The 112,296-nt window shown below is 44.1% G+C and overlaps 4 protein-coding genes and 1 long non-coding RNA gene across 11 annotated transcripts; 4 read left to right on the plus strand and 1 right to left on the minus strand.

Annotated features, from left to right (window-relative positions):
- Positions 1–3,477: 3,477 nt before the first annotated feature.
- LOC130123392 (uncharacterized) lies at positions 3,478–25,604 on the plus strand. Its single transcript, XR_008811318.1, has 3 exons — positions 3,478–3,505; positions 25,284–25,385; positions 25,570–25,604. It is a non-coding gene; the product is annotated as an uncharacterized LOC130123392 (long non-coding RNA).
- Positions 25,605–46,619: 21,015 nt separating this feature from the next.
- Positions 46,620–49,421, plus strand: LOC130124162 (protein THEM6-like). The gene is made up of 3 exons (XM_056293610.1): positions 46,620–46,755; positions 47,939–48,446; positions 48,975–49,421. The coding sequence occupies exons 2-3, from the start codon at positions 47,943–47,945 to the stop codon at positions 49,077–49,079; spliced, it is 609 nt and encodes a 202-aa protein (XP_056149585.1). The 5' UTR covers positions 46,620–46,755; positions 47,939–47,942; the 3' UTR covers positions 49,080–49,421.
- A 1,127-nt stretch (positions 49,422–50,548) lies between these two features.
- Positions 50,549–53,087, plus strand: si:ch73-52e5.2 (protein THEM6). Its single transcript, XM_056293652.1, has 3 exons — positions 50,549–51,049; positions 51,162–51,296; positions 52,525–53,087. The coding sequence occupies exons 1-2, from the start codon at positions 50,549–50,551 to the stop codon at positions 51,267–51,269; spliced, it is 609 nt and encodes a 202-aa protein (XP_056149627.1). The 3' UTR covers positions 51,270–51,296; positions 52,525–53,087.
- A 4,375-nt stretch (positions 53,088–57,462) lies between these two features.
- On the plus strand, positions 57,463–69,211 carry LOC130123561 (E3 ubiquitin/ISG15 ligase TRIM25-like). 2 transcript variants are annotated; one of them, XM_056292767.1, is made up of 8 exons: positions 57,463–58,089; positions 60,419–60,514; positions 61,681–61,914; positions 62,296–62,455; positions 62,562–62,630; positions 62,944–63,051; positions 65,257–65,620; positions 68,702–69,211. In XM_056292767.1, exons 1-8 carry the CDS (start codon positions 57,502–57,504, stop codon positions 68,790–68,792), a joined length of 1,710 nt encoding a protein of 569 aa, XP_056148742.1. In that variant the 5' UTR covers positions 57,463–57,501; the 3' UTR covers positions 68,793–69,211. The 2 variants fall into 2 exon arrangements, with proteins under 2 accessions (XP_056148742.1, XP_056148743.1); XM_056292768.1 differs by lacking the exon at positions 65,257–65,620.
- A 6,399-nt stretch (positions 69,212–75,610) lies between these two features.
- Positions 75,611–84,289, minus strand: eef1da (eukaryotic translation elongation factor 1 delta a (guanine nucleotide exchange protein)). Of its 6 annotated transcripts, XM_056292771.1 has the most exons (9): positions 84,175–84,232; positions 83,861–83,889; positions 81,155–81,281; positions 78,275–78,331; positions 77,388–77,469; positions 77,185–77,279; positions 76,745–76,939; positions 76,055–76,249; positions 75,611–75,726 (listed from the first exon to the last, which is right to left on the minus strand). In XM_056292771.1, exons 3-9 carry the CDS (start codon positions 81,272–81,274, stop codon positions 75,688–75,690), a joined length of 783 nt encoding a protein of 260 aa, XP_056148746.1. In that variant the 5' UTR covers positions 81,275–81,281; positions 83,861–83,889; positions 84,175–84,232; the 3' UTR covers positions 75,611–75,687. The 6 variants fall into 6 exon arrangements, with proteins under 6 accessions (XP_056148746.1, XP_056148745.1, XP_056148749.1 ...); XM_056292770.1 differs by lacking the exon at positions 83,861–83,889 and having other exon boundaries at positions 84,175–84,289; XM_056292774.1 differs by lacking the exon at positions 78,275–78,331.
- Between the last annotated feature and the right edge of the window lie 28,007 nt (positions 84,290–112,296).

Here is a 112,296-nt window from a genome sequence, read left to right on the forward strand (position 1 = left end):
TTTGCTCCAGCCCCTTTCTTCCCCTGTTCTCCAGCCTTTGGTCTACTAGATACCACCAGCTGGTTCACATTCCGCAATGACAATATATTGTAAATCAAGCAAATTAGTTCATATAGACCGCACTTTATATAGATAATAGTACGGATATTAATGCTGGTTTCTAGCACACTAGACAGCCGGCTATATAAAGTTCCTAAGGGGAAATACTTTCAGCTTGCATTCTGCAGAGATAATAGAAAATAACAAGTACTACTCTCCTTTCTAATAGTTCCATTTTGTTCAACTGGCAGGTTAAAACAACATTCCCTCAGAATAGCTGCAGCATGAGATCAGCACCTTTACCCACCTTGTCTCGGTTTCACAGGACAGGAGGAAAATCAACAAACAGCTTGTTGCCCAGTGAGCCATGGAGGCCGCTACATAAACAGCTTAACACCAGGAGAAACAAGGGGAGATGGTGTGGGAGTGAAAAGTGGCATTGTGTGTGTGTGTGTGTGTGTGTGTGTGTGTGTGTGTGTGTGTGTGTGTGTGTGTGTGTGTGTGTGTGTGTGTGTGTGTGTGTGTTATGGAAACAACAGAGGGTTAAAGTGGAAAAACTTTGTGTGAGGACACACATGTGCATACGTCTGTGAGAGTACACACACACACACACACACACACACACACCAGACCACTATCCTCAATAGATTCTTTTGAAGTCCAGCGTTTAACTGAGAGTGGAGAGAAATGATTGGCACAGAACAGGTGGGGAGGTGTTAATGATATCCAGGCTTCATACAATGTTAGCTACGCAATATACGCACACCACATACACACGCGCATATACACACACCCCGGGTATAAAAATCATGTCTTGCTCTCTCTGCCTTGCAGCAATTTTTGCAGCACTTGAGATTTTGTTTTTTGTTTTTTTTATTTCCATTTGGCTTCTGTAATAAGGTTATCCTAGAGACTGTGTTTTACTGGATAGAAGGAATCAGTCACCTTGCAGAAAAGCCCTCATTGCCACTGGTGTGTGACCTAAGTATAGCCTGAGTGATAGCCAACCATTTTCCTATTTTGTTCTTGCATGCTTAACAGTTTAACCAAAAAAAAAGGCTTTATTTTCATCTCTGCAATAAACCAGGGAAAATAACGTAGACTTCGAGCCTGCTTGGACCTACAACACATTAGACTATCTTGCTTGTCATATCGCCTCTCCACGTTAGTCCTAAAGAACCCAATTTACTCCCAAGTGTGTAAGTGTTGTTCATTTGAATGCGTAATGTGGTGTGAGGGAATGCTTACTGCAGCCCTGCAAAAGGTATAGCACAGTGGATCTGTCTGACACCTGAACACTCCTGGTACTCCAGAGGCCACATCATTTATCACAATAGACGGGGCAATTCAATGCATGACTTTTGATACTCTTACATCCATCCCATGGTGCTGACAGGATGTTTTGGTCTTTTAACTTTCTCATTTTCATTAAGCATGCGCATAATACACACACACACATGTGCACACACACACACACACACACACACACACACACACACATGCATGCACACATACACACATGCACGCTTGCTTACTTGCTTGCTGGTTGTCCATCATATCCGATGATGACCATCTTCTCCTATTTGTGAGTCCTTTAGTGGCTGAATAGTCCAATCCTGGATGCACAGTTTTGGTTGCAGACTGGGCATGTAAAAGTGGTGCTGGGGGTGGGTGGGGTAGCTTTGCGAGCATGCTTCTTTGCACACTTTGCTACACAGTTTTGTTTGCACTGGTTTTCCATATACTTCACTCCCTGTGAGACGTGAGTGCCAGATGGGGCAGCAGGAAGCAAGTTCCTTCAAAGAGGAGGGGTTGATCTGGCATCTTTTCAGTGTGGTCTTCATTTGGTCTTTGAACCACTTCTTCTGCCCACCAGCAGTGCATTGACCAAGGTGTAGTTGGCCGTAGAGGACTTTACGTGAAGTTGTTGGCTAGGCATGCGAATAACATGCCCAAGCCACCTGAGTTGATGGTGGTTTAGGGTAGACTTCACGCTGCAACTGCCTGCCCACTCCAACACCTCTGTGTGTGGTACTCTGTCCTCCCAAGTAATGCCAAGGATCCTCTGGAGACACCTCACATGGAAGGCCTCCAGGCTTCTGAGATGGTGGCTGTAGATGGTCCATGCCTGACATCCATAGAGTAGTGTGGAGATGCATACTGCTCTGTAAACAAGCACTTTGGTGTGGAGATTGAGGTTGCTGTTCTGGAAAACCTCCTTAGATGACCAAAAGATGTTGAGGCTTGTTTGAGGCAATGTTGGATCTCATCATCCATTGTGCAGGTGTCAGATAGCATGCTTCCCAGATATTTGAAGCCAGGAACAGTGGCCAGCTGTTGCCCTTCTGCTGCGAAGGTTGCTGGGTGGCTTGAGAGGCCGGCACTCATCTGACAGATTACCTCTTGTCTTTTGACACACATGCACGAACGAACATGCACACATACATGCATACACACCCAGTTTAGAATGTGCATATTGTTTTTGTCTTTGTTGCAAAGTCTAACCCAAGCTTGAAGAGAATTTTCCATATTTACATTTGTCTATTAAAAGACTGCCAGCAGTCTCCTTTGTGTTACTTCGTCTGTAGGAAACACAGTATCTCAGCATTTCAGCTTCAACTACTACTGCTAAATGATTGTATCATCACAAAACAATATATGTGTATGTTCTTTATGCCATTAGAAGGACAATGTCATTCAAACAGGCCCACAGTCCTGTGGGTGTGTACATTTTATCTTTAGGAATCCCGTAAGGAAACACGTAACCCTGCATCATATGAATGCCTTTTTATTATACAGGTACACACGGTATACAGTGGCTTTGTCACAGATTAGAGTAGCGAGACTTGAGAGAAACGAGGGGATCTGGCATTAGAGTGGCCTTTTCTGAAAGAAATGCAATGTATTACCTTCAGCTAGTGTAAATTTCAGATACGACTATTGAATGGTAAGTCAAGACAGGAAGTGGGCTTGCCCTTGACTAGAACGAGTAGAAATAAATGTTTTACCTTCTGAAATAATGCTCTCCTTTAGCCGTAAGCACACCTGGTGTAGGATTTTCAGCTCTCTCTTGCTGACAGTATATGCCACCTAGACTGTCACGTCTGCAAAAAGGGATTCTTTTGTTTTGTTTTCACATTTCTGATAGTTTACACATCACAAATAGCTCTCTTAGATTTCCTGAAGAAAAACTCAAATCATTTCGCTGGACGGCTGGCTGCTAAACACCGCATATGATAATGTTACTAACGGTGATACCCCTTGGCTGTCCATCACAGGTGGAGATGTGGCGTGAGATATGGCAAAGGCTCCACCGAGGCGAAAATCATTGTCTCAGACCGAAGACCCCGCTGTTGCATCAACAGAAATCCCATCTGGCAGATCCCCCAGCAATCAAAGAGCTGCTGAGAGCGGAGATCTGCATGTTACTACAGGCTGTCAAGGAGAAGGCCAGCCAGGAGGGGAGGTACAGACTTTGCACACACACACACTCAGTCTGCCCTTAATTTGTACCAGTCAGCCATCTTTCAATCACACCTTGCCCCTTCCATCAGCTGAGGTGAGGAAACACTAGAATGATTCAGGGAATTCCTCTCAGAAGAACTCACGTGGCATTATTTCACCTTTCCATGTAGCATTTTAGTACGACAACCAGTTTCTATAATGGCTTTGAGTCTTTTTTCCAAATTCGCATGCCATGGGAAAAGGCAGGTTTGTGAAAACATACTTAGCTGAGAGATAAATAGGCAAGTAAACGCATCTTGTGCATGATAAGGGGATGAATATTTCCCCAAATATTTGATTTTTTTTTCCATCAGTTTTGTAATCAGTTCAGTTAAACATTTCTGTTACCATTAATATGTGATATTGGGCTACAAATAAAATTGACTTGACCTGACTTACAGAACACAAAAGAGAGTTTTTACACGCCCCCCCCCCCCCAAGATGGAAAAAAATTGCCCTGTCACTTGGCTCTCTCTGATTAATTGTCCAGACCATTCTCTGGGGCTTTTTCACTTGCCATGGTGGGCAAAGCAGGTCAAAACCCTGCTCTTTGCCCTCACACTTTTGTGTGTCATTTTTACCCCAACAAAGGGTGCCATAAAATGTTATATTGTGCTCCCTGGTCAGCTACAAATGAGTTAGGAAGGGGTGGGAGGGAAAAGTTTAACGGGAGAGAGACGTTCTGGAACTCCAGGACAATGGAACCATGATGGTGAGAAGAGATCCGTACGCTCTGCGCTGAATGCCAACATACAGCTTAGCCGAGAAGTCGATGCATAATCTTATAGTAGGCCTATTTTCCCGAGTTGTTACGGTTTAACTTCGGTTGTTTCTGTCCGGGGCTGACAGCATGCAGGAAAATGTTTTGCATTTGTTGGGGTAATATTTGTAGAGGTTTTAGAGTATAGCACAACTGTGTTCTGTGCTACAGACAACTAGTTTTAGAGTAGAATTTTTTGCAAGGTGTGTCGGCAATGGGATGTGTTGCTCTGTATCTGTGGGGTGATTGTCAGGGAGTTAAAAGCAGCCTGTTGTTTATCTCTTGCATCCACTGAAACAGTTTATAGGAGCTGTGGAGGGCTTGAATTTAGGCATGTGTTGAGTTAACACCAAAAGCGCGTACCCACTCCCTGAACTCTCTAAGCCTACTGCAACCTGTTGTAGTGTGTGTGTGTGTGTGTGTGTGTGTGTGTGTGTGTGTGTGTGTGTGCTGGTTCCTATCCCAGCAACTAGCTTGCTACAGTCAGGAATGTCGCCCTGCCCCACCTCATAGTTGCGGTCTTTAAGGAAAGATACAGGTCAAGATTGATTGTTTGCTCCTTGCATGACAAACCATTTATTACCTTTTGATTTGCCAACTTCCTGTCTATTGTGACCCTCCTGTCTCCCTCCAGTTAGGTTGAGGCCATCAAACTATCAGCCAATGGGTAAACCTCCAAGGCAGTTGGGATGTAACTTGTGTCTACTGTGTGCTACCGTGATGGTGACCTAGTATCTGCATGGGGATCACTTAAAGTTTGCGTTCCCTCTAAATTTGCTGCACGCGTTGTCTCACAAACCACTTTACAGAGTTACTTGTAAGACGGCGGCATGGTGGCAGCGTATTTAGAGTGTGCGTCTTGTCAAAGACACAGGGTCAAACACCGCCAGCAGCAAGGTGGCCGCTTGAAGTTTCCTCAAGCAAGACACTGATCTCTGATGTGCTGGTGCCTCATAAGTCAGCCTACTCTGTTAAAATGCTAACAGGCTACAGCATGTCCCATTTTGCAAGAGTGGAGCATTTTGTTTGTATTGATGGAGAGGCAACACATTTTTGGTGCCACACAAGCTGTCCAGCACAAACCACTTCCTCCCTTTGAAGTTAGCTTAAGCATCCCCGTTGACCCTGATGTGTGTGTGTGTGTGTGCGTGCGTGTATGTGTGTGTGTGTGTTTGTTTCAGTCCTTTGATCGCTGAATTAGGCTAAGTCCTTAGTGTAAATCAGATGAATGGCTTTTGGTGGCAAGCTGATTAAACTTTCTTTTTATTTACCCATTTAATATTGCACCAGTATACACACACACTCTCTCTCTCCCTCCCTCTCTCTCTCCCTCTCTCTCTCTCCCTCTCACATTTTCTTTCTTTATAGTAATTTGTTATTGAAGATGAGGGGAGGGGTAAAATTTACCCGTCTTCCCACACTAGATTTTTCCAGCAGTGTTAAAATAGAAAGACTATCAAGTTTTTACAAATTTGTATGTGTGTGTGTGTGTGTGTGTGTGTGTGTGTGTGTGTGTGTGTGTGCGTGCGTGCGTGCGTGCGCGTGTGCGTGCGTGCATGCCTTGTAAAAGTCAATGGATTTATCTTATTGCCGATGCTGGTTTTCTCATTTTGGCCATCGCCACCACCCTTATCCCTCCTCGGCCTTCTGTGTGGTCCTGATACCCCCCCTTTACACGCACACACATGCTGCCTGCCACTGAACACAAGGACACACCTCCGTTTTATTGTCCAAGTGGTTGGTTAGGGACCAACAACATGAGGATATTTCCCTCGTGAGAGTTATAAAGTTGAATTGAAATGACCAGCCCGTCACCCTCCATGTATCCTGCTGCACTTGCTGCCTTAAAAACTGAAGACATCGCTCTTTCATTCATCGTTCACCTTTCCCCTTGGTCAGGGTGAATGGACAACAGACAGTATGGTCCGAAAATCAGCTTGCTCACCTTGCTGTGGTGGTTCCCCAAAAAATCCCTTGCAACCCTGGTTGCCAGCCTATTTGAAGCCAATTAATGTAAAAAAAAAAAAAAGGTGTTGCAAGTTCATAATATTTCTTCATAGTAGGTGTAAACTTATTTACTCACCAGTTTAAAATTCACTTTGCCCCCCTGAACAGACGAGTTTTCCCGCCTTTACCTAGGGCGCCGGGATGGGTGCATTGTTCTACTGGTCTAAACATCCGTAGCCAGATGTAAACATGCAAGCCTAGATCTGTGATATCTTCAACAACATTTAACATTAAAAAATGGACATTAGAAAATCAAAAAATGGTTCAGGGATACATTGTACTGTGCGTGGCTGTACTAATACATGGAAACGCCTGAATGAGTGGTTGGATAGAGAGTGTGCTGCCCATCGACCTGCCACAAAGTGGTGTAACCGGTTATTTTCTTGCCCGGTGCGGGATTCGATACGGTGTGTACTTGCACCACAAGGCGACATCACTAACCGCTCGGCTAAAGGGTCAGACCCGTTAGCTTGGGACTAACGTGTCTTAGTAGTAGTTTACAGTCGTCACCCTCCCCGGAAGCGCGCCCTCGCGATTTGTTATTCCCGCGCTCCGAAGAGACTTCTGAGGATCTGCACACTTCCGGATCCCACCGCTGCCACCAATGTAACCGGTTATTTTCTTGCTCGGTGCGGGATTCAATACGAGGTGTACTGCACCACAAGGCGACATCACTAACCGCTCGGCTAAAGGGTCAGACCCGTTTGCTAGGGACTAACGTGTCTTATTAGTAGTTTACAGTCGTCACCCTCCCCGGAAGCGCGCCCTCGCGATTTGTTATTCCCGCGCTCCGAAGAGACTTCTGAGGATCTGCACACTTCCGGATCCCACCGCTGCCACCAATGTAACCGGTTATTTTCTTGCCCGGTGCGGGATTCAATACGAGGTGTACTGCACCACAAGGCGACATCACTAACCGCTCGGCTAAAGGGTCAGACCCGTTAGCTAGGGACTAACGTGTCTTATTAGTAGTTTACAGTGGCAACGTCCCTGCATTCCATTGTTTTCCTTCCACAAAAAACCAACAGCAGATTTCGATGTGGTTGAAGGCTTTGAATTTGAAGAAACCACCAAAAAAGTCTTTGTTTGTTCCCATTACTTCACTGCCAAAAAGCCCACCAAAGAAAACCCGTTCCCTGGTTTGTGGTAACTAGGAAGCTACTCGTTACACCGGAAAAGAAAAGCATATGGTGGCCCGAATGCGGAAATGGACCGGAAGTGCCGCGTAAACTTGTCTATAAAGAAAAAAATGGTTGCGCTCGCCACCCGACCAGGCAAAATCCACTAAACGATGTCATTGCTACTCCATCTAATTTCAGTCCTTGCCTGCCTATTGACTCCGTAGTCTGCCGCTGGCGCTAAATGACAGGTAACGTGTTTTTATTCATTTAGCATTGCTCTATGTGTAAAATGTTTTAATACAAATTTGGCGGTGTGAAATGTGTGGTAGTGCTCAATTTCATGTGTCTCATGCTGACAATTTTACGCTACACTTTTAGATCCTGGTTGTTTTACCTATATGTTTTAACAAGGTCAAATAAGGTAAACATTTTTAGTCATCGAATGTTTGGATCTTAAGTTATCAGTGAATTTTAATTACAACTGTAACCTACAAAAAGACTCACTGGCCGATCGCCAGGGGGTCGGCTCCCTTTAGTCGAGCGGTTAGCGTTTGGGTCATCAGAAGCCTCATCGGAGCGCGGGAATAACAAAGCGCAAGGGCGCACTTCCGGGAGAAGGGGACTACTGTAACCTACAAAAACACTTACCGGGCTACCGCCAGGCTGCCTTCCCCTTTAGTCGAGCAGTTAGCGATGTCGCCTCGTGGTGCAGTACAACTGCGGATCGAATCCCGCAGCGGACGGAAATATGCTCGGTTACACTAGGCTTATTTTTAGTCTCGTGGCTAGGCTAGCCGATTGCTTTTATCGAGGATTTGAAGCTTTTAGCACCTTTACAGACTTTTATGCCAATGTTATTTCTTACTGCCTGACAACAAACATGGCCATGTGTGTGGATTGCCGTCCTACTTATGCACAATTGAAGAGTGACATTACCCGACAGCAGGCTGAACTCAGGGAAAGGGATAAGTTAATCCTGGACCTATCATCCGTGGCCACAGCACAGTCAAAACACCTCTCCTTCCTGGGCAATTGGAGGGGTGCCAGCCTGTCCTGCCCCCTAGACCATACAGCGTTAGCCCAGGACAATAATACCACTATTATGTGGTCTGGAGGTGAAGCTATCCACTCTACAGGCCTCTCTACACCGGGGGAGGACGTGTGCAAGTGGTCCAGGATAAGAACAGTAAACTGCCAACAGTAAGCTGCTCTCTCATGAGGCTTACCAGCTTGGAAATAAATTTCAAGTTCTGGAAAATCTGACCTCCCCAACTCCCCGGATCCGGCTGGCTGTCCTCCCTCCTTATCAGCTGTTCCTCCTGACCTGCTAACAAATGGATCTGACATCCTGGAAACAAAGATTTCCCTCCGCTGACCAGTCCGTCGCATCCAGGAGCGGAGCACTCCCCATCGGCTACTGCTCACCACCCTGGATCCCGAAAGGAAACCTCATCCGTTCAGTGTAGGTTGTTGAAGGAGGCAGTGTCCAGACACTCTACCAGCTCTGAACTGGCCACCGGTGGCATCCCCCCTGGTGCTGGTCGTGTGTGCTCTTGCACCCATTCCACAGCAACCTTCTGTTTTGATTGTGGGTGATTCTATCATCAGGAACATCAGGTCCAACAGGGCTGTAATACACTGCTTTCCAGGTGTCAAAGTAAAACACATTCTGGCAGAACTCCCTAGTTAGCTATCTCAGTAAACCTCCATTAAGAAAGTTGCCATTCACGTTGGCACAAATGACATTGATCAGCAGCAATTGGAGCTTTTAAAAAATTATTTTATGTGTGTGTGTGTTTTTTAAAACGTTCTAAACCTTAGCAAGAAGGAAGTTTTTATCTCCGGCCAAATCCCCACTTTCGTTCGTGGCGTTGGTCATTTTCGTAGACTTTTGCAGCTTCACACCTGGCTTCAGGCGCAGTGCTGTTGTTTACTATTTGGTTTTATCGACAATTTTAATCTGTTCTGGGAACACTCTTCTATTTTTGTAAACATGATGGACTCTATTCAAATTGACCAAGCTCACGAATGCTAGCTGCAAAGTGTTTCATTGCGTTGTCTCCAACTGTCGTGTCTGTGCTATGCACAACAACATCCGGCACCCGCATACAGGTGTGGACAGTTCCGTCACTAATGATATCCACGGGGGCCAAGTGCTTTCAGTTTTGGTTCCGCAGTAAACTACACCTATTCAAGTCCTTCGGTGAGTCCAATCCATCATACTAATGACTGTCACTGCCATACTAATTCCTGTAATAATAAACCATAGAGACAGACCCGTCATCTCCCTGTAACATACAGGAATCTGAACAATTTATTACCTGTTCGGACTTCAATTATCAGCCCCCCCCCCAAAAAAAAGCCATGCACCTCGGAATATAAAAATAGCTGTATTAAATTTCAGGTGACTAACGAATAAGTCATTTTTAGTTAACGATCTAATGATAAGTACCCATAACCTGGACTTCACTCTACTGATCGAGATCTGGCTGGATAGAAATGGCGCAGTCGCGCTCATTGAGACGGCACCCCCTAGCTTCAAATTCATCCATACCACCAGATCTGATAATAGAGACAGTGGAATAGTTGCTGTCTTCTCTGGTATCTATAGCTGCAAGGAAATCCCCCACAGGAAATTCATGTCTTTTGAATATATTGTTTTTTCTATACATTGTAAATGCTCCAATTTTAATGATTACTGTCTGTCGGCCACCAAAATCTAAATATGGCTTTCTTGATTAATTTTCTGAGCTATTGTCCAAGGTTTCCACTGACTACGTTTGTTTTTCTCAAGTGATTTTAATGTTCATGTTGACAATCAAATAGACCCCGATGCTAGTTAAACCTAATTAGCTTACTGGAGGCATTTGCTCTCACTCAGCATGTTTCTGGACCCACCCACAACAAGGGACATACTCTGGACTTAGTCATATCAAAAGAACTTAATATTACTGTATCCTGTGTCATGGATGTTGCTATTTCAGATCACTTCCATATTATTTCATTTGTCTGCTTTTCCTGTACTCGAACAATCAAAAACGTATCATTGACAATAATACAGTTGAAACCTTTAAGAAAACTGTTAATGTGCTATCGTCGTTTATGGCATCACCAACTGAGGGAGCTTGTGAACAACTTCAACTCAAAAATACGAAATATCATTGACAACATTGCACATGTTAAAACTAAAAACACAGAAAAACAAAAAGTCCCCCTGGAGAAATGGAGTGGTTATTAGACAGCTTTAGAGAGAGTTTTGCCAGGCAGAATGACAGCGGAGAAAGACTAAACTTAAGGTTCACCATAAAATCTACAAGGATAGACTGAATAACTACAACAAATAAATTAAGTCTTTCTTCTCTAAAATCGTTAATGAAAATATCAACAAGAGTGAAGTTCAAGCTATGATCTTGAACATAGGACATTGCAGTCGGTTGGTAAGTGATTTGGCACTTGTTATGAGTTTTGATTCGGATTTAGGCCATTAAGTTTTGTTGGGCTGAGCACTTGTTAGATTCACTCTCTAAGCTTCAATAGGTGGGTCAGCTGATGCGGGTCATGCCCTCTATTGCTTCCTTTGTTGGGTTGAACACTTGCTAGTTTCACTGTCTAAGCTTCAATAGTTGAGTCAGCTGACGCGAGTTGCGCCCTCTATTACTCCTTTGTTGTGAAAGTTAGACGGGGGCGGGATTTTCACTAAAAGTTTATGAGAGATTGAACTAAACCCAGCAGAAAAGCTCTGATCTTGAACATAGGAGATTGCAGTCGGTTGGTAATTGATTTGAAACTTGTTTTGAGTTTTGATTCGGATCAGGCTTTGTTGGGCTGAGCGCTTGCTTGTTTCACTCTCTGAGCTTCAATAGGTGGGTCAGCTGATGCAGGTTTCGCCCTCTATTGCTTCCTTTGTTGTGAAAATCAAACGGGGGCGGGTTCAGCTGTGGTACTTCCTGGTATTTAAACACACAGCTGCACTGTAGTGCCAGCCCTTATGTGTCAGCCCCCATTGTGTAAAGACCAAATTGGGTAAAGACCTGTGAGTCTACCTGTGCGAGTCCATCGAACAAGGACACTGACTGGTAATTCCATTTGCTACTATTTACTCTCGTTGCCTGCCTCACCCACCATGTGCTACAAATAAATCCCTGTCATTCAAGGTTATCGAAAAAAATCGCATCTGTCGCAGACAACGCAACCCTGAGAACCTCTATACACTCAGGAAAGCCTCCTCTACTCATTCCTCCTTTACTTTTGACTTATGGAATTTCCAATCGGCTGTAAATAAAACAGAATTTATCCAAGCACTTGCCAATTTGTCAGACATTTAGGTACTAGCCCTGACTGAAATCTGGATACATCCAGAAAACACTGCCACATTGGCCGCACTCTCTGTTGACTGCTTTTTCACACACACCCTATTTTGTTAGGTGTGAAGGTGGTACGGGTGTCCTCATTTCCAAAGACGGGAAATTCACAAAGCTTTCTCCGCTAAGCACACCAGGTCGTATTGGTCAAAAAACAAAAACGCTTCTATGCACTGCCTTTGTGCACTGCCTGTTGACACCTGTGTCCTATCGGACTTGAACCTAGTTTTTTTTGGCACTTAAAGCATTGTTGTCTCCCGATTAGATTCTTGCTTGTGTTGCATTAACTCTCAGATGTACGTTCTTTGGATAAAAGCGTCTGCTAAATGAAACTGTAACATTGTAAGTGTTCTTCTCCACTGTTGATCGACTTATTAATCCACCATCTCCAACCCATCATAGATGCTGAAAAAATGTGAGCAATTCCTTAAATTATTGCCATTAGACAGAACATTAGTATCTCAAGATCCAGAAATGAAACTACTCTCCAGTTCTCCAGAAATATCACTGGCGCCATGTCTCACTTTGACCCTCTAGACCTTAAAAAACTAGACAATATTGTTGGGCAGCTCAGGTCCTCTACCTGCTACTTGAATCCTCTCCCTACCACATTTTTAAAACTGTTTTTAACTGCTTAGCACCTGAGGTATTAGAAATAATTAACGGCTCTCTTCAGTCAGGTACATTTCCTGCAGCACTTTAAAAAACTGTAATTAAACCACTTCTGAAGAAGAGCAACCTTGATGCGACAGTTACTGCCAACTATAGGCCCCTCTCCAAATTACCATTCCTCAGCAAAATACTTCAAAAAACTGTTTATTCTCAGCTTGACAACTATTTAACATCAAGCTACCTTCTAGCCATTTATCAGTCAGGTTTTCGATCTCACCATAGCACAGAAACAGCACTTATCAAAGTTGTGAACGATCTGCATATAAACACAGGCTCTAATAAATTATCTGTTCATCTGCTCCTCGATCTCAGTGCCACCTTTGACACTGTTGACCATGACATTTTGTGAGAGAGAGAATAGAAAAATGGGTCGGTCTGTCTGGCCCGGTTCTGAACCTACCTACAGAACAGGCAGTTCTCTGTGTCCATTGGAGACTTTGCCTGGGACAAAATGGGTATTATCTGTGGGGTACCCCAAGGTTCGATTCTTGGACCATTACTATTTAATCTCTATATGTTCCCACTTGTACATGTTATACAGAAACACAAAATAAACTACCATAATTATGCAGATGATTTACAACTGGATATATTTCTATCTCCTGATGACCTTGATCCCATACATCCCCTAACTCAGTGTATTGATGATATTAATCTATGGATGTCAGAGAACTTGTTACAACTGAACAAAGATAAAACAGAAATATTCATTTTTGGTGCAAAGCCTCAGAGGCAGAATTACACCTCATCTCAGCTCTCTGTCTCTGGAGTGCAAAAGTGAAGCTAGAAATCTGGGTGTAATCATAGACGGTGATCTAAAATTTAAGAGCTATATCCATCATCTCACCAGATAAGCCTTCTACCGTCTTAAAACATTTCAAAACTAAGAGGCTTTCTATCAAAATCAGACTCTGAGAAATTATTCCATGCATTTATAACAAGTAGACTAGCCTACTGTAACGGTCTATTCACTGACTTTCCCAAAATCAGTTGTGCGGCAACTACAGTTAATTCAAAATGCAGCTGCACGTTTTCTCATCGGAACTAAACGTATGAACGCATTACACCTGCTCTTAGATCTCTGCATTGATTCTCTGTCAAAACTAGAATCGATTTTTAAATTATGTTGCTTGTATACACAGCTTTAGATGGCCTTGTACCTCAGTATATAAAAGACATGCTAATTAGATACAAACCAGCAGGAACTCAGGTCCAAAGGCAGTGGTCTTTAAACCATCCCTTGTACTAACTCTAAAGCAGGGGAAGCTGCCTTTTGCGTTTATGCCCCAAATAGATGGAACACCCTGTCTGAGGACCTGAGAGAGGCCCCCACACTGAACACGTTTAAAAGCAGATTAAAAACCTTACTTTTCACAGCAACCTATGGCTAAGTTCTTCAATTCAAGTTCTACAAATGAGTTAGGAAGGGGTGGGAGGGAAAAGTTTAACGTGAGAGAGACGTTCGGGAACTACAGGACAATGGAACCATGATGGTGAGAAGAGATCCGTACGTTCTGTGCTGAATGCCAACACACAGCTTAGCCGAGAAGTCAATGCATAATCTTATCGAAGGCCTATTTTCCCGAGTTGTTACGGTTTAACTTCCGATTGTTTCTGTCCGGGCCTGACAGCATGCAGGAAAATTTTTTGCATTTGTTGGGGTAATATTGGTAGAGGTTTTAGAGTATAGCACAACTGTATTCTGTGCTACAGACAACTAGTTTTAGAGTAGAATTTTTTGCAAGGTGTGTCGACAATGGGATGTGTTTCTCCGTATCTGAGGGGTGATTGTCAGGGAGTCAAAAACAGCCTGTTGTTTATCTCTTGCATCCACTGAAACAGCTTATAGGAGCTGTGGAGGGCTTGAATTTAGGCATGTGTTGAGTTAGCACCAAAAGCACGTACCCACTCCCTGAACTCTCTAAGCCTACTGCAACCTGTTGTGTGTATGTGTGTGTCTCTGTGTGTGTGTGTGTGTGTGTGTGTGTGTGTGTGTGTGTGTGTGTGTTTTGTAAATTTTGATATTTGTATATTCTGCTGTGATTCCTATATAACTGCACTAACACCTGTTGATATGCATTTTCTACATTTGCACTTTTATGGTTGTGTTGCAATTGTATATTGTCACTTTATGTAAAGCACATTTTGTTGCCCTGTGTGTGAAATGTGCTATGAATAATGTTTGACTTGACTTGACTCAATTCGTGAGAGTTTACACCCCTATAGAAATCATGAAATCAGTAATCGTTGACTGTTCATAGCCTAGATACAGCTCATAGCCTGCCAGCTTGTCTCATGAATCATTTACCCAATACAATGTATGGCATGGTTTTAACCTACAAAGTATTTCCATGGCACGCGTGCAACTGCCGCCGTGGACTATGCGTCGCAATATGTGGTCACTCACTTGCTTACTCACTCTCACTCACTTATGGACGACGTGAGAGGGACCTTCAGTAGGGATGTTCAGTAGGGACCTTCAGTAGGGACGTTCAGTAGGACACACTCGCAACTACGCATGTGCAGCACAGCTGTGCAGTGGGTCTGGACGGTTTCGTGTTTGTTTTTCGTCTTGAATACTGTAGGCCAGAGTAGCAGATATTTGGGGGGAAAAATTAAGATGAAGGAGAAAAGTTGTGGCATAGCCAGTTTTTTCCGACAAAAAAAAAAAGCAAAGACATAAGAGAATCCATTACCCGAGCCGCGTCTCCTGCTCTCAGGGTCGCTGGAGCCTATCCCAGCAGTCACTGGGCGGCAGCCGGGGAGATACCCCGGACAGGCCGCCAGGCCATCTCTCACACACACACACACACACACACACACACACACACACACACACACACACACACACACACACACGGGCAATTTAGTATGGCCGATTCACCTGACCTACATGTCTTTGGACTGTGGGAGGAAACCCACGCAGACACAGGGAGAACATGCAAACTTCACACAGAGGACGACCCCCCAAGGCTGGACTACCCCGGGGCTCGAACCCAGAACCTTCTTGCTGTGAGATGACTGTGCTAACCACTGTGCGGCCGTGCCGCCCGACGTAAGCGCATATTATGTTAAAATTAAATGCAATTCAATACTCTATTTGTGTGTGTGTGGGGGGGGGTAGAGGGGGTGAGGGGATGGGAGGGTGGATTATTACGGCTGTGTTATTGTTCCATGTACTTGCAGTGTGTTTCTTTTTGCTTGTGTGTATTGTAGCTGTAGCAGGAAAATGTACTTCTTTCGTAATGTAAAAACCTTTCTAGAGGAAATAGTTTGTTTAGTATAATAACTGTTGTTGTGTATTCATATTGTAAAAAAATATTTGTAAATATAACTTTTGGTTTCACGATGTTTTGGGTAATAATGACACCTACTGTTCAGATAAGCGAGCTACGTTGAATAGGCAAGATACTGGTCATGTGATCAGTTGACTAATTTAAGAGGAAATTCGGCTCTTAAGCACGACGTCACGACGCACGACGCGACGTCACGTGTGGGCGGAGTTATACTTCCGGTGCCTTGGGGAATCTCACTGCATTATTTTCCACTCAAAACAATATGTCTGAACCCGTAAATATATTTACATTAACGTCTTTTTTTAAAGACGAACCTCTCAGGGTGAAAAAGGGTCTCAATGCTTTCAATTCAGATAGAGTTGTGAACGTAAATGTTTCAGGGGGCATTATAAAAGGCAAGGTACAGGCTTCCATGAAACAGAAAGTTTATCAGGTTGAGGTGAGTGAGCTAACAGGGTTAGCTAGCGTTAGCTTGGTAATGTTGGGTATTCTGGCTTCTGATGTTATATCCCACGTTTACTGGCGATTCATAAGCCTTGGATAAAGACTGCCAGTGCTTTATTTTGTCGGTAGATAATTGTTTTCCGACGTTTGACTTGTTAAAATAACTCTGACGTTCTTGGATCCAAGGCTAGCTTTTCATGTGTCTAGCTCCAGAATGGCTATGATCGTACATACTGTAACGCTGTAAAGGTTTAATGAATTTAAAATACATGTTAGGAATTAATGAAATATAGACTTACATGTAAGATCACAGCCATTTTAGGGCTACCATGTGTGCTACGATCTGTTTCTTATTAACGTTATAGGCCACGTTGGATACAGGTCAGCTGGGCACCAGGAAATCTCTGGGCACCTTGATGTAAAATTTTCTATTTTGTCCAAAATGTTTGGAAACATGTTATATTAGAAGAATGGTCTTAACCACATGAACCCCAGCATTCATTTAGTCATCCTCAGACGAGTTTGCCAAGGGTTTTAATTAAATTTAATTAATCAAATTAATCAAATTTAAACCTTTGTGCGTATTTAAGGACTGTGGGGCACAACTCCTCACAGCTCTTGAACCATTCTTAGTCTGTTCCCTCCTAGACCAGTTTGCCATGTGTGACCCTACAGTAGCGCAAGGCTACAGACAACATAGCTCTCGGGATTCATGGGGTCACTCAAACCTCTCCACCACGTTAAGGTGATGGTTCGAGGAGAGCATAACATAATAACATAAAACACAAGACACTTAGTTAGAGCCCTGAAGGACTCTGTCCAAACATATGGGTTGGATAAGTGGTTAAGTAATGTAAAGTATACATGATGTGAACATGCACGGTACATCATTATCATTTAAATATGCAAATTTGCATATTTAAATGTTGTATTCATCATATGGTGATCCTCTTCTTTACGTCGACAGTAGTTTTTGCACTATGCATTTTGTTACCAATGTTGATGTTTTGCACTTTATACATTTTACGTTGACAGTAGTTTTTGCACTATGCATTTTGTTACCAATGTTGATGTTTTGCACTTTATACTTTTTACAGTGACATTAGTTTTTGCACTATGCATTTTGTTACAAATGTGTTTTGATTAAAAAAATCAAGCAGTGTTCTTAATTCAGTATTACTTTATTAAAAGTATAAATACATGAATCTGATTCTGCTTACATTTATTCAAGTCATTTCATGCTATTTCCCGAAGAATTGGTGTTTGTAGGTTGGTAAGACACATGCACACTTTCAGTATTTTGTTTATGTTTTTAGTGAACTGATATGGGATATTGTCCAAAATGTTGAACAATTTCAACCTCTGAATGGAGCGCTCCACGTGGATCCTAGCACTGGATATGAGTTTGTTTTTCTTAACTTCTTCTTGTGTGAACTGTCCATTAACAAGGAAAGACTGTGTCTAACCAGACTGTGTCTGGTTAGACACAGTCACAAACATGGGCATTGTAACAGATGGTGAAGGATTTGTGAATGGGAAATAGGCTAAATCAGTCCTCTGTTACCTCCTTCAGTGAAAGATAGTGGTAAATTGTGACCAAAATCAACTTTATTTTTTATCAAAAAAAGTTAAAGAATGCCACTTTAACCATCAATTATTTAAAACACAATTTCTATTGTGTTAACATACTCTACTGTAAAGATTGTATAATGATATTATACAAACAGTCTACCATACAGATTGGGCAAGTTATATTGTATTCACATACTATACAATACAGATTTTTTTTTGGGGGGGGGGGCAAATATTATAGCCTTTTCATAGCCTTTTCATAAAGGAAAGGTTACATAGTAAGGCTTTAGAATTAGATGTCAGTCTCCCTACAGAAACATTATTTTTTGTAGATATGAAGTTTCATTGTTTGATTTATATGGGAAAAGTCAGAAGTGAACTACTGTAACAAAACAGGCAGAAACAGCACATTCACCTGGACTATCTAACGTTATGTACCCCTGCTTATTCATGCATTTACTCCAAGTCTCTTTAATGATAATCCCCTTGAGATGCATCATCTCGTTTTAGATAATCATGGGCTAACAATGCATAGAATAATGCAGTTTCCCGAGTGTGTAGCTGACATAATGCTTGCTTACAGTAACTGTATGTCTTCACAGACAGGGTTGTAGTAGTAACAACATAAGCGGCTAACCGATGCTTGTTTACTCTCCACTACACTCTGATTAAAGCCTTATTGAGCAGAAAAACATATGGAAAAGCACATATATTGATCCTCGCTTGTTGAATTAGCTAAAAATCTAAATACCTGTCTAGTATGTAACGTGGATTTCGGTAACAAGAGGGTAGCTACCGGTAGTAGCTAGTCTGCAGTGCAGGGTAGCTAGTCTGCACTTAGCACAAAAGTCGGCGCCAAACTTCGATTTTCAATGCATTTCTTCAATAGCAACTTACCGTATTAACTGCAGCCACCTCTTCTTATCTTTGTCTTTCGGAGGAAAGCGATAGAAAGACAGTTTGGTCTCAAATTTAATCTCTGATCGATTTAAACAAAGGGGGACACAGCAGTGAGGCATATTGTCAACAAGTCGATGGAGCCGGAAGCCAATTCGCGCGCGTGCGCCTACGCAACAGGGACGTGCCTACGTCATAGCTTAAAACGCGAATACGTACGTTGCCGGGACCATCTGAAGTTGCAGACGGAGTAAGGTGTCTTTGCAAAAGAAGAGTATCAGTGTGACATTAAAAGAAAGTAATAACTCATAATCTCTGGTCAGAAGGCGCACACGGTATGTGATTGGTTGTTAATCATCTACCTTTGTGTAAATCACTTATTGTTTCATGTGAATGCAACTGATTCATTTCAGTTTTTCACGGAGTTTGAAGTTATGAAAGAAGACGATAAAAACACTTGTCAAACATCAGTCGGAACTTAGTTTTGTCTGTATCAGAAGAAAAACTTTGGGAGTAGTTACAGTGGAAAAACGTAGCCATTGATGGGAGGGAGCAACGAGGTTCCCCAGCGTTCCTGCGAAGATTGGAAAATCCTGCGTCTCTTCAAGACTCCATTACCGCACCCACGTGGAAGATCTGCCTGCATATCCCAGCATTCGTCCGACGTGATATCGCGAGCTTCAATCGTCCAATCCAGCGCAATAAGAAGACAGCGCTGCAGCTGCAAGGACAGCAACAAGGAAGCCACGTTATGACGTCTTTGGACAATTCTGTTTGCCACAATTTATAATACCCATACCAGGTCAGACGGTGTCTCTTAAGTTTGGAAACGGTTTCTTTTCTCAGTTGATGTTATATTAATATTTATTGCAATTCAAAATATCCTCAGAAAAAAAGTTAGGAAATGAAAATTGCATTTTGATAATTTTGTAAGATGATCATAAGTGTGTAATTTATTTGATAAGTGTGTATTTCCCTGGTGGTTCTACAGAACGTTTAGCAAAATGGAGCAAGGCACATCAGAAATGTGTGTACTAGATCAAGTAATTCAGGCACTAGAAGATGAGAAGGTACAATTGGAGGAGAAATTAGAAACTGAAATTGAAGACTCAGAAAAACAAAACAAAAAAAATCTGAGGAACACATATCTGAAATTTATGCAGAGCTTGAAATACAAAAGGTAGGACTCCAGGAGCCATCATCTCAAGGTGGACAAGAGGTGAGGCGATCAGAAAGGGAGAAATGCCCAACAGAAAAATGCTGGAGTTCAGAAAGGATGATATTGCAAGAAAGGAAAGACAGTGTATGTTCACATATATAATCTTCAAGGTAGAGGTTCTGTTCATCAGATCTAAACTTAAGGAAGAATGCTCTAAAACTGAGTTAGGTGAAATGACTGTAGCTGCGGAAAAATATGAAGCAAAATGCGGAAGCTGGAACTAAGGAGTTCGATGCAGTGGCTGTGAAAGAAACAGTCCTCCAGTTACCCCAAAGAGAAGATGCCAGGTCAGTATATGGATAAATTGTGTCGAGAGCTGGACAGGGTAGTCAGCAAGGAAGTCATATGTCAGTAAAGAAGGCAGCGGTAGTGGCACATTTAGCATAAAAACGTGCTGAAATAAACAGGGAAGAAATCTCTGCCCAGAGGAAGGAGGTGCTAGCCCAGCAAGAGAGGTTAAAAATGCTTGAAGATCAAAGAGACATTGAAGCTATGGAGGCTGAATATAATGTGTATGCTGAAGAGGAATGAAAATTGAATGCTGAAATAGGAGATACTGGAGTAATAATCACTTTGCCTCAAGTCAGCTTCCACTGCAGCATGACAGCATTCCATGCGCCCAGGTTCCCCAAGTCCCTCCTTGGTCTGAAAGTAAACTAAAGCCAAAAGCGAACAAAGTCTCGCTGGTTCAAACATTTAAAGAGTCCCTGGCGATGACTAGACCTCCAGCACCAGAGCCGTTCATGTTTACAGGAGACCCACTCAAATTCACTGAATGGCGCACCTGCTTCAAGGCTTTAATCAAAACAAGCCGTACAACCCCAGCATATAGGCTGTTCTATTTGAAGAAAATATATAAGTGGAGAGGCCCTTTGTGTCTTAGAACGAACATTTTATAGAAGTGATGAGGAAACATACACACAGGCTTGGGATGCCCTGAACAAACGCTATGGCCCCCCCTTTATCGTCCAAAGAGCATTCCGGGGAAAACTAAGTAGCTGGCCAAAGATAGGACCGAGAGAATCTCTGAAATTAAGGGAGTTTAGTGATTTTCTCATCTCCTGCAAGCATGCAATGCCTCATGTACAGGGTCCGGGGTTTTGGATGATTGTGAAGAAAATAAAAAATTGTTACAGAAACTTCCTGATTGGGCAACAACCCGCTGGAACGGGTATGTCACTAAAACACTGGATGAAGGGAAGCCATATCCGGGTTTCGAGGAATTTTTGGACTTTGTGGCAGAGGAGACATGCATTGCATGCAATCCGGTTTCCTCCTTTTATGTATTAAAACACGCAGATGAAAAACCTGGGGAGCAACAGAAGCGTCTCAAAGCCAGCACTCTGGTGACGTCAACGAAGGCGTCTCAAATGACAAACACTACCCCAAAGGACTCAAATGCACCAGAAAATGACAAAGGTTCCAAAATCAGCCCTCCCGTTACTGAAAACAAAAGGCAAACAGAATGTCCCTGCTGTTGACAAAATCACTTTATATATAAATGTGAAAATTTTGCAGCAATGCCTCTAGAGGAAAAGAAAAAAAATGCCATTGACAACAAAATGTACTTTGGTTGCCACAGAGTCGGCCATGTCTCCAAAAACTGTAGAAAGAGGGCTACTTGCAATATTTGCAGGCGGTGCCACCTCTCTCCGCTTCATGAAGAACGTCCTCAAAGAGAAAAGTCAGAAGCACCACCACAGGAAGAAAATGCTTCCATTGTCTTGTGCAGCGTGAGAATGCACAACAGTGATTGCACTTCAGTGATTGTCCTGGTGTGGCTAACTTGTGCAGCAAAAAACAGCCCAGAAATCTCGGTGTATGCATTACTGGACACACAGAGTAGTAATACATATATTGACCAAGATGTCTGTGAAAAAAATTGAAGCAGACACAGAACCGGTTAAATTGATGTTGTCAACAATGACCGACAGGGGTTCAATAGTAAATTGTCAAAGAGCAGTTGGACTAAGAGTGAGAGGGTACCTTTTACAAGACTACATCGAGCTACCGCTTACATACACTCGAGGATACATCCCACTGGAGCAAAATAGTATTCCCACTCACGAAACAGTGAAAGGGTGGACCCACCTTCTCAGCATAGCAGAAGAAATGCCAGATCTATTGAACTGTCCTGTAGGACTTCTAATTGGCTACAACTGTGCAAGGGCCCTGAAACCAAAACCAAGTGATATCTGGGGAAGATTATGAGCCATACGCTGTCAAGACTGATTTAGGCTGGAGTATAGTGGGATCTATAACACCTCATACTAGCTCAAGGAATGTGACAGGTTTCTGCCCTCGCATTTCTGTAAAGGAGCTTCTGTGTGTCACACCTGCCTCGTTGATTAAGGCATTGGAAACAGATTGTTTGGACACCAACCCCAGAGAAAGGACAATATCTCATTCAACAACTGTTGAATGAGAATATTCAGCAAAATCCAGAAGGACATCTGGAAATGCCTCTACTCTTCAGAGAGCGCCCGGCCCTTCCTAACAATAAGCAGCTCGCTACACTCAGATTGAATCATTTAAGAAGAAAAATGGAGAAAAGTCCTAAGTACAAAGACAATTACAAGAAATTCATGGACAGTGTCTGTAAAGATGGCAATGCAGAAGAAACAGATGCCACACCAAAAGAGGGCAATCCGTGGTACATTCTCCACCATGGGGTATATCATCCTAGGAAGCCGGAAAAAATTAGTCATATTTGACTGCTCCGCCAAATTTGAAGGCACCTCTCTAAATGACCACCTGCTCACAGGACCGGATTTAACTAATTCTCTGACTGGGGTGCTGTGTAGATTTTGCAAGCACCAAATTGCAATTATTTGCGACGTGGAGAAAATGTTCCACCGCTTCCATGTCAGCCCAGAAGATTGGGATTTCTTGAAGTTCCTGTGATGGGAAAATGGGAACACAGAAAGGGACCCCAAGGAGTATTGCATGCGAGTGCATATTTTCAGAGCAGCATCATCTCCGGGGTGTGCTAATTATGGCATGAAATACCTTGCCAGTAAATATGAAAAGATCAGCTCCAGGCACGCTTACCTGTCGATCTGGAACCAAAAAACTCACGTTGCCATGGAAGGGGTAGGGTAATGCTGTCACCACCTAAAAACTAGTTAATATTTTGGTGATGTACAGCGTGACTGTCAGGTATGTTCCCATCACCGGTCACCTTTGGCTTTGACCGCTGTTGCCAATAAAAAGTATAAACACACATGCGATAATAGACCGCATCGATGGAATTCAGCCATCAAATTTTCCGCAAAAGTATGATCCTTGGGTGTCCGGGTGGTGTAGCAGTCTATTCCGTTTTCTACCAACACGGGGATCGGCGATTTAAATGCCCGTATTACTTCCGGCATTGTCGGGCGTCCCTACAGACACAATTGGCCGTGTCTGCAGGTGGGAAGACGGATGTGGGTGTGTGTCCTGGTTACTGCCTCTGGTCAGTCAGGGTGCCTGTTCGGGGGGAGGGGGAACTGGGGGGAATAGCGTGATCCTCCCATGCGCTACGTCCCCCTGGCGAAACTCCTCACTGTCAGGTGAAAAGAAGTGGCTGGCGACTCCACATGTATCGGAGGAGGCATGTGGCAGTCTGCAGCCCTTCCTGGATCGGCAGAGGGGGTGGAGCAGAGACCAGGATGGCTCTGAAGAGTGGGGTAATTGGCCGGGTACAGTTGGGGGGGGGGTATGATCCTCTATTATAAATAAATTATGTAATGACTGTAGACTAACTCGTGGTCCAGTTTATGCACACCAATACCCCTGTTACTGAAAGTTTAAGGCAACATTTCAAGATTTCACCTTGTTTATAACAACTGGGTTTGCATGGACTGTTTAAGTAACAGTTGTTTTTTTTTTTTTAGGAATACTCATGGTTAATGTTTTGTATTTGTACTGTACAAACTAGATCCTGTTAGCAGCATCATCCAGTTAGGTATTTGTTTTCGGCTCAAACTAGTGGAAACAGGCCAGTTTGGAAAAAGGTTTGCTTGTTCCCCAGCCTAGCGCCAACCCCATGTCAGTGGAAGAGAGGCATCTGGAGACTCTTGTCTGCCTCTTGTTTTGTCTTTTGTTCATGACTGCTCCCTCACCATTTGTGACAGCTCCGGCTGTCCATCATTCCCACTGTTCTCGCTTTCTGTGTGTGTGTGTGTGTGTGTGTGTGTGTGTGTGTGTGTGTGTGTGTGTGTGTGTGTGTGTGTGTGTGTGTGTGTGTGTGTGTGTATGTGTATGGTGTGCTACTTGGACTCTGTGTTACTGGGTTGGTGATGCTGTCTGGGACCATGCTGTTCTGTGGCAACATTTTTGGGAGGACGCTTCACATGCTCCTGCATACAGTGCTACCTCAGTTCACACTTTACTTTCTAGATTGTTTCATTGTCACCCAGTTCAAATTATTTTCGAAGAATTTGTAAAAAATAAAATAAGGGAGAACTCCCTTATCAAAACTGAAGGTCTAAGGATAGAGGGTGTTGTCTATTGTGGTTTACTGCATCTACCTGTTTTGTTTTTTTTATTATTGTTTAATGTATGTAAAGCACTTTAAGAGCATCAGTGTGTTTTAGGGGTATACAAATAAATGTAAGTGGAATTCAGCTCCATATGCAAATTTCAATGGCTCACAAACTGGCCCTACAATGATCCAGCCTCCCATCTCATTTTCTCATTACTACAATTCCAGAGGTGTAAAAACCAGGTCCAGAAAGTAAAAGTCCAAGCCATGTATTTGCTCCGCTCATGCACTGCACCAGCAGATTCTAGTCAACACCACTCCTCAACTAGGTAGGGGAAACTAGCTAATGAAATCAGCTGGTTTAGTAACATGGTTGGAGCAAATACACTGTTTGGACAGTTACTTTCTGGACCTGGTTTTTACACCGCTGCAATTTACCGTATATTTCTGTCTTTCTCTCGTTCTCTCTCTCTCACAATTCAGTTCACCTCAACACGTAAGAGCTTGAAAGTTACATCAGTCGTATGATGTTGTGAAGTAGTTACTGTATTTGAATAAAAAGGTCATCACAAATAAACAGGAAAAGTCCAGATGATGGGACTGTTGCACTTGCTGTGTGTGTGTGTGTGCATGTGCGCACGCACGTTCATGTGTGCGCATGTGTGTGTGTGTGTGTGTGTGTGTGTGTGTGTGTGTGTGTGTGTGTATGTTCGGAAGCTTTTGCAGGTCACGGTACTACTGTTGCTTTAGTCTATGAAACTATCTCCAACTTTGATTGCTGATGTGGGCTGGGCCAGGGGATGCAGATTGTTCTATCAGCACCACAAAGTCATTTATGCAAACCGTGGAGAGATGGTGACAAGTTGCCTCATTGAAAGATTCCCTCATTTATCACTTTCTCTCTCACCCTTCTGTCTCTGATGAAGGGATGGTGAGGAGGCCTTGTCACGGTACAGCCCTGACACCGTGAGATACGCCCTGGGTCACCAAAGTCACTGTAATGGTCCAGGAAGCCCAAACCCCAGCAGGTGAGGAACCTTAACAAAGTATTACTTTAAATAGTGTCTATTCCTAATGAGTCACCAAGTAGAGGAATTATGCTTTACTTTATGACAATGGTTCAGACGGTTACTTGCATGGTGTCAAATAATGTTGCAATTCTTCTCTTCTCCTCTCTTCTCCTCTCCTGTCCTCTCCTCTCCTCTCTTCTAGGCCTACCTCTTGTGTCTCAGTCCAGTCCAGCAGCCATGCTAAGATTGATTCAGTTAGAGAGAAGCTCTGTGTGGCTGACATAGATCAAGTTGTGGCCCAACTCAAGTACGTAACCATAGAAAATTGTTCAACACACAATGGGTTTTTACAAGGCAGCATTCTTCAGCTCTTCGTGGAAACTTTCAGAAATGCTTGAATGGGAAAGGCTGTGATTGTTTATGTGTAATAGAGAGAAAGACAGAGAGAGAGAATGAAATACAAACAGAAAGAGAGAGAGCGTGCATCTGGCCAGACCAAATTGGGAAATGTCCTGCAATTACTCTTTAAAACTTTACCCAAGTGATATAAACATTTTGGAGTCTGTCTGTAAGTCAGTTTTTGAGTTGGTTTTGAGTACTTGAGGGTGCTGCCCACTCCTCTACCCCTATTACCCCGCCCCCGAGATCCTCATCTCCGCCGTCTGTTCTCCCCTGCCTCCGTCTCACTCCGTTTCCTCCATTCCCTTCCTCCGTGTATTGCTCTGAGGCCTGGATGGCAGTGCAAACATGGAGACTGGCTTGGAGGAGAGCCCCACTCCCACTCCCTCTCTCTCTTTCTCCTTCTCTCTCCCTCTCTCTGTCTTTCTCTCCCTCTTGCCTCTCCTCTCCCCTTCCTTCCCTGACTCAAATGGCACAAAAGGCTCCATTGTGAGAAAATAGATCCCAGACCTGGCTGAAGCATGCAAAAGATTCCTTCCCTTCATTTGACAGATGTGAATGAAAAGTCCACTATCGTTATGTAACCAAAGGGGGGGGGGTAGAAGGAAAGAAAGAAAGCGAGAGAAGGAAGTTGAGGGAGAGAAAGAAAAATAGGACGATGTCATTCAATACAGTACTTTATTAAGAATCTGCAGAGTAAATTTGGTCTGTGCACAGACTGTAAGCAAACAGACACTGTTGTCACTTTGTCTCAGTTTGTGCCATTAGCTCTTATACAGAGTGGAAAAAGAAGTGCTCTCTTTTTCCCAAAATCAGTCTCCAGTCTAGTCGGTCACCTTGACAGCTTGTCGTAAATGACAGATTTTGTTTTGTTTCATGGTTTCTGTAACATAAATTGTGAGTGCTGTTAAAAGTGTTAAAACAAGGCAAGCATCTTGTTATTTTTTGCCACATCCATTTGGTGTATTCTGAAACGGAGCTGGGACTTGCCGATTGTTGCTACTCCAACGAATCGTTTTTGGAATAAGAAAGATTTTCTTAATGATGTTGTGCTGACCCGCAAATTGGCTGATAAAGTCGATGTTCCTTCTTTGCTCTTTGGTTTATTACATGCAACACCCACAGACATTTATGCAAGTTGCTTGTTTGGAAATATTGAGTGTAGCTGCTAGAAAAGCAATTACAAAGAAATGGTTTAAGCCAGACATCCGGACTATAGAGGACTGGTATGAACGTAATTTATGTGATGGAAAGAATCACCCTCTCTGTGAGGCTTCAGGAAACTAAATTTGAGGAAATTTGGGAGAAGTGGAAATTGTATATTTCGCCAAAACGTCCTTCTTTTGTTTAAACTTGTTTATGTAAGTACGGTTTTTGTACTTTTTTTTTCCTTTTTTCTTTTATCTCAAATGGAAAAACACCCCATGTTCTAGTTTTGTGTTCTGTAACAAAAAAAATTAAAAAAAGAAAGATTTGTTTAAAGATGTTTTGTTGACCTGCAAATTAGCTGATAAGGTTGATATCATAACATACAACAGCTGATATTAAATAAACCTCAGCTTTGGATGAAGTTGTTGTGTTGTATGTGTACTTGTGTTAACTGTCAAATGCAGAATTTCCACTTTGACCTAGATTGTAGTTATTGGCCTGCTAGACTTCTCAAATGAAAAACAACTGTGGTTGTACAAGTGACAAACATCATGAATCCCCTCTCATTCTTCCCTTCTTTTCTATCTATCTATCTATCTATCTATCTATCTATCTATCTATCTATCTATCTATCTATCTATCTATCTGTCTGTCTGTCTGTCTGTCTGTCTGTCTGTCTGTCTGTCTGTCTGTCTGTCTGTCTGTCTGTCTGCCTGTCTGTCTCTCGCTTTCTCTCTCTCTCGCTCTCTCTCTTTCTCTCACACTAGGTCTATCCTAATAGAGGAATGTGAAGCACTGAAGGTCCAGGTTTTGTATCTCCAGGTGAGTCAGAAACAGAATGGAGCTCAACCAAGAACTAAAATCACTGCAAATCCTCTTTGCCTGTCAGCTGCCATGCAGTAAAGATCTCAGTCCCATGGGAAACCCTCACAACTCTCAAGTATTGATTTAATGTACTGATCTGCAGCTGTTAAGTCTGCATTGCAGTGCATACAATCTGAATTCAGCCAATATGGCAATACAAGCATTTTCTATGATGTTCCTGTTGATTGATAAATAACCCCAGATGGCTTGCGACATTAGCCTTAATATAGATTCCAAAATGGTATCCAAGTTCAATACTAACTACAGGTTTGATGGCCTGTTTCATCTGACTGGTATGGCAAATGTTTATTTACATAGTGAAAGTGTAATTAAACACTTGTTATAAGTCTGTCTCCACCTGTCTGAAAAAGGATATAAAGGGGTGTAGACAGAACCATCGCATAGGCTGTGCAAAGTGTGCTACCACCCAGGCCCTCGCATCTCTAGGGCCCTGTGCCTGGCCTGCAATCTTGCAGTTTTATTTATTTATATGATGTTCGCGGATGACACTGTGATCTGTAGTGAGAGTAGATTGCTGGTGGAGGTGAGCCTGGAGAGGTGGAGGTATGCACTGAACAGAAGAGGAATGAAAGTCAGTAGGAGCAAGACGGAATACCTATGCATGAATCGGAGGGACGACAGTGGAATGGTGAGGATGCAAGGAGTAGAGGTGACAAACGTGGATGAGTTTAAATACTTGGGGTCAACTGTTCAAAGTAACGAAGAGAGTGCAGGTGGGTGGAGTGGGTGAAGAAGAGTGTCAGGAGTGATTTGCGACAGAAGGGTACCAGCAAGAGTTAAAGGGAAGGTTTACAAGATGTTTGTGAGACCAGTTATGTTGTATGGTTTGGAGACAGTGGCACTGATGAAAAGATGGGAGGCGGAGCTGGAGGTGGCAGAGTTGAAGATACTAAGATTTTCATTGGGCGCAATGAAGAAGGCCAAGATTAGGAATGATTATATTAGAGGGACAGCTCAGGTTGGTCGGTTTGGAGACAAAGCAAGAGAGGCAAGATGGAGATGGCTTGGACATGTGTGGAGGAGAGAAAATGGGTATATTGGGAGAAGGATGCTGAATATGGAGATGCCAGGGAAGAGGAAAAGAGGAAGGCCAAAGAGGAGGTTTATGGATGTGGTGAGGGAGGACATGCAGGTGGCTGGTGTGACAGAGGAAGATGCAGAGGACAGGAAGAGATGGAAATGATGATCCACTGTGGCGACCCCTAACAGGAGCAACCGAAAGTGGTAGTAATCGATATAAAGGCTTCTCCTGGATCACCACCTTGTTTTGGTGGGGAAGCTTGCATGTACTAATGATCCCAAGAGTTATGCAATCTGGAGCTTGGCTCCTGCTAGGGTCACCCAATGCAGATAGGTCAAGGAGGAGGTTCCAGACGAAGTGCGACCCAACAAAGATTTAATTCAACGGCAGAACTGGCGGAAGACAATGCCAGTGAAGGTGGATGAAGGCTGTAACAGAGGGTGGTACCAATCATCTTGGTTCTCCATGCCATTGGACTCTTGCCACCCCTTGCCAAGGACTGTGTGGTTGCTGCAAGTGGATCAACCACTGCACGTAAAAAGCTGTCACATGCAGGCATCCTCCCACAAGGATACCCACAAGAATCTAGAAGGAGGACAGTTATACCCGACCCCGAGTGACCGCCAATGATGTGATATAGAGGGCAGTGATGGTGTCCATGTATAAAGGATATAAAAAGGTTTGGCTATAGAGGGCAGCAATGGTGGTGTCGTCCATGTATAAAGGATATAAAGGGGGTATAGCTATAGAGGACAGTGATGGTGGTGTTCATGTATAAAGGATATAAAGGGGTGTAGATATAAAGGACAGCGATGGTGGTGTCCATGTATGGTAGTGTCCTGTGTGTCATCTCGGGGCAGCATGACTCAGGAGGTAGAGCGGGTCATCTAGTAATCGGAAGGTCGCTGATTTGATACCCACTGGTTTGATCCCCGGCTCCTCCAGAGAGTGTGTCCAAGTGTCCTTGAGCATGACACTGAATCCGTAACTGCTCCCGATGAGCAGGTTGGCGCCTTGCATGGCAGCCTCTGCCATCAGTGTATGAACGTGTGTGAGATGGTGAATGAATGTGAAGCATACATTGTAAAGTGCTTTGAGTGGTTGGTAGACTAGAAAAGCGCTATATAAATGCAGTCTGTTTACCATCTCTCTATTTAGCTGATATTTCATTTTTCTAACATGCTGGACCCCACATGTGTCAGCTCTCCAGTATGAAACATTGGTATCCTTGATGCCCCTGTATGACATGGGTAAATGGGTGTCCCCTGTATGACATGGGTAAATGGTTGGGGGGGGGCGTTTATTGTAATGTGCTCTTTCCCCTGAAAGAAAGAGACAATGTAGACTTTCTCCCTCAAAACCCCCATGTGATGCAGTCCCTTTTTTTGTTTAATTTATCACTAGGGCAATCAGTTTTACCATTTGAGGGGAAAAACCAACATGTTTTCAGTTCAAAATAAATGAATAAAAAGTTGAATGGCTCTTTTAGAATTTGAGTGGTCAAGTTGTCATGAGGTTACCTAGATACCTTGATACACATTATTAACCTTATTAACCTACTTTCGGGGTGTTACACTGTGTGAATGGGCTGGCTCATTAGTAAGATTCATAGCATCTAACCTTTACAGTAATGATGCTCATTATCAAAACTTTATTATACAATGCATAGTTTAAATCAAACAGTCAAATTGATCATGGATGCATCCAGTTGACTAAATTTAAAAAAAAAAATCCAAAACAAATGTGAAGAGTCAGCACCTCCAAGTCTGAGGCCATGGTTCTGTACCAGAAAATGGTGGGTAAGTTGTTGCCTCAAGTGAAGGAATTCAAGTATCTCGAGGTCTCGTTCACGAGTGAGGGTAGAATGGAGCAGGAGATTGATAGGTGGATTGGTGCAGAATCAGCAGTAACGCGGACGTTGTACCAGACCGTTGTGATGAAGAAGGAGTTGAGCCGGAAGGCAAAGCTCTCAATTTACCAGTCAGTCTTCATTTCAACCTTCACCTATGGTCATGAGCTTTGGGTAGTGACCGAAAGGGTGAGATCGGGGATACAAGCGGCTGACATGAGTTTCCTCCATAGGGTGTCTGGGCTCAGCCTTAGAGATAGGGTGAGGAGCTCAGACATCCGGAGGGAGCTCAGAGTAGAGCCGCTGCTCCTTCACGTCTAAAGGATCCAGTTGAGGTGGTTCGAGCATCTGATTAGGATGCCTCCTCGGTGCCTTCCTTTGGAGGTTTACCGGGCACGGCCAACTGGGAGGAGACCCCGGGGTAGACCCAGAATGGGCTGGAGGGACTACATGTCCAATCTGGCCTGGGAACACCTTAGGATCCCCCAGGAGGAGCTGGAGGGTGTTGCTGGAGAGAGGGACGTCTGGAGTGCCCTACTTAGCTTGCTGTCACCGTGACCCAACCCCGGAGAAGCAGCTGCTGATGAGATGAGATGAGATGAGATGAGATGAGACAAAACAAATGTGAAGTCCTCTGTTCCTCAAAACAAACCACTTTGCTGAGGTTTGTCTCTTTCTAGACTCCCTCAGGTGGACCTGAAAAGTCTCCATTGGCACTAAGATCCCTGCCAACACTTTTATTTGCAAACACACACACACACACACACACACACACACACACACACACACACACACACACACACACACATACATGCACACATGGCAAGCCTGCAAAAACTACGCTTATTTTTTTCCATTCGTCTAGCCAAGGGCTTTACAGTACTGAGTGAGATCAATCTACCCCCAATCGCTGCAATAACTACTTACACACACTCTTGGACATGCAGGCACACACACACGCACACACACACACACACACACACGACACACACGCGCGTGCGCACACACCCCACGAACAAAAATGTTCACACAGGCGTGTCTGCTTGCATAGAGTCTGGATAGACTATCCTGCTTGCCTAGCATAAGGGGTGAGACTGGGGGAGAGAGAGAAAGACAGGGAGAGAGACCAGAACAGAATTTTCATGCACACCACATGTTGAACACGTGTGTGTGTGTGTGTGTGTGTGTGTGTGTGTGTGTGTGTGCGCGCGCGCATACATGCGTGCATGCATGTGTGTTTTGCACAATGGTAAGGGTGGTATGACCGTCACCTTAACTACTTTAAATAAGACTCAGTTTAAGCCAAACATTCCATTTAGTCATGACATTCCAGTCTACTCTTGTGTGTGTGTGTGTGTGTGTGTGTGTGTGTGTGTGTGTGTGTGTGTGCACGCACACAATCATGTGCGTGCATATGTTCCTTTTAATGTGTAGTAAGAGCATTTCACCAGGATAACAGGGACATTTACAGCGTACATGTAGGTGGCTTCATGTTATGGGTCCAGTCAATACAAACTGACAAGTCTGTGTATTTCAGCAGCTGGATTTGACCAAAATCAGGGAAATGATAGATCCATACATTGTGCTGACACGTAAACAGTGGGAAGGCAACTAGATGATGACCAGGTATTGGTGATGGAAGTCTTGTACAGGATATTCATTGTGGAGGCATGAACAGACAAAAGAAAAAAGTGAAACTGGACGTGAGAGATGTAAGCACAGTAAAGTAGCAATTGTGTTCAGCCAAGGGGTCTACTGATTTGCCTGTAGAGACTGGTGAGTGAGGATAACACTGAATGAATAGGTCTTAACTTCCACAAGGTATTTAGCAGCCATGGGTGTCCTTTTCAATAGCATTCAAGTAGGAAAAAACAGGGTAGAAGACATAAGGGGTACATATTTTCCCTCAGTAGGGTGTTGCTAGTCGGGATGCCCCCGGTGTGGTTGATGCCGGTCTCATTTGGCCAGTAAAAACCAGGAGGTTACCAACAGATGTATGAACTGATTAATTTTGACTGCAGCTCACTTAGCACCCCTGCTTTCCAGCTGTATGCCATGAGCTTCCCTGGTTCTTGCCAGGATGCTGTCACCACGGGGCTGTAGTCAAGAGACAGGTATGCCAATATCCCTGTGTGCTATCTAGGTTTGTCACAATGCTCTTAAGGCATAATTTTATTACAAATGATCTCCATTTGCTGATAAGTATCTATTTTAAGTAAAAGTTGTATTGTTGTATACATTTATTGTATTTTATTTATCACTCTCTAGTTTTACATCTTCACCAAAGTCCCACAATCCTGTTTTATATACATGCACATCCTTGCTGAGAATGCACCAAGACACTGAAGAGAGTCTGTGCATGCATTGTGAACAGTCAGTGCTGCTGTAGTGATGATGCAGGGGCAATACAGAAGCTGTGCAGGATAGGTTTTCACTGCTACACTGTGTAAAATGTGGAGTGCTTCACCATGTCTTCAACATGAGCCTTAGACTTCAAAGGGTCCCTGTACTGTGGAAAGCATCCTGCCTCGTTCCTGTGCCTAAAATATCACATCCCAGGGACTCCAAGGACTACAGACCGGTAACATTGACTTCACACATCATGAAGACTCTGGTAAGACTCATCCTGGAGCAGCTTCAGCCCACAGTCAAGCCACACTTAGACCTCCTCCAGTTCACCTACCAACCCCGACTGGGAGTTGAGGATGCCATCATTTTCCTGCTTAACCGTGCCTATGTCCACCTGGATAAGCCAGCAAGCTCTGTGAGAGTCCTGTTCTTTGACTTTTCCAGTGCCTTCAACACGATCCGGCCAGCTCTACTGGGTGAGAAGCTGACAGCAATGCAGGTAGATGCCCCCCTTGTGTCCTGGATTGTTGACTACCTTACTGGTAGACCACAGTATGTGCGCTTGCAACACTGTTTGTCAGACAGTGTGGTCAGCAACACGGGCTCCGCAGGGGATGGTCCTGTCTCCCTTCCTTTTCACCCTCTACACCACGGACGTCAACTACCACACAGAGTCCTGCCATCTTCAGAGGTTCTCTGATGACTCTGCTATAGTTGGCTGCATCAGTAGTGACGAGAAGGCCGAGTACATGGCTGTGGTGGGAAACTTTGTCACGTGGTGTGAGCAGAACAATCTGCAGCTCAGCGTGACTAAGACAAAGGAGCTGGTTGTTGACCTGAGGAGGGACACGACACCAGTGACCCCTGTCTCCATCCAGGGGGTCAGTGTGGACACTGGAATACTACAAGTACCTGGGGCTGTATATAGACAATAAACTGGACTGGGCTAAGAACACTGATGCCCTCTACAAGAAGGGACAGAGCCGTCTCTACTGTTTTAGGAGGCTGAGGTACTTCAACATCTGCCAGCCAATGCTCAGGATGTGGTATGAGTCTGTGGTGGCCAGTGATCTCCTGTTTGCTGTTGTGTGTTGGGGGAGCAGGTTGAGGGTAGCGGATGCAAACAGGCTCAATAAACTGATCTGCAAGGCCGGTGACATTGTGGGGGTGGAACTGGATTTTCTGGCGGCAGTTTCTGAGAGGAGGACACTGTTGAAATTATGTGCCATCATGGACAATGTCTCCCACCCACTCCATGACATGCTGGTTGGGCACAGGAGTACTTTTAGTAATAGACTCATTCTGCCGAAAAGCACCACAGAGCACCACAGGAGGTCATTCCTGCCTGTGGCCATCGAACTTTACAACTCCTCCCTCAGACTCAGACTGTCAGACTCTCTGAGTTAATGATCACTGGATTGGCCCTGTCGAGTTTTGTTTGTGTTGTTTTGTGCTGCTAGTGGTGTGCTGTGGTAGTGCAGTATAGATAGGGTGTTACGTGCACCGTGCTTGTTGATATATTTTGTTCTTATTTCTATTTCTTATTTATCTTTTATTTCTGTTTATTTCTGTTTCTATTTTCTTAACTTGTATCTTGTTAGTTTTTAGTTATTAGAGCGTGAGTGTCTGTAACAGAACTTAATTTCCCCTCGGGGATAAATAAAGTATTCTGATTCTGATTCTGATAAAAGAAGCAGGTTGTGAAAACTCTGGAAAAGGCATTGAGAAATCTTTAGGAAGATGAGCTTTCAAAATCTGACCCAAAAAATCCTACTAAGGGCATCTGGGTAGTGTAGCGGCCTATTCTGTTACCTACCAACACAGGGATCTCTGGTTCGAATCCCCGTGTTACCTCCGGCTTGGTCAGGTGTCCCTACAGACACAGTCAACTGTGTCTGTGGGTGGGAAACTGGATGTGGGTATGTGACCTGGTCGCTGCAATAGCGCCTCCTCTGGTCGGTTGGGGCGCCTGATCGGGGGGGGGGCTGGGGGAATAGCATGATCCTCCCACATGCTACGTCCCCCTGGTGAAACTCCTCACTGTCAGGTGAAAAGAAGCGGCTGGCAACTCCACATGTATCAGAGGAGGCATGTGGTAGTCTGCAGCCCTCCTCGGCTCGGCAGAGGGGGTGGAGCAGTGACCAGGATGGCTCGGAAGAGTGGGGAAATTGGCCGGATACAATTGGGGAGAAAAAGGAGAAAACATTTTCCAAGAATAAAGATTCAAATTACACAGATATACAACTTTGATTGTACAATAATTATTGCCTTTATATATATATGGTAAGCGATAGAAATAGCTTTTGCAAAGCAGAGCTACGCTGCATGACAATTTGAAAGTTACTATTACAATGATACATACAATTTGGCATCAGTCTGGCACTGTCTGATGCAGCCACATGGACAGAGCTTCCTATCCTAAACATGTATTTTTACACTGCTAATGAAACATATTGCAATCTCAATTTTGTATTTTTGGAAGACTGACATAATAATAGCTGTCCTTTATGGATATGGCTCGGTCCACTGTCAGTAGAAACGAATATAGTAAGGAAGATACCCATAGTTTTCTTTTTTTTCTACTTTAAAACATCTTACATCTGCCCTTGTGTTCATTATGTTGGAGCATCCTGCCAAGTCACATTCTTGGTATGTACTTGGAAAACAGTACAGCTTGAATTTGAACTTGAAATGAGAGGCAGCAATGCTAGCCAGTTGGCTGTAATGCAGCTGTACCTGGATCGTCGGTGTTTATGTAAGTACAAAGTCAAGACATGAATTTTAGGCCCTGCCTTCGAACTTCTGCAGGATAGCTACAAAAAACAACTGCGACGCCTATTGACCAACTCTAGAATGCAGTTGAAAATTATTGCTTGTAAATCTCTTAAATGAGCCCAGGCAGAATTTGAGGCTTAAACCCACTAGCTGTTGTACGATCTAGTTCTCATTTTACCAAACAGTACATCAAAGATCCAGTTCAATGATTTTGATTCAGTCAGACAGGTTTTATTGTGGAATATTCATGTTAGGAGTTTTTCTTTTTTTCAGCTTCAGAAGTATCATTTGATTTTTTATAATTGTTTAAGCACAGTCAAATTCTCATGAGGTTAGGGGGTGTGGCCCTGAGTTCACAAGATTCTTTATTGACAGCTAGCAAGCTCGCTAACGTACTTAATATTGCTAGACTATTATTCCAAAGTAGACCAACTGACAGACTGATGACAGTTATGTGACTGTTCAAATACATCAAGGAATTAAATAATGTTCTTTATTACTAGAGATTGGTTATCTGAAATAGTTTGCTATGCTTATGATAGCAACCAATTGAATGGCTTCTGAAAGGGCTTTATAGTCATATTTTCAAAACAACAGCAGTTCCAATATTTTGAGTAAATTTGCATTAACAAATCTTAAGTAATATTAACATCCACAGAGAAGAGAGTCCTTATATGAACCATTCATGTAAGGACTTGGCACAGCATCAAGAAAGTACTGACAACGTGTTTTGCACACGCACACACACACATAATGATAGTGACTCACTTGTTTAAATTCACATTAGCCATATCAGTTAAACAAGTACATGAATTGTTGTGACATCATCCTAAAACTCTGGAGACAATGCAGGCATCCCTTATCAATGACGACGGCTCAAAATTTAGACACTGCATTTTCAGTGCAGCTTAACACCTTTTTCCCTTTAAGTATTATTAACCCAGAGGTGTTTGTTTTGTTTTTCTTCAAAGTTTTTAGATGGCTGGATTCTGCCGTCAAGAGTCTCCCAGTTGGCTGTTGTCCTTCATTTACACTATCAACAACCACGCATAATAATAATAATAATAATAATAATAATAATAATAATAATAATATATTTTATTTACACAGCACTTTTAAAAATACTCAGAGATGCTTTACATACGTAAAAGTAAATATAAAAACAACACACCAAAAGCATAAAACACAACATTAATCACTCAATAAAAGCCATTCTGAAGAGGTGAGTTTTGATCAGTGATTCGAATATCGACAGATCGGTGCAATGTCTGATGTGTTTTGGGAGGTGAGTTCCAGTGGGAGGGGGAAGCTATGGAGAAGGCTCTGTCATCCCAGATACAGTGCTTGCTCCTGTGTTTTTGGGACAGGAGGATGACGTCAGAGGAGCGAAGGCTGCATGAAGGAGTTTGGTAGTGGAGCAGGTCAGTGAGGTAGAAGGGGACCTGGTTATGAAGGGCTTTGTGAGTGAGGAGAAGGACTTTGAACTGGATCCATTGTAGGACAGGGGATCATTGGAGGTTCAGGAAGATAGGGGTGATGTGGTCCTGGTCCTGGTAGCGGGGGTGCATGAGCAGGTGGGCAGCAGAGTTCTGGATGTACTGGAGTTTGTTTAGGACTTTGGGTGATGAGACGTAGAGAATGCTGTCGCAGTTGTCAATTCTGGATGTGATCAAGGCATGGATAAAAGTTTCGGCAGCAGAGGAGAGAGATGGCTGGAGACAAGCCATGTTTTTTTTAGGTGGAAAAGGGAAGTTCTGGTGATTTGATTGATGTGGTGTTCAAAGGAGAGGTTGTTGTCAAAAATTATTTCAAGATTACAGATGTGTGGGAAGGGAGATAGAGTAATCGGTGGTACGGCAGAAGATGTGGGTGGTTTTGGTAAGGGATTTGAGCAGTGGCGCCCCCAGAAATTTTTCATAGGGGTGGCCAAATGGGGCCACTGAAAATCTTGGGGTGGCACACCAAAACCATGACTGAAAGCCATGACTGAATTTCGGAAATTTTATGATGTTGTTGTAGTATACTGTATAGGCTAGTTGAAAACTGTCAATATGAGAGTTTAGAAAAATATACTTTATTGATTTAAATGAACAGCACCTAATGTAAAATATCAGATAGAAGCATATTATGCATAATCAGAAGCATATTCTGCATATGCGACTCGTGGCTGGGGGGGCCAGCGGGGGGGCCAGTGATAGTATCAGGGTGGCCATGGCCACCCCTTGGGGGCACCACTGGATTTGAGACCGATGATGATCATGTTAGATTTATCACAATTTAACTTGAGGAAGTTGGCTTGCATCCATGATTTGATTTCAGTGAGGCAGTTGGTCAGACTGGAATAAGTTGTAATGGTGATGGATTTAGTGGAGATGTAGAGCTGGACATCATGGGCGTAACATTGGAAGTAGAGACTATGATGACGTATGATTTTACCAAGGGGGAGTATGTAAAGGATGAATAGGAGAGGACCAAGCACCGAACCCTGGGGGACCACCTTGAGACAGAGGAGCGATAATGGAGGTACAGTTGTTGATGCTGATAAAATGTTGTCTGTTTGTGAGATATGATTTTAGCCAATAAGAGGGCAGCACTGGTGATTTTGAGGGAGGATTCAAGGTGGGGGAGAAGAATGGCGTGGTTGATGGTGTCAAAAGCTGCAGTGAGGTCGAGGAGGATGAGAATGCTGAGGAGCACGGAGCCTGTGGAGAGGAGGAGGTCGTTAGTGACTTTAAGGATGACTGTTTCTGTGCTGTGCTATGAGCAGAAACCAGATTGAAATGGCTCAAACAGGTCGTTGGAGATAATGTGAGCTTTGAGTTGGGAGGTGACAACACATTCCAGTATTTTTGACAGAAAGGGGAGATCGAAGATAGGCCAGGAATTGCTCATGTCAGGGTTGAGTCCAGGTTTTTTGAGGGTGGGGGTGACGTCAGCCAATTTAAGTGGATGGGGGACTAAACCAGAGCTGAGGGAGGAGTTAATGATTTCTGTGATGAGTGAGGAGATAGCTAGGAGACGGTCCTTAACAAGATTGGCTAGGATGGGATCCAGAAGACAAGTGGAGCTTCTCATTCCTACCATATCGTTGGGCAGCTCCATTAGGAAAATTTTGACAGAGGCTGAGTGGTAAAGGGGGGGGAGATGGGTGGGGAGATGGTCAGGTTGTTCTAGATGGTGTCAATTTTAGTTTGGAATAATGAAAGGAAAGGGTTGCAGTTGTTACCTTTGGAGGAATTGTCACTGGGTTTTAAAAGTTTGTTTATTGTGGAAAAGAGAGCCTTAGGGTTGGTGGAGCCAGGTATGAGGTGTGAGTAGTAGGTGGGCTGGGCTGTGATGAGAGCATCTTTGTGTTGTTGAAGGTGGTCTGTGTAGGCTTGGAGATGCACTGTTAAACCAGTTTTCTTGTAAAGTATTTTGAGGTGGCGCTTACGGGATGGGGTTCAGAAGTATACAAGGGAGCTGAGCGTGTTAATTAGACTATTTTGGTTTTAATGGCGGCCAGCTGATCAAGACAGGAGGAGAGTGAGTCATTATAATAATTGACAAGATCGGAGGGCTGATCAGACAGCGGGGGAGGGGAGGCAGACATTTTACTGGCAATAGAGGCAGTAAGAGATTAGAGGGAGATAGATTTAGACCAGATATGGGTGAACTTAATAGTTTAGATACTTGTGTCAGCATGGGGTAGTTGGCAATATGAAGACTGAGGAATTCTGTAAAGTCTTGTGTCATGATCTTGGCAGTTGTTTTCTTTATGAAAGAGGGCGTTAGTCGGTGGCAGCAGTGGTTTGAAGATGGCCGTATTAGAAACAGTCTATGTGCCTTGTATTAACTACCCTATAAGCACAGCTTCTGACACCTTCTTTCCCATTTGGAAAGGGTCATGTGATTTTAGATGGATGACAAGTTTGAGTCTTAGCCACCAAGATGTGCATGACAGAATAGTGGGAATGCTTTGGTTGTGTGGCTGCACCAGACCTTAACCACACCACATGCCTCTCTGTGGTGGAGGAATTGGTATGGGAGTCAATAAGGGTGGCACTTAAAGTGTGCTGAATGATATAGCAATGGTCCATCTTCTTCTGCGTCTGGCATTGCATCAGATGAGGGGGAGACATAATTTATGAGGCCAGAAGGGCAATGCTGTCCAGCAGAAACAAATATATTGTAGGGGAGTGGGGCAGGGCTGGATCTTGGCCTGGTTTTCGGCTCTCAGTCTCTGAGCCAGAATATGCGGTAGGGCTTTGCTTTGGCTGCTCACTTGCTGTTGCTGTTCTGCTGCTGTTCGAACATGAGAGCAACTTGGTGCCACATATTGCAAGGTCTTGATCAGGTTTTGAACAGTTAAAAATCACTTTTGAATGTTTTGGAGTTGGTTTTGAAAGGATAAAGTTTAGTTTTGAATATTTGTAGATAACAACTACCTGTGTGCTGAGCCCATTATTTGAAATAAAGTTTTGTGTAGTTGTTTTTGTATTTTTGGTTGATGCCTGTTTACGACAGTGTGAATTTCTCTAACATAAATGTCATTTATAGTTGAGCTGAAAGCAAATTAGAACATGTCTTTATGCTCTCCCACGGCAGACATTTTCCTTTTGGTTGTTTGAAGTGAGAAGAGGAGTAATTTTAAGAGTAGGGTTAGGGGAGGAATAGTACTACTTGTCTTAGTACTGCTATTAGACCTCATATTCTACTTACAACTCATCTTACTGAGCCCATACTTTAACTGACAGGAGATCAAGCCAATGAAAACTGTTGCAGTTGGAAACAAGGCATTTGATTGGTTAAGGTCAAGAGACCCTGCCTCGTGTCCCAACCATTTGTTTTTTGTTTTTTTAATTTTCTCCCTTTTTCTCCCCAATTGTATCCGGCCAATTATCCCACTCTTCCGAGCCATCCCGGTTGCTGCTCCATCCCCTCTGCCGATCCGGGGAGGGCTGCAGACTACCACATGCCTCCTCTGATACATGTGGAGTCAGTGAGGAGTTTCGCCAGGTGGACGTAACACATGGGAGGATCATGCTATTCCTCCCCAGCCCCCCCTGAGCAGGCGCCCCGACCAACCAGAGAAAGCGCTAGTGCAGCGACCAGGACACATACCCACATCTGGCTTCCCACTTACAGACATGGCCAATTGTGTCTGTAGGGACGCCCGACCAAGTCGGAGGTAACATGGGGATTCGAACTGGTGATCCCTTTGTTGGTAGGCAACAGAATACACTGCTACGCTACCCAGACGCCCATGCTGTCATTTTTTTACTGACAAAACTTGAGAAAAACCTGGAGAACAATGACCGAGATCTCAGAAGTCAGGGCCGAATCAATTTGAACCCGAGTGTTTTTTTTTTAATTCTTGAATATGGACATTTTGTAAAAAGAAATCTGCAGAACTATGAATCATATTCATGTCACAGACATTCAGACTGCAGTCATTCAAGCATTTCGATTAAAAAATGAATTAAAAAGAAAGTCTGCACAATAACCCCATATTTTATTTTAAAAAAAGTTTTACTCGGGTGCAAATTATGATCTGCAAATATATTCAAAACTAAACTTCTGCCTTTCAAAACTCAATTCAAACAATTCAACAAAAGTGAATTTCAGCCATTCAGAACTCATCCTCATACGTGGACCGCCTCTCTACCGACAAGCTAGGTCACTTCTTTCAGACTCTTTGTGAGTCCATTCATATACGCTCAAGAATTTCTCTCCCTTTTAGCCGTGTCGCTCACATTTCCTCCTGACCAGGTGGTTCCTGGACAGCTCTTATCTCCTGACACTTCTACTGTTTATTTCCAAGGGTCTGGTTTTGAGAGTTAATACCAGATGAATTCTGTTATCTCCGCTTCTGGGGGGGAAAAACGGGGGGGGGGACTCCCGTGTCTGCTGCAGCGATGCCAGTGTTGCGGGTGTCTGATGAAGAGTGGAAGAGCAGCACGGCTTGTGAGAGCAGAAGAGGTCGGAGGATGAAGGGTTTTTCTTTTCCATGTAACAAAACCAATAAGTTCCCAGCACTTTACAGCTTTCTGATGCTGCTGGAAAACCCTGCAGACCGTTAATTATCTGGCGTTCGTGTTTACTCGCAAACTAGATGGCCAGAAGCAAATGGTGACAGGCGGGAAATGTAAAACGACAAGCTGACAGACAGGTAAACTGATAGAAAGACAGGCAGGCAGCTGAAATTACCACATGTGCATTTAACCAGTGGCAGGCAAACAAGGTGACAGACAGTTGGGCAGATGGACAGGAAGACACACACACACACACACACAAGCTGACACATGGGCAGGTTGAATGACAGGTAAAACACAGCGATAGCAAGAAAAGCAGACAATGGATTGTCACCGTTACACAGACAGGTAGACAGCCAGTCAGCCAAACAGGCAGTCGGTTGAAGCGATGCATGCACGAGGGGAACGATAATAACATGCAGGCTTCCTTAAGATATCTGAAATTCAATGCCAGTTGGGTTGTGGGTTCAAGTCCCACAGGGACCGCAAAGCCTATATTAGGAATGCATGAGCTCACGTAAGGGTTGTTTTTGGATTCCAGCCACTTCACTGTCAGACACACTGAACATGGTCTGCAGCTCTCTGAGAGACATCACCAGCGGCCGTGGGTCTGAATTCCACCGGGACAACACAACCAAGTAGATGCGTCCAAACTGTCCATTTTCCACACCTATTTGTATGCTTTGTGTGTGTGTGTAGTATAGTGTAGTGGCCTATATAGAGCTAAAACACTGGTTACAATAATGATTCACCATTAGCAATTGTGCTGGTGTGAACTAAGGAGAGGGCAGATGCTCGCCAGGCACATACACTCACACAAACACATGCATGCACACACACACACATACAGACACACAAACATACACATTAACCATACATTTCTATGGGTCTGTGATTTTGCAGGCTGCATACACACAGACACATTCACAGGGCTGTGGTTTTTCCTCTGCTCAGGATATAAATATTTGAGGCCAAATTATGATGGAACACTGCTGCTCAATCATTTAGTGGTTGCACACAAACACACACACACACTCTCTCTCTCTCTCTCTCTCCCCCCTCCTCTCCTTCTCTTTACACACATTCCTCTTTCTCCCATTATTTTCATCCTTTCTGTCTTCTTTTGTTCCTTAGCTACACTATGTTTCACAGTTTTCCAGGCCCACCTTGATTTGTGTTGTATTTTCTGTTTTGTCTCCTTAACGGTGCTCTCTGGGGGTTTTGTGTTGGCGTTGTGCACCCCGTATTGCAGTGTGTTTTTCTTTTGATATGTTTGATTTGTTTTATTATGGGAGGGAAATGCCCTTTTCGCCCTCTGCTGTGGGCATAGGGTTGAGATGCTGACAGAGAGCGAGACGGCCATGTTGTTTTGCTCAGGGGTAATTTAACAGGTATGGCCATGGAGGGGATGGAGTCCTGAAAGGGAGCCTTGATAAGCTCGAGGCAATGCTGCTTTTGCAGTTCATCGCGTAACCTCTACATTTACAATGGGCTCTTTCTCTTTTTCCTACGCTGTGTGTGTGTGTGTGTGTGTGTGTGTGTGTGTGTGTGTGTGCGCGCGCGCGCACGTGCGTGTGTGGGTTGTAGGAGAGCATTGAACAAGACAGAAGTCGGAGTGAAACAGAGCCTACTATTATAGGTGAGCCTACATTCCAGTACAGCGGATTTTACTGCCACCTAGTGGCCAGTTGACGTACAACGCCTCGTCGTTTGAATTTTAACACTCTCAGAGCTGTTTTCAAACCTTTTCTCTGTGTGCACAGAGCTGAGAAAGCAGAGGGAAGCTATCCAGATGGATTTAGAGAGCCCCAGTTGTCTTCTCACCCACTACCCCTCCTCCTCATCCTTATCTTCATCCCACTGTTCCTCTTCCTCTTCCTCATCTCCCATGGACGAGTTGAGGAACAGATCCAGGTTAGTACTTCTGATATTTTTTTCCTCTCTCTCCAGGCTCCCTTTGGCCGCTGCAATTGATGCTTTAATGCAGAGTTCCCTGTCTGTTCTTTTTCATGATCTTTGTTTCTGGAATATGGCAGCCAAAAAGACAAGAAGCCATATACTCATGTTTATGCTGTACAGGGTTTCTTTCTAAAACAAAGCTGTCTTTATTAAAAATACTTTTCTCTTAGTAGTGGCGGGATGTTGTTTGATTTAACCTTGTTTTAGTTTTTGTGTCAGTTTCAAGTTAATCATATATTTTAGTGAATGCAGGCAATTTTAATCCTTAATTTTTCCGGTTTTTTTTTTCCAGTTTGTCAGCTCGACAAAGGACTTTAGGTAAGACTCAGCAACATCTGACCCCTACACCAGACCTAAGACCGCACCCTCCTCCTCCTCGTCTGTCCCATGTTAAACACAGCCCACAGGCTGGCACTGCCCACTCTAAGATCTCCACTCAGAACAAACCCATCAGTACCTCCTCATCGTCTAAGGCTCGATGTCACTGTAGTCGTATGCCGTCCTCCAGTGAACCAGACCTGACTCAATCCCCGAGCTGCCTCAGAATCACTTGTGCGGGACACGGGAGTGTTCATGTGGGGCACAGGAGTGTTCGCTTCACTAGAATCCCTCATCTACCAACCGGTCCAGGACAAGGCAGTGACCAGCAAGTATCTAACAGCATCTACCAGAGCAGTCCTCATCAGGAACATGACAGCCTAAACACCACAGCCGGCCACAACTGTGGAAACCCAGAGTCTGGTTCTAACGTTCAACTAAAGGGTACAAAGACACACTGTCCAGAAAGCCATCGGATTAGTCTAGGCCTGAATTGTGACTGTGTCCCCTCACCACAGACGGACAGAAAAAACAGCCCTCTCTTTTTCCCCGAGGTCAGGAGATAGCAGCGATATTCTCTCACCCGTCCCTGTTTTAAGCCCCTGCCATGTGGCAGACAGTTATGGGTGCTGCACACAGAGCCCAGCGGGGAGACAGAAAAGTTTCCGCTGCAGTGAAAGAAAAAACTATCCATTGTCAGCAACTGAGAGACCAAAGACACAAAATGACCAATGTAACAATACCTTCGGAAGCAATTCAGGGTCATCGATGGAGGGGACACAGACACGAAATGGCAGAAGGAATAGTGAGATTGTCCTTTGTGATTTTATGAAAAGGCATTCATTGCCAGTATCCGGGGGACAGCAAACACAAAATGGGAGTTGCAATAACAGTGAAAGCCTTTCCGTGCCAGCAGCTGGCAAGGGGCTGACACAAAACAGTAGAAGTAAAAACATCAGCAGCAGTTATAGTCATAGAGAGGTTTTTGCACAGGAACAGAGTCCAAATGGCCATTCTTTGGCAGATGAGAGACTCAATTTGATTCACATCATACAGCAATCAGTGGCACACAGAGGCCCCCGACATATGCACAGCCAAATCCATTAACACAAACGGTCATCATTTTACTGCCTCCAGAAACAGCACCAAGAGAGCCAGGACTCAGCCTTCGGGGGCAAATTGTGCATGAATTGTCATGTCTTTGCAGCTATTCCCTCCTGCGTCAGGCAGATTTGTTTTTTTTCTTCTTTTCTCCATTGTGTTTGGACACATCTTCAGTACTTCCAGTTTTGTATTTCTTGCTTGTTTGCATCCTAATATTAAGTCACCCCCCCCCCAAACCTGTGTACAAGCACTGATGTTATGATGTGTTTTCTGCAGTGTGTACTGTCTGAGGAAAAATATTGAATGAATTGAATAATTTCATAATACATTCAGGCTTTACCACCAAACTTTATCAGAACCGAATGTGTCAAAGACACATTGTTGCCTGAAATTGAGCTAAACTTGTGAGATTCTCTGTGTACTTAGCTGCATTTGGAACTGAAATCAGTTCTGTTACACAACAGGATTTTTAGTTAAAGAGAGAACATTTAAATGTTTTATTTTCTCTCTTTTTCATTGTAAACGCAACATAAACAAATGTGTAATTTTAAGAGTTCTGTGTTTTCCTTTTGGATAAGTCGTTTTGGACTTAATTTCTCAAAACTATATTCAGTTTGCATTGGCTTAACTGTGTTATAATAAAATGTCGAATAAAGAAAATTGTTTTTGTTGTTATTGTTATTATTAATGATTCTATGTAATTATTATTATGGCCCGGCGGCCTGACCTGTCCGGGGTGTCTCCCCGCCTGCCGCCCAATGGCTGCTGGGATAGGCTCCAGCATGCCGCGACCCTGAGAGCAGGATAAGCGGTTTTGATAATGGATGGATGGATGGACATACTATTGTTATATTGTTACGTTCAATTCTACTGAAGAGGGCAACAAGACAGAGGCGCCATGAAAGCTTTTATTTTACAAACGAAGACCTTTTACTACCGGAAGTTATTGTATGCATTTTGCTGCTTCACGGAGTTGCGTCAGGTAACAGGCACCGTTCAGGCCAGCAAGTTTATAGGAGAGACACTATTTTACAGATTTAAACCCAAAGTAGCACAACTGCTCTCTATCGCCTGTAAGATTCCTGCGGCAACCAGTTGAGTTAGTGGGATACAAATACAATAGTTGACTATGGTGCAAGAAGCGGCAGAAATTCGCAAAAATAACAAAGAATAAAACAGCGTATGCCAGCTGGAGGGATGTCCGACGGTGTATAGGTTCTGGCCTTAAGACACACGTTGACTTTTTGAAAGTGTTTTACTAAGGCTGTACAATTTTTGTTGAAATAGGTTTTTCTCTTGCAAATGAATATAATGCTATGTAACGTCAGCGGACATACATAATATTGGTACGGGACGCTAAAATGGTGCGCACCAGGGAGGGCTTTAATCTGAAAAACCCGGATGTGCAGGTGTCTGGTCAGCAGCGCGAGTTTGGGGCGAGGAGCGGCGCGGCAGGTCTGCGAGAATGAGTGAAGTTTGCTGAACTCGTCAGCAAATGTTGGACGAGGCTGGTGTGAGGACGGGACGGGTGAAACAGGACGGGAGGACGTAACACAGCGAGTCTATGTGAGTACAGTAACAGTTTTTGCCGGACTCTGCTGGAAATCGCGGCGGTGCCCCTTTTAAAGTTGCGCTATACGAAGAGGGTGCGCCGTCCTGGTCGCTTACATTACGACTTTACTGATTTCTGTGATTTGGGACACATAACTGACAAAACTATCAGACAAAAATATGAGCCCACATTAAATCAAAAACTTTTTTTTTCAAATTGAATGTAAGTGCTCTGAACAAACCAGACTTCGTGCAGTGATTTAAACGGGCACTCGTTTGCTGCAAACGAAACGGGTTGTTAGGGTTATTGTTGTTAACCGTGGCAAATGCTAACAAGCATAATTTGAACCTTTCCGTGGGGTATTTTTAGAATAGTAGCGTATTTAAACTGAGGGGAGCTTGATTTTGTGTATAGATATGCAAGCCTTCGATCTGAAGCTGTCTGGGACTCTGGGGAACTTCATTCTCATAGTAGAAGTTGTCCTTTGCCCTGAGCACTGGTTTGTGCAGACCTGCAGGGCTAGCTCCTGTCTGTCAAGTAAAACTTGTTTCTTACACTCTTTACGATTGCCAAAGGTGCGTTTCACATAAGCTGAAAGACAACTAGCACTGGAGTACATTGAGACTAGGCTGGGGGTGTTGTAGGTGGGGTCTAGGGCTAGGTCCAGGCTGATTAATCCCCAGACACACTGGGGCCTTGCACATGGCATTTGTGTGTCCTGATAGAGCCAAGTTAACCGGCGTTAATCAGCATCACCCAAAACCACAATACACAAGTTTTTATCACGTACACAATTCAGAGCAAGCCAGTCATGATTACGTATTGCTGCCCTCTGCTCCACTTTCCTCCTGCTACGCCTGTCAGAGATGCCTTAGTAAAGTTCTGAGTACATGGTGCGGAATTAGTCAGAGCGATTCAGTTTCAGGGTCATGTCACCATTTAAAAAAAAAAAGTAATTGGCTGACAACAATTACCTCCCATGCCTGGTCTCATTTTAAATGTCAGAATTTAATATTTGGAAATTGTATCCTTACTGCTTAAACGTTTTATTCATTTTTTTTCCTACACACACACACACATACACACACACACACAAACACACACACACACACACCATACACAGTTTATACTCTGTGCCTTACTTAAATTTATCAGCAGCTCCGCAGCCACCTTTACAACCTTCCACTGCTTCCCCAGAGAGATGTGGTGGGTGCTGGGGGTGCTCGCCGCCTTGCTGGCCCTCTTCTGCAGCCTGGATGTGTGGTACTTCCTGCGTGTGGTGGTGGTGATTCTGCGAGCCTGGTTCCAGCCGGCCGTATGGGACGTTACAAGCGAGCAGGTCGTCAAAGGACTCGTCCTTCCTCACGACATCGACATGTGTCACATGAACAATGCTCGTTACCTCCGGGAGTGCGACTTCGCCCGCTTCTCTCTGTACACCCGTAATGGCGTATTCAAGGCCCTCCGAGCCCTGGGAGCTTCCGTGGTGGTAGGGGCCACCACCATCCGCTACCGCAGGGCCCTGTGCATTGGCGAGAGCTTTGAGCTGCGGAGTCGCATCGTCACCTGGGACGATAAGTCCTTTTTCCTGGAGCAGAGATTTGTGTCTTCGAAAGACGGGTTGGTGTGCGCTGTGATGTACTGCAAACAGAGCGTCCTCCACAGCAGCCCGGACAAGATCATGCAGCACCTGTGCAAGAGGAAGGTAAGGAAGGAGTGGTTATGGTGACCATGGAGAGAAATGGTCAGGGAGGGTTGGCCACTGTCCACACCTTTTTACAATTTTTTTTTTTTATGAGTTACAAAGTGGTGGCCTAACGGTTATGACTGTTACCTCACACCAAGAGGGTTCAATCCCAGCCCTTCAGTTTGGAGTTTCTCCTCATGTTTGGGTGGTATTTCCGCCAAGTAGTCCAGTTTCCTCCCACATTCCAACAATATTAACGTGAGGCAAATTTGAGACTTTGAGACATTGCCTATAGGTAAGAATGGGTGATGGGGGTTAGTGTCTCCTGCCTAATGCGGGATAGGATAGGCTCCATATTCTCGCGACCCCTGACTTGCACTAAAAGAGTACAGAAAATGAATGACTTTATAGTAGTCAGAGGACACATTTCTCATCTGCTGACAACAAGAACTGTGGCCATCATAGTGACAGGGGATCATACTCCTAGTCAAGTGAGACACAACTGGTTGGCATTAGTGGAAATGTGAGACTTTCACTTCCTTGCAGGTGGAATGCCCCGAGTTTCCAGAGGACCTTCAGCACTGGGTCAGCTTCATCTCAGCCAGCAGCCAGGCCCTGAGAGCGGAGAGTGGACTGGAGAAGGACAAGTGAAGCTCAGCATCACTCCAGCAGTTATTAGGATTGGCTTTTTGAATGCTAACTATTGTGCTAACCCAGGATTAACACTGTTTTAGAAAAGGATTCGTCCTCTGATCAACAGAATGTTTTGACTTAAACACATTTGTACCTACTCCTCGGATGATGAACGTTATTTAGAGGTAAATTATGCATATAATGTGAACATGTGAAAAACAAGTGTACATTGATTACATTATTCACATTTTGAGAGCTTAAAATCAGGAATGAGCACTGATGGATGAACAGAATATGGAAAGCAATGGTGTAATGTATATTTTCAAATGCTATTTTGCCAATAAAATATCTTTTGATGTTCCCTGCAATATTTTCACTAGGTTCCCAAGTGCAATTGTGAGACAATATTGTGTATGTATGATATGCTCAGCCCTCACATAGACAGACAATAGATGGCATGACTGCTGGATCTGAACTGTAAATCATATTCATATTAATTTTCAGTTAATTCACAGCAGTAGTGTAATTAATGCAAAATTGGGGAAATTTGTATCTGTTTTAGCAGGGTTCAGTTTTGCATCTCTAGCAAAACCTGTTATACTCCAGCAGGCAGTGGTTCATCTCGCACTTGTACCGTCTGAAAGGCGAGAATCCGGGCCGATGACAGTTAAATAAATGTTAATAAGCTTAATGAGCTGACGTCTGTGACGGAGAGTTTCTCACGTCCAACAAAAAAAAAAACATTTGTAAATAGTCACTCGTGCTTTGGCAAAGTGGTTGGCTAAAATACAAGCCGGGGTTTCGACCAATGAGGTTGAAGGAGCATGATAAACCCGGAAGTAGGAAGATCTTTCCATCGACCGGCTTCTTCAAGTTGCATCGCAGCCCCCATAGTAGCACTCTCTTCTGAAAGCACAGTGAGTACAATGTTGATGATTATCTGAAGATCATTTAACTTAGTTTTTAATCATAGCTGTCTGAATTGAGGCGCCGGGATCATTTGTGAGTTGTCCCATCCCGGCTTCTACCCACAGCGGTGTCTGTTTTGTTGGCTAGGCCACCGGCTAATGGTAGCATGCTATGGTAGGAGATTTGGCTGACGTACAGTAGAGTCTGCTGAGCGAGGCAGACTTGGCTTCCATATCATTTTAAGGTCGAAATGGTTCATGCCATGGATGTAATGCCCTGTTGTCTTGCTGTTGACTATACCTAATGTCAGGCAAACTAGTAACAGGCATTGACCTTACACTTTTCTGCATTGTCATTGATGAGGTCAAATATGTATTTTATACAAATATTACTTGTAGGAATAATTCAAAGTCAATAGGGGCGTATCGTGAATGGATTTTGGTGAAACATAAACCATCCGGTGTCTTTGAACTTGCACTGTAAACATTACTTGACCATGCTTTGTGTTACCAGTATTATGAGCATTTCAAGCAGCCTGTGTACATTCCTAATGATCTGTGCCTTCCTGCTCCAGAGAGATGTTGCTGCTGGTGCTGGGTGCCCTTCTCCTGCTCTTCTGCAGTCTGGATGTGTGGTATTTCCTGCGGGGTGCTCAAGTATTCGTCCAGGCGTGGTTTCAACCCAGAGTATTGGACATTCTGGCCGAGCAAAGTGTTGACGGGATGGTCCTCCCCCATGATTTGGACTACATGGGCCACATGAATAACTCTCGATACCTAAGGGAGTGTGACTTTGCCCGGTTCCACCATTACATGCGTAATGGTCTGTTCATGGCCTCTCGCAAACTGGGAGCCAAAATGGTAGTGGGGGCCTCCACTATCCGCTACCGACGGTCTTTGGCATTCTGTGAGGCTTTTGAGATTAGGACCAGAGTGGTGGGCTGGGATGAGAAGGCCTTTTACCTTGAGCAGCGTTTTGTGTCCAAGAAAGACGGCTTCATCTCTGCCATCATGCTTTGCAGGCAGAACGTGGTACACAGCAGCCCAGAGAAGATTATTGAGTTTGTGTGCAAAAAGAAGGTAGGAAATTGGGATCAGTACTGTATACTGGCATGTATATTGTTCAATGTAATGTTCTTAATCTGCTAACTGTGTGTGTATATACATCCATAATGTTTATGTATCAATGCAGATTGAGTGTCCTGAGTTTCCTGAGGACCTCAAGCACTGGGTCAGTTACATTTCATCCAGCAGCCAGGCCCTGAGAGCAGAGAGTGGACTGGAGAAGAAGACCACCTGAGGCCCCTCCAGGATACAGTGCTTTATTGTGAGAAACCCCTACATATCATTTGCACGCACGAATCCATACACACACACATACACACAATGAATCATTCTAAAGAGTGTTCATTTCATTTACAAGACTTCATGTATTCATCTTTTCAGTCAGTCCCTACCAGACTACCTTGTGTGATATGAACAGAAATACTTAAACACTGTTGAATATGAAAACTTGAACTTTGAAGTATTCCACATAATGAAACGTACTGTATGCGTCGGGAACAGAGCATAGGTAGAATTTTAGAATCTACAATATTGAACGGTCAAAGTGAGTTCGATGAAAGAAGTGATACAAGAATAAAGATGACCAGCTCTATCCATGTAGCTTATAGTTTACCATGAGTAGATTGACTTTACTTCGTTATCATTAGGTAAAATCCAATATCCAGATTAGCATGTGGAACACAGAAGCTTTTGTCGACATCAGTGCATGTTTTGAGACGAAGGGATGATTTTTGTGCCTGTTTTTTTCTTGATTAGAGGTTGTTTAAAATTACAATTTACACAATCTATGACAGTTACTTTTTACAAACTTTGGGTATGAACAGTAACCTGAATGAACTTAATGAATATGATAACAATTGTGTTCATTTTCCTTGAACTGTTTGCACAAGTTATTCTCAAATCCATCAACAGGCTGACTTCCGATGAGTTATCAGGAAGGAAATATAACCTGTGCCATTAAATTATTGGCAATTATGATTTTGTGATGAATGCACTTAAAGGGCAGGGTTTTTGGATGGTCTTGGGTATAGTTTTAAGAGAAACTGCTTGATACCAGATTGACTGGCACTTGTAAATATTAACATGAGGTATCTGGCAACCTTTTCCAAAACCCTAGTCATGGTGGTAAACATCTTAAGAATGTATAAAAACGACATGGTTAGTCACCATTCAGATAGGCTCCCTAAAACCCTAAACCTGCCCTTTAATGCACCAAAGCTTTTTATGGGTGACCAAAGTAATGTATCATTCTGTATGAAAGTGGGGAAAAGGAAATGAATGCCTACCTGTATAGCTAAATGTATCTTTAAATGTCCAGAATGTGAAAAGCTTGTTAAATTGATCGATGGTGAAACGTTTAAATTTCAAAATGTACATTTTCTATTTATTTTCCAAATGTTATTTTATTTATTGACAGATTATTTATTGGGATTCATGTATCAACATTTTTAATTATTGTGACTTTTCTTTAAATGCATTTTGAATTAAAGAATGCATTGGAAACTGGGGGAGAGTCCTTGATGCGTTTCGCTGAGCCCAACGGACCTTCCCTTAATGCTGATTGGTCAGACCAGGAAGGACGTCACTGCATGCTGACGTCCAGTGTGGAAAGATAAACACCATCATCTAAAGACAGCGGTGCTGTCTGGATCCAAAGCTTTATTGGACTTCATGGACTTGAATAATACCTTTTTAAGGTAAAATGGATAAATGAATGTTTAAAGGCACCAAATTCATTACAGTATTCCATCCCACACAACATACTTAAAGGAGTAGGAGGTCTTCTTTTTTAATTGAGATGTAATTATAGTATTACAAAGTTAACAGGAAAACTATCCGTATTCTATCAACAAGCTCTTATGGTGTGGAAACTGTTATTTGCATAATGTCTCTCCACACTAGTCTATCATATGGAACAATGAATGTATTACTAAAAGGGAACAGGTCACTTAATTTACAAAATTGGGTTGACAGAAACTTGAATGCCTTTATTGTCATCGTACTTTTCAATACAACGAAACTGGGAGTGCAACTCCACTGTGGTGCAACAATAAAATAAATAAAAAGCACACATTAAAAAGACAAGAATGATTAAAAAAAAGCAATGGGATAAAACAGCAATGGAAAAAAGTACACAATAGCAAGACAAGATTAATAAAGGAGCAGCAATGGGATAAAGTGCAGGCATTAAAGTGCGAGAGGTGGCTGTGAGAGGTTTAACTATGTTTGTTTAGTGCGATTATTGCGTTTGGGAAAAAGCTATTGGTGAATCTGAAACTTAAAGGGCTTATTTGATTCTACTGGTCAACTACTTAAGTATGAATCTTAAAGACAAAGCATCCCCTATCAGATTCAAATAATTTAGCTTGGTAATCAAACCCATACCCAATGGTATATTACAAATAATGAAAAGCTATAAAAATCAATGTGAGGTTCCTGGATTTGTATGCACCCTTTATATAAATGGTGTTGATATTATGAGCAAGATGCAAAATGAAAATATACAATACTATGAAAATAACGCCACGGAGAAAACCTTGTTGGAACTCGTGTTGCAGACATTGACTGGGACAAGGCATGGCTTGGGCCTTTTAGATTCTGCATCACAAACGACATGAGAGAAATACATCTGAGAATATTACATAACATGTCCAGGGTGTCTCCCCACATGCTGCCCAATGACTGCTAGAATAGGCTCCAGCATACCCGCGACCCTGAGACCAGGATAAGTGGTTCAGACAATGGATGGATGGGTGGATGGATGGACATTTCCAACAGACATATATATTTCAAGATTTTTAGTTGTTGATAACAAATGTACTTTCTGCAAGAAAGCATTACTCATCTGTTCTGTGGTTGCCCATACAGTATAACATTCAGGAAAGACAGAATTATATATTATGCAAAACAACACACGTGGTTGTCATTGAAGGGGAAAATAGTATCATTTATTTTGAATGTAACGATAACGATTTATGCATGTCCATAAAACTAAATTTCTTAATTTAACTCCCACCTTTCAAATTGCTTCTAATTGAAATCGAATGTTAGTTTGAGTCTCTTAAATTTGTAAAAAAAAAAAAACAAGAAATTCAGTAGTTAAAATTTACTCAGAAATCTTATAAAGAAGTTTGTCACCTTTTTTTTAATGAACTGGTAGGTGTTTGTACATTATTATTACTTAAAAAAAAGTTGCGTGCTGACATCTTGATGCATGCTCAATGATCCAGGTAAGAAAATCACAGCAAGTTGAATCAGTTCATCTGGACACAACGTTACTTTAGAGAAACGTTTCATCTCTCTTCAGTCTTTTTTAAATTTGTTTGTTTGTTTGTTTATTTTATTTTTGTATTCCGTTATCTTTTTTTAATCAAAATAAGTACATTTCAAATAATACAATGTACAATGAACAGATGTACAATGATACAATGAACAGCAGGATACAAAGAAAAACAAAGCATACTCCAAAAAGGAAAAGAAAAACAAAAAGCAAAGGTTGTGTAAGATGAAATAGTATAAACTGGGGGGCTCAGTGCAGTATTTTCAGGAAGACAAAATAATTTCACAAATTTTTCTAGTTTTGATGGCTTTGCTGTGTTCACTAAATTTGAGAGTATCTAAATATTGGTCAAAAATGACTGAAGACGAAGAAGTTGGGTTTATTATATTCCGTTACCTTGCAGGCAGCTGAACTTGCGCGATGACGTAACTCCGTCCGGCCAGGCTTGCGGTTACGCGCTATGACGGGGTAGAACGTCAGAGGGTCACATGATCGGTGTAGCCGCCAGATAGTTCCAAACAAAACCTGGCGGTTAATTTGAACGTAGAGTACTGCGCGATAACGTCTGAGGAAGACAGTAAGCCAGCTCGCTTTGCTGATGTAGCTACGCCTTGACTAGCAAACACTGCTTGACACTGCACTGAATTTCCCTGTGTATAACATTAAATATCAAAGAAAGTTGTCAGTTCATCTGAACACAACGTTTATTGAGAGAAACGTTTCACCACTCATCTAAGTGACCTCTTCAGTCTAAACTGACTGCAGGTATCCTCACCCTTATAAACAATACAGTGGCATAACGACCGGAAACCAACGATCGGTTTCATATGCAAATATGGGCGCGACCATTAACTAGAGTTTCAGTGACAATGTGTACTGTTCACAGAGGATTGGGGAATAGTTGCAATCACAGCATTGTAAGATGGTGACAGATGTACCCCCCCCCCCCGTTAAGGGATGGTTGTTCCTTCTTCACATACATGGCCTCTTTGACTCCCCGTTCAAACCAGTGTTCCTCCCTATCGATCCTTGATAGGGCCTAAGAGTACATCTGTCGCCTTCTTAAATGCTGTGATAGCAGCCGTTCCCTAATCCTCTGAATAGTACACGTGGCCATTGTAACTCTAGTTAATGGTCACAGTAATTTGCATATGAAACTGGTCGTTGGTTCGGTCGTTATGCTACTGTATTGTGTATAAGTGTGGGGGGTGGGGGGATACCTGCAGTCAGTTGAGACTGAAGAAGTCCCTTAGATGAGTGATGAAATGTATTTGTCAATAAACGTTGTGTCCAGATGAACTGATTCAACTTTCTTTGTTTTTCTTACCTGGATTACTGAGCATGCATAAAGACATAACATTAGATATTTTACATATTCTACACTTGTTATACGTTATCAGATCCCAATATGACTTTCAAATCAGACATTTGGAAGCCAAGAAGATAAGGAGTGAATATGTTTCTGTGGGATCCTCTTGAGTAGCAAGGGTAAAAAGCAGTGTGGACACAGTCCAACAACTGCAATTAGGAGAAAGCAACTTCATTTTGTCATTTTATTCTTCCAACGAATTGTATTCTTACAATGAATTTGTCCTCTGCATTAACCCATCCAGTGGGCAGCTGCAGGGTCCGGGGACCAACTCCAGTTCTTCTTTCTCTTCTTCTTGCCTTGGTCAGGGGCACAGACAGGTATTAACCCTAACATGCATGTCTTTCTGATGGTGGGAGGAAACCCACGTCGACACAGGGAGAACATGTAGACTCCTCACGGAAATGACCTGGGATGGCCTGGGGTTCGAACCCAGGACCTTCTTGCTGTGAGGCAACAGTGATAACCACCGGGCCACCGTGCTGCCCCATTCAGTATTATCATTCAGTTACCAGAAAGTGACCGATAAACCGTCTACGTGAGCTACGTTAGCTACAAGTATGTTTGTGTGAGATTTGCAAAAATACATTGCTACTTTCAATAACCAATGAAGTATACTCAAAACAAGTCCACACAGAGTAGACATGAGTGAGAAATGCTCCATAAAAGGGACAATCAGCCATGTTTTGGGAAGCTAGAAGTTTTATTTATTTATTTAAAATTACTGCCTCCGTCTAGTGTCAGTGGGGTAGGGGGATCGATACGCCTCCTTATTGTCCGAGGCTGAAACCCACAAATAAACTCTTTTCCTCAGAGCATATTATTTATTGCTGCCTAAACGTGATTTTCACTAGATATTACACAAGACATTACATAAAAGATTGTTCAATAAAATCTGGGTCCACCCCAAACAGGAAGATCCGTTAGACAGCAAGCACATATGGGCTGTTTTAGTACAGGACAACACAGTGTTCTTTAGGATTAGTTGAAGCAGTCATGACATCCAATAAAAAAGTACTTAAATAACACAAAAACTTAATTTCACAAACTGACAAGTAAAGGCATTAGATTAATGGACAAAAAAGAAAGAGAGTCATGTAACAAAGGGCACTGTGACTGACGGTTTTGGCTTTGTAAATATCGCCCAAGCGGGGTTTTGTACTTAACATGCTCATATAGATTACAGCACTCTCTAAACACATTTTTAAAATGGTGGAAATAGTCGGACGTCTTGATTCTGGCAGCTATAACCATAGGAATAGTAGCATTATCCGTCCATCCATTATTCGGTCGTTATGCCAGTGTATTGTTTATAAGGGTGGGATATCTGCAGTCAATTGAGACTGAAGAGGTCACTTAGAATGAAACGTTTCTGTAAGTAAACATCGTCTCCAGATGAACTGATTCAACTTCGTTTGATTCAGTGTTACAATTTCATTTAACAGGCGCCTTTATCCAAAGTCACGTACATCTGAGAGTTAATACGGCACTAGCAAGGATCTAAAACGCAAGTGTCAAAAAGCTAGGTTCGAATCCGATAGGACATAGGCGTCAACAGGCAGTGCATAGAAGCGATTTTATTTTATTTATTTAATATAAAAAGCACCGATAGTCTAAGCTGTATTGGTACACACTGTATGGAGAATTGTCGGATTCAAGCCGTCTCGCGCTGAGGGGCGGTACCACCACCAGGGAGCGACTCCATCAACGCGCCAGCCTTTCATGTCCACCACGCCCACTTAACTCCGTCACTTCCTGTAAAAACAAAGCCCGTGGCACTTTAATCGCTGCCTCTACTTCCATTTACATTTTCTGATCATGGCGCAGGGCGGAGTGGTCGTGGACCGTGACCAGTTCAACTGTTCGGTATGTCTGGACGTGCTGAAGGACCCCGTGACAATCCCGTGTGGGCACACTTACTGTTCCGAGTGTATCCGGCGATACTGGGATCAGGACGAGTACATCGGGGTGTACGCCTGCCCGCAGTGCAGGCAGACCTTCAGCCCCAGGCCGCTGCTGGGCAAAAACACCATGTTAGCCGACGTCGTGGAGAAATTCAAAACCACGAGCCTCCAGATGGCTGCGGTCCCGAGTCTGGCCGGACCGGAGGACGTGGAGTGCGACGTCTGCACTGGACGGAAGAGCAAAGCCGTCAAGTCGTGCACGGTGTGCCTGGCGTCGTATTGCGACGCTCACCTGCAGCCTCACTACGAGTCGGCCGCTTTCAAGAAGCACAAACTGATGGACGCCTCCAAGAAACTGCAGGAGACCCTGTGTGCCCGTCACGGCAAGCTGCTGGAGGTGTACTGCCGCACGGATAACCAGTGTATATGTTTCCTCTGTTTGGCAGACGAACACAAGGGACACGACACGGTGCTGGCTGAGACAGAGGTGCAGGAAAAACAGGTAGGGGGTCTGCTCTTCAGTGTCTGTTTTCATCTGATTTTAAGTCAACACAGTGATAAGATTATTCGTGTCCCTGGTGTGTATGTGAAGCTTCTCAATTCCGTTTCGGGGTTGATACAGTCGTGAAGAACTGGAGGTAAGTTTGAAAATACAATTCTCAGGTGATGGAAGATCATTATTTTTGAAAAAGCTTCAGGGAAAGTCATGGAAAGCGTGACTTCTCTTGAGCGTTACGCAGCATCAGTCAGAGAAGTTTGAATCGGTCCGTCAGGATACAACGTTTTTGCTATCAGACGAAAACTGAGCTTTGTTAATGTCCCTTAGCCCACATCGCATGCCACACAAGAGACACCCTTGTCGACACCGTTGTATCCAGATGACCTGATTCAACCTTCTTTGATTTTCTTAACTGGATTATGGAGTATGCATCAAGGCAGCATCCAGTCAGTTATCAGTGATCGGTGTTCAGTCATGTTGTCAGTCTACCAAGTGTTATTGCACTGGTAGACTGAGGTTTGGGTGGCTCATCATAATCTGCAACCATCGAAAATTGTGACCATAGTTATCCTGAATGCACAGAAAGCACTATGTCATCACTAGAACGGACGATCACCTAAACTTAACCACTCCAAGCTCACCCATTGCACCGGTGCCAAAGAAGATCAGGGTAACATACTTGAATGATTGGCGTCCTGTTGCTCTCACCCCCGTAGTGAGTAAATGCTTTGAGAGGCTTGTTAAGGGACTAATCTGTAGAACGTTACCGCCAGTTTGCCTACCGGGAAAAATAGATCCACTGATGACGCAATGGCCACTACACGCCACCTGGAGAAAATGAACTCCTACGTGAAAATGCTGTTTGTAGACAACAGCTCAGTATTCAGTACCATAGTCCCCTCCAGACTCTACACCAAGCTCTCAGGGACTTAGGACTCAACCCTATCCTGTGCCAGGTGCCGATGCCAGGTGGTGAGGATTGGCGCCTCCAACACCTCTGGCCCTGATCACCGACGATGACGAGACGGCATACAGGAGAGAGGTCAACAATCTAACAGTGGTGCCAGGAGAATAACCTCTCCCAGCATCGACAAAACCAAGGAGCTGAAAGAGGAGGCTGGCCCCCATCACCATCAATGGGACTGCTGTAGAGAGGGTCAAGTTCTTTGGTGTCCACATCACCGAGGTCCTCACCTGGGTTGAACACACCAGCCATGGGGTGAAAAAGGCACAGCAACGCCTCTTTCACCTCAGACGACTGAGGAAGTTTGGCATGGAGCCCAGGATTCTATGGGCCTTCTACACACAACTGAGAGCATGCTGCATGGATGCATCACTCCCTGGCATGGGAACTGTACTGCCCACAACCGCAACACGCTGCAGAGGGTTGTGTGGATGGCCCAGGACATCAGTGGATGCGAGTTTCCCTTCATACAGGACATATACAATGGACGTTGTGTCAGCAAAGCCCGTAGGATTATCAAAGACCTCAGCCATCCCAACTATGGACTGTTCCAGCTGCTCCCGTCAGGCAAGTGGTACCGCAGCCTTAAAGCCCGGACCAGTAGGCTTCGAAACAGCTTTTTCCACCAAGCAACCAGGCTTCTGAACAAAGAACACTAAAAGACACTAAGCCTGGTGCCAGACTGATGGTACTGACCTATGGTCTTCAGCGGATCATCAGTTTATACACACACACAGAAGTATCTTGGCACACACAAATATGCAAACAACTATACACACACATGCACATTTATTAAGGCTGGACCTACACACACACAGCACCTTACATACATCACACACTATTTGTTATTAGTGCTTTTTTTGTTCTGTTTTGTTGTTATTTAATTACTATTATTGCTGCAGTGTTGAGGAGCTGAAACTCGAAAAATTTACTCTCTTATACTTTTATAATGAGACGTAACAAGTAAAGAATCTTGAATCTTAAATCACACATAAACTTAACCACACCAAACCCGCACCTAAACTTAACCAGGAGATGGGAAGACTTGGAAATGTCTGTCAGTCCATCGCTAAACTATTCTGAATTGCTCCCCGTTTTTTTACCGTACATCGCTTAGTGGTGGTAACGATTTTTGATGGTTGCAAAAATTGGTGTCAATAATCAGTGGCTTCAAATGAATGATTGTAAAATATGCCTTTTCTAAAAGTTATGTAGTTAAAACATCTTTTTGTGTAGCAGCTCTAAACAGTTTTTGTTTAGAATGTGTTTACTGGTAAAAGGGTGTTTTAGCTCTGATATTTGCATGGATAACGTATGTCATTTTTAAAGCACGTTGTTCTTATTCATGCTGATCAATTAACTTTTTAGACCCAGCTTTGTGAGATGAAACTGAGTTCTCAACAGAAGATTCAGGAGAGAGAGAAAGACGTCCAGGAGCTGAGACAAGCCATCTTGTCTCTCTGTGTAAGTGCCAGTAGCAGATTACATCTAATGTAATTTATTAATACCGGATAATGTCAAAGACAGAAGTGCCAGTGACTTCCAATATAGTTTGTTTTGATTTGGGTTGAACAACATCAACATCACAGTGCACACATGTGGTAGCCACATTGCAAAGGATGTAAGGCAAATTGGGTCCCTTAGACATCTTTTTTTTGGGGGGGTTAACCACCTTTTCCCCCCCAGTTGTACCCAGCCAATTACCCCACTCTTCCGAGCCGTCCCGGTTGCTGCTCCATCCCCTCTGCCGTTCCTGGGAAGGGCTGCAGACTACCACATGCCTCCCCCGATCCATGTGGTGTCGCCAGCCACTTCTTCTCACCTGACAGTGAGGAGTTTCACCAGTGGGACGTAGCACATAGGAGGATCACACTATCCCCCCCGCCCCCCGAACAGGTGCCCCAACCGACCCCAAGAGGCACTAGTGTAGTGACCAAGACACATACCCACATCCGGCTTCCCGCAGACACGGCCAATTGTGTCAATAGGGATGCCTGTCAAGCCAGAGGAAACACGGAGATTCAAACTGGCGATCCCCGTGTTGGTAGGCAACAGAATAAACCGCCAAGCCACCCGGACACCCCCCATTACACATGTCTCTCATTCTTTTCGCTTGATAGAAAACAGATCTAACAAGGTCTGTTTTTTGTTTTTTTTACAGCTACTGTTAAATTAAAATATTCTGGCACATCTGATGAATGATATAATTTAATTTGATTTACTGATTTCTTGGGCAGCTGCCTTATCTCTGCTAGAATCAATCACCCTATCTTGACTAGAGTGATAAATTCTTTTCAATGGAAGAAGGCTGAATATATCTGATGAAATTCCCTCTTTAATATTGCAATATTTGTCGCAAAAATTAAATGTCACAATGTGGATTTTTTTTTTCTTTTGTTAACGCCACTCCGCCCCAGTTGTGATAATATCCCAGCTCTTTCTGAATTCTGCCAGTGACTCTGAGATGTTATCTCTTTAAACAAGATGATATGCATATCTGCCTTTACTTAACTGGTGCAGAGATAAACTAAGATGGTAAATATTTAATAAATGGGGCCCGCACAGGAAATAACGGCTTCACCAAAGTTTAGGGGGCTCAACCTTCAATGTTTGTGTGTGCTTGGACATAGCGCTCTGCTCGGGCAGCGATTGAGGAGAGTGACAGGGTCTTCACTGAGCTGATCCGCTCCATTGAGGTGAAGCGCTTTGAGGTGAGGGAACTGCTCCGAGCCCAGGAGAAGACGGCTGTCAGCCAGGCTGAGGAGCTGCTGGAGAAGATACAGAGGGAGATTGCAGAGCTGAAGAAGAGAGATGCCGAGCTGGAGAAGCTCTTGCATGCTGAGGACCAAATCCATTTCCTCCAGGTAATTTCACCACTTTGAATAACGTCAGATGGACTCGCAGATTGCTGACAAAATATGGGCGCTTTTCTTCTGGTTGTCTTATGCCATCATATATAAATGGCTATCATAAAGGTGCTATAGCATAAAAAAAGGAATGATGAAATGATGTATTTTTTTCTTATGTGTTGGACTTAGTTGTTGGTGGGTCCCAGATCTACCAGTTATAAGTGGGGAATATTTGAGATAACGGTTTACCAGTCATATATGAAATTTAACACCTGGTTTGGTGGTTATTTCTGAACGGTCCTGCTTACGGTGTTGTGGAAAAGGTTCTTTTGAACTGCAGGATTTTCATGCGTATTTCAGAAAAAACTTCCTTCTCGTCTCTATTTGTCATTCCAGAGCTGCCATTCTGTCCCTCTTGCACCTGTATTAGAAAACCTGCCTTCAGTCACCTCCGACCACAACCTCAACTTTGGCCCAGTGATGACAGCTGTGTCCGATTTTAAAGGTCTGCTACTCGAAGTCTGTCAGGGAGGATTTGTCAGCATCTATGAGACAGGTAGGAACACTGGACATGGGTGGTAATTTCTGATCTTTTTTTGCTCCGGTGGAATTATTACCATGTCAGTTCTGATGTATGTCTCTTTCTGCTTTTCATGTCGTAGTGAGAGATGTGGAGATTGTAAATTCTCAGAATCTTGGCGCTCCACAAAAGCCAGAACTGCCAGCCCAAGGTGAGTTTACATGCTGACATTTGGAATTCATTTACTGATTTTCAACTCTGAAGCCTAACTTCATAAAGAAACAGAATTCTGTATGCCTATATCATCCTCTGTATTGGAATATTTAATATATACACTGTGTGGTATATTTAGGCAATGTCAGCCATATAAAATGTAATAATTATTGAAATTCCCAGAGTGCTGTGTAGTGCAGAGAGCCTCTGTGTGCTGACTTTGTATGAGTACAAATAAGGACAGAAGGGTGTGCTGGCTGTCTGAACAGAACTAGCTATCCTGTAACAATGTTTTATCTCTGTCCTTACAGCGACCCCGGTAACTGGGTTAGACCAGGCTCCTGTCAGCCCTTTTAACCCCTTCCTCACTCCAGGCTCTACGATTCCCTCATTTGGTGGCTTTGCTTTGTCACCATTCGGTAAGTGAAACTTTAGTCAAATAACAAAGGGTTTTTAGAGTAATTCTTGCCCTGCACGCATGACAAGCTTTGTGAGTTAATTGCATTGATGTCCCTTTGTAAACTGGGTTTAAACTTAGTCTTTTTAAGTGGTTTGAAAAGGTGGACCATCATAAAAATTTACAGTTTGATCACAGCCATATCACAAACCAAGTCAGACCATGCAGGTGTGGCGTACAGTGTGCAAGGATGTGTCGGCTGGAAATCACTCCATGTTGTAAGTTTGATGAGTCTGTTCCACTGTTCTGGTGTTCAACATCTCAACTATGTATCCCCCTTGAACGCCAGACCCAGGTTGTATTCCTTACTAATTAAAATCCTCTTTACTGGTTGTTTTTAATCTCTGAAATGCCTAGATGGAACGTGGCTACAATTCTAAGCATGATTCTGGTCCAACTTGTATTAAAAGTTATGGGCCATTAAAATTTGCTTGATGTTTATTCTGCCTTCCATAAAGGGCAAAAAAAGGTGGTAAAGGTCTCCAGCATAAGAATGTATCCCACATTCCAGTGCTCTGATAAATCAGCGGACAAAATGATACGATGTGAGTTAACAATCGTACATAAAAATGTCAGATGATTGTGTATTCATGTCAGTTACTATAGTTTGTACACATCAGTGCTAGTCCTTGTCTATTGACAATGCTGCACCATTTACAAGAATGCAGCTTGTAGTTGCAAAACAATTATAGCCGTACTTGGTAGCTTATGGTTGCAAACCAGTATTTTAATTCGATTCAACTAGTATTCTTGAAGGGTCAGAAACATCAGTCGGTAACATTTACTTGTTTCAGGACACAAAAATCTATCCAATAATTGCTTGCCATAAGGTTAGGTGTGTCGACTTCTACTGAACATCAGTCCAGCTCAAAATATGAGCAAATGGATTGACTCTGCAGTCTGTTTCTGTGTTTATAATCTCTACATACACAGCCCAAAAGGAGAAAAGGTTACCATGCTCGCAGTCCCTCAAATCCCTAGCAGGGTTGTTTAGTTATGACTGCTGTTCTTCCCTTACTCCTCTTCCCAAAAGCTGAAGTGTTCCTTTGTTCACTGAGTTTCATCTGTGGGGCACTCGCTCAGTGGAGGACATGAAGGGCAGCATCAACTTCGATAGTTCATCCCCAACCTCATGAAAGATCGATGTCATCAACACGCGAGATTGATGTGGGTCACAAATGCTATTTAGTTTTGTACTTCATTTGATTTTCAGTGGGTGACACTGTGCATGTTATACGCTACCCAGTTGGGATATCTGAGCTCTGTAACAAACCCGGCTCTACGAGCCCCTCCTAGTGTTAACCCTCTTCTGTGGATCCAGGTTCTCCAAGGTTGCTCCTGAATAACGCTTTGTTTTCCCCTCACTTATACTGTTGTATGACTTGTGAGATTGCTTTTAGACTACCTGCCCCGCCTACCAGCTTAGCTAGGCTGGCTTTTAGCTTGGCGGGTAAGCTAAACTGACTAAAATTGTGTCGGCCACTGAACTCACTCACACTTACTCATCCCATGACCTTGAGAGCCATAGGTTGTTTCCTGATGAATACTTGGGCTGTCTGGGATCTCCATAGCTCTCAGTCTTCTGATGTGCGAATTAGGATTGAGAAGCTGCAGCCAGACCATTCTTGATGTCTAGCCAAGATTTTCTCTGCCTGCCTCTTCCTCACACTATCACACAGGTCACACTGGCGATGGAGGTGCTTCTCGATCAATAGTCTGATGTTGAAAATCCGTTCAGTGGTACTTCTTTTTGGTCTAAATCCTGCCTGCTCTTCTGAAAGAATTTCCTTGGCCTTCTCCTTCAATCTGTTCAGGATAATCCATAGCATTACTTTGCTACCATGACAGATAAGGCTGATTATTCTGTAATTTTTGCAAATCTTAAATTTCCTTTCTTGGGGGTAGGGATAATTAAGGATTGGGTCCACTGAACTCGCCTGCATTAAAACCAAGCTACAATCCATAGAACTTTGATCAAAGATCAAGTTTAACTATGCTCTCTGTTAGCTGCCATCCAGTTCAACCCAGAGGAGCTCGGAGGTCTGGTTGACGGTCTGGGTCCCTCTTGCAGCTGGTCCTCAGTGGTACTGGGGAAGAGACAGATCTCTAGCCACCTGTTTGATCCAGACTTTCATCTCCCTTTGGAAAACTTTCTCTCTATTGACAGAGCTCGCTGGCAACATATCCCAGCCTGTTATCCCGGTTGTTGATGTCAGCAACGGAGCTACTCCATCGACTAGGAAACGTCCTGCAAGACCCAGCTTGGGATGCTGTCCACTTAACATCCCCACGAGCAAGCGTTTACGAGTTGAGCTCACCAACTCCACACCACCATCCTTTCGGCCTTCAGCTTTCCAACCACCCTCTTTCACTCACTGCGAGGAGCCCTTCACCACTATCACAGGGGTCTCTACCATGGTGAGTGTGGGGGCTGATACAGATGACCTTCATCATCAAAATCTGATAATCAACAATAGAGGATGCCTCAACGGCCAGCGAGAAATCCTTGTGGCTGGTGATTCCACCTCCAGGTTCGTCAAGCTCCCTTTGTGGCATAACTTGCTGTTTCTGTGGTTGTAAAGTTACTGACGTCTCTGTACATATTCCAGCCATACTTCATTGCCGTCCAATTGTCCACACTGTTATTGTGCGCATCAAAACCAATGACGTAATTTCAAGGCAATCAGTAAAGCTACAGGCTGACTTTAAGTCCCTCACCCCAGCATACCAGATGGTGATGGAGGAGGTGAGGATGGACTCAGTGATGGCAGTGTAAGTGCACCATCATTGGCTTTGGCAGGTTGAACTTTTTCAGCTGCAGCAGGAAGTACATCCTCTGCTGCGCCGCCTTGGTGAGGGAGTTGATGTTCAGCTCCACTTAAGGTACTGGGTGATGATGGTACCCAAGAAGCAGAAGGGTGATGGGTTTGGGTGGGGCTGGGTACTTTCTGAAGTGCACACTGTCTTTAGAACATTGAGCTCCAAGTTATTTTGGCTGCACCAGGAAACCAGATGGTCAATCTCCCATATGTAGGCAGACTCATCCCCACCAGAAATGAGCCCAATAAGGGCTTGACTGACTGCTGACTGAAGGTTCAGCTGTTCATATACAGGGAGAAGAGTAGAGGGGAAAAGACATAGCCTTGAGGGGGAACCGGTACTGATGGTCCGGGAGTCAGAGACGTGTTTCCCCAGCTTCATGTGCTGCTTCTTGTCAGATAGGAAGTCAGTGATCCACCTGCAGTTGGAAACAGGCACGTTCAGCTAGGAGAGTATGTCCTGCAGAAGATCCAATTTGATGATGTTGTTGAAGGCAGAGCTGAAATCCACAAACAGGATCCAGGTGTAGGTTCCTGGAGAGTCCAGGTGCTGGAGGATGAATTGGAGCATCATGTTTACTGCATCCTCAACAGACCTGTTGGCTCTGTAGGCAAACTGCAGGGAGTCCAGGTGTGGGTCAGTGACAGTTTTAAGGTAGGGCTGAACAAGGTGCTCAAAAGACTTCATTACCACAGAGGTCAGGGCGATGGGTCTGTAGTCACTGAGTCCTGTGATTCTTGGTTTTTTTGGGGACAGGGATGGTGGTTGAGGTCTTGATGCAGGCTGGTACACGCATGTCTTGAGTGAGGTGTTAAAAATGTCTGTGAACACCGGAGACAAATGCTTCAGGGTGGAGAGAGAGTCAGAGTCTGGTCCAGCAGCTTTGCGGGGGTTCTGTCTCTTGAACAGTCTGTTTATGTCCCTCTCCAAGATTGAGAGAGTTGTCCTTGTGGTGGGGTAGGCCTCTAAGGTGGGCCCCAGCTGAGGCGGGGGAAGAGGAGCAGGTGGATGGTGTCATGGGGGATGGTGACAAGACTGTCCCATTGTCTTTCAAATCAGCAATAGAACTCATTCAGATCATTTGCCAGGTTAAAATCATTTGTGGAGTGGGGGGCTTTCAGTTTGTTGTTGGTGATCTGTCTGAGACCCTTCCAGACAGAGGTTGATTTGGTTTCTGAGAACTCCTGTTGAAGTCTCTGAGTACAGTCATTTAGCATTTCTCACCTCCTTGCTAAACCTGTATTTATACTCTTTAAATCGGACCTTGTCCCCACTGCTAAACACTTCCTCCTTTTCCTACCGAAGCTGTCTGAGTTTAGCTGTAAACCAGGGTTTGCCATTGTTGTAACTAACCCTGGTGTGTGATGGTACACAACTGTCCCCACAGAAGCTGATTTAATCCAGACTGTTGGGGGCAGACCTGAAAACATCCCAGTCAGTACAGTCCGAGCACACATGAAGTTCCTCCACCTTCGCTGGTCAACTTCTTAGATGTTCTCACAACATGTTTAGAGAATTCTAATTTCTGCCTGTATGCAGGAATCAGGTGGCCCAGTGCAGTGCGGGGGACTGCATGAGAGGCACTGTTGATTGTAGTGTAACAGTGATCTTAAGTGTTCTCCTCCCTGGTCAGGCATTTAATCAGCTGACTGTATTTAGGTAGTTCATGGCTGAGATTTCCTTTGTTAAAGTCATCGAGGAAAAATACGAGAGTCCAGGTTTGTCCACTCTACACACAGTATCTAGTCGGCAAGCATGTACTGTGCCTCCTGCATGTCAGCCTGTGGTGGAATGTAAACACTGCACAGAATGAATGAAGCAAACACATGAGGGAGTGGAAAGATTTACAGTTGATGAAAAAAGTTTCCAGAACAGGAGAACAGTCCTGCAGAATCACTGTCACATCTTTACACCGGAGAGCTCTGTGCCGGAGAGCTCTGTCGCGAACAGCTGGAAGCCTGTCAGCTGCAGTGCAGAGTCCAGTATTGATCCACACAGCCAAGTTTCCGTGGAAGCACAAAATGAAAGATGAAGAAAAGTCTCCATTAAAAGAGTTTGTCATACAGCCAGGATGGGAGAATAGTATTAAAACCTGAACTTTAATCGACAACCAGAACCCTTGCATAGGTGCCAGAGGGCTCTAGGTGTTGAAAAATCGACAGCTAGAACCCTTGCATAGGTGCCAGAGGGCTCTAGGTGTTGAAAAATAGAGTGTGGACACAATGAAACCGCATCATCAACAAACCTATTTGCTCTATATGCAAACTGATAAGGCTCTAGGACAACACTGGAAAGATACAATCATAGATCCCACATAACACAACCCCTCACATCCCTTTATTGGCTCCCTGTAAATTATAGAATAGATTTCAAGTTACTGCTTATTACATACAACGTCCTACGTTGTCTTACCCCTTTATACATTTCCGAACTTTTGCATATTTGCACCACCTCTAAGCCACTCAGATCTTCTGACCAGGATCTCTTATTTATACCCCGCTTCCTCTGCAAATCCAAGGGTGATTGTGCTTTTGCAGTCAGGGCCCCATCCCTCTGGAAGTCTTTCCCCCCTCTGTTAGATCAGCTTAGTCTGTAAACAGCTTTAAGAAACTTATCAAAACCCATTTATACATACTTGTCTTCCCTGTAAAGGGGCAGTAATTTATACTTTTTTGTATTTGTGTGTGTATTATGTTTATAATGTTATTTTTCACACATCTTGTGTAACACTTTGTAACTTGGTTTTAAAAGTTGCTATATAAATAAACTCTTACTTATTTCTGTCTGCTCAGGCTCCAAGCTCTCCACGGCTTCCAGACCCTCCAGGCACCTTCAGCGACGTTCCTACTCCAGGAGGAAATAGCCCACGAGATGGATGTTTAAGTTAATATGTTAAATTCACATTTTGAAATGCTTTGAAAACACATTGCTCCATTTCTCATCTTCCATATAAGACTGATGGATTTGAATGAGCCTTGAAGTATTTAGTATTTTGGCAACTTTTGGTTTTGCCAATGTATTTGCAATGGCACCAGTGGGATCAGTAAGAAACTGACATACAAACCCAGTTTACAGTGCCATTGATGATCAAAGCTGAACTAACATTAATTTCATTTAGATTTACTGTTACATAAGCAGTGCCTAATTACATTTCAGCATATGGCACTGAACCTGTATTGTAAGTTTTATTTCTTTTATATAGTAATGCTTTTATAATAATTTCTTCTTATTTAACCAAATCTGTGATATTAATTTTGCATTGCTGACAATGACAATTTGTAACATGCTATAAAAAGCAGAACTGCAAAAACTTGACTCCTTGAGTATTTTTTTTTAACGTTTACATAGGGGCTTGTTAACCTTGCATTGCACCTGGGGGAAAAAATTGTTTCCTCTGTAGAACCGGGATAACAGGTTGACTACTTAAACCTCACACACTCAACATAATAGTTTTATCGAAATTGTATATAAATATGTATATATCTGAAGGTTGTGTTGTGGTGGTGTTCTATGTTAAGTACGAAACGAGTCAAATTATGCGCAATCCTACATGGCCAATAAACCTGATTCTGATATATTTTTCAGTGTTGAAAAATCCTTATGCAATTACTGTCTGGATTAACATCCAGCAGAATGGATCAAATGTGTCGTGGTGCATTATACCGTTTGCCTATCTAGTACATTTTATCTCCTGGGCACAGCTTTTGATTGGAGGCCTCGGGCTGTGTAATGTGACACCTGAGAGCCGGTCAGCCACATAGTCACCTGTGGGGCGCGCCCTCAGCCATGTTTGCACGTGTCACAGTCGTCGTCATCGACGCGGGTGGGAAAATGGCAGCGACGAGTGTTTCTATTGAGCAAGACCAGTTCAGCTGTTCGGTGTGTTTGGATGTGTTGAGGGACCCGGTGACGATCCCTTGCGGGCACAGCTATTGCCTGGACTGCATTGAAGATTACTGGTTTAGGGCGAGGCGAAAGAGACGCTACAGCTGCCCCCAGTGCAGGCAGGCGTTTCACCCCAAACCCACGCTGAGCAGGAACACGGTTCTGTCTGAAGTGGTCCAGAGGTTTCAGGGGGTCACTTTACAAACCGCTGAACAGCGCGCGGCCACACCGGAAGAGGTGGAATGCAGCGTTTGCACAGGAAGAAGGAGCAATGCTGTCAAATCCTGTGTTGTGTGTTTGGAGTCTTACTGCGAAGCTCACCTGAGGGCTCATGAGGCGCGTTTTCAAGGGGAGGCTCATAAACTGATCACGGCTTTGGATCAGCCGAGGGAGAAGCTGTGCCCTCACCACGGAAAGCTGTTGAGGCTGTATTGTCACACAGACCGGCAGTGTGTGTGCTCTCTCTGTACCAAAGGAAGGCACGACGGCCACCGTACCGTCCCTGTGGGGCGGGAAAGAGCGGCTCAACAGGTGCGCTACTTGTTTAAACCAGTCATTTGAATGTTGCCATATTTACATATGCTACTTCACTGGCAGAATGACAAGTGCTTTGTAGCGTATTTAAATTCAGGTCTATTTAACTCACAAATTCACTAATATTGCAAATAATATCTCTCTCTGTGTCCATTTAGCTCAGACAGTAATTTGAGAATAACAGATATAATTCAATTGTACAAATCACTATAGTGGCACGGTGGCGCAGTGGTTAGCGTGGTCGCCTCACAGCAAGAAGGTCCTGGGTTCGAGCCCCAGGGTTGTCCAACCTTGGTGGGTCATCCCGGGTCGTCCTCTGTGTGGAGTTTGCATGTTCTCCCCGTGTCTGCGTGGGTTTCCTCCGGGGGCTCCGGTTTCCTCCCAAAGTCATGTAAGTCAGGTGAATCGGCTGTACTAAATTGTCCTTAGGTATGAATGAATGAATGTGTGTGTGTGTGTGTGTGTGTGTGTGTGTGTGTGTGTGTGTGTGTGTGTGTGTGTGTGTGTGTGTGTGTGTGTGTGTGTGTGTGTGTGGCCCTGTGATGGCCAGGGTGTCTCCCCGCCTGCCGCCCAATGACTGCTGGAAATAGGCTCCAGCATCCCTGAGAGCAGGATAAGCGGTTCAGATAATGGATGGATGGATGAACAAATCACTATAATAGTGTTTGGTAGATAGCTTTAAAACAATGACTACCTCACAAGACTAAACCTGCCATAACAGTTGTAATAAAGATATTTATGATCTTAAAAATCCCAGCTGTGTTCCATAGACAGTGTGAGTGTCTATGCATGCTCAATAATCCAGGTAAGAAAATCAAAGAAAGTTGAATCAGTTCATCTGGACACAACGTTTATTGAAAGATATGTTTCATCACTCATCTGAATGAGCTCTTCAGTCTCAACTGGCTGCAGGTATCCCCACCCTTATACACCATACAGTGGCATAATGACCGAAACCAACGATCAGTTTCATATGCAAATAGCTATGATCAGTAACTAGAGTCACAATGGCCATGTGTACTATTCGCAGAGGATTTGGGAATGCTTGTAATCACAGCAGTGTAAGATGGCGACAGATGTACTGGGTGTGCTGTGGGTTCGCCAGTCTCACCTATTGTGGCCAACTTCTATATGGAAGAAGTGGAAAAAAGGGCTCTGATGTCCTATCCAGGGGCACCACCTAGCCCGTCTCAGGACGTACCACATTTCACCAACCACATTAACTATCTGCACAACCACATCAAGTTCACCAGGGAGGATGTTAAAAATGACAGGTTAGCCTTCTTAGACTGTGAAATTGCAATTGGTGATGGGGGACATTTGATTGTTGATGTTTACCATAAACCAACACACACTGATCAGTACTTACGGTTTGACTCTCATCATCCACTGGAGCACAAACTAGGAGTCATTAGGACGCTGTACCACAATGTCCCCACCGACGCAGCGGCTGGGGAAAGGGAGAAATCCCACATTAAACAGGCCATGGTCAAGTGCGGTTATCCTAACTGGGTGTTTGTTAAAGCCAGGAAGACGCCCCAAACAGTGCACGAGCCAATCGAAGAGAGAAGGACAACAGCTGTCTAAGTGTAGACCAATGGTGATTCCGTATGTGGTGGGAGTGGCGGAACAGTTGAGACGTGGATTTTCCAAACACCGAGTCTCAGTTGCCTTCAAACCCCAAAACACGCTGCGCCAGAAGTTGGTCCACCCCAAGAATCAGGTCCCCCGGCACAACCAGAGCAATATAGTGTACAATGCCAGGAGGATTGCCGTGACTTGTACATTGGGAAAACTAAACAGACGCTGGCCAAAAGGATGGCACAACACAGAAGAGCAAACACATCAGGCCAGGACTCCACAGTCTACACCCATCTACAGGCCAGTGGCCACTCTTTCAAGGATGAGGATGTGCACATCCTTGATAGGGGGGAACACTGGTTTGAACGGGGAGTCAAAGAGGCCATCTATGTGAAGAGGAAATGACCATCCCTGAACCGAAGGGGGGGGGGCTAAGAGTACATCTGTCCCCAGTTTACATCGCTGTGATTGCAACCATTCCCAAATCCTCTGTAAATAGTACACATGGCCAGTGAAACTGTGGTTAATGGTCGCGCCTATTTGCATATGAAACTGATCATTGGTTTTGATCATTATGCCACTGTATTGTTTATAAGGGTGGGGATACCTGCAGTCAGTTGAGACTGAAGAGGTCACTCAGATGAGTGATGAAATTTTTCTGTCAATAAACATTGTGTCCAGATGAACTGATTCAACTTGCTTTGAGTATGAGAAATATATTCTATCATAGTCCAGCCCTGCAGATGTCGGCAAAGTTTGTATTTCAAGGTTTGTTTTTTTTTTTTTTTTTTTTTGCTGATGGACTAAACTATGAAAAAATGTTAAGTCCTGAAGGGATTACATTGCACCATATATGATTATCAGTGTTTTTTTGCACGAAGAAAAAACTGGAGGAGGCCTCTTTGAAGGCTGCACAAAAACTGAAGGAGGCTGAAAAGGAGCTTCGATATATTGTCAGATATATCAAGGTAAGTACAGTACCGCTATGAAGAAAAATCAGTATAGATATATAAAAAAAAATGCAACCATTGGGACATTTTGTATATGGTTACAATTTTGAAATACTGGATGAGTGTAAATTGGAAAACAAAACTATTAAAAACGGCACTCTCCCCAGCGCTCCACAGAAGCAGTGTTGGAGGAGAGCGACTGGCTCTTCTCCAAGCTGACTCGCTCCATTGAGGTACAGCGCTTGGAGGCGAGGGAGCGGATCAGAGGCCTGGAGGAGACGGCCGTCAGCCAGGCGGAGGAGTTGCTGGAGGAGGTACAGAGAGAGATCAGCCACATGAAGAGGAGAGATGCTGAGCTGGAAAGGTTGTCTCACACCGACCATGTCCACTTCCTCCAGGTACTGTAGTGATCAAATGCTGCCAAGGGGCCGCTCGGTAACGACAGGACTATATTCATCCCCCACTGCAGATTTCAATATAAATTTTGAGAGGGCATGGAAGTGTTTTTGGCGATAAATGAATGTAATCCATAACATCCACAAATTGCTCTACGGAGCACAAATATGTTGCTGTATACAAATGCTTTTGGATTTGTCTTCAAGACTGATAAATAACGAAAATGAGCAAACAGTAACTGCAAAACTGAAGGGGATTTGATAAGACAAAATTTGCAAAGGAAAAAATATATAGTGGGTAGTACACAAATGTCATGTGATTTACAAAAACTGTCTCATGAGCTGCAAATATGAAGAAAAAAGTGACAGAATTCTGCTTAAAATAGGCTTTACCAAAAATACAATCATGCATTTGTAAGTTTGGACACATTTATATGCCCGTTTTATTTTTACTTTAAATTATGATGCACCAGGGGTGGTTGTCTGTATTTGCAAATGTCTGATACCTATTTGTATAATAGTTTTCTCACCACAAGGCAAAAAGTACATTTTTGTAGACGGTTAAACATTTGTATAGCATGGTGTATTTTGATGGACTCTCCTCTGTGGGTTACATTTATTGAAGATTTGTTTAGTTGAACATAGGCCCAGGTGATGTTGACACAATACTTTTGACTGAATACATTGGTATGGATAATATAATGATGTTTTGGGGATGACTATTGGTTTTCGTAAGATATTTATGCAAAAGAAAATGTTGAGACGCTATGAGTAATGTGGATATGGTAACCAAGCAGGTAGACATTCATTGTACATTTCACTCAGTTAGTCCAGTATCGGTCCAATAGGTTGATAACTTGAATCACTCGACTGTAATGTAGCCTTAAAGACCAGGGAATGACGTTCAAGCTATATCTAGATATTAGGTTAACCAAAATCCCAGACGATATCGACTCGCATATCCCAATGTCAATATTGCCCAGCTCGAGAAGAGCGCCAGTCTGCTTTGATAATGGACTAGTTTCATTTACAAAAGCTCCAAAGTCACAAGGGTTAATTCATTCTCAGCCTCCTTAAAACCTTATAATAAGCACACAAGTGTGTATTTGCGTTTATGTTTCTCATGCGGCTTGCTGTGTTTCATCACACTGTAGAGTTGCAAGTCTCTCCGTTTCCCTGTAACATCTGTGGAGCTGCCCAGTACTGATGTCCTTCCATACGTCATGTATAAAACCATGAAAGGAGCTCTGGCTGACCTGAAAGACCGACTGATGGAAGTGTGTGAGAGAGAACTCGAGAGGGTTTCCGACAAGGGTACGTCCTGTCAACTACGGACAGATGAAAAACTAAATAATCGGTGGTTACTTTGCACTCTGATGAATTGCCAACTAATGACAGCCGTTTAATTCTCTGGTCGTCCAGTAGTTTCACTGAGGGAAGCCAGACAGCGATCCTCTGCAGAAACTCATACAGGTAATTTTCAATAGTTAAATGTTTGCGGGGTGACGGCATTATCCTCAGTGATTGAATTGGTTGAATTCATCAATCAGCCATTTCACCATCTTCCACTGTCCCCCTTCTCTTTCTTCATGACAGTGAAAGATACCTTCACGCTGTACAACTCAGAACCAAGGAACAGAGCAGACCTTCTGCAGCGTGAGTCTTCTGAATCGTTTGTCTTTTTTTTTATGGTTTAAATTACTGACAACACTCATCTGTGTCCAGATTTCAATGACATAACCCTGGACCCAAATACAGCCAACCCCTACCTGTACCTGTCTAAGGGTCTACGAGGGGTGACAACGCGACCCGAACATCAGCCCTATGCAGACCACCCAGATCGCTTCAAACGTTGGGCTCAGGTACTGGGCAGAGCTGGCATGGCAGGCCGCTGCTACTGGGAGGTGGAGTGGGATGGTAGCACAGGAGTCTCCATTGGCGTCTGCTACAAAGGCATGAATAGGAATAGTGGAGGGAATGACTGCAAGCTGGGACACAATTCCAAATCCTGGAGTCTGGATTGTTCCTATTCGGCTTGCTCTTTTCAGCACGACAAGGACACCGTGACTATAGGTGTGCCCTGCTCCAACAGAATAGGAGTGTATCTGGACTTCAGGGGTGGAACTCTGTCCTTTTACAGCATCGCTGATACAATTATTCTCCTTCACAAAGTCAAAACTGTATTTATCCAGCCTCTTTATGCTGCATTTTGGGTGGGGCTGGGCTCCATGTTGAAACTCTGCCGGTGTCCAGTGCCAGGTTGACTGTATTATTGGTTTTTCATAACCTAAAATCTTAATATATTCTAGTTTCTTCAGAACATTTCTTTTTGAACAATGATGAAACCAAAGGCAGCTTAGTTGTGCTCACAGCTCAGATTTTATTTTAAGAGTACAAGCCGAAAGCAGCAGCAGCTTTGAAGCAGGGAGGGTTTTAGATCTTATTGAAGGCGGCAACATCCACACTCTGGACCTGCAATCAGTCGGAAAACAAAATATGATCTATATGAAGTGACGACTAAGACCATTTCAATTTGTACAGAATCATTTATGTGCAATGTCAAATGGTGAATATGCGATTTTATATATCTAAACTTACTTTTCAAAATGTAAATCAAGAGTAACAAATCCTTTGCATATTTTGGAATACAAATTTCCTAGGATCTCTCCTCAAAGTTTCAAATTTTTCCAGACGATTGACCCCTGTTCATTTGTAATGGAAGTTTACCACTTTCCTCCAATCCAAGTTCCAGATCCCATCCCATAATTCCTAAACCCTACAGTGGCAGAATTGGACTTACGTAGTCTTCAAACTTGGTGATCTCCTCCTCCAGCATGTCTGTGCCGACCTTGTCATCCTCAACCACGCAGCTGATCTGCAGTTTCTTGATGCCATATCCTACTGGTACCAGCTTGGATGCTCCCCACAGGAGTCCGTCAGCCTCCACCGAGCGTACGCACTCCTCCAGCTTGACCATGTCTGTCTCATCATCCCACTGGGGTAGACAGGAAGGGGAGAGGTGGAGTTGGAAGGGAAAGAAAATATCGACATTCTCAAACAATGTCCATTTCACAACCGGGTGACAAAAGGGGTGTCGCTGGCCATTATTCAACACAAGGTGCACAAGTTTCTAAGCATATCTGCTGTCAAATTTAGCAACATATAGTGCAGGTTAAGTGACAAGTTTGTTAAACGTATAACATTTTTAATGGGTTTTTAATGCCCTAAATCTTGTTTTGGTTAGCTGCATTTGCTATCATTCATCATAATACGACCCATCAACATTAGATGGTACTGAAAAGAAATACATTAAAAACAATAACCCCCCATGGAGAACCATTCTAAAATTCAAATTTGCCAGGATCTCTTCAACAATAAGATGCTTATTCTTAAAAGTACCCAGTAGAGACAACAATTGCAAATACCGGTGAGAAAACACCTTCATATCACCTGTAAACAAATTATGTGCACAGCAGGGCAGAATACATACAGGCTTGACGTCCAACAGGATAGAGGACTTGGCAATGATGCTAGGCTTCTTCGCCTTCTTGGCGGCGTAGGCCTCAAGGCGCTCCTGCTTTATGCGCTCTGCTTCAGCGTCCTCCTCCTCATCACTGCCAAACAGGTCAAAGTCATCATCGTCATCACCACCGTTGACCACCCTTACTTGCTGGACTGGAGCAGCCTTGAGGAAACAGAAATGTTGGTTAGAGAAAGGTGTAATGACTTGGATGCTGAATGATGCGCAATGTGAAAACACATTGCTGGAAGATCACTGAAAGTTTGCTCTTTAGGTGCAACGATGTTAAGCACAGAGTTTTCCTTATGTTCTAGTTTGCACATTTGATCCTCAAGATCAGCTATATTTGTTGATATCAGGGATAAAGTCAGTAAACTGGTGGCTTGATGAATAAACCCTCAGCAACCTACTTTGGTGCATGGGGCAGTAACTGCTGTCGGGGTCTTCTCCAGCATGGCCACCCTGGACTCCAGCTTCTGCAGGGCTGCCCTCATCTCCTCCACCACTAACACACACACACACACACACACCAAGACAAAACAGAATGAATACTGTGTACCACCAGAAAGTGGGTACAAGGCCTGCACTCATATAGACAAATTAACAAACAAACCTTTGTACAGACTTTGGTTCTCCAGCTCCAGGCTCTTCATGCGTGAGACCAACTCCTGGTCAGCTCCTGTATGTGAAGAGGACTGTCGGCAGACATGCACAAATTAATATTTCAAGTTTCACTGTGCAGACCAGAATTAATACGATAGCAAGGCAGTCCAAATATTATCCAGGTTAAGAATCAGACCAAGTGATGATGCAGGCACACGGTCAAACAAATGGTCAAAGCACTGGTGGTTGTCAAGGACAGGGGAGTGAAATACCTTCAACACAATGACATGCAAGGCTGAAATTTGCCACAGAATTTCAAATCTATGTTTCTCACAGATTATGTTACAATCAACTCCACTTCCCACAAATGAAAGAGCGTTTACTATTTGGAAAGTTAGCAAGCAGATTAACGCCTAACAAAAGCTTTCTTTGCTTTAGAAAAAATTGTTAGAATCACACATATCCAGTTATGGATTTACAGAAATGCAGAATTAAGCATATAAACAAGTGAATAATTAATTTTGGGTCCACAATTATGAAAAAAAAAGCCATATCAGCAGTATTGGACACATTGTAGCTCCCTATTGATAAAAACAGCTGAGATATTGAGCAGTGGGGGAAAACATTATTTTAAATAGTCACAGTCATGATTGATAGATAATCCTGCTGACAATTTTGAGCAAAATAATCCTGAATTTTATCCATCATCATGCAACAAATGAGAGAATTTAGTTTGGCTAGTGACAGGCAATGCATGAAGCCGATTTTAATGAGGAGGTTCAGGAAGTGGGGCAGTGATGAGTCGGGATCTGGGATTGGTGGCACACTCCATGTCAGGCAGCAGCAGACACACCCCAACCCCATGCCCAGGGGGCAAGTGGTCGAGGGGGCACTTACATTTCTGTGCTGCCGTTTCTGCTGACGCCCTTTGGCCGCCTGCACGGCCGTTTTCACCTGCACCCGTTCAGGTAATAGGACACAATTGAAAAGGTGGAGAGAGATAGGATAGAAACAGGACAGCAAAAAGAACAGCAGTGGTTGCAGACACATACGTGGATGTCAACGCATCTTTACCCGGAGATAGTTAAGTCAGAGCTTAGAAATAAGAAATCAATTAGTACTGAAAGAGTTGTGGGATCGAGTCAACGTTTGGAGAACTACAGGAGCGCAGGTACCGCAGAAAACTGAAACATGGAGAATACATTCATGGATGACATCTCTGGTTCTGACAAACATGGGCTCACGTGAAACTGTCAACTTCCAAGTGTAACATACAGGTTGCAACAGTTATTACCACAAAATTGAAGTACAAACTATCTCTACAGGTTGCAACAGTTATTACCACAAAATTGAAGTACAAACTATCTCTCTTTGAGCAGTTGTGAGAAATATGATCAAGTTGATAATATATATATATATAAACAGCATGTGATTTTGCTTTGGCAAGGTACACACGCAAATAACTTAATGGGAGTGGAATATATGCAATGAAGAAGACTATGAAGCAGGTGAGCAGAAGTGAAGGGAAGACGGTGAGAGTAGGGGCTGGATGAGATTAACACTTACTATATCAAGTTAAACACACAATTCTGCTGGGTGTAATGTTCTATTTTTTGCTGCCAGTTTAGTACTCAGCTGACCCAGTTTGTTTAACACTGCCTGAAACGACTGACTTATTAGGCTATAACTGTGAGTTTCATGAGTGTAACCATTTTATATCAGTTATTCCCCTATTCTAGGGCTGGTACGCGGAGATATAAAGCAGGGTTTACACCAAAGACGAGATGCACTGAAACTTGCAGCTACTTGCAAAAGAATGTGGTCTGCAACATTGTAAAACCTGCACGTTTACACCAATGAGACTAGACGAGACAATGTATCGTTTTCATCGCAACGACTCTACTTCCATTCTAAATGCCGGCTTTTCAAGCGTTTTTCTTGCTGGATACCTTATAGTGTCTTAAAATATGAAAAGGATAGTGATAGTGAACCTGCTACAGTTGCAGTTCTAGTACTGATGAAACAGCGCAAACATAAAAAAATGAGAGGGTTGAGAATTTGGATGTTTGTTGATCTTGGAGTACATTTTAAGGATTGTGTCTTACACAGACAAGGCTGTTCCTCAAAACAAACTGATGAGGTGATCCTCCCTTTCCTCCATCCAGAACTTCGCCATTTCCACCAGCTGACAGTTTGTAACTGACTTGACCAGCTGACTTTGCTACAAGCTGATTGGCTGTTGAAACAGGTGATGCACCACACATTATAAAACCAGCCAGTGGCGACTTGACAAACTGAGTCGCAGGCGGCATCATCAGCCGGCTTGATTCCAGATGAGACGATGTAGTTTACACCATTGCATCTCCTCTCTGCAATGTTCTAAAATGGTTTCAGTTTGTCTCGTCGTGAATCTTGGGTCTAAACTGGCCTTGAGAGTACAGTACTGCCACTACAGGGGGCTGGCCTGTAGGTATTTTACAATGCAGTACTCACTACTTCTAGGGACTGCTCGATATTCTGGTGGGATTTAGCGATGTCCTGCAGGGGGTGTAGCAGGGAACAGTGAGGAAGGCAGGAAGAAGGATGCCAAAAAGACAAAAGCATGTGAGCACACACGCAACATGCATGCACAAACACATAAACTTAAACAGTCAAATACTTTGGAGCCTTACTGCAAAGTCATGAGAGGACACAAAAGTAAATATTTTGCATTTAAATATTTGAGTACTCATAATTTCATACTCCTTTTATTGAGCCAATCATATATTGTAAATTCTTAAAAAGCGCACTCAATCTAAGCAGTCTCATGCAAACCAGTGCCAATAGAGCAGTTAGTCTAATACACCTGTTCCTAATGACACAAAGTAAAGGTTAGCTATGAAAAATGACCAATGCCCTTTTTGCAGCTGACAGGTGATTAAACAAACTCCACCTTGACCTCAGGTGACCATCGACCACAGTACTCCCAAAGGAGGGTCTTAAACATTTCTACATATATTCAAAACCCTTTACAACTGACTGGAAAACTTGGTTAATATTCCCTATGATATGCATATATATACATATGATATGCATATTATGTATTAGCTAGTAAAATGACCGCATTACTCTTGATCCATAGAATATCTTTAACAATGACAAATATCACACCAGGGTAGAATTACAGCGAGACTACATACTAATTTTTTAAAGCTTATGTAACACATGGGGCATGTAGTAACTCTGGCAGCCATTGCAGCCCCAGACTGCCTGAAAAACAGGGACAGCTGCCAAACCACCTGATCATCACCCAACACACACACACACACACACACACACACACACACACACACACACACACACACATACACACACGCAGAGCAGAGCAACTCATAAAGCTGAGCGGTTTAACTCGCATGCAAACAGCTGCTAGGGACTGGTGAGCACCGACTGACAATTACGCAACTGCTTAAAAGCAAAAGGCCAGTGACAGACAGGCAACATGAGCTGAGCTGGTGCCATGCAGAGGGGTGCATGAAGTCTAGGGAGGTGGCCGTAGACAGAAAGAGTACTACCAGCGAGAGGGTTTCCGATTACGTCTTCTGATTTAAGATCTTTCGAAGAAACGGCAGCCCTATTCCCAAGATTTAGCAGACTCAGGTCTCTAACCAAGGAAATGTCCAACTACACCAAATCCCAAATGTATGTGTGCCTAATTTAAAAAACCTAGCAGAGGAAGAGGAAACACCTTGAGTCATTCAAGACCAATACAAGTGTGGGGTATGAGGATCTTCTAACCTGTTGATGGGAGTGTGTGGCGGGGCCGTTGGGTCCCTCGTAGAAGCGCTTCTCTGCCTCATCATAGCGGTGCTTATCGAACCAGATATTCTCGGCAGCAAGGCACTGCAGTCCACTCATGTTGGTACTGACAAGGAAAGGGGGGGGATTCAGTAATGAAGGACTGCTATTCAACTGACATCAATTCAAATATATCATGGGTAAATACGTCACAGTATGTCAAACAACCACAGCACTGAATTAAACAATACCAGCCAGAGCCAATTTTTACATAAGCAAATGAGTGAGGGGCCATAGCTTCGTTAGACACTGGACTGAGACGGTGAATATTTCAGGTTATGATTCAAACAGCATGCAGAGCCACAAATGGGGTTGTGGTGGGACAGGAGAGACAAATCAAAGCATAAAAAAACAAACAGTCATGTTATGGCAATTGATGTGACATATGGAAATGATCGGTTGTGCTACACCAGTTTAAACAGACAATCTAAAAATATACAACCGCATCCGTTAGTGCACGCCCAACAGGTCAGTAGTAATTAATTGGATGAGAGACAAAGGAGGGCACTAGAGTCCCTCTACTTTCCCTTTGCTCCACACTTTACTAATGGATAACTGCAGCACACGGGCACATACACATTCCTCAGTCAGACAAAAAGAGTTGCCTTGTTTGCAAACTCTGGATTATTGAACAAAAGGTTGAGCGTGGCCCACAAAAGCTCCCCTTTGGACACTGCAGAAGTCCACTCTATTGTAGAAATATCACACCCAGGAAAAGTACGGACCCTGTGTGGTATCCATTACATAATATGTGAGCTTGTTCACACTGAGCACACTATTAAAGAATAATCTATTGGGGCATGGCCCTCCATTAGTGATGCTTGTGTCCAACGTAAAAAACAAATATGAAAAGCAAGAGAAAAAAAAGAGAATCCAACCCAAACAACGGTGTAAATTGACAGCAAAACAAAAATGCAGACAGACAAAGATAAAAATGGAAAATTAATACAAGTAAAAAAAAAAATCGACAACAATTCAGGCAACAGCATGTCTCTCCCATTCTCAGTGTAATGGAAGTGTCATACTTGTCCCATGTTGGCCTGCCTTCTGACTCGGAGAAGCCCCTCTTCCTGTTGGTTGAACCTTTTCTGCCTTTACTCCCATGCTCAGTGTCAGCAGTGTGGTCACGGCCCCTGCTGGGCTGTCGGTGGGGGATGCCAGAAGACTTTGTAGTGGTAATGGGGCTGGAGAGGTTCTGCTGGTGCAGGCTGCCCTGCTGATGGCCATTGTGCCATTTCGAGCGGAAGGTATGGGAACCTTTGGTGCCTGGGCTTCTCGGAGAGGATGACAGTGGTCCATTGTTACTTCCGGTACGCCTTCGTTGGTAGTTGCCCTCGGCCTGCTCAAAGGCACTGCGGTTGTGCCAGATGTGCTCTGCCTGCATGCCCTGGAGGACAGGGCTCTGGCCATAGGATTTGGGCGATTCAATGGAGGTGCTCAACCACTCCTCTTCAGCTCCAGAGCCCTGGTTCTCTGACTGGGATGAGCGTGTACGGCGTCTCCTCCGGCCAAAGACGACCTTGTTTCCATTGAGGATGTCTTTCTCCAGGGAGCGGCCATTGCCTTGTTTTACCACCAGCACTGGTATAGCATTCTGCGGGGCTGATCCATTCTGATCCATTGCTTAATTAAAAGGGTTGTCCTCTACAATCAATCTTGTGTCAGGTAATATGAGGAGAGAAAAGGAAAGAAGCAACAGGTAGAGGCTAGAGCCATTAGTTCAATGTGAAGTTAGTATCACAAAGAACTTATTGGTTAGAGGAATGAAGTGATGTGGTTTTTGAAGCTCAAGAACAGAACGGATATTTTATGATGATGCTAATGAAGTCATGAAGGAAAAAGAGGTTGAGGATTGATCAGAATTCTTACGTTTAATCAGAAAATCATAGATCATAATTTTTTTTAACACAACAGTTTATAAATATCATACCCTGTATATTGTCATTTGCAAATTGAGCCTGAATTTACAGGAAGTCCTACTTGACAACAAATTTTGAGATATGACTGGCGTAACCCCTTCAGTTTGAAAAATAAGTTATGAAAGAGAATTGATCAACCTCACATTGGGCTTGAAAAACCCCAAACCAAAACAAACGATGCAAAATGGCGTATGGATAACACGTGTAAGGTGACACTGACCTATACTAAGGTTAGAATGAGTTTGTTTAATGTTTTCATTCTGAAAACATCCAGAAGCACCAATTTTACACAAAAGGGGTTAAGCTCACCTTGGTTTTGGCATGTTGTAGGATAATGTAGGCTACCTATTGTGGGATGAAATACTGAAATCCAAACATGTGTGGTGCAGATAACATTACACACGGATTTTGAAAAATGTGAAAACTGCAACAACATCCAAAAAGCACTGCCTGGACAAATATCTACGTTCTCAAACAACAATAATAACAGATTACATTTATATAGTAGCGCTTTATCAAATCAAATTCAATCCAGTTCAATTCAAATACAACCAAATTCCCATGCATGAAATAAAACGGCAACCTAAATACAGAAATCAAGGTTTATTGCAGTACTTTCATTAAGAAATCCATTGCCTACTGCATTATCGATCAAGACAGACGATTCTTCCATCACGACAAACATTAGTAAAAAAAAAAGATATTAAGGTTCAGTATGAGCACTCACCTATGGTATTGGAATGGGACTCTGACAGTCTAAAAAAAGACAGTACACAAATCTCACACTGATCAGGTCTATTCACAAGTATTTTCACGACAAACGAAACGTGTTAATTTGAGCCCATCCGTGAGGAGGATGCCACAGTTGAAGCCTGTTGCTTGCACATTCCGGCACTTCGTTAAAAGTTTGACAGCCGCACTAACCAGTCGTTAAGCCACGTGGCGCTCAAATACCACGCATCTAAAATATTCTGCCGCGTTACAGACAACCCGTCTCCCCTTGTTAAGCCCATGTATGTATTATAACTGTACTGCACTTACTGTCGATTTATAGCGAGGTTTTACAGCCGTGTGGGTGCTAAACGTGCTCTCGGCTGTAATCCGATGGTGGAAGAGGACTCGCAGACAGCGGACCGCGGGCATTTGTCTGTATCCGATGGGGGTGAAAGGATTATTTAATGTGCATTTATTTTGCGTTTTACAACTTAAAACCCTATCAAGTATATGGGGATACTTTACTACGCGAAATTGTTGTAAAACAGGGGCAACAGTACACATTGTTGTATTAGCCGCCAATTTCACAGTGCTTCGCAAATTGGTATGGTCCGTTGTGTCTTTAGAAACTACGGTTCCCATGATTCAAGTGGAGAAGGCGGTTTAAAAATAGCCTGAAAACGTAGCGTGCGGTCCAAATCGAGAAATGGTTTTGTTACGTTCGTATTCTGGCGGTATCCCCCTCTTTTGTTGACATCAGTAGATTTTTTTTAGAGCATTATGGTTTGTTTTTACATAGGAAATATAACTTCATCCGCCGACACGATCAGTCTTCCAGGTTGATATCTGTGTCCCACCCTACTCCCCTTCCGTTTACATCTGCATCCGAGTTATTGCTGATCAATAGTTTCTTAACGGAGGCGGCATTTTAATCTGTCTGCCAGAGTTTGTATAATGCGCCTACACCCCCCGGGCCGTTTGTCTCCACTACACGTTAGTAAATGAAAAACTCATATGTAGATGGTTCAATTGTTTTACCCACTATTTCAGATTGTTAAGGCGGTTTTACACCGAAAGCAGCCGAACTGCAACCGGGAAAACGCTTGTGGCTCGTCTGCATCTCTTTAAATTACAACAGTGCTTTAATTCTCACATCGTGTGGGTTTAAGATGTCAAATAAATGACAGTCATGATGGGTTTATCCAAATTCAATAGATTAATTGCGTGGAAGTGAGGGAAAAAATGTCTACAAAACAACAAATTTATGTTAAAACAACAGCGTCTCTCAAAAGTTATTTCCTCATCAATCACACACCTACTCCACACCCATAAGCCTGATCTTTGGCCTTCCTCTTTTCCTCTTCCCTGGCAGCTCCATATTCAGCATCCTTCTCCCGATATGCCCAGCGTCTCTCCTCCACACATGTCCAAGCCATCTCAATCTTGCCATCTCTTGCCACGGGGGACCCAGCATGGTTAACCTGTCGCTGTTATACAGCCTAGGCCAGGTCACAGGCGTATCAGCCAACACTGTAATTCAGCTTGTCGTTGAGGCTGTAATCAACAGTTTTCCATTACAAATGCTAAGTTTGGATATTGTTGAAAATGATCGTAGCCTACGTGGCTACCGGTGGCCCAGTGATTAGCACTAAACGTGGTGGGTGTGGGGAGAGTGGAGTGTATGCAGCTGAAGAAAGGCATGTTGAGTGGAATGTCTGGGTTTTACAAGGAGGTGCTGGGAGCGTGGGAAGAGTTTGTGAAATGTGTGCAGTATGAATGTAAGAATGTGAAGCAGGTGTGGGAACAACCAGTGTTTTTAAATCCAAAAATCACATTTGAGGTGAACACAGTTTATAACAGGGTGACTTGGAGAGCGGGATTTAGAAAGATAAGGGAGTTAGTTTATGAGTATGTACCAGGGTTTATGGGGGCACAGGTAGTGGTAGATGAAGTGAGGGGAGGGGTGATGAAATGTGGTTGGGTACAACAGAGAGGATGTTGGGAAAGATCAAGGGGGGATGCTTAGAGAATGGGTCAGTATGAGTGAGAGAGAGAGGCTGTGTTGGATGAGGAAGGAGGGATAGAAATGTATGTGGGAGAAGGAGAGAGGACAGGGAGTCTGATGACTGTGAAAACAAGAGGGATGCATAGATGTTTAAGAGGGAAGGAAGTCAGAGGAACGGCTGCAGAGAAAGTGTGGGAGAGGGTTATGAATGACAAGGATGTAGGGATGATATGGAGGAATCTGGGAGTGAAGTGGAACAGTGTTGAATGTGAGAATTTTGACTTATTAAGGCACAACAGGGTGTTCAATAATTTAATAATTAGTAAGTTTGATGTGAATGTGATGTGTGTGGTGTGGGAGTGGAAACATTTATGCATGAGTTTGTTGAATGTTGTGAGCTGGAGGGGCACATGCTGAAAATGAAGGAATTAATAAGTAGATGTTGGAGAGGTGGGTTTGTTGAGAGAGTGGAATGGAGAGAATTGTGGTTGTTTGGGGCGACTGGTAAAGCGAGAGGGTGTAATGTGAATTTATTAAATTGTGGTTTAAGCCATGCAAGGTTTGCTGTCAAGTTAAGGAGGAATGTGGCCCATTATGAAAAGAGGAGAGTTGAGGTGTGGAATATTTTTAAAAGTATAATGGAACGAGATGTAAATATGTTATATAATCATGTTAGTGAAGAAAAGTTTATTGGGGGTTTTGTGAAGGGGAGTACTTTTATTGTGACTGGGGAAGAAGGGAAGCTGATGTTGGATTTTGGTTAAATGGTGTCGTGTGTGGGGTAAGATGTATTGGAGATGATACATATATGTGTATTTTTTGTTTGATTTCTTTGATTTGGTGGGGGGGGGGTCTGTAGCCTGGAAGCCATGCCAAAGCCTGCAGGTTACCTCACTATTTTCTGTCTTGTCTATCTGTGTTTTAATATTTAATTCTTATCCTCTTTGATTCTGTACAGTTCGATGTGTTGGAGATCTTTTATTTCCCAATAGGTTTAAAATATGTATGTTGTTTTTTTAAAAATTTCCCCCACCCCATCCATTATCCAAGCCGCTTATCCTGCTTAGGGTTGCGGGATGCTGGGGCTTATCCCAGCAGTAATTGGGCGGCAGGTGGGGGGAGACCCTGGAAAGGCCGCCAGCCCATCACAGGGCCGACACGTTCACACCTAGGGACAATTTAGTATGGCCGATTTACCTGACCTGATTGCTTTTTCTATAAAATAAAATAAAATAAAATAAAAAGCACTGTTGCTGTCATGGGTGTGTGATCTGGGTCATCGGAGCTCTTCCATCCCCTGATTGGTGTTTCAGTTCACATGTGCCTGAGTGACCCTGATTGCCCGGCTTCACTCACTTGTTCTCTTCTCCTTTTGGCTGTGTGGTTCCTGTGCACCTGCGCCCAAGCTCCCTGACTGCCCCCGCCCCCCGGTTGTATATGCCCCTTCGTTGCTCGGGCTCTTTGTCGGTTCGTCTTACACACTCACGCAGCCCGGTATCACGAGATTTCGTGTCATAGTCACGAAATGTAATCTATGAAATCATGCTGGGGGACATGATGTCACTGAAATGTTCTTGTCCGGCACCATGAAGTTGTATCCAATGCATTCCTACGGGCCACGTTTTTCTTGCGCGAGTCACGTTATCAAGATGCTGGCTCTGGCTGGTCTGGCCTCAAGAAAATTTCAGTGACATCGTGTCCCCCAGCATGATTTCATAGATTACATTTTGTGACTATGACACGAAATCTCGTGATTCCCGGTTGCTAACGGAGACATTCCCAGAGACACTCACAGAGACTCTTGGTCACCAAATCACCTCATCATTGTGTGAGTTTTCCTGCTCTGCATGCTGTTCCCACTGTTTGTAAGTGTTTGTGTTATCAAGGCTTTGTTCAAGCCCAGCCTAACCTTGCTGTCTGCATTTGGGTCCTCTCCTGCTCTCGCCAGGACAGTTGCCTCACAGCAAGAAGGTCCTGGGTTTGAACCCCAGACCGTCCCAGGTCCTTTCTGTGTGGAGTTTGCATGTTCTCCCCGTGTCTGCGTGGGTTTCCTCCCACCATCAAAAAGACATGCATGTTAAGGTTAATACTCCTGCCTGTGCCCCTGTGCAAGGCAATGGAAAGAACTGGAGTTGGTCCCTGGGCGCTGCAACTGGCCACTGCTTCTATACAATAGGATGGGTTAAATGCAGAGAACAAATTAATTGTAAGAATACAATGTCTAATAAAGTGGCTTTAATTTACATATCCCCTTCTTAAAAGAGGGCTTCATGATCTACCGGGCAAAATTTGCAGCCTGCCAGGATGTGCATCCCTCATCCATGGTCCATATACTTTGCAACACCATCGTCTTTTAAATCATATAAACTTTCAATCACTGCCAGAAACTTTGGTGAATTTAGAAAAGTTGCACAGTAGGGGCGAATCATATTCCGGCAGGCCAAAAATGCAGCTCTGCCAGGATACGTAATGGCAATCGTAGCTGCAATTGTATCAACAGTGATACAGATTCCTGTATGATTCATTCTGCAGTTATTTTCAAAAGACAACTTTTAAGACCTCCCAGTGATGATTGGAGAGGACTCAGTAGAAGTTGGTGTGGAGATCATGACATATTGAGATGGAGGAGACTCGGCACACATCAGTACAAAGTATTGGCAGAGTGAATGCAAAGGCTGCAGAGTAGAGACAACCCTGGACTTTATTTTAGGGGTTGGGTCTCTGATGTTGGATGGTAACAGCGAGAAGACCCTTAAATTCATATGATCAGTGAGCTTTACGAAAATATACACAATACTGAATTCACACAAAGAGGAAATGTTATGAATTTACGTAACCGTGTGCCAAAGGAGCATACCCAGAGATTGATGAATCCAAATGCCAGTGCTAATCTTAACTGGTCCATAATCAGATTGTAGCGGAGTATTGGCAAGCATTTTTTTAAGCCACCATTCACAAATGAACCTCTGCAATCTGTCCTCAAGATGGTGGTGTGGTGCAACAGTGGGAGCCTATGTAACATAACAGCAAGCAAAGCGTGTCAGGATGAGGGAATGAGCTCAGCTTTGGGCCATGGACAGGGTTTCGTCTCATTGACAGCAAATGAGGATGGCAGAACAGACAGCATGTGACAAATGCAAAGCAGCCTTTGCCTTAGCATTGGATAAAACAGAATTTACAAAACTGACAGCAGACAGGGGTGGTTAAAACTGTTCAGCATCCATCCATCCTTTAGCCCAGCCACTTATCCAAATTCGGGTCAAGGGTTCAGCAGCGTTACCTAATTTTCCATCCCTCCATCACCTGATTTGGAACAATTTTTCTGGGCCGCTCCATCTGTTCCTCCAACCTCTTCTTTTCTGTACGTGCCAGATACAAATGCAATTAAAGAAGCTTAGTGACCACACACTCGCAGAAAGGAAGTGTGTAGTAGTCTAGACATCTTGAACTCTACCTCTCTCTCCTTTCTCTGTAACACAAACGTTGGACCTGAGCTGACAGACAATAGAGGGGATGACCCTCTCCATACTGCTGGTTTTTCACCATGCTGCTCTCCAGCTCACTCAGCCGCATGGCAAATGTGGAAAATGTGAAGAACTGTCACATACAGAATGAAAATATAATGAGAAATGAGGTACTGAATACAAAGAGCATGTTTGTGGAAGTAGTGTGACAGGCAAACTAAAAGAAGCCTTGGCAAAATCAGCGATGTCAAAGTATCACTTATTCCCCTGTGGCCAGCAGCTGGAGACATAGAAGGAAGCTTCTGATTTGTAACTAGGTGTAACTGAACCCAAACTGAACTGTTCATATCTGTGTATAACCTTTTGTTTGTGTGTTTTCTTTAACTTTTTACTTTTTGTTTATATATGTGTATATATGTATATGTATTGTGTATGTAAAATTTTGTTCATGTATCCATACTTGGTCTTTATGCCATTGATTTTCTCTAATCAGTGTTCTAACCGTAGATTGGCCCATCCCCCTACCCTGAAATTGGACACCACACATAGAGCGTAGGCAACCGGTATAAATAAGGACGTTTACTGTAACCATGTAAGCAGCTGATGAGTGCACTGAGCATGAAACAAGCTTGTTCTGTCATATATATATATATATATATATATATATATACTTAGCTCAAAAAGTAAGGAAATTTGTGTTTGGTAGATTATTTCTTTGTTGTAACAATGCTTCTTGGCAATAAATCTTATACCATTGGAAAGCCTGTTTATTTCCCTTTTAAATGGCGCCACATCTGTAAGGGACATGCATTTGTGGGATGAGCAGCAGAGCTGAGTATGTGGGTTGCGCCCATGAAAAATTTGCCAAATCTGCTCTGCCAATGCCAAACGGATATTTTGCTGCTGCTATTTACTCTTGTTTTGAGCTTCTGGTACCCCAGGTGCTGACAATCAGGTGCCTGATATAAGATTTATTGCCAAGAAGCACTGTTACAACAAAGAAATAATCTACCAAACACAAATTTCCTTACTTTTTGTGCTAAGTTTATATATGTGTATGTGTGTGTGTGTGTGTGTGTGTGTGTGTGTGTGTGTGTGTGTGTGTGTGTGTGTGTGTGTGTGTGTGTGTGTGTGTGTGTATATATACACTACCGTTCAAAAGTTTGGGATCACCCAAACAATTTTGTGTTTTCCACGAAAAGTCACACTTATTCACCACCATATGTTGTGAAATGAATAGAAAATAGAGTCAAGACATTGACAAGGTTAGAAATAATGATTTGTATTTGAAATAAGATTTTTTTTACATCAAACTTTGCTTTCGTCAAAGAATCCTCCATTTGCAGCAATTACAGCATTGCAGACCTTTGGCATTCTAGCTGTTAATTTGTTGAGGTAATCTGGAGAAATTGCACCCCACGCTTCCAGAAGCAGCTCCCACAAGTTGGATTGGTTGGATGGGCACTTCTTTGAGCAGATTGAGTTTCTGGAGCATCACATTTGTGGGGTCAATTAAACGCTCAAAATGGCCAGAAAAAGAGAACTTTCATCTGAAACTCGACAGTCTATTCTTGTTCTTAGAAATGAAGGCTATTCCATGCGAGAAATTGCTAAGAAATTGAAGATTTCCTACACCGGTGTGTACTACTCCCTTCAGAGGACAGCACAAACAGGCTCTAACCAGAGTAGAAAAAGAAGTGGGAGGCCGCGTTGCACAACTGAGCAAGAAGATAAGTACATTAGAGTCTCTAGTTTGAGAAACAGACGCCTCACAGGTCCCCAACTGGCATCTTCATTAAATAGTACCTGTTAGAGCCTGTTTGTGCTGTCCTCTGAAGGGAGTAGTACACACCGGTGTAGGAAATCTTCAATTTCTTAGCAATTTCTCGCATGGAATAGCCTTCATTTCTAAGAACAAGAATAGACTGTCGAGTTTCAGATGAAAGTTCTCTTTTTCTGGCCATTTTGAGCGTTTAATTGACCCCACAAATGTGATGCTCCAGAAACTCAATCTGCTCAAAGAAGTGCCCATCCAACCAATCCAACTTGTGGGAGCTGCTTCTGGAAGCGTGGGGTGCAATTTCTGCAGATTACCTCAACAAATTAACAGCTAGAATGCCAAAGGTCTGCAATGCTGTAATTGCTGCAAATGGAGGATTCTTTGACGAAAGCAAAGTTTGATGTAAAAAAAATCTTATTTCAAATACAAATCATTATTTCTAACCTTGTCAATGTCTTGACTCTATTTTCTATTCATTTCACAACATATGGTGGTGAATAAGTGTGACTTTTCATGGAAAACACGAAATTGTTTGGGTGATCCCAAACTTTTGAACGGTAGTGTATACAGTGCATCTGGAAAGTATTCACACCCCTTCACTTTCCCCACATTTTGTTATGTTACAGCCTTATTCCAAAATGGATTAAATTCCTTTTTTTTCCTCATCAATCTACTAACAATACCTCATAATGACAAATTGAAAAAGGTTTTGTAGAATGTTTTGCAAATTTATTGAAAATAAAAAACAGAAATATTGCATGTACATAAGTATTCACACCCTTTACTCAGTACTTGGTTGAGGCATCCTTGGCAGTGATTACAGCCTCAAGTCTTCATGGGTATGAAGCTACAAGCTTGGCACACCTATATTTGGGGTATTTCTCCCATTCTTCTCTGCAGATCCTCTCGAGCTTTGTAAGGTTATGTAGCCCAGTGGACAAAGTCAGCTATGAGCATTTAATGAATAAGTTAAAACAGAATAAGTTAAATGAATAAATAAGATTACAGTACGTGTTGCTAGCTTGGTTGTTAGGCTTACAGCCTAACTGATGTTAAATGTCATTCATTCCTTTCTTTTCTTTCATTGGTACATCTGTAATATTTAGCCAACCAAAATGTATGCTGAGATAGAGGGGCGGGACTTAGTACTACGACGTTACGTCGCGTGAAGTAAAGAGTCAGAACGCGTGAGGACACCGCTGAGGAAAGCTGCTATTCTGTACTTTGAGCTGTTTGTACATAACGTCGGGATCAACAGAGCGTTATCCGTGGGATGTATGTGCTAACTGGATGTACAAGAGGTAAATATGTTTCTTGTGATGTTTGTGAACTGTAACTCCCCGTTATAGTGTAATATAAATGTTGTAATAGCTAATCGCGGCAAGCGGTTAGCTTAGCATAGTGACGTTAGCTAGGTTGCTAACGTTAGTTTGAGTGACAAGTTGATGCTAGATCAAATCGAGATGGTATTTGGACTTGGTAGCTCAGTGTATCCTGTTGATTCAGGATTTGGACATAGTCGAAGGTGACAGACCAAGGACCAGGAAAGCTCTCCGTTGGACGACTGCAGAGACCGTTTCCTTCCCCTGGTGTGCCTGTGACTGTCCAGTGGTTTCGTCACGCCCTCACTCATTCTCTTGCGCTCGCAACAGAGCGCTTGACCCCCCCATCTCTGCCTCTCTACGCCTTTCTTCACCGCTCTTCGCCCCCCTCTTCCCCACTCCGTTTCCACGGATACGTGAGTACTGAAATTAAGCACGTGCTATTTTGTTTATGCTTGTGTCCAGAAACAAGCAAAAAACGGCCAATTACAGTTTTAAGGCCTCACCACTCACAAGCAACGTCAGGCCTGCAACGGTAACGTTACACTCTAACGTTACAGTTAAATGGGGAGCGTCGCTGCACAGCTATTTTCAGGTCTTTGCAGAGATGTTCAACGGGGTTCAAGTCTGGGCTCTGGCTGGGCCACTCAAGGACATTCACAGACTTGTCCCGAAGCCACTCCTTCATTGTCTTGGATGTGTGCTTAGGGTCGTTGTCGTGTTGAAAGGTAAACCTTCGCCCCAGTCTGAGGTCCTGAGCGCTCTGGAGCAGGTTTTCATCAAGGATCTCTCTGTACTTTGCTCCATTCATCTTTCCCTCAATCCTGACTAGTCTCCCTGTTCCTGCCACTGAAAAATATCCCCACAGCATGATGCTGCCACCACCATGCTTCACTGTAGGGATGGTATTAGAAAGGTGATGAGAGGTGCCTGGTTTCCTCCAGACGTGACGTTTGGCATTCAGGCCAAAGAGTTCAATCTTGGTTTCATCAGACCAGAGAATCTTGTTTCTCATGGTCTGAGAGTCCTTTAGGTGCTTTCTGGCAAACTCCAAGCGGGCCGTCATGTGCCTTTTACTGAGCAGAGGCTTCCGTCTGGCCACTCTACCATAAAGGCCTGATTGGTGGAGTGCTGCAGAGATGGTTGTCCTTCTGGAAGGTTCTCCCATCTCCAAGGAGGAACGCTGGAGCTCTGTCAGAGTGACCATCGGGTTCTTGGTCACCTCCCTGACCAAGGCCCTTCTCCCCCGATTGCTCAGTTTGGCTGGGCGGACAGCTGTAGGAAGAGTCCTGGTGGATCCAAACTTCTTCCATTTACAAATGATGGAGACCACTGTGCTCTTCGGGACCTTCAAAGCTGTAGAATTTTTTTTGTACCCTTCCCCAGATCTGTGCCTCGATACAATCCTGTCTCGGAGGTCCACAGACAATTCCTTTGACTTCATGGCTTGGTTTCTGCTCTGACATGCACTGTCCACAGTGGGACCTTACATAGACAGGTGTGTGCCTTTCCAAATCATGTCCGATCAATTGAATTTACTACAGGTGGACTCCAGTCAAGATGTAGAAACATCTCAAGGATGATCAGTGGAAACAGGATGAACCTGAGCTCAATTCTGAGTGTCATAGCAAAGAGTGTGAATACTTATGTACATGCAATATTTCAGTTTTTTATTTTTAATAAATTTGCAAAAATTTCTACAAAACCTTTTTCACTTTGTCGTTATGGTGTATTGTATGTAGATTGATGAGAAAAAAAGGAATTTAATCCATTTTGGAATAAAGCTGTAACATAACAAAATGTGGGGGAAAGTTAAAGGGTGTGAATACTTTCCGGATGCACTGTATATGGACAAAAGTATTGGGACACGTGGCCATTACTCATACAGGAGCTTTTATAGCATCTCATTCTAAATCCACAGGCATTAATGTGGAGTTGGTCCCCCCTTTGCAGCTATAACAGCTTCCACTCTTTTGAGGTCAGGCACTGATGTTGGATGAGAAGACCTGGCTCACATCTCCGTTCTAGTTCATCCCAAAGGTGTTCAATGGGGTTGAGGTCAGGGCTCTGTGTGCGCCAGTCAAGTTCTTCCACACCAAACTCACCAAACCATGTCTTAATGGACCTTGCTTTGTGCACTTGGGCACAGTCATGCTGGAACAGAAAAGAGCCCTCCCCACAATGTTCCCACAAAGTTGGAAACAGAATTGTCCAAAATGTCTTGGTATGCTGAAGCATTAAGATTTCCCTTCACTGGAACTAAGGTGCCTAGCCCAAACCCTGAAAAACAACCCCATACCATTATCCGTCCTCCACCAAACTTTACAGTAGGCACAGTGCAGTCAGGCAGGTAACGTTCTCCTGGCATCAGCCAAACCCAGACTTGTCCATCAGACTGCCAGACAGAGAAGCGCGATTCATCACTCCACAGAACACGTTTCCACTGCTCCAGAGTCCAGTGGCAGTGTGCTTTACACCACTCCACCCGACACTTTGCATTGTGCTTGGTGATGTAAAGCTTGCATACAGCTGCTCAGCCATGGAAACCCATTCCATGAAGCTCCCGGCGCACAGTTTTTGTGCTGATGTTAATGCCAGAGGAAGTCTGGAACTCTGCAGTTATTGAGTCAACAGAGCGTTGGCGACTTTTACGCACTATGCGCCTCAGCACTCGTTGACCCCGCTGTGTGACTTTACGTGGTCTGCCACTACGTGGCTGAGTTGCTGTTGTTCCTGACCTCCACTTTTCAATAATACCACTTACAGTAGTTGAGTGTGGAATTTATAGCAGGGAAGAAATTTCACGAACTGACTCATTGCAAAGGTGGCATCCTATGACAGTACCACACTTGAATTTACTGAGCTCTTCAGACCGACCCAGTCTTTCACAAATGTTTGTAAATGCAGACTGCATGGCTAGCTGCTTGGTTTTATACACCTGTGGCAATGGGTCTGAATGAAACACCTGAATTCATTGATTACACACACACATTAGCAGCTGATGATTGTGCGCGACGCACGAAACAAGCTTGTACTGCTATGTATTAAAACATTTTTTTCCTGCATCTGTATTGATATTCCGCTCCTCATTAGTTGAACACTTCTATCAACACAATTGACGGTTACCAGAAAAAAACGCGATATATATCATGTACTTGTTTAACTGATATGGCTAATGTGAATTTAACCATGTGAGTCACTATCATTGTGTGTGTGTGTGTGTGTGTGTGTGTGTGTGTGTGTGTGTGTGTGTGTAGACGTTTAAAGGGCGCATTTGTAACATAGTAGTACTTTAGCACCACTAACTGATGCGTAATTCTCATAGCATTTTTTTAAACATATTTATTGGATTTTGAATTTTACAAATCACAGAATCAACATGAAATAAATCCAGTATAATTGCCATCCCTCCCCTGCTCCCTAACATGCCCCCCCAACATCCCTCCAAAATGATATCAAGTACAAATAAATATATGACAGATATACAGTGACCTCATTCACATAAACACAGACAAGAGAGAGAGAAAAAAATTAAGTAGTTATTAAAAAATACACTAATTTTTTATCTTTTTAAGCTAATTCTTAGTTAGACTGCTACAGTTCTGATCCAACCAAGAAATGGTTAGGTTATGAACTATCCCAGTCTATCCAAAGGAATTGAATCAAGTGCAACTGGACTTGGTATATATCCGTGAGGACGTTTCGCCTTTCATTCAAGAGGCTTCCTGAGTTCATGCCTTTCTGACTAGACCAAGCTAGTCTGACTGGCTGGTGATGAAACTCAGATATTTATCCTCTTTAGAGTCGTTATCAGAGCTGTTGATATGCGTGGCTCTTTGTGATCCGATGTTAAGCAGCGACGGTCGTTGGGGGCGTTAGTTTAGACTTCGTTAGTGCTCCATTCAGTTGCCATGACAGTCGTTGGAGCCGTTAGTGACCGACTGTTGTTCTTGGAGGCTAGGCTTCTTGAGTCTCCTGGGTAGAGATGAAAGGACGGCATTGTAAGTGGGGGATAGGTGGTGTCGCAGACCTCCACCTCTGTTGAGGGATGGTTTTTCCAGTTTCGCAGAGATGGCTTTGTTCACCCCTCTTTCAAACCATCTATCTTCTCTGTCTAAAATGTGTACGTTGCTGTCCTCGAAGGAGTGTGTCTTCTCCTTTAGGTGTAGATAGACTGCTGAGTCTTGTCCTGAGGAGTTTGGCCTTCTGTGTTGGGCCATCCGTTTGTGTAGTGGTTGTTTGGTTTCTCCTATGTATAGGTCAGTGCAATCCTCATTGCATTGTACAGCATACACCAGATTGCTTTTTTGGGTGTGTGGTACACGGTCTTTGGCATGAACCAGTGTTGTTTCAAGAACATTATCCAGTCCATCACATGGCAGCTTTTTCTCTCTCCACCAGATGGTGATAGAGCGTAACTGCAGTCATTGTGTGTTTCTGAGGTTGCTTTCCCACAATTTACAGCGTGTATCCTGAACAAAATATTAACGGACAGGTTCACATTTGTGCACCCCAGACTTCATTGAAGCATTCATGGGCCTCATTTATGTTCACACAAGCTAACATTTGGCTGATTGTTTCAGTGTTGAAAAACTGAACACTTTACTGAATCTTCTGCTGGGCTTCAAAACAGTGCAGTGGGATCATTTCAGAGCATTTAAGAACCATGATATATATCTCCTTTTGATTTTTATTGATACGGTCACACTATTGGTTATGCTATAGGTACAGCAATAATGTAGTACTGGACAACGTGCAATGGATGTTGTGTGTACACAATTTACAGAATACAACAGTGAAAGAGGATAACAGAATTATAATGGATTTATAAAATATATGAAGAATATGATGAGGAGGATGCCAAGCAGTGTCCAGACGCCACCAGAACAGACCAGGACCCGAGCCACGTGACCACCATCACCATGTAGACAAAAAAATAAAAATAAATAAAACACATTAGTCACACATTTGAGTGAGAGAAGGATAAAACATTGAAACAGGATAGGATGCCAAGCAGTGTCCAGGTTGAGTGGGGTACACTTTCATTATCTAGGGATATAGTTAAATACAATGAAGCCAAACCTTATATTTCTTTTAAGTTTTCCCACTTCTTGGCTGCTCAGGCAGGACTCACCACGCCAGCAAGGCCCATCTTTCAACATAGCTCCACAAAATGTAATAACAAGTATACTGAACAACAACAAACCAATCTATCAATATCATTAACTATGATAGATGGTAATTTAGTCAAAAGATGACGTGTAATTTTACTTTTGTTATGAATGCACATCAATATAAGATACTTCTTCACAAACATTTGACATAACTCCCTCCCATCCAGCTGCAGAGAGGTGGTCCCTCTCTGCCCTCAGGCCAGTCTTATGGCCTGTGGGTAAAAGCTGTTCTTAAGCCTGTTGTTTCGGACCCGGATGCTCCGGTACTGTTTTCCAGATGGCAACAGTGACCAGTTTGTGGCTGGGGTGGCTGCGATCCCCAACTATCGGCTGGGCTTTCTTCCTGCACCTCTGCGTGTGGTTAGGCATGGCTGGTAGCTCAGTCCTGATGATGTGCTTTGCTGCTTCCAACAGCCTCTGTAGAGTCTTGCGGGGGACTCAATCACTCAGTACTCACACTGTTTAAAAAGGAGCCCTTAGTAATACAAGATGACGAAGCCAAGAATATCTCACCATTTTCTTGATTTCAGTGTTTTAAAATGCTCTGGAAGGCATTTAGTAGTGAATATAATAGCTGACTAACACATGAAATCAAATCAAAGCTACAATCTTAAGATACTTGCATCGACTACATTTGTTTTTTTATTATTTCCATCGGTAATATCCTAAACATATACTGCATATTTAATCAAAGTATATATGAATGTACACAGACCTCCTGCAAGTTACATACAAGTATTCAAGACACACTTGATATGCTAATCTCCCTCTAATGTCAGTTTATCCTCAGTTTTATGTATCATAAATGACTGACGACAATAACACAACAAAAATTAAATGAAACAGCTCATTTTATTTTTTCAAGGCCGTTGTTGGCCATTAGGTAGAAGGGTTGAAGAGAGACGTAGTGGCCTACTTGCAGGTTATAATCACCATGTGGACCAGAGAAGGTCCTTTTAAGACAATGGGTTCAGGTGTTAGCGGGGGGGGGTGTTGTGGGTAGACACGAGGCTGAGGTTTTGATATTGTGAACTGTTCTCGTGAAGTTAGTTGGAGGAAATAAACGACCCCATGGCTGTGTGGTCAAAAGGAGAAGCGGTCTCGTCTCCGTTCTTATATCCTCCACATTGGTGACCCCGACGTGAGCCATGGACAACGAAGCTGGTGCAGCGGCAGTGGCTAACGCCGTCTCGCTGAAACTGCCCGATTTTTGGGAGACGTCTGCGGCAGCATGGTTCGCTCACATCGAAGCCCAGTTAGCTATTAGGAACATCACCGTGGATTTCCTTGGCGCTTATGGACTGTTGATGGACGTTAAAAACCGCCGCTTGATTGACGCCGTCTCCTTCTGCTCCTACCCATGTACGTCGGGGGAGGCGGGTCCCATCGGCTTGTCCAATATGCTTGCCACTGGGGATGAATTTCAGCATCTGCTCACTGAGTCTCCGGACTTCACAGCACCCATCGTCTTGTCAGCAGTCACCAACCACGGCGTGGAACACTACATCACCACCACTGGCCCCCCAGTCTACGCCCGTGCAGGGCGCCTCGACCCAGCCAAGCTCGCCATTGCTAGGGAGGAGTTTTCCAACATGTAACGCCTCAGCATCATGCGACGCTCCGACAGCCTGTGGGCCTCCCACCTGTCACGAAGGCTAACGGTGGCTGGCGCCCATTTGGTGATTTCCACCACCTCAACAACGCCACGACGCCAGACTGCTACCCCGTCCCGCACCGCAAGGACTTTTCCGTACACTTGGTGGGGGCGGTCATCTTCTCCAAGGTGGACCTCGTGCGCAGATACCACCAGGTGCTGGTCCGCCCACAGGATGTGCCGAACATGGCAGTAATTATGCCGTTTGGCCTGTTGGAGTTCCCGAGGATGCCATTTGGGCTCAAGGGGGTTGCGCAGACCTTTCAGCGCCTCATGGACTCTGTGCTGCGGGATATGCCATTCCCGTTGTTTACCTGGACGACATTCTCATGGGCAGTACGTCCGCGGTGGAGCACCTGGTCCACCTCTGGCAGCTGTTCGAGTGGCTCAGCCAGCATGGGCTCATCGTCAAACCGGCGAAGTGCCAGTTGGGCCTGCCAGCCATTGACTTCCTCTCGCACCGGGTTACAAATGACGGAGAAACTCCCTTCCCTGACAAGGAGGACGCCGTCGCCAGATTCCCACGTCCGAACATGGTGAAGTTCCTGCAGGAGTTCTTGGGCATTGTGAATTTTTACAACCGGTTCGTTCCCCGAGCAGCTCATCTCATGCGCCCCCTGTATGGGGCTCTGAAGGGAAAGGGTCGATGCCATCTATGGCCTTTCACACCCAGGCGTGAAGGTGTCAACGAAGTCGGTGGGGGCCAGGTTCCTGTGGCATGGCCTCAGGAAGAATGTCAAGGACTGGGCAGGCACCTGCGTGGCATGTCAGTGTCATGGTCTGTGATCATGGCTCTCCCATCCCCTGATTGGTGCTTTAATCCACCTACGCCCGTGTCTCCGATTGGTTGGCCAGTTCCTGAACACCTGCGCCCAATCTCCCTGATTGACCTCCCTTGGTATATATATCCCTTAGTTGCTCTGGTGCTTTGTCGGGTCGTCTCACACTCTCACTGAGACCCAGCAAGTTTTGGTCGCCAGAGTGGTTCGTCTGTTGTGAGCTTTCCCCGTGTCCATTCCTGCCGTTTGTACCTGCTGTTTTGTTAATTTGCCACGTCTTGTTGTTAGCGCTCCCCACTATCTGTACCTGCTGTTTTCGTTCCCTGTAATAAAAGAGGTGTCGGAACCGGTTTGCCTCCACCGTCTGCACTTGGGTCCTCTTCCTGCAACCACCGTGACAGTACGAACCGACCAGTATGGACCCAGCAGATGGTTCGGCGTACCGGAGACAACGTAGACCGAGGCCGGCGTCTGGGGTGAATGGCCTCCAGCGAGAAGTTGTTCGGCTGAATAACCAGCAGTCTGACTCCCGGTCTACTGACACTGAACCCGCTAGCCGCCAGCCTGCCTGTCGCCCGGTAAACTACTGATCGAGGGGTGGTGCCGAGTCGGCTCCAGCCCTTGACCCATTCTGGGGAACCTGCCTGGCCAGGGGAGCTCCCCGGAGTCTCCGCCAGTCCCATGTTCCTTGGTAGCCAGCCGACGTCCTGCCCGACTACCAATCGTCTTCTACAGGTTCTTGTTCGGCCGGCCACTTCTGCCGACCTGTCAGGCTCGGCTGCCCAACATCCCCGGGCCGCCTCCGAAGCCTGCTCCACGAGCGGCTGCCCTGTCGCCTCCGAGTTTAGTTTCCCGAGCGGCCGTCTAGCCGCCTCCCGAGTTCAGTTTCCTGAGCGGCCGTCCCGCCGGCTCCGATTTCCGTTTTCCCTGCGGCTGTCTCGCCGCCTCAGTTGTCTGTTTGCCTCGTGGCCGTCCCGCCACCTCCGATTTCTGTTTGCCCCTTGGCAATCCCGCCGCCTCCGTGGTCTGTTTGCCCCACGGCCGTCCCGCCGCCTCCGAGTTCAGTTTGCCCCGCGGCCGTCCCGCCGCCTCCGGGGTTTGTTTGTCCCGTCGCTTCCGAGTTTAGTTTCGCCGACTTCGAAATGTTTGTCCCGTGGCTGTCCCGCCACCTCCGCGGTCTGCCCCCCCCCCCACATGACGGCCCTTTCATGTCCTGGCGGCGGGGGCTAAGAACTTTTCACTGGACGTGTATGGTAAGCCAGGACGGGTTTTGGTGGACCGGCTCACTTGGACCTGGACAGGCCAGTTCAACTGGCCCAACCCCCTCGGCGTGTATGCCACCTGCCCCTACACCCTTCAAGTGGAGCCATTTTGGCTGCATTATTCATCCCCCACTATGTTGATTTCCCCCCCCCCTTTTTGTCATGGTGAATTCTGGGGGGGGGGGGTCGTGTGTAGTGACCTACTTAAAGGTTACCACGTAGACCAGAGATGGTCCCTTTAAGACAGTGGGTTCAGGGGTTACCAGGGGGATCGTGGGTGGACAGGAGGCTGAGGTTTTGATATTGTGAACTTTTTAGTTGGAAATAAATGACCCCACAGCTGTGTGGTCTCGTCTCCTTTCTTACATCCTCCACAAAGTGCTGTTTCAAGATAGCTCTTCATCAATGAGGAACAACAGCAGCAAAAATTCCTCCTCAGCCTCTCAAAGAAGCGCCGGAGACAGCCCTTCTTGCACTTGACCTTATGTCCTCCCTCGGCCTCTGTCAGTTCATCAGGTGAGAATGTTTGTCGCTTAGATGAAGCTCTGAAAAAGGACAAAACTCTTGTCACTCTACTGTTAATACTCTTTAATACGTCCTACCTCTGTACACTGATTTTCTTACATTACTGCAAACTTATTTGATCAATTTTACGGAGACACAATGGCAAAGTTGTATATTTGTCTATAATGTAACGTGCATTGTTTCTTCCATCTACCAATAGATACACAGTGATCATACCTGTCTCTGCTACCAGAGAGATAGTCCATCATGGCTGAGCTATTACCAATCACCGTGTTAGCAGTTCGAAATAACACCTCATCCCTCACGGCGACATCTTTCTGCAGGGTCTCCACCTGATGCAGGAGCATAACTTTGTCTAGTAAGATTGACTTCTTTTCTTGCTCCATGGCCTCCTTAGCAGAAATAGCAGCATGTGCCTCTTCGGGTCTGAGAAGACACTCGCTGTGGAGGATCTCATTCTGATAGAGGAGATCCTCTTGATGACTAAGGAGATGCTCCTGCCACCGGTGGAGGTGTGTTTTTAAATCCTCCTCTGCCTGGAGGAGGGCAGCAGCCATCTTTTGTTTGCTCTGCTCCCAAAGCTCAGTATTGTCAGTGAGGCATTCCACTTGCTCCACCAGAAGCTTTGTTTCCTCCATGGCAGCAGTTTTTAACTCCTGTGTCTTCAGAGGGGCAACTCTCTGCAGGATGGCGTCTCTCTGCATGGCTTCCACCTGCTCTCTGTCATCTGCAGACTTCTCCCCCTGGAACAGCTCGAGGTGTCTATATAACGGCTCCTCTGCCTTGAGGAGGGCAGCCTGTATCTTTTCTCCTCTCGGCTTCCCTCGCCAAAGCTCCTGAAAGAGGCAATCCAGCAGGTCCATGGTATGTTCAAAAATCGTTTCAGCACTTTGAATTAACTCCTGGTCCTTCAGAGAGGCGGCTCTCTGCAGGGCAGCGTCTCTCTGCAGGGTCTCCACCTGATGCAGGAGCACGTGTTTGTTGATTTAGGATTGACTCCTTTTCTTGCTCCATGGCCTCCCTGGCAAAAATAGCAACCTGCACCCTTTCAGCTTTGAGGAGACAGTCGCTCCGGAGGATCTCATTCTGAAGGAGGACTTCCTTATGATAAACAGATCTCTCCTGCAGAGATCTCTGGAGGTATACAGCCCTGTCCAGGATGATTCACAGGAGAGCTTCCACCTCTGTCAACCGCTTCCTCTCCTCTTGCAATACAGTCAACTCATCTTCTTGCTCCTAGGCCTCGTTAGCAGAATGTGCAGCCAGTGCCTGTTTGGATTTGAGGAGCTCGTTCTGACAGAAGAGCTTCTCTTGATAATAAATAGAGCTCTCCTGGAGACATCTCTGAAGGTATGTGGTCTTTTCCAGGCATTCTTGCGAGAGGGCTACCACCTGCAATGCAGTGAGGGGTATCTCCTTACTCTGAGGCGCCTGCTCTCGCCATCTCCTTACTTCCTGTGTTACAGTCGGGAGTCTCTCCATGCTGCTTTCCCCGTCTTCTGTCATTGGACAGAAGACATCTCTACCCAGGAGACTCAAGAAACGTAGCCTCCAAGAACAACAGTCGGTCACTAACGGCTCCAACGACTCTCATGACCACTGAATGGAACACTAACGAAGTCGAAACTAACACCCCAAACGACCGTCGCTGCTTAACATCTGATCACAAAGAGCCATGGTCATCAATAGCTCTGATAACGACTCCAATGAGGATAAATATCTGAGTTTTATCACCAGCCAGTCCGACTAGCTTGGTCTAGTCAGAAAGGCACGAACTGATGAAGCCTCTTGGATGAGAGGCGAAACGTCTTCACGGATATACCAAGTCCAGTTGCACTTGATTCAACTCCTTTGGATAACCATGGCCTGGATGAATGAGAACATTCACATACTATCCCAGTCTGTTATTTGGGTTAGGTTATCATAGCAGGTAAGAAAAGGTCTCCAGACGCTTTCAAATTTATTTGCATTCCCCTTCAATGTAAATTTTATTTTTTTCAAGCTTCAGGTAAAACATCATCTCTTTAAGCCATCTTGTATGGGATGGTGGGACCGCTCTCTTCCAGCTGAGGAGGATGAGACGTCGAGCTAACAGATTAGTAAAGGCAACCACATTGCACATTTCAGTGGACCACACTGCATCCTCTGGCCTCAATCCAAACAGGACAATAATGGGCTGAGGTATAATTGTCATATTATACATATCACTAAAGGATTCAAAGACCTTTTCCCAAAAAGTCTCAAGGCTTTAGCATGACCAAAACATGTGCAACCAGTGTGCAGTGGTAGTCTTACATTGATCACAGGTGGGATCAATGTTTGGCTATATCCTTGCCAGTATCTCCTTAGTGAGATGAAGATGGTGAAATATCTTCATTTGTATTAGACCGCGTCTAGCACAATGAGATGAAGGGTGTACTAGGTCGAGAATTGAAGTCCTCTGCAAAAGACAGGCCTAGGTCTTGTTCCCAAATTGTCCTTAGGTTAGTTAGAGCTTGTGGGTTAATAGTGTTAATTACATCATATATCCAGGAGATGGCCCCTTTGAGAGAGTATTACATCTTAAAAGAGCATCTAAGGGGGTATTTGGAGGTTGCTCTGGGAAAGGGTGATAGCCTTTTTGTGCAAAGTGCATAACCTGAAGGTATTGAAAAAGTAGGTGTGGCAGGGCATACTTTTCTGCCAATTGTTCAAATGATGCAAATACCCCATTTATATATAAACCTTTAACAACTCTAATGCCATTCCCATGTCAGGCCCGAAAAGCCAGGTTTGACATAGAGGGGGTGAAAAGATGATTTACAAAAATAGGAGCCTGAAGTGAAGCATTCTGCAACCCAAAATGTCTGTGAAAGTGAACCCAGATCTTTAATGTATGGGTAACTACAGGATTTTCAAGAGAGCCGGCACTAAGTGGTAAAGGGGCCGAGATTATGGACGGGAGTTTCAATTTAACAGATTCCAGTTTTACCCAGACTGGAGCTTCTGCGCCATCCCTGACCCACATTACAATGTTTTGATATTGCTAGCCCAATAACCGTGAAGAAAGTGAGGCATGGCCGTGCCTCCTAACCTTTTCGGCCTTTGTGGAAATGACTTACGAATACGTGGGGTTTTGCTATCCAGTCAGGATTTGGTCCAGTGATAAAAAATTGTTTTTAGGAAATTGGATTCCCCCCCAGGCTTGGGACCTTACATTTCTGCGCAGAGTCAAAAAATTAAGATTGATTCCACCTGATTTTGCATTAAAAACACCCTTCTATGTCTTGTAATTACAACTCAGTATCGTTAAAGATGCGAGGGCCTCGTGCCAGGCAAAAACACGTAAGACGAGTATCTGCGGCTTGTGTTGGAATAACTGCAGTCACAGTTAACTGTAATTATAAAACTTTATTGATACGGAGGGTAAGGAAAAATATCATGAAAATGGCAGGTGATTAACATGGCTGTAGCTGAAATACATAATGACAAATAATGTTTCCAAGGGTGACTTTATCCCTGACTTCATACAGAATTTGGTCCATCACTAGGGCTCTGAACACGTTTAATATGTGGATATTTTCAACAGGGTAGTAAGTGCATTAGTGTTCAGCTTCTGCAGACCCTGGATCTCAAACCTGTAAGGCAGCAAGTTTAAGAGCTAAGAAGTAGCATATCTGTGTTACAGATGGCTCCTAATTTACCTTTTCGCTTTCAACACTTACTTTCTCTTTTCTGTGTTTTTTTTTTGGGGGGGGGGATTTTTCGCTCTTTTTCTCCCCAATTGTACCCGGCCAACTACCCCACTCTTCCAAGACGTCCCAGTTACTGCCCCACCCCCTCTGCTGATCCGGGGGGGGGGGTGTTGCAGACTACCACATGCCTCCTCCGATACATGTGGAGTCTCCAGCCGCTTCTTTTCACTTGACAGTGAGGAGTTTCACCAGGGGAGACGTACCATGTGGGAGGATCACGCCATTCCCCCCAGTTCTCCCTTCCCCCCAAACAGGTGCCCCGACCGACCAGAGGAGGCGCTACTGCAGCGACCAGGACACATACCCACATCCCGCTTCCCACCCGCAGACACAGCCAATTGTGTCTGCAGGGACGCTCGACCAAGCCGGAGGTAGAATAGGGATTCGAACTGGGGATCCCCATGTTGGTAGGCAACGCTACCTGAATGCCCTTTTTACTTAATCTTTTCTTTTCAGATGACCAAGTAGCCTAAGAGAAAAGAAGAGAGACCAGAGGATTAGTATGGATTATATGGCATTCATGTAAAATAATTAGTCTTCTGTAAACAGTCCCCTTAAGCATCTTAAACAGTTTATTTATGCACAATTATTTAGGTTTAATGACTTAAAAAAATCCCTTCCTGGGGTGTTCGGCTAGCGTAGCGGTCTGTTCCGTTGCCTATCAACATGGGGATCGCCAGTTCGAATCCCTGTGTTACCTCCGGCTAGGTCGGGCGTCCCTACAGACACAATTGGCCGTGTCTGCAGGTGGGAATCCGGATGTGGGTATGTGTCCTGGTTGCTGCACTAGTGCCTCATCTGGTCGGTCGGGGTGCCTGTTTGGGGAGAAGGGGGAACTGGGGGGAATAGCGTGATCCTCCCATGCGCTACGTCCCCCTGGCAACCCTCCTCACTGTCAGGTGAAAAGAAGCGGCTGGCGAATCCACATGTACAGGAGGAGGCATGCGGTAGTCTGCAGCCCTCCCCGGATTGGCAGAGGGGGTGGAGCAGCGACCGGGATGCCTCGGAAGAGTGGAGCAATTGTCTAAGTACAATTAGAAGAAAAAGGGTGAAAAAAATTCCCTTCCTTTGAGCTCTCCTTTTCCTACATCTAGGTATGAAATTAACCTGTGAAAGTTGTTGGTGGGTGGCACAGTGGTTAATGCGGTTACCTCACAGCAAGAAGGTCCTGGGTTCGAGTCCCGGGGTGGTCCAACCTTGGGGGTCGTCCCGGGTCGTCCTCTGTGTGGAGTTTGCATGTTCTCCCTGTGTCTGCATGGGTTTCCTCTGAGGGCTCCAGTTTCCTCCCACAGTCCAAAGACATGTAGGTCAGGTGAATCGGCCATACTAAATTGTCCCTATGTGTGAATGTTTGGGCATGTGTCGGCCCTGTGATGGAGTGGTGGGCTGTCCATGGTGTCTCCCCGCCTGCTGCCCCATGACTGCTGGGATAGGCTCCAGCATCCCCGCAACCCTGAGAGCAGGATAAGCGGTTCGGGTAATGGATGGATGGATGGATGGATGGATTTAAAAAATGTAACACTAGCTTCCACATCACACACATTGTGAAGATTATAAAGTTCCCTATTGATCACACCATCCCGCCATACGGGTGTCACGCTGGTCCTCTTTCCACACACCTGGGTCTGGAGGAGGACAGGCGGGGCCTCGCTCAGAGTTCAGTAGATTGACAGAAGGTTATACCCACCAGTTGAGAGAGGTCATTGGCTGAGGTCAACCATGCCCTGCCGTCGGCCACTAGAATGGCTCCAGTCATAGAGGAGGCCCAGCCAGCTAAGAACAGAACAGCATGGGCCTTCTCGGTCTTGTTTTAAAGGGATGGTCTGGAATGCACCAGCAGCCTCGCCTCTCCGTCCACCTGAAGGGTTTGAAGGAGAGAAGTTGACCACTGTATATTTAATCAGTCTGTGATTTTCCATGCATTCCAGGAGTTATTTTGAGATGAAGTGTTGTGATTTAAATTTTTGGCATTTCCACTTTAGTTCAGCCTGCTTGTTTTGTTTTGTTTTTACATTTACCAGAATTAATTTGACAACACTCTGAGATAGGCCATTAACTTGTTTTCAGTCAAAGCCAGGTGATGTGATTGTTGACACTAACTAGGATGACTTTAGTGTGGAGATAAATAATGATACCAGTAGCATAGTAAGAGCAAGAGATAATTTCTTGTGGCTGTATTGTATTACTGCTTATCCAGCTGTCATGACATGACTTTCCTACTTTTTTTATTGCTCGAATTAGGAATTATGGGATGGCAAAATCTTCCTAAATGGCAATTCAATTGTACATGCCATTGTTAGCATGAAATTGTTGCCAAATTTTACAACATTGGTGGCACGGTGGCGCAGTGGTTAGCGCAGTCGCCTCACAGCAAGAAGGTCCTGGATTCGACCCCCAGGATAGTCCAATCTTGGGGATCGTCCCGGGTTGTCCTCTGTGTGGAGTTTGCATGTTCTCCCCGTGTCTGTGTGGGTTTCCTCCGGGTGCTCCGGTTTCCTCCCACAGTCCAAAGACCTGTAGGTCAGGTGAATCAGCTGTACTAAATTGTCCCTAGTTATGAATGTGTGTGTGTGTGTGTGTGTGTGTGTGTGTGTGTGTGTGTGTGTCTGTGTCTGTGTGTGTGTGTGTGTGTGTGTGTGTGTGTGTGTGTGTGTGTGTGTGTGGGCCCTGTATGATGGCCTGGTGGCCTGTCCAGGGTGCCCCCCTGCCTGCTGCCCAATGACTGCTGGGATAGGCTCCAGTATCCCCGCGACCCTGAGAGCAGGATAAGCGGTTCAGATAATGGATGGATGGATGGATTTTACTACATTCTTGAAGAACAGCTTCCCAAGTACCACTGTCATAAATTCCAGGCTGTTTTTTTTTTAACTTTAGCAATTTAGAATCATGGCATGCCAAAATCTTCCATAATGACCAATTATTTCGATGTACACCAGCTTAAAAATGGATAGAATAAATAAACATGGGGAAATCCATTAAATTTTCTGCATTTAATACACTATTGCACAAGGAAATTCTATATAACGAATAACCCTACACTGGGCCAACACCTTCACAGGTTACACAACAAATGAAGGGATAAACAACATCCTTTAGGCCACATCAAGAACCTGTATGCATAATTATGCAACCACATGCATGCTCATCCAGAAATATAACCACAATTACAAAAGTGCAAACAATACCGCAATACCACTCTTAAATAACACAGTATACAAAGCAGGGGAGACATTTTCAGAAGGAGCATGAGGGGATTTATGAATTCACCGCTGGAACAGCTGGATTCTCCGGCTGTGAGTGCAGAATCTCCTCAACACACTTTCTTTTGGATGGGATTTATTTGAAAGTTCCTATCAACGTCCTAAAACTGTGGGGCATCACGTCGGTGTCACTGCATCTGGTCCTTTAATTATGGGAGTCACTGGCTCGTGTGAAGTAGCCTCGAAAATAATTGGGTGCAATGTCAAAAAGACACTGTGAACCAGACTCAACTACAGCGTGGCTGCTCTGCTCCTCCACAGTGAGCCATCAAAGCTCTTTAAAATATTGGGCCGTCAGTAAGGGACATTTCAGTACCACTCTGATGAGCTTGTTCTGGGCTGTTTGTAATCTATTGCACAGATTTTTAGAGATGCTACTGTACCAGCTTGTGCATGCATAATCAAAGTTGCATTGGACCAAAGCGTTTGCCAGTATCTTCATGGTTGTGTGGACTCCCAGTCTGGGGAAAATGCTAGACGGGGACAAACTAGTGTTGCAGAGCTCAAATACACTTCATTAATTGAATAGTGGGGTAGGGAGCAGGGTTGAATCAAACCGGGGTTCCTCCTGGTTGTGGTCCATCTTTACGGTGTGCTGGGAGACTTAACAGGGGTCGCTCTGGAAGACAGAAAGGAGAGGGATCGAGACACAAGAGGGAAACAAGGTACCAAGCCGTGTTGGGCATTCATCCGTTGTCGTCTCTCACTGCACCATCTGGTTGCTGGGGTCACTCTTCCTCCAATGCCTCTGTCATAGAATAGGGTCAAAAACCCACCCCTCCTTTTTCAACAAGCTCTACTCTCAGTTCTCTGCTCCCCCTCACCCCAAAGTTTTGGTCTTTTTGGCTTGTGTAGCATGATTGCAGACTGGCTGTAGCTGGTGGTTAATTGGATATGGCCGTCGGCTGCTCTCTGTCCAGGTCTGCCAGAGGTAGACCGGTAGTACTGGAAGTTCAGGACTACTCCCAATGGCTTCCTTCTAGGTGAGCCTTCATAGCTGATACATCTAAAAACTTTATTTTATTGTGGAATGTGCTGTTTAAGAGTGGTATTGCGGTATTGTTTGCACTTTTGTACACTTCTAAAAGGTGTAGTTCCATATTCTCACCAGACATGACACTGAGCAGCTTACAGACAAGATAATTCACAGACTTTTTGGCAGTTATTTCAGTCCCTTGAGCTGAGATGCTGAGAACAGGAGAATTCTGGACTCTGTGTCTTGAGCCATTCGTGTCACAGTTTTCAAGCTGACAAGCCGACTCTTGCAACTGTGCAACATTGCACGTCTGTGATCGGTCGAAATGTTCCTTAATGTAGAGAATGGGTTTTCACACATGGTGGCAGAAGTAACTATAAGTTCAACCTTGTAATATACTTGATTGGCTGGTCAAATTATGCGGATATGGTAGTTGTTTTTAATTGGCTAGACGGGCTTGTTATTTTTAGAGACAAATGGTTTCCTACATGCAAACCATGAGAGTCAGGCTGGGCGATAAATCAGACTGGACTGTTCTTCCTATATATAATGTTTCAGATGTCTGTTTTATTCTATTGTCACATATTTTGTTGTTGTTTGTGATGAGAGCTACTGTAATGCCTTAATTTCCCCTCAGGATCTATCTATCTATCTATCTATCTATCTATCTATCTATCTATCTATCTATCTATCTATCTATCTATCTATCTATCTATCTATCTATCTATCTATCTATCTATCTATCTATCTATCTATCCATCCATCTATCTATCTATCTTCAGCAACACACTCATCAACACATCCATACAGCTAAGACGTTCTTTGTAACAATGTTTTTTTCTCCAGATTTTTTCGATACTACATTTGTAAATTTCTCGTTGGCATTAAATAAGAACTTCTTAATGTCAGGGTTAGAAAAATGCCTAACATCTAAGTTACATTAAATTGTTGTAAATTGCTGGGTGTCGTGGTTGTGTGGTCTGGGTTTCCAAGGCTCACCTGTTCCCCATTCCCTGATTGGCTCCCGGCAGTCCTATATTCCCTCTGGTCACCCTGGCTCGTTGTCGGATTATAAATGTCACCCTGTGTTAGCTTATGTTGGCCGGGTGCCTCATGTCTTCCTTGCTGTTTGTCCCTGTCACTCCGGTTTTTGTAAGTTAGGTTCTTTCATTAAAGCCTTGCTCTATCCCAGCCTGTCGCCGTTGTCTGCATTTGGGTCCTGGTCCCACTCCCACTGTGACAGTATAATCTGACCAAATATGGACCCAGCGGATCTGCCCAGCATCCCGGAGTCTCTGGTCCCCAGCATCCCAGAGTCTCAGCTGCCCCACACTGCAGCGTCTCCGCTGCCCAGCACCACACTACGGAGATCCTTCCTGCTCCTGAGCCGTCAGCTGTCTCTGCTGACATCCAAGCTGATCCTGTTCCCGAGCCTCCAGCCAACCTTGCCAGCGCCTGGCCTAATCTCGATTTGCCACCCGCCTTTGCCGATGCCTGGCCTGATCTCGATCTGCCACCCATCTTTGCCAACACCCAGCCCGACCTCTCACTGCCTGAAGTAGTGGGGCCCTTGGGCTTTGGGTTCCTGGCTGGTTGTTACCTGAGGCTTTCGAGGTTGCCTGGTTCCAGCTCTCGGTTTCCTGTGTCTCCAGCGGCCTGGCTTCCCACGTCTCACGCGGTCCGGCCTCTGATGCCTGCACCCCGGGTGGTCCCACCAGCACCCTGAGCAGAGGCAACATTGAGATGGTTTGGACATGTGCGGAGGAGAGATGCTGGGTATATTGGGAGAAGGATGCTGAATATGCTGCAGCTGCCAGGGAAGAGGGAAAGAGGAAGGCCAAAGAGGAGGTTTATGGATGTGGTGAGGAAGGACATGCAGGTGGCTGACATGACAGAGGAAGATGCAGAGGACAGGAAGAGATGGAAACAGATGATCCGCTGTGACAACCCCTAACGGGAGCAGCCGTAAGTAGTAGTAGTATTCATAGATTATCAAATGAATGTAAATCAGAAAAACAGGACTCACAGGAACTGAAGAGTATGGCAGTCCATACTGACACACAGTATAAGGACAGCAGGAAGTAACATACAGTATTAGATAGATAAAAAGTGGTTTCTGGGTAACAGAGTCCTCCAGGTCCCTCCCATCCCGGCCACCGTATGGTTCAAGACCCCTTTTGAAAGATACTGGGAAAAATATAGATTTAAACAAGCTGGCACAAAAAAAAAAGGAGAAGATTTTCCTCCAGGAAGTTTGCATCATTGTCATCATCATCATCATCATCATCAACAGCAAAGTAATATGTTTGCTGTAATTTATGTTTAGTAAATGTGTCTGTAATCCCCGAGACTGTTCTTTTTCCACCTCTGAATCATTGCTAAAATCCAACCGATCCCTCCAGCCGCTGATGCAGACACCGGTTGTTTCACCTTTCACCCTTTTTATTACAATGTCATTTTTTTCCCAGCCTGCCATGTACTCACACTGAGGACCCCCAGATGGTACAAGGTTAA

This window comes from Lampris incognitus, chromosome 14, assembly GCF_029633865.1.
Source record: "Lampris incognitus isolate fLamInc1 chromosome 14, fLamInc1.hap2, whole genome shotgun sequence".
In the NCBI taxonomy this organism is placed as follows: Eukaryota; Metazoa; Chordata; class Actinopteri; order Lampriformes; family Lampridae; genus Lampris; species Lampris incognitus.

Excerpts from the sequence above, each read along its gene's own strand:
- LOC130124162 (XM_056293610.1), top strand. The coding sequence starts at position 47,943 with ATGTGGTGGGTGCTGGGGGTGCTCGCCGCCTTGCTGGCCCTCTTCTGC. Across the intron at positions 48,447-48,974 it reads AGCACCTGTGCAAGAGGAAG|GTGGAATGCCCCGAGTTTCC; the intron begins GTAAGGAAGGAG and ends ACTTCCTTGCAG.
- si:ch73-52e5.2 (XM_056293652.1), top strand. The coding sequence starts at position 50,549 with ATGTTGCTGCTGGTGCTGGGTGCCCTTCTCCTGCTCTTCTGCAGTCTG. Across the intron at positions 51,050-51,161 it reads AGTTTGTGTGCAAAAAGAAG|ATTGAGTGTCCTGAGTTTCC; the intron begins GTAGGAAATTGG and ends GTATCAATGCAG.
- LOC130123561 (XM_056292767.1), top strand. The coding sequence starts at position 57,502 with ATGGCGCAGGGCGGAGTGGTCGTGGACCGTGACCAGTTCAACTGTTCG. Across the intron at positions 60,515-61,680 it reads AAGCCATCTTGTCTCTCTGT|CGCTCTGCTCGGGCAGCGAT; the intron begins GTAAGTGCCAGT and ends GCTTGGACATAG. Across the intron at positions 65,621-68,701 it reads GCTGGTGATTCCACCTCCAG|GCTCCAAGCTCTCCACGGCT; the intron begins GTTCGTCAAGCT and ends CTGTCTGCTCAG.
- eef1da (XM_056292769.1), bottom strand. Across the intron at positions 76,940-77,184 it reads TTACTGCCCCATGCACCAAA|GCTGCTCCAGTCCAGCAAGT; the intron begins GTAGGTTGCTGA and ends TGTTTCCTCAAG. Across the intron at positions 76,250-76,744 it reads TCCTGTTGGACGTCAAGCCT|TGGGATGATGAGACAGACAT; the intron begins GTATGTATTCTG and ends TGTCTACCCCAG.